Genomic DNA, 102,238 nt, shown 5'->3' on the forward strand with positions numbered 1-102,238 from the left:
TCCATCCCTATTTTACAGAGGAGAAAACTGAAATTCAGGGTATGGAAACATCTTGCCCAAATCAGAATTGTTTAACTAGGAATGCTTATCCTGGTCTTTACAGAAAAAAAACCCAAAATGGTGGTGAGGCATCACTGTGCCTGGAAAAGAAGTGGCAAAAAGAAGGGCTAGAGCTGTGTAACCCTAGGGTCTTGCTTATTTCTGTCCCTAGAGTGCAGTCCCAGAGCCTGGACACATATAGGTACTCTTCAATCAAAGCTGTTAGGAGCCTAAGCCTGGACGCTGGCTTTTCCTGGTGACTGGGGATTCCTTGAGAGTCGGAGCTTACCTCTCATCAAGCACAGATGGGAGGAAAGGTCTTAATATGCCCCTGTCATCTTTCACAACAAATTTAAGGCGACAGAGTAAGAAAGCTAGGATGCGCTTCCCTCACTTCCCTTTTTTTTTTTTTTTGGTTCCTTCCAGCCTCCTTCCTCCCAGAACTGGGAGTCCAGGCTAAGCCTTATCACCCTCACCCCTACCACCGCAACCTCTGGGTTCCCAACTGCGGGGTCGCGGGGCTCTGCCCTCCAAGGCCTTCGCCCTTCAACCCATGGCGCACTTGCAGCCCCAGCCTCGTACCAGTCAAGACCTTCTTCCCGTGAGCCTCTGCTCCTGGGTCTCCCAGGGCGCATGCTCTCTACCCAGCAGTCCTCGCGCGGCCCCGAGAAGCGGACAGCCAGGACTCCAAGATGGCGTCAATTGGTGAGTGTCCGGAGGGTTAAGGCCACCAGGTTGCAGGCAGGAGTCGGGTTCGGGGTCCAGTGCTCAGAGCCACACTGGGAGGCGAGGGGCCGAGTGACAGAGCCTCCTGCCCTTCGCTCAGGGCCTTCGCCTCTCCCTCACTGAGGTGCACCGGACCCTTTGCCCAGGGTTCTGCGCCGTCCGACCCTTCTCCGATGTCCCCGCCGCGCCTCCCGCCTGCCCAGGGCCCGCGGCCCACATCTGCGGCGGGGAGGATGACGGCAGCCCGGCGACGCGCCTCTGGGCTTGGGAATGCGCTGTCTCGGGCCCCACTCTCTCTCCCCGCTGAGGAATAGCTGCTCTCATCCCTGCCGCGACCCAGGCGCTTTGCACCTGAACCCTACGCGCAAAGCCGAAGCTGAAATTAAGTTCTAGGAGGAGCTGATGCCTAGGACGGTGCCTGACACCAGGAAGGTTCGACGCCTGTGTATGTTGAATAGGCTTAGAGAGGTGAAGTGACCCATTCAAGGTCACAGCTCATGAATGGGATGAGCTGGGAAACAAACCTGGATTTAGCACCCAGAAGACACTTGGCATTTCCATGCCTCTCCATATAGGTGGACAGTATGCTTCTTTAAGTCATAAAATCAAGCCAAGCAGTCACGTGCCCCCCCAAGAACCTGTGGTCCTTTCTCAACCTTCATTGAAACTCTGCCATGACCAGGAACTGAGTGTGGGGAACTTCGACCTTCAGTTAGCTCATAGACAGGCAGAAAGATAATAATAATTCCTATTTACATAGTATCTAGAGCTAAGTACCAAGGTGGGCACTATAGTTACCCTTATTTTACAAAGGGGGAAACTGAGGCACAGAGAGGGCAGTAACTTGCCCAAGGGCACACAGCTACACCGTGGCACTAGACCCAGAATACTTGATGCCAGAGTCTGTTCTGTTCATCACCACACTCTGCTGGTGTGAACCAGCCACTGCAGAGGAGTGTTGGGGGAGGGTTCCAGTATGGCTGCGAAGGACCAAGGCCTTTGTCTTCAGCAAAACAAGAAGTTCTTGGAATAAGTGTAGATACATCTCTGATGAATCTGATGGTCTCTTGGAGTTTTGTGATGGTGCTGTACTTGGCTCTCCTTAAGGCTAATGATTTTTTTTTTCTGTGCTTATACATTTCTTGTTTTGGTTATGGAAATGGTCTTGTCTTCATAGTAGAGAAACAAATATGTAGGAAAATAAATTTAAATTTTTGGCTTTTTCCTCCTATGATATGTCAAGGCACTATGTCAGCACCTGAATGTATAATGAGAATGTGGACTACGTGAGTATGTTTTCGTAGTATGTGTAAATGTGAAGAAATGGCTTCACCTGGCCTAGCAGTGACTTGATTTTTTTTTTGAGTCACCAGCCTTATGCCAGTCGAAAATACTTTTAAAATGCTGTTTCTTTTGCACATTTCTCCCAGCATAGTTCTTTTTTTAAAAGCATTTTCAACCCTTTCATTATGGAAGGTTTCAAATACAAAGGAAATAGAATAACACAGTGGACGTTTTTGTGCTCACTGCCCAGCATTAGCAGGTGGCAGCATCTGCGCCTGCATAGTCCACTCCTCACTGCGCTGCCTCATTTAAAGCCAGGTGCTTTTAGAATGACATGTTTGTTCTCACTGCATGCAAGATTGACTGTGCCCTTACTCAGGAAGAAATGTGGGTTTGTAATTCTTGGACGAAAAGCCTACTAATCCAAGTGAAGACAAGATGGAGACGTAAGATGTGTACGTGTTAAACGTTTCTCGAAACAGCACAGGCAAGGTGACAGAAAGGTATAGACCATTCTCAGATGACATTGTTTGGTGTTGAGCTCAGTTATCATTGACACTAAACTCCAGTAAAGGTTTGGAACATATCCTGAAATTCATTTGACTATCTCACATTTCAAAAATATGACCAAACTAATTACAGTTTTCTGTTTGTAAAAGAATAAAGGATGCAATTAGTTTCTGAAACTCTATATGCTTAAAATGTCCTAAAGTTCGGTTATATGCCATTTCTTTCTTGACCCTCTCCCTTTTTTCCTTGAATGTTTTGTATAGTCTTTAATGAGATTCCAACAGTAATACTAACAGTTTACAGTTCTGAGCACTGTTCCAAGTGCTTTTACATAGATTCTCATTCAGTCCTTGGAATAAGCCATTTCACAGACGAGGAAAGTGGAGCTCAGGTTATACAGGAAGGAAGTGCTGGCATTTGAGACAGGGCAGGCAGGGAAGGAAGCCTTTTAGGAGATGACATTTAAGTTGAGGTAGCCCTGATGACCCAGGGGCACTGCAGATACAAAGGCCCTCAGGTGAAAATAATCCTGCTATATGTGAGAAAAAGAAAAGGGTTTGGCTGAAGTGTGAGCCGGGGAAGATGAGTGGCTATGAGATGGTTGTCTTCAATAGAATGCTGGCTTCTGAGAACAAGGCTCTCATCTGCAGTCAGTGCTGTATCCACGGTGCTCAGCATGCTGCCTGGCACGCAGTAGGAGCTCCATATTTTTGGCTAAGTCTAGTTGGAAGGTTGGGCCAGTTTGTTTGGGACGGGCAGCCTAAACCATGACCCTAAAGCCATGTATGTCTCCACCTGTCACTTACGGCCTCTTGACAGGCAGTCAGTCTAGTCCATCAAGGCCAAATGTCTAGTTCTTCAGGCAACCTGTAGTAGATTAGAAGCTGTCATTAAGCCTGACAGCCTTGCCTTTGTTAAGGGTTGGGAGAAGTCAGGAGACCTGTGAGTGGACAGTGGACTCTTGAGGCTGGTCCTTAAGGAGCCTGAGTTTTTCCTTAGATTCCCCCAAATGGAGAAGAAACCTGGGAGTAATTTAGTCTGGCACCTCCTGTGACTGGTCATCTTTAAGAAGAGGCAGTAGTCCTTGATTTCTTGCTCTGAATAGGACACCTGCTAAGCAGCTTTTTAAAGTTAATCTCTGGGAAGAGGACAGGGAATGGAGACCACTTCCTCCTTATGAGCTTCTGGACATTCACAGGGCCAGCCCCTCCCTAGCCTCCTTCCTGTTTTACTCTTAAGTCCAGAGATAAATACAGTATGGCCCCAACCAGGAGCCCTTCCTGTCCTCAGATCCTCATCAGAAAGTGAAGGGGCCCATTGGGTCTTTGGAGTGGTTTTTACTGTCATCTGACTTCTGTGGTCTGAGGTAGGATGCTTGAGGTAGAAGTCAGATTGGCTTCAGGAGCATGGGGGCCAGACTAGGGTCGGGTCCTGCCTCCGCAGCCTGCATGCCATGTGCCTTTGGCCAAGATTTGCCTAACCTCTCTGAGTTAGTCTCCCCAACCCCTGCTTATAAAATAAGACATCTATCCTCCATCTTATTTCTTCCTCATGGCCCTTGGTTCTCTTTTCACAGTTATTCCCAGCAAGCTGTTATGCACAGTCCTGTTCATTAATAAAACTCATGCTGCAGCAGTTCTGCCAGTACATAGGCTCTGGCTTAAAACAGTGTATTTGCTGTGCCAGGTTTATCCGTAGCGTCGCGGGCAGCCTCTGTTCAGTGATGTTATCAAATGCACCTTTCTTGAATGGTTGAGGTAAGTGATACGAAAGGTGTTTGTGTTATTGGGGGATTTTTGAGTGTGTGTTTTCTTGCTCTGCCTTTTCAGTACCACTGAAGGAGAAGAGGCTCCTGGATGTCAAATTAGGGGAGCTGCCAAGCTGGATACTGATGCGGGATTTCACCCCTAGAGGCATTGCTGGAGCGTTTCAAAGAGGTCAGAGCCTTAAGGGCATGCGTAAATAAAAGCAAGTCTCTGGGCCTTCAGGTCTCTTTTTGCCCTGAATTATTTTGGCCAGTAAAAGCCTTGTCTAAGACCAGTAAGTTACGTAGAGAAGGACATGGCGAGATTGTTAGCCCTTGAATTTCCTTGTTTGATTGGTCCTGTCAAAGGAGGGCTCTGAGGCATTTCAGAAAAGGCAATGTTTTCTGTTGCTTGGAATCAGTACCACTCCTTCCATCTTAAAGAACTGTTGTAAGACTTAAGATGAAAATGAAGCATAGGGGACATCAGTCCACCATGCTCACCCCCTGCCAGGCAGAACTTCCAAGACGAATATTTGAAATGGTCTGTCCTTCAGGCCCATGCATTTTAAAGTGCACTAGTCAGATTGGTCCTGGGGAACCCATGTCATCATCCTTTGGGGGCCTGTGAAGTCGCCCGCCTCCTCGGGGGCCCCTCCCCTTCTGTGTTCGTCTTTATAATTCTGGCCACTCTGTGGCTCCCTTTTGCGGACTGTTTCTTCCTGCCCTCAGGCCTTTCCTCAGTTTTTTCCTCATTAGAACGGGCAGAGCGTGGCCTCCTCTCCTGTTTGCAGGTTACTACCGGTATTACAACAAGTACGTCAACGTGAAGAAGGGGAGCGTCGCGGGGCTTTCCATGGTGCTGGCAGCTTACGTGCTCTTCAACTACTGCCGCTGTTACAAGGAGCTCAGTGAGTCTCCGGGGTTGCTCTGCCTGTGGTGGGGTTTCCCATGGCAGGGTGATGCTGGTTCACTGTCAGATTTAGTTAGAAGTGCACCATTCTGACAGCTGAGGGATTGGAAGGACTTAGCAAAATACAGTATATAAGATATTATTTTAAGTGAGAAAATTGGTATAGAGAAAGATAGGAAAAATAAGATGAAGCTGGGGTGAGGGTAATACTTAGGCAGCATTCTGTAGGATACTGCAGGCTCTCTCAAAGGTTGGTGGGAAATCCGGCTGTATCTTCCCAGCAGCCAGTGTGAGGAGGGAAACAGGTCGAGTGCCACAGTCCGGAGTCTGTGCAGCGCTCCGTAAAAGCATGGTTGTTCCTGGTGCTGAGACCGGAGAGGAGTCAGTCTGATGGGAAGTGCCAGGAACAGTGTGCAGTGGCCACCGATTGGGTTGCCTGGGCCATTTCTGACAGCATCCAGCCCTCTGCTAGTCTGTGGTGCCCAAAGCACGCTGGCCGTGAAGGACGGGGTCTTGGGCATGGTTTGTCTGAGTAGGTGTCCCTCCTAGGAAGGAAGAGTCTGGCCAGGTGGCACATTAGCACCCAATTCTGCAGGTTCTGGGCCATCTGAAAGGAAACCTCAGGATGGCTTCTGTGACCTTAGCCTGCCGCCCTCCCCGTCAGCCTGTGCTTTGACCACACCTTTGAAGAAACTTACCATTTTGCTTTCTAACTTCAGAACACGAGCGGCTGCGCAAGTACCACTGAAGGAGGCGCACTCTGCATTCCTGACCAGGACCTTTGCCCTGCACCCCCGAATCCTTTCACATCCTACTAGAGAATCACCACCCAATAAAAGATGACTGTACCTGGACTGCCTCACTGGTTCAGCTGTTCCCCTGCGCGCTGGTAGCTCCCACCGCACAAGGTGGGATGGGGTGGTTCTGCCCAGTCTAGATGCCCTGGGTCTAGAGCCTCCCGTCTGCAGTGCTGAAGTGGCCTCCTGTGCTATGCCTTGCTTTTGGCCTTTTGTGAGCTGACACTGTCACAGTATAGAGCAGCCCCGGGTTCCTAAGAATGCCTTCCCATCCCCTACCGTTCTGTACCACCCTGGGGGTGTTGGGGTACCAGGGAGTCAGGACGTGTGGGAAGGAAGCTCCGTGGAATGATTAAGGGGAGTAAGGGGACGCACAGGCCCTGATAAGCACCCGCAACTGCCCCTGTATCCAGCACTTCTTCCTTACCCTTCACAAAAGCCTTAAGAAAAGTGACATTAGGTCAGAATTGGTTTCTTATTAAGGGACGTGTGGTGAGCATATACTGCGTGGAGCGTAACATGGTGAGGTGCTGTGGCTAATTATGTCCTAGAAGATCTGAATTAGAATGAACAAGTATCTAACATCTGAAATGAAAGATGCCTGCCAAGTGGTCATCCCAAAGGCCAGGCTTTCAAACTTTACCAGCTACTGGTACAAAGGCCTCTCTTTCCTTGGCAGCATCACTTCCCATCATGAGATTCACCAAAAGGGCAAAAGTGAGCACCAACGTCAAAGCTTCGTGCCAGGCAGCTACTGCAGCCAGTAGCAAGAATCTTCTCAGCACAGAGTCCCTAAAGTGACGAGACACAGCTTAAAAAACAAGCTTTAATTAATCAACTTCATAAAAATTGTTTTTGTAATTGAACTTGAATAGGCCCACTCGCCCAGCAGGTCACAGGTGCGTTTCACATTTCCAGGCTCAGAGGCAGGGGCCCCTCCTCCAGACCAGAGGTGTCCGAGTGACCGCACAGATGCTCCATAGGGCAGGAGGTAGGTACACAGATGGACTGCATCATCTGTGTAAAGGTGTCTGCAGCTCCGGCCTAACATAGACCTTAAACACTGTCAAGCAGGTGCCCCAAGAAAATAAGCCCAGAGGGAAAAGACCTTCACACGGGAGAGCCCCACGCCCTTCCTCTCAACAGCCGCTACCTGGGAGCGGGCCCTGGTGCACTTGACCTTGCCCTGAAGGGCTGCCTCGTTCAAATCACACAGATAGGCACAGCCTGATTCAGCAGGACGGGAAGAAGCAAGCACACCCTGGCCGTAGCTTTAAATGATCCACTGGCCCCCTGGTGTTGAATGAGGCCCTGAAGGGAAGGGCCATCTTCCATACAGAGCTGCTGAGCACGGCTCTTCCGCACCAACTCCCTCCCCAGAGAGTGGTGTGCAGGGAGCCCCAGATAGGCCTCGATGCCTACACAAACATGATGCCAACTTGAGGGACCAAACTGGAGCACATGTCCTTTAAAAAAAAGGTCACAGCAAAATGACAGGGAAACTGACAGACATAGCCCCACAGAATAAAACCCAGCGCGCCCGCCCGCCAGCTCCAGCCAGAGCTGCCCCGGCACTGGCACTGAGCAGTTAAATGTACACTCCCAAGGACAGCCCGGAGTGGTCCCCAACAACAGGCCGCTCGGGCTGCTCTGGGCTGGCTCCAGCTGCTGTCACTGTCCACTGAGAAAGGCCAAGTGCCCTTTGGTGCATCTGTTGGCGTAGTGTCCTTTTTCACCACACTGGGAATAGCAAGAAGGGAAGGAGGAGACAAAAAAAAAAAAGTTTCAAATGCAATTTTCAACTAAGGTGGCACCCACCAAATACCAGGTTGGGGACAGGGACTCTGGAATTCCCAGTGGCAGATTTTCATTCAAACATGAGGGAAAAGGAGCTTTAGAAGGTACAGCGGTGCAGACACTGCAGCCAGCAGCTCAGCAGATGGAGGAGACCGTGCGGCAGAAAGCACACGGCAGGGTGGGTGCTGCTCTGGGCAGGGGCGGGCCCACGCCAGACACGGAAGGGCTCTTGTGGGGGGCAGGACGAGAGGGCCGTGGCACCAGAGCGCCCCGCTGCACGCTGGCCAGTCACTTACCTCTGAGGCACCCATCTGCGACTCCCTGGAGACGGGAGGCAACAAGGCGAGAGAAGCCACCAGGCTCCTCCCCCCACTGAGGGATTCACTGCGTGGACAGGAGGGCTGCACCCAGTTTTCCCTCCTGGCTCCTGCGTACTGGCCTAAGCTACCCCTGGGGATAGGTTTTGGTCACAGGACCAGAGAGACGGGACATTGATGAGACTTGGTGAGCAGACCCGGTGGAATCAGCTCTCAGAACTCTAGCACTGACCCCAACTTGTCCCGGCTGGTTTTCCAGGCCCTTCCTTAGCTTCTCCCCATTTGTTCTTGTTACTCCTCAAAGAGCAGAAGGGAATTACAAGGAAGGAGAGGGCAGCCTTGAGCACTGGACAAGGGGAGGGAGACAGGTGGTGGGGGCAGCCACGCTGCGCCCTCCCAGTCCCTGCTTCCTCGGCCTGGGACTTGGGGCTCTACTTGGTCACCGCCCGGAACTCCTGCCTCCTCTGTTCCCCAACCCCACAGTCCCTGTGTTGTCCAGTCTGTCTGATCTACAGGTGTGACTCGTGGACGAGTGGCCAGGGGAGCTGCTTTGGCAGGTGTGATAACCAGGGGGAGGGACTTGGTGACCCTGCATACGGCACTTGGCTTGTCCATTGGCCTCCACAGCTGATCCTGGGGAATCCAGGATTCCCACAAAGTGTCCTTAATATTAATTGTGATGTCCCCGTGGTAGGAAGAGGCTGTTAGATTCGTCCCCCCAGCCCCACCCCCACCCGTCTGAGGTTCCAGGACTCCGGAGAGCTTGCTTGACAGAGGCCCTGCTGGAGTCCCGGGTGGGGAGGGCAAGAAGACAGCTCAGCTGACTCAGGACACCCGAGTTTTCTCACTGTTCTTGAGAACTGCCTGGTGGGAAGCCATCTGCCTGCCTGCCACCTCCCTTCACCTTCGTTCACGGCCCCCTTTCTAACTCTCCTCACCTGTTAGGGCTCAGGCTCAGAAACCTCTGAGGCCCTCCGTAAGTGCATGTGCACTTTTACCTTCGGCGTCTGGGCACCTGCCTTCCCCTCCCTCGGAACCAGACCCCTCCCGGCAAGGAGCACAGCAGTCGGGTTTCTCAGCCGAGCAGGTGCTCACTTGGAGGGTCTGATGGCCGACAGGTGGCCAGTGGCTCAGCCTTTCTTAAAGGCAAGCTCTAGGAACAATATAGGCATATGCTTTTTTGACTTGGCGTGTCTCCTCGTAGGCATGGCTGCTCCAGACACCAGACGGGAGCTCACAAATGTCAGATTCAGCACTGCTTTTAGCAGCAAAGACTATAAATAACTGTTTACTAACAGAATTGGTAAAATTATGCGGTCCCTCAAATACATTAGATTTCCATATATTGACATAGATCTAGAACATGTTATAAAGAAAAAAGATGATAGAATGTATGTACTCGGGCCCTACATATATTAAAATATGTACTGTCCTTGTGCTTATGTGAATAAAAGCTTAGAAGAGACTTCTCTGAGCGGGGTCCCCTTCAGGAGTTTTGCAGTGTTAAAGGAGGGTACTGAATACAAAACACACGAGGACCGAAGAGCTGAGGAAAGTGGCTCTTTTAGGAAAGGTTAGGAATAAGGTACAACACTCACCTGTACCCTAAACAATGCTATGTCATCTAATAAAAGGTTTTTACAAAAGCACATGCTAATTTTGTACTTTGTCTTGTGATCCCCAAATCTGAACTCTTCGCGAGTCTCGTTCTATCATTACTCACTTGGTGGTACTCGTTACCTTTTCTGTTTCGTGACTTTCAACTGTGAACTCATTCTTCAGAACTCTAGTTGTGGAAATTCTGTGTGACCTGGGTTGAGACTAAATTTCTCAAAGCCAGGCACCCAGGCTCACCCATCCGGAGCTGTTTCAGGCTGGAAAACTCTGTAGCTCTTCAGCCCTCACCAAGGGCGTGGACATAGGCCCAAACCCAAGGAAGGGCCTGCCTGTGGCCACAAGCTCTGAAGGGGCTTTTCTCCCCACTTTCCATCCAGAGCCAAGAATGAAACAGACAAGTTTTCTAGTAGGTTTTTAAAATTTTACCCTTTCCCAGAGCATCCTGTTTTTTGGGGGGAGGGAGTGGTGGGAGGGGGGTTCTAATCCAGTTCCTCCCCAAGTAGGCCTAAAGCTTTGTCCCTTCCCCTTGGGTGTGTCACGTGGGATCTGAGAACACCCAGAGGCTTCAGGACTCTCTCTGTTCCTTGGATTCGTGCACCCACTTTGTTCCGGGCCTTAAGACGTTTTCATTCATCAAAGTTAGCTAACTCTCTGGGGAGTGAGGGAATGGCTGCTGACTGTGAAGACCCCGCCCTGCCCTCCAGCCCCGGGACTCACCTTGTAACAGGTGACCTGCTCCAGCGGCCGGGGTCCCCGGTTGCCTGCGCTGCTGTTTTGACTCTGCATGACCCCGATGACCTGCGGGGCTCTCTGCTGATTGGGAGAAGAGTTCTGACTCGTTAACTGGATCAAGGAGGACGACCTTTGTAATGGCGGATTGTTACTTTGCTGGAAAGAGTTACACAACACGGTTTTACTGCGGAAAACGCGTGCACGCGGACTACCAATGGGGACGGAAAAAAAGAGGGCGGGACTTCTCCCGCATGACCAGCAGGAAGAAGGGCTTCCGCAGTGGCCCTGCTCGGGAGAGCGGGCGGCAGAGAAACATCTGGCGATGATGGCAGGAGCCACTGCCCGAAAAACACCATGCAGACACACAAAAACGAAAAATAAAAGTTGAAAACAAAACACCAAAGAGACGAGGCGGTCTCTGGGGTGGCAGGGCGAGGGCATGAGCAGGCCTTACTTTTGTTTGTGAGGTTCTAGCTTCAGGTCAGGATGAACGCTTGGTTCAGCCAGGTGTTTAGCAGCCTACACGGCGAGCAAGTCACAGAAAAACAGTTGGAGGCTGACAGGCTGACCTGTGGTCTAGGGGCTGAGGGGCCCTCCGCTAGGGAGTCACGTGAGCGAGGGGGATGGGGCTCCTAGAGTGGGGCCTGGACAGCAAGGCCATCTCCCTACCGAGTGGGTTCCTGCCTCTGGCCCCATAAATGTAGGAGCCCTGAGCTGGAGCCCCCGTTGTGGTGGCTGTGCCCGCACGCAGCCATGCCCAGCTCTGCCAACAAGGAGTTGTGTCTGATTTACCCCACACCCTCCTGGCGGGGGCGTGGGGGGTCAGTGCAGTGAGTGCAGCCGCCTGCACGGAGGAGGGCCAGGCAGGGCTTCAGCAACGGGCTGAGTCCAACCAGGTGAGAGGTGCAGACTTAAGATCGCAGGGCAATTTACTCAGCCTGTTGAGACCCTGCCTAGGACACCCGGCCAGCCTTCCTCTGGGCCCCCAAACCCCCATCCTATAACCAAACCCCAGGTGCCCTTGGTTTTGGGGGCACTGCGGCAGATCCCCATTTGTCTGTGGCAGTCCCTCTCCCCATGCTTGAGGGGACCAGCCCACCACTAGGTGGTGGCAGCCCCTCACCTAGGAGACCAGAGCCGGCTGGTCCTTCAGCCCTCTCTTCCCAGCACCCCTCCCTGCAGCCGGGAGCCTCTCCACCGAGCAGTAACGGCCCAGCCAGAGAACCAGTCAGCCTCAAGTCTGCTCCTGCCCAGCTGGGGCCTCTCACGTGAGTCCCACTCATAGAGGGAAGGGTCTGAACCAGAAGCAAGAGCAGCAGACACGTGGCGCCCACGCCGCCCTCCAGTCCGGCTCCCGGGGCTGGCGCTGAGCCGTCTCGGCACTCACCCGCACTCACCCGGCAGGAAGGGAGAAGCCCAGCGGGCCTCCGGCCCCAGCAGACAGCCCTCCACCTCCAGAGAAAGGTGCAAACTGATCTGCTGCCTGGATTTCCTGCTGGAACCAGGGTGACCCCCCTCCTCTCCCGCCTCCTCCCTGCCCTCCTCTCCCACAGTCGCCAGGGCTCCAGCCCAGTCTACGGCAAGCCCTGCACTGAGGCAGGCACTGTGTTTGTTGCTGCAAGGGCGCAGCCAGGGCCAGCGGCACCGCAGGGCCGAGTCACAGTACCTTTGCGGGTGGCTGCGTCTGCTGTGGCAGTGGGGGCTGCTCGGTGGTTCCCATCGGCAGTTCAAATCGAGGGCTGGTCACCAGGCAGCAGGAGGGGATAGGAACAAGAGAAGGAGAAGACGAGGTGAGAGAGATGAGAGGCCAGGTGGGATTCTCAAGTTCTGGCCCCAGGAAAATCACAGCCAGCCTCTAGCCAAGCACAGAGCAACACAAACCACCTGGAGGTGGGCTGGGTGCTGGCGCCCAGCTCCACCCCTGCACCCCTGGAGAAAGGAGGGAAACACAGGCGGTACCTTCAGAGCCTCTCCAGAGGCACTTCGTACACAGAAGGCCCTCCCTACACACACCCTCCCCTCAGGGTCCGACAACAGAATCCCTGGGGGACACACCAACACCCCTCCAGCCCCTGTCCCGCTAGGAGGGATCACCGGGCCACTTGTAGTCCCCTGGGCTGCCACCTATGGAGTGGGACCAAGCCAGCAGCACCAGCCACTGCCCACCACGTGGCAGCAACACTGCTTCTGCGTAGGTGCCAGCAGTGTGGACGGAGGCAGCACAGGGAGGTCACTACGGTCCCAGTGCCACCCCACAACCACCCAAAGTGACAGATGTGCACTGAGGCCCAGGAGAGGAACGCTGGGCAAGGAGGTTCTGGATTTAGAGGCCAAAGACCTGCGTCCTCATGACCCTGGCCAGTGGCTGAGCTCTGAGCCTCAGCGTTCCCATGTATGAAATTGGGACCTTCTTTCACGTATGAGAGTTCCATGAACCAGAGTAACCCCAAGTTCCCTTCCTTTAGGGCACAGGTTCTTGACCTGAGGTCCCTAAATGATCAGCAAGGTCGTATGTGCGTGTTTCTGGATCATGGGGCCCACAGCTTTCATCTGCGTCTAAGATGCCTGTGACCCAACAAAGCTTAAGCACTGGTTTGGGCGCAGCCACCTCTGGGCTCAGGAAGCAGCGCTGGTCCCTCCCCACGTCCCACCCACCCCTGCCCCAGACCTCTGTGATGACACTACCCAGGAACCAGAGCCCAGGCGGACCCAGGAGAGACACAGGGAGCAGCAGGGCCTGGGCAGGGGCTGGCTACTCACTGCATAAATTTACACGAGGGCCCCTCCGGGCAGAAGCCCACGAGGTAATTCACACAGATGACTCTCCGCGTGTGCCGGTGCCTGCACAGGGGGCCTGTGGAGCCAAGCGTCAGGGTCAGACTGTCATCCCTTCTTCGGTGGACACCTGCCCTCATGCCCCTCTGCCAGTCAGAGCCCTGCCCACACAGCTGCCTGGGGTGCGGAGACTAAGAGCAGGGCTTCAAGTGCTGGCTCTGGCTCTTATTCAGAGGAGACAGCAGGCAGGGCACACTACCTCTCAAATACCACCTTCCTTATCAAAAACACAGGTGAGAATGCAGTCCACGAGGGAGCCCGGGGAGACTCGGGGAGCTGAGGGTGTGAAAAAGCCTCACGAGCCGCTAAATGCCTAACCCCAGGTTTTGCAGGGACAGGAGGGACAGGCAGAGGGTCATGCGGGCGGGGGAAGAGAGGACTGGCCTCCGGCCAGGCGGGCCAGCCACCGCGACACCTACCATGCTTGCAGAAGCCACGGTCGTACCAAGGACAGTCCTTGATCTTGGACTCGGGGTCAATGTGCAGGAAGGGACACTCCTTGTTGCTGCACTCCCCTGCAGGGGGAAGCAAGACACGCGTCCACCTGGGACAGCTGGGCCCAGACCCATCTCCACTTCTCCCAAGGCCCCGCTGTGCAGCAAAGAGGGCCAGCTGGTTCTGGTGTCCAGTGCTGGCCTGGCAGCCCCGAGACCCAGGGCAGAGTGTCTCAGAGCCTCAGTTTCCTGACCTGTACGTGGGCTGTGACGGTCCTTCCCTCACAGGTGTCCATGCTGCCTTGAGGGTCAATGACACAGAGGTGGAAACACACTCAAGTAACTCATGACTCCACCCCTTACCCAAAGGAGGTGTCCTGGGCGATGTGGGGCGGGGGGGCCCAGATACACAAGCCAGCAGGAAGGAGACCAGCAGGAAGCCACCGCTCTCCTCTGGCTCTGCTGATGCTGGGCGCTTCGTGTCTCCTGGCCGGGGCAGGGCAGAGGTCTGAGGAGTCGACCTTCTAGGGCAAAAGTGGGGAAGGTTTGGGAACTCCAGGCTGGGTCCCTGCAGCAGAACGTGAGAAAGCCTTTATGACAGCTCCTCTCAGGAGCAGCTGGCCCAGCTGCCACCAGCATCTTTCACCCAAGTACAGGCACTGCCAACCTGGGTGGCTGAGCCACCTCCAGTCCATTTACACATGAAAAGCCAGTCCCATGGCTACTGTTCAGAGCAAACTCCTCGAGAGACCTGCAAGTCCATCTGTGGTCTAGCCCAGCCCCCTCTCCAGCCACTGGCCTCCCAGCTACAAATTCCAAGTCCTCTGTCCTCTGCCAGGACCGCCCTATCTTAGCCTTCAGATCCCAGGCCTCACCTCCTCAGAAAGGCCTTCCCTGACCACTCTGCCTCAAGGAGAGTTCCTCAAGTGACCCCACTGCCGTCTGTCTCCTTCAGAGCCCTCATCCTGAATACCTCTGCTTTGTCTCACTGCTGTTCTAGCTGCCTCTCTCCCTGGGCCCCTCAAGCAAAAGCGCCTCGGGGCAAGGACGGTGTCTGTCCTCTTTACCACTGTCCTCCCAGTGCCTCCCTGTGGCCTAGGTGATGGGAGCTGCAAACAGTGCGTCTGCACCAGGACAGGCTCTGCGGGCAAGTGCGGGCAGTGGATTGTCCCTGAGGCCTGGGGGGCTGCTCCAGGGCCATCAGCAGGGAAGGAGGGAACCCAGGCCAGCCTGCAGAGATGCCCTTGGGAATCTGCCCTGGAGGGCTGGCTCCTGCCTTTGGGGACAGATGGGAGCCGGCTCCCAAGGAGAAGCTGCGGCCCTTCCACCACTGGTCCCCCTGCTGCCACGGGCGGGAGGGAGAGGATGGGGACCTGGGAAGCCTAGTTCCTATTTTCTATCCACCTTTGACTTTTCAACTTATGCTGCCTCGACCAAAAAAGCCACAGCTATCATTAATAAGTCAGCAGGCCAAACCTGTTAGGGCTGCTGAAATAATTAGCATCTCCTCTGACAATAGCACTTTGAATGCGAGCTGCGCTCCTCAGCCCAACACAGTACAGCAGGCTCCCCGCCTCCTGCCGGCCCCACCCGGGACATAGCCCACCATCACCCTGGCTAGCAGGACTTCTTCCTGGGCAACCTCCCCCAGGGCAGAGAGCCGGGGGATCCTAGCTCCATCAGGGGGCAGCACCTCAGCCCCACAGAGCCCTGGGCCAGCCCACCACCCCGGCCGGCCCCGGCTTCTCCACGTGTCCTCTAAGCAGAGATAAAGCCTACATTTCAGTTTTGGGGTGAAGAGGACTCTTTGCCATCAGAAGACAGCCCCCTGCACCTGTTATTCTGGGTTATTTAGGATGGATAAATTACTACCCAGGATCATACTCCCAGGGAGAAGGAATCGACTACTCAGGCCTGGGGGGCCACTCGGGAAGCAGCAGCTGATTCAGGGGAGCACACCCACCGGCGGAATCGAGGCCTCCAGCTGGCTGTGCTGCTCACGCACCTACCCCGAGCCCCGATCAGTCTCCAGTTCCTGAAGCACCTATAAGTGCTTGGAAAACAGCACTACAGACACGGGGATCACCGAGAGCAGCCCCCACTCCCCGTGACTGAAGGGCCAGCAGAGGAACCGGGGCCACCGCTGAGCCCTCCGGGCTCTCATTCCCGGTGCATCCTCCCGGGCGCCCGGCCCGGGGTCTGGGGGTCTGGGGGGCGGGGACCCGGCCGGCCATCTCACCAAACTTGGAGTAGAAGTAGCACTCGGGCATCTTGGTCATGTCGTACTCGTGCAGGAACTCGCACTGGTCCCCCTTCTTGCACAGCCCCCGCAGCCAGTGTTTGCACACAACGGTCTTCTCGCCGCTGATGTGGCGGAACGGGCACATGCCCCCTGCCAGGGAGAGAGGTGGCCCTAAGCGGGGGCTCTGGGCCTGGGGGAGCAGAGGCCCCTTCACCCCACACCTCCCCCAAGCACCTGAAAGCAGCATGTCCCGGCAGGTGGAGGCTGCCCTGGCAGAAGGCAGTGTGATCACAGGCCCTTCATGAGCACACGTTTCAAGTTTTGGCAGTTATCGATTTCATTTTAAAGTGTCTTGGAAAAATCTAACTAAAACACCAAATCATGACTTCACAGATAATTCTGTAAGATGGAAACTTAACAAGCCCTAAGGGCAGTGGCAGGGGCAGGGGTGGTGTTTTTCTTAATCAAAGAATAGTTCCAGTGATAAAGACATGGCAAAATTTGCAGGGGCAGTAAAAGAAAGCCTGGTGTTTGGAAGACACAGCCTCAAAAGACGGAAGGTAAACAGGACCACCAGCAGAAGCTTGGACTCCAGGCAGGCTCCATCTCTAGCTAAAAGCACCCACTCAGACTCCAAGACTGAAGAAAATCAATTTCAGGATTGAAGAAATGCATTGTATACAGACCAGGGGAGGTCCGCCTTCTGCACGAAGACCTGAGCGATCAATCACCCAAACAGGACAGAGCCGTACCCTGGGAAAGTCCTGTTTCTAACTGGTGCCCTGGTGGGACTAGTGGGAAGGCCCGACCACAGTGAGATGTGACTAGAAGAGATCTAGACCAGCCCTGCCTGACAGAGCTTGCTGCGGGGGTGGGGACGCTCTGGATCCACGTGGTCCAGCACGGCAGCCACTAGCCACACGTGGCTGTCAACCAAAACACGACTAATGTGACTAAAGAACTTCCCATTTTATTTCATCTTAATTAAACCCTAACAGCCACATGCCGCAAGTGGCTATGATATTAGTTAAACAGAGATACTCGTACTGCCCTGTGTTAAGGATGGCTATGCTAACAGAAGGTGGTGAGTCAGGAAGACAGAATTACTGAGCAAAGACAGGAATGAGACCAGGAGCCCAGCAGGGCAATAAAGTTCCGAACAGAAAGCCTGAGGTCAACCTGGCTGCTCTACCTGGCCGGGTAAAGGACTTGGGTTACAGAACCACAACTTGCCCAAATCACCCATCCCCTGGCTCAAATTCTGTGCTCTCTATTCAAGCTTTGGATTAAAATTTAGTTTCCACAGACATGTGGCCACGGGAAGAAAAATACCCAGATCCATCCATGGTACGTGAGGTCCCACCCAGCAATCTGGCTTCTCAATCAGTGAGTCTGGCTCACGCCGCCTCTGTTGGGACCCGGTTAGTACGAACAAGAACTCCACGAGACACACAATCACGGAGTGTTTTTGATGAGAGGACGCATAGGATGTGAGCTTGTGTAGACTGTAGACTCAGAAAGGCCTGGGCTGAGACACCAGGCTCAGCCAATCACTAACTCTGTGGCCTTGAGAAAGTTCCTGAACACCTGTTCAGTGCTGGGGGCCTCTATCCATGTCACAGGTCAGCTCGTGGCCTCCAAGAATGTGAAGGCAAGAAGGCAGACTGACAGCCAGCTTCAGGCCTGTGTTTCAGGTTCTGGGCAGAACACCCCATCACATTCCTAGCCTATCCACAGCCCAGTTTCATCTCGGGACACTTAGTCTGCCGAAGGCAGGACAGGCCAGGGATCCGAGAGCCTGAGAGCCTGCTGGGGAGTGGGGGGTGAAACGCACCTCACAGGGAATGTCGGGGAGCCAGGACTCTCTTACCTTTGCCACAGGCAGCCTTCAAAAAGAACTCACAGACAGCAGCCCCCGACTCTGCAGAGAGAAGGAGAGGTGTCAAACGAAGCGGGGTGCGATTGCTACTGGTGACATCTGGACTTTAACCTATGGAGGGTTCAAAGTACAGGACAGAAAGTGCAGGGGGAAAAAAGTACAGCCCAACCAAGCAAGCAAAAAGCTCTTATTTCAGTTGTTCCTGTAAATGAGACGTATATGCTGAGACCAGTCATCACTCGGGGCTTTCTGAGAGCTTCCTCTAAGCAAGATGCTTTCAAGGAGTTAGGAGTGGGTGGGGGAAGCAAAAAAGGAGCCCAAGATCACAGAAATTAATTACCCCCGCTCAGACCTTCCAGAGGGCTAGTTCAGAGGCATTTTAACCCGAGGCAGAGGGAGGGAATGATCTCACAGGAAGCACAAACAATTGAATTGGGAGGGGGACGACTCTGAGGTGCCCTGGGGACGCCAGTCTGGAGGGAAGAGCATAATGAAGACACAGGAGCAGGACTGCTCTCAACCTGCACCACCAACACACGGCAATTAAAGGAGCTCGGTCTTCCGTGTCCACAGGTGCAGCTGGTTCAGGTGAGCGGAACAGGAAAGAGAAAGGCTGAGCGCAGGGGCAGTGAGGTCCAGGGACGTCCACTGAGCCCAAGAATCCAGCTGCCACAGCCACCAGCATAAACCGTCCGCGTCTTCATCAACTGTCTTCTCCATTAGCAGGCAGTTTAGAGTTGCTCAAACCCACCAGCAGCATCTCTGAAGCCCACTCACATGCCTCTCCTTGCTAACTTGCAAGAGATTTGTTGGCTTCTTGGAAGCAGGCAGGTTTCGCTAGGGTAGATTTAAGGTTACAGAAGTGGATGTCACAGGGGTGTCACTCGTTTGTATTTCAAAATGTAGCATTTAAGAGTATTTCTGGGCCTTCATTCTTTTGAGGTGAAGACTGTTTGATTCCTTAAAAGCCAAAGTCCACAGTCCTGGAGTCCTGTGGAGTCTCCACAGTCCTGGAGACTGGGTCTTCAGCAGACAGGATGAAGGAGTATGACTTCAGGGCAGAACTGACGGTTCTTCTCAATTTCTTCTCCAAATTAAGACAGGAATAAAGTGCAGGGACCCAGGAGGAAGGTCTGTGCCCTCGCTGAGCTCCAACACACTGAGCGATCGAGGGCAGGCAGTGAGTGCTAAGGGTGCTTACCAAGTCTGATGCCCCGGGCTGGGGTTATGTCCTGGACCCCCCTCTAAGAACACGTTTGTGGGCCCCTCAATGGTGTACCTGCCCTCACAGGCTCAAGTATCTGTGGTCCCAGGCTGGAGAGGGGCAGGAAGGAAAGAGCTGCCCTGCAGGGAAGGTTCCATGGCCTCAAGCTAGTGCCATCAACATAAGAAAAGGCCATGTATGCGAGAGTGGATCTGCACTTAAGCAGCTGCTTATAAGTCGTGTACAGTGGAGACACTGCTTGTGTGTATATAAAGAAAAGTTGTTAGAATTATGTCTCCTGGGTATAAGCATTATTGCACAAAGAAGTGTTAGCATGAGAGGGACAAAACAGAGGTCACGTATGCATGAGAACTGTGGCCGCTTGAGGGGAATGAGGCTGCAGGGAGACTCTACCAGCCCAGGGACAGGTGGGAGAATACGGGACTGTGGCCCAGGTCCTCTGGCACATATGGGGAGAGGCACAGGGAACTGCAGATAGAAAGGGAAAGAACCCTAGCTTCACCACGAACTGAGCAGTCTTCAGCAAGTCCCTTCCCCAACCCGGGCCGATGCTTGAGCTCAATGACCTCTAAGAGCCCACTGAGCTCTCCTGCTATAGCATTAGATTTCAAGTGTGTCTGGAAAGGGGAGCAGAAAACTGCTGGTTTCTTTTAATGTGCTAGACGTCCCATCTGAGTTGAATGGTGGGGGAGGCCAGGGAGCCACCATGGCAAGGGGGAGAGTGAAGGGAACTCAGGCAGCTGCCTGGGTGCGAGGAATGACCCAGAGGTGGAGTCCAGAGAAACAGTGAGGGATGGGCTCCCAGGAATGCGAGTCCTAGGAGGAAACTGGAACTTCAGAGTCTCACAAGGGGTCTACTACGAAGAGGAGGTGGATCCTTCCCTCAGCAAGACTCCTTCAACGGCCCAGCTTTGATGAAAGCATGAAGAGGGTGCTCCAAGTTGGGGGCTGCAGGGTGGGGAAAGGGGATATCTTAGTACTTTCTTGTAGTTGGGGAGTGCGTGCGAGTGGGGACAGGATTTCCAATCCAGGATACCCGCCTTCACTCAAGAATTATTTGAACTGCGGGAAGTGGTCCTGCCCTTCTGAAGACTGCTTTAGAATAGCCCCCGGGGATCGAAGATCGGGGTAGACGGGCTCCTTAGTCCAAGTAAGGGAAGAAGAAGGGAGAATCCAAGGATCCCCGGGACCGAGGGGGAGAAACTCTCGAGCCGAGAAGGAGGGCGTCCCGGAATTAGAGGAGGGAGGTTCCGGGGCCGAGTCGGTCGCGCCCCTCCCCGCCTGCCCCGACCCCGCGCTCACTGTCCATGCCGGGGAAGGGCAGCGGCTGCGCCCCGAGCTGCTGCTCCACCGCGATCTCCAAGTCGAACTTGATGTGGTCCACGCTGGCGATGATTTCCTGCATGGCGGCGGCGGCGGCCACACCGGCCCGGCTCCCGTTCAGGTCCCTTGCCGCCCTCACACCTCTACCCGCCGCCGGCCCGGCCGCACACGGTCCTCCCCCACGTCGCCTCGCCTCGCCTGGCTGCTGCCGCCGCCGCCGCCGCCGCCCGAGGGATGCCGGGAGCGCCCACAGCCCGCGCCGACCCTTTCCCCTTCCCAGACTGGGCCAATCGAACGCAGAGTACGGGCCGCTCCGCTAGGCCCGGCTAGCCGCCTACGGAACGCCCACCTCGCTGTCGCGGGCGACCTGAAACCACGTGCGCCGGGAGTTCGCGTCGCGGGCTGCGCTTGCGCGAGGTCGGCAGAGGCGCGCCTCGGAGTGGGTAACGGGGACCAAGAGCCCCGTGTGCCGCGCGACGGGGCCGGGACTCGGGGGTGACGCAAGGCGGGGCGGGGACGGCGCGGGCCCGGGGGGTCAGGTGGGGCCGCGTTCTCTGGGTCGGCCTCCTTGAGCGAGTTCCTGTTTGACCCTCACAGGAGCCCGGGCCCCGGGCGAAGACTGGCCAGAGGGGCGGCGAGGGTCTCAGCCCGAGCCGGAGCCGAGGACGTCCCCTGAGAAAAGCGGGGCTCTGAAGGTCAGCGTGGAGAAGGGTCGGGTTGTCCTGAGGGTTCCGGGGAGCGTCCTCCCCGAGGGAGGACGGCGGCAGCGTGTCTCTAATTCAGGGGTTATTAAGCTGGTAGGAACTTGGGGAGGAAGAAATGACACCTTTATTGTCGCTGTGTGAAATTTACCATGTCCTTCCGTGACCGACCAAGTGGCGACCGGCCAAGTGGCGTTCACTATGCCCAAGACGAAGTCGTGATTTCAAAGGGGGATGAGTGAAAATGTTGGTTGGAGATAAGAGTATCTGCACCTACTGTCTTTTACAGTCATCACCACTTTTACGTGACGATTGGACTTTATTTCATGTTTGAAAAAGGAGCATATATATTAATACAACATTTGTTTAAAAAACATTTTGGCACCTGTTCCAACATCAGTAACTCAAATTCTTTGTCTTTTGATTAACGTGTGTAAACACTTTAAGTGGCTACTTGAATATTTTAAATTGCTCATAATTGCTTTAAATTGCTCAACATACTCACGCCACATTTCTATTGGAGCCTCACCAGGTGCATAGTGGAAAAGGCCCTCTGCACGAGTGTCACTAGGGAGCTGGCCCAGAGAGGCCATCTGATACGTTACAGGGACTGGGGTTTAAAGCCAGCCAGTTCCCAGACCTACCTAGCCAGTCTCACCCACTGCACTGTTGCAGGGCCGCCAGCAAGTCACTCCCCTCCCTGGGCCCCAGTTATTAATCTGTCCCCATCTGTCATCACCCCTGTGGTCTTTCCAACGGTGACCTCCTAGTATAACCAGACTTCAAATGTTTTCGTGCTTGTTATTCTGATATTTTATTTAGAGTTTCAAGTATACAGACCAGATTCACTAGCCTCGCACTGTGCAATAGAAATATAACGTGAGCACCTATGTAATTTTAAACTTTTAAGTAGCCACGTGAAATAAAGTTTAAAAATTGCAAAATTAGTATTAAATTTTTTTTTAGCCCAGGATATCTGAAATACCATTTCAACCCATAAGAAAATTGTGTGTGTTTTACCATCTTTTTTTTTTTTAACAAAGTCTTTGAAATCTGGTGTATAATTTACACTACAGCACATTTCCATGTAGACTAGCCACATTTCAGGTACTCTAGCCACATTGGACAGCATGGCTCTAGCCCATTTGTCCACAAATTTTGCAGAAAAGAAGTGCTTAAGTTAACTTCCCTGTGCAGAGACCCAAAATGCCAACAATTTTTTCTTGATAATAAGTGATAATGGCTACAATTTTTTGAACACCTGTTAAACCCCAGGCATTGTGCTAAAAACATCTCATTTCATCCTTATAATTTTGTGATAAGGTGGGATTCTCCTCATCTTGCAGCTGAAGAAATCAAGGCCCAGGAAGGTCCAGCAATGGGCCCAATTACACAGCTCTGTCCAGGGCTCAAAGTCAGCTCTGCTTTCAGTACCCAGATCTCTTAGGTCATGGCTTGATAACATATTTCAGTAGTCTTATGTTTGTTGAGGATTCACTGTGCCAGCACCGAGATTTATCTGGACACTGTATGTCTGAGACCTCATTTACTCATTGCTATGGTGCTGTGTGGGTAATGTTAGTTAACCCCAGTTTACAGGTGAGGAGACTGAGGCCAGAGCAACGGGTGCCCAGGGACATATAGATGGTTGTTTAGCAGAGCTGAAATCTGAACTGAGGCTTTCTAACCTTAGGGCTCATGCTTGTATCCACTTCTCAGTCTCCCTTTTGCCCTTGGTGACTGTGAACTCGAGTTGACTCTCATTATTTTGCTGACCTATGCCAGGCCCTGGAGGGGAACGCCAGAGATGGACCTCCTGAGACTCACCTGGCTCTTCTCCGGCCCCCGCCCCCTAGCACTGTCCATCCTACAGCACCTTGACCCTCTCGGAGCCAGATGGGCAGGAGGCAGGGAGGGTCCCGCCCGGCTGAGGGCCACAGGGCTGATTCGGCCAGTGCCAGCAGCCTTCAGCAGCTCCCTCTCTCAGCTGTCTCTTGGCCAGGGAAGCCAGAACACAGGCAGCCTCAGCAAGAAACCAAGCCAGCCCAGCCCCACAGCCACCCAGGAGGAAGAGGAGGAGGAGAGCTTTGGGACTCTCTCCGACAAATACTCCTCCCGGAGAATGTTCCACAAATCGACAGCCCAGTTGTATAACCTACGGCTCAGGGAACAGAGTATTGAAGATGAGGAAGGGGAGCTGGAGCCAAAGTTGTGGCGGGGCCGGAGAAACACCCCTTACTGGTACTTCCTTCAGTGCAGACGCCTGATCAAGGAAGGAAAGGTAGGGAGCGTTCGCATTCTGCTGTTCCCAGCTGCTTCTTCTCAGTGCCTCTGTATTTGGTGAGGGGCCATCCCTCCTTCCTGATAATCTCTGAGTGGTGGGGTGCTCAGGGCTCGTGTCTCCTCTCTGTCTTCCCTCACCCCGGGTCCTGCACCGGGTGACCCGCCTGCCTGCTCGCTCTCAGTGTCCCCCTGCTCCATGCTGTCCTCATCCTCCTCTTTCTGCCCCGGCCAAACATGGACTTCCGATCAGTGTAGCGAAATGCCTCCTCACCATCTCCCTTACACGCCTGAAATTTTTGTTCCCAGCCTTGATTTCCCTACACTTTCTTCATCTCACTAAATGGCAGCCCCATTGTGCCATCAGCCGCGGCCAAGTGCCTCCAGGTCATCCCTAAGTCTTCTCTGTCTTGCCAGATCGAGCTTCCAAATGTCACCAGTCCTACCTTCTCACAGCCTACCTCTGAACACCCAGGCCTAGCCTCCTCCTCACCCCTGCCTTAGCGATCACAGCGCTTGTCACTGGGCTGTCTCCCCGAGGCTCTCTCCATCTCTTGCCTCGACATGGGCTCACAGGACAGAGCCGTCTGGCTCCAGCAGGGAGCTCAGGGCATTACTTCTCTCTCCAGAGCCCCCAGTGCAGTCAGTGACATTGATGGAGTTCACATTCTTAGGTTTGGTAATGATCTTCCATTCATGTTTAAAAATCTCTTAGAGGTATGTGTTGAAAAATTTGTGAATGAAACGATGGGATGTCTGGAATTTGCTTTAAAAAAGTCAGCTTGGTGGAGAGGTGCAGAGCATAGACTAGACGAGATTGGCCAAACATTAGCAGTCATTGTAGTTACACTGTTCTCTCTCCTTTTGTGTACCCTTGAGAGTTTCCATAATGAAAGATTGAGAAATATACAAAAAGACGCTAGAGTCCTCACAATGGCCTGTAAGAACTGCCCCCGTCCCTTACCTCTCTGCCCTCATCTCCCCCTCCTTCACTTACTTACTTACTTCCCTGCAGCCACCTCAACCTCCTCCCTGCTCCTCCAGCTCCCGGGCACACTCCTGCTTCAGGGCCTTAGCACATGGCTCCTCCCCTCCCCTCTTTCCCATCTTTGTTCTCCTGGGCCTTGCCCCTGCCCTCTGGGAGTCCCCTACAGCAGTGGGACCCCAGAGCTCTCATAGGTGGTGGATGTCTGGTGGCCTTTCCTTCCTGGCCATCACAAAATTCTCTTGCTTCTGAGCTCAGGGACCAAGAGACTGGTGGCAGAGGCCCAGGTTGGGTGTTTGGCTCCCAAGCAGGCTTGGGTTCAGGGAGGGTCCCTCAGCCTCAGTCTCCCTCCCTCTGCTGAGGGTCTCCGAGGCCATCCTGAGCCCCTTCCCTTGTGTCCTCCTTCCCCCTCATCTTCCACAGCTGGTTGAGGCCATGGACCTGTTTGAGAGACAGATGCTGAAGGAGGAGCAACTCCAGCCCCTTGAGTGCAACTACACGGTGCTGATCGGGGGCTGTGGGCGGGCCGGCTACCTGAAGAAGGCCTTCAGGCTCTACAATGACGTGAGCGTGGGGCATGGAGGTGGCAGGGACCAGGCTCCAAAGACCATAGCTTTGGTTCCAAAGAGGGCTGGGTGCAGATCCTGAACATGTCACCTGCTAGTGCGTTACTCACGGGATGACGGTTTCTTGTTGGTGCTTTTGGGGTGCAGGATCAGTTCTCCAAGTCCCTCAGGCTGAGCTGGGGGTTTGGAGGGCCAAGCACGGCCCTGCTCCCAGGCCTGTTCGTCTCGGGGGCAGAGTCCTGTCTAGCTCCCTCCCAGAGTGGCTATCGTCTGTGCATCTGGCAGATCCCAGAGCCACCTCCTCCTTTTCCCCCATCTCCACAGATGAAGAAGCGGGACCTGGAGCCCTCAGACGCCACCTATACAGCCCTGTTCAACGTCTGCGCTGAGTCTCCCTGGAAGGACTCAGCTCTGCAGAGCGCCCTGAAGCTACGGCAGCAGCTGCGGGCCAGAAACTACCAGCTCAACTTGAAAACATACCATGCCCTGCTGAAGGTGGCTGCCATGTGCGCAGACCTCAGAATGTGCCTGGATGTGTTTAAGGTGGGGACATCCCTTCCTTCCTCCTCTCTACTCAGAGTGAGCCACGTGGCAGGTGTGAGGCTGTGCTGTCTGTGTTCCTCATGTGGGAAGGTTCGGGGGCCAATGAGACAGGCTCTAGGCTGCCTCTGGGCTTCGTAGATGAATCCGGTGAGACCCCGTTCTCAGAGGCCTCGGTCTGACAGCCTCCAGCCCAGTGAGGGTGGTGGGTCATTTGTGCTGTGTGGGACTCTGTGGTGGTGCAGACAGTGGGGAGTGGGCTTCATAGCACTGAAGATGAGTTGGTGCTCACTGAGGGGTCATCCCAAAGATCCTATAAGGCAAGTCTGTGACCCCACTCCACAGATGAGAAAACTGAGGCCAGGGGGCCTAATGCTTTGCCCACACTCTCATGGCTGACCAGTGGTGAAGTCAGGACCTGAAGCCAGTTCCGTGCAATTCCAAAGCCTCGTGTGCAGGGGTTAAAAGTGGCTGCTGGGGTGGTGTTTGTAGATGGGCTGTGCAGAAGTGATGGGAGCGGAGCCAGGATCCAGGAAGAGAGGCCGGGAGGGAGAGGAGGAGGAAATGCAGGCAGCAGCTGGACAGCTCTGCTCGGGAGCTGGGACTGTGTCGGCCCCACAGCCGGATTCAGGCCCCACCGCTTCAAGATGTGCAGACCTGGGCCAGTCCTGGGGCTGTCGGCCCTAAGCCAGTCCCCTCAGGCCTGGGCCTGGGCTCTGCTGCAGATTCTCAGTGGGCCTCCTCGTTCCCTCCCCCAGGAAATCGTCCAGAAAGGGCATGTGGTCACTGAGGAGACCTTCAGTTACCTGCTAATGGGCTGCATCCAGGACAAGGAGACAGGCTTCCGACGTGCTCTGCAGGTCTGTTCCTCCCGGGTCTGCTTCCTGCCTCTCCTGCTGCCCCGCTCTGCTCCCCCTGTGCTTGTGTTGGGTGCACATGAGGATCCTGTGTGCATTTCTTGAGCACCTGCTACTGCCCTGTGCTGGGTATTTTATATTTACAAGCTTTTGGCCTTCCCAGAGCACACTGGTCCCTGCATTTTACAGATGACAGGCAGAGGAGGTGCCGCTGTCCCCCGAGTGAGGGCACAGCCGGCCTGCACTCTCTCACGCTGCTGGCTGTGCAGCCAGCCCAGACCCGCTGACCTTACGGTCCCCGAGGGCATGTTCAGCCCATCCCCCACTCAACATCTCTGCAGGACGGACCCAGAAGTCAGCATTCATGCCTGAGAGATTCTTAGGGACATCAGAGTTGAGGCACAGTGCTCTAATCCCACCTCAGGCCCCCAGAGAGGCAGGGTTAGCAGTGGTAGTTAGTTAGCTGGTGGTACCCCAGCTGCTTTCCCTGCTCCGAGGTGTTGGGAAAGACCTGGAGCTCGCCTGAAGCTCTAATTTAAGGTGGGGCCCACAGACCTGCAGCATCAGCCGCACCGGGGCCTCGTGTGTCCATGTTGGCATCTCAGCCAGATCCCCAGGCGGTTGGTCCACACGGAGTTTGAGCCCTAGTGATCTCAGACAGCCCTGGGCCAAGTGCCTCCCCTTTGCAGGCTCCTGGTGAGCCGTGGCTGCCAGCCATGCCCTGGCTTCTTGAGAGAGAAAAGCAGACAAGCTCTAGTTCCCCCTCTCTTTGGCCCAGGTCTGTCCTAGTCAGAGGTGGTCTAGAACACTAATGGCCAGTTTGTGTCACACTTGTTAAGCTGCTTGAGCTACGCACCATTAGCCCCATTTTACAGATGAGGAGGCTGAGGCTCACAGAGGTTAAGTAACTGCCTAATGTCTCACAGCCACTAAGCAGCAGGGCTGGGATTTGAACCAGGGTCTGACTCTAGAGCCTGAATCCCTGCTGCCTCAGGGTAGCATGTGTGTCCCTGATAAACCTCAGTTCTGTCAGCGTGCCCCATGGAGGTGGCTGCCGAGACCCCTGCCCTCCTCGGGACCCTGTCTGGTGGATCTGTACCCACCCAGGTCCCCCCAGCCCACGCCTCATCTGCACGCTCAGATGCAGTCTCGGCCTCCCATTGAGCCTACAGACAGAGGAGCCAGTGAGACCATGAGCCTCTTGTGGCATCTTGGGTCACCAGTGTCAGGGTGACCCACACATGATCAGAAGGGCCCCCTGGGAACACACCAGTGCACTAGATGCCTCTCTAGGGGGTGAAAACGATCTCATCTCGAGAGGAAACGGGGCTGCCTGGGCCCACAGCTTGTGAGGCGCTCTTCCCGGCTGAGACACCCTCCGCCCGCACCCACTCTGCACCCTCGAGGGAGCCGAGGGCGCCAAATGGGGCAGGGCGCACAGTAGGCACTCGGGAAGTGTGGCTAAATCCAGTCCTTAAGTCAGCCTGGACTCTTCCAGAGCCCACTCTGGCCGTCCCTTCCTGGGGAGTACAGAGAAGGTGGCAGAGGCCCGGGGCCAAGCCTGTTCCCTGGTGCAGGGCCCTGGGGAGGCGGGGGGGCTGGAGCTGCGACACCAGTTTTGGGGTGAGCTGGAGAGGAAAGAATGGCACCCCGTGGAGGCTCCCAGAGCTTCCAGGTTCTTGGGTTCTTAGTTGCCCAGAGCCTGGTGCTGGGATCGAGGATTGCCAGGTCCTTCCCACAGCCCCACGTTGGCCGGCTGGGTGCTGCCTCCCGGTGCCCGCCCTGCGGAAGGCTCGTCTCTCCCGCCAGGTGTGGAGGCAGATGCTGCATCTGGGGCTTCAGCCCAGCCGGCACAGCTACAACCTGCTGTTGGGGGCAGCTCGGGACTGCGGCCTGGGGGACCCGGAGGTGGCCGCGGCCGTGCTTCTGAGGCCCAGGAAGGAGATGGCCCTGCTGCAGCCCCTGGCAGGCAGGCAGCGGGCAAAGAGGAGAGCCCGGGCCGGGGCGGACAGCAGCACATGGGCCAGGCTGCTCGTGGAGGCCCTGGAGAGGCAGCTGTTTTGGGAACCTTCTCAGGCACTTGAGGGGTCTCCGGAAATTCAGGAGGCTGGGGCCCCCAGCATGGCCCAACCTAGAGTGGAAACGAAGGCGGAGCCTGATCACAGGGTGGCCCTCCCCTCTGTGGCCCCAGAACCACCTCCTTGGGGGCTGAAGGCCAACCTCCTGACCATGGGGGCGGTCCCCTCGGCGGTGGTGTCCTTTGGGACCGTGACCACCCCAGCCAACAGACTGGCCTTGATGGGGGGCCTGGAGGGTTTCCTGGGCAAGATGGCGGAGCACGGGCTTCGGCCCGACATCAAGACCCTCACGCTGCTGGCTGAGGTGGTGGAGCCCGGGAGCCCCGCAGAGTCCTCACTGCTGAGCGTCCTGGACACGCACCAGGTGGAGGCTGACGTGACCTTCTTCAACACGCTGATGAGGAAGAAGAGCAGGCGGGGTGATCTGGAGGGGGCGAAGGTGAGGGGCTCGGGGGCACAGGGCCCTTGGCTGGGCCCCTGCCCTGCCCGGTGTGTCGTCCATCCCCGCAGTAGGTGCGCAGACTGTCCAGGCCCCCACTCTGGGCCTGGACTGGGGTGGAAAGCTGGGAATGCATTGGTGGACCAGCCACACTTCCCGCCCTTCCAGGGGAGCTCCCAGTGGTGGGAGGTAGACACCAAACACGTCCTTACACTGATGAGGGGTGTGGGGCCTGTGGGGACACGTGGCCTGGGAGGCTGGTGGCCCCCCGGGTTGACATCACGCTCACTCGGAGCTCGATGCTGTTCTGAGAGTGTCACGTCCATTTGTTTCTTTACTGACCACACCTGGAGGCACTGTGGGCGTGTGGTGGTCCTCATCTCACAGATGGGGACACCAGGGCCCTCATGGGAATTTTGTCCTTTTGTGCATGTTTCAACGTGATACCCTGTTTGCCAGGAGCACTGACCTGGGCCCTCGTGAGCATTGAGGGTGACAGACACATACAGCTCCTGCCTTCAGGTGCCCCTGGTGTCTAGCATCCAGCCGCTGGCGTCACCAGAGAAGGCTCTTGCTTGGGCTGGTGGGCTGCAGCTTACGCTGATGCCATGTCTGTGCCCACAGGCCCTGCTGCCAGTCCTGGCAAGGAGAGGAATTATCCCCAACCTGCAGACGTTCTGCAACCTGGCCATCGGGTGCTGCAGGCCAGCGGATGGTCTGCAGCTGCTCGCAGACATGAAGGTGAGGGGGCCCGGGCCTGGGCAGGACCCGTGGTGTGGAAGAAGAAAGCTGGGTCAGGGAGGTGGGGGCCCTCCCAAAGCCCCAGACCTCTGCAGTCAGGGTAGACTGCTGGGGGGTGCAGGGAGTATGGGGTCACTCTAGCTTCAGGTGTAGAACAGTCATTGGCCCAACTTGGAAGAAGGTAGATGCTGGTGAGCCGCTGCACAGAGACGGGGTATCATGATCTTGAAGGTGGTGGCCTCGGGGTGAGATTGAGGCGTGGGGACAGGTCTCGGCCCCAGCCCTCTGAGGGATGGAAGGTGTGGCTGGAGCAGGGCTGTATCAGAATTCTCGGGGGACAGAGGCTGCAGTAAATTCACGGGAGGTGGTCTGCCTGTGGTTTACCGCCTGAGTCCATTGTCTCAGAACAACACTGGTTCCTCTCCGGGCTCTTCAGGGCTGGGAGGTAGGGCCCTCAGCTGGGTGGGCTGGACCCACACGTGCTTTCCCTTTGGAGGGGGAGTGCAGCCCGTGGCTGCTACGAGGTCCTGCCCGTCTTGTCCCTGGTGGCTGGTCTGCAGAGCAGGCCTGACTGGCAGGGTCACGCCCCAAGCCTGACACGCCACAGCGGCCATCATCTTGCTGACTGTCTATGATGTTCCAGAGATCCCAGGTGACCCCCAACACCCACTTCTACAGCACCCTCATCAACGTGGCCCTGAAGAAGCTGGACTACACCTATCTTATCGACATCCTGAAGGACATGAGGCGGGACAGAGTCCCGGTGAATGAAGTGGTCATCCGCCAGCTGGAGTTTGCCGCCCAGTACCCCCCCACCTTTGACCGGGTACATGCCCCCGTCTCTTCACCAGCGCCCCCCCTGCCCCCGGGTCCGGCCTCCCGGGATGGGCGTCCCCTGGCTTTAAACTGACAGTGGCTCCCCTTGAGGAAAATCCCGAACTCCTCAGACCACAGCGTCCGCGTGGCTTTCATCTCAGGCCACGCTTCCCTTGGTTCACTGCGCCAGTCCCGCTGGCCTTTGCCCACTTCTGGATAACACCGGCCTCTGCCCTCCCCCCTGAATAGGCGCCCCTGCCCGTCACGTGTCTGGTTCCTTCTCACCCCGTAGGTCTCGGCTTAGCTGGCTCTTTCTCCACGTGGTGCTGTGCCTTTCCCCAGCTTCCCAGCCTGTAGTTACGTGTGCACGTGTGTGACTCTCGCCTTGAGATCATCAGCCCCTGGAGGTGGAGACTGTCTCCCTTGCTCACCTGGGTCCCGAGTGCCTGCCCATTGTCCGGTGCCCGGTGTAGACTGTTTGTCAAGTGAACAGGACGGCTGGGCAGTGATGGACCTGATTTGTAACGGCCGTTCCTCTCCCTCATTCTGAGGAGTCAGGGATGGCCGTGCAGGGCTGTTTGAGTGCCATTGTTAAGACTCAGTGAGGCTGCCAGGCAGAGGGCATAGCTGGGCATCTTTGAACAGTTGACTGTTAGTGTTGTCTTACTGATTCCTCAGAGTTCTTTATATATTCCGGATGTCAGTCTTTTGTTGGTTCCATGTTGCAAGTAACTTCTAGTTAGTTGTGTCCACTCTGTGTGGGGCCCACAGTCAACAGTCACCAAACTCCCATCGGCTTGAAGCTGATCGTGTTCAGTCACACATTCCTGCTTCCTTACGGTGGTGGGCTCATTTCTGCTTGCGATGGTCGTTCTGCTCCCTGTACATCTAGGCTATATTAGGTACAAGTTTAGAGGTGTTCAGTCTTTTGAATCAACCCTTTTGTCATCACGTGGTAAGTCTTTGTCAGACTTTTTTGGGTTTTTTGGTGTATTCTTCTACCCACTTTCTCTTGGCATCTGCCTGGCACACTGTTTCCTTTTCTCCCACCACCTCTGCACAGAGAACACGGCAGCAGTGCTGAGGGGACGGTCAGCAGGGAGCAGCGGGCACAGGGGGAGGCGCTCAGCAGACTGTGGGGTCAGTTTGTGGCACCCAGCGATTGTAGCTGTGGGGGCTGGGGTGCTATCCTGGGTATAGGAGCCCAGCTGCACATACTTAGGAAGGATGGTTAGCAGATGGGAGTCTGGGCCCGCCCCACAGTACAGCTTTGTTTCTCCATGGCACACTACTCAGTATTGAACGGCATTTCTGCCCTCTCTCTTGACCATCTGGAAGCCGGAACAGCTTCCCTGAGGCCTGAGCCAGCTGCCATGATTTGGGCTGAGCTGTATGTAACATGCAACAAGTCTAATCATGGCCCCCCTGAACCCGGAACCCCATGCTTTTCCAATTACAGTACAAAGGGAAGAACACCTACCTGGAGAAGATCGATGGCTTCCGAGCTTATTATAAGCAATGGCTAAAAGTGATGCCAGCAGAGGAAACCCCCCACCCATGGCAGAAATTCCGAACCAGACCAAAGGGAGAGCAGGACACCGTCACCGTGGCTGATGTGGACAGAGACCCTGGGGGCCAGTGATGGGGAGACCCTGGGGACCCCCAGCAGAGCTGGAACCAAGTGCGCAGCCTTCCCAGGGCTTTGGGGGAGCCCCAGGAGTCCCTCTCATGTAAAAGACTCACGAATGTGCTGCTGTAGCTGCAGGTATGAGGGGAAAGGTCTGGTCCAGGACAAAGTGAGAGCTGCAGCCCTTCCAGGCATTGGTCTGAGGACAAATGCTGGGCCCCGTGTGCCCAAGTTCATGGCACGTCCCAGGGAGCATGGGCCACCATGGTACACCATCTCAGGCCATCCTCACCTGAGAGGTTGTCACCCCCATCACTGATGAGGAGAGTGAATCTGCTCAAGGTGGAGTTGTCCTAAAGGCAACTGGTCTCCAGGGCCTGGTGCTGTCCCACTGGGTCCCACTGGCTCTGAGAGAAGGAGTGCAGGGCCCAACAGGTTTAAAAGTTTTATTTCTACAAATCACAGCTGATGAACACCAAAGCCTTCGCATGTAGAGACCATGCTCCAACTCGGGCCTTGGGTGCCACTCTGTGGGTAGAGCTGCTTCCAGGAAAGGGGCAGTGTGACAGGCAGACTCCTGCGCAGCCAAGAGTCCAGGGCGGAGGCAGTCACGGTGCAAGGGCCTCAGCCGGAGCAGCCCCGGCAGCCGCAGTGCGTGCATTCGATGATCCGGCCCTGCGGACGGAGGACAGAGGACAGCTGAGCCACCACGCCCCCGCCACGTGCCGCACACCCTTGTGCAGGTGTCCTCCTGCAGGAGGGGTGGCCACAGGACACTTACTGCCTACAGGACACTCAGAAACCCTCTGTGACAGTTCTGGATGGGGAGAATTCCGTTCCCTTGTGATGGTGGAAACTGCTACTGCTGATAAACTGAAGTTACAACTTTTAAGTGTATTTAATTTATGCAAATTCAGTGTACACATTTGCTCCCAAAAAAGGAAAACAATCTGTCTGAATGATTCTTGTTATTCTGTGAGGCAGAGATACCATGCAGTGAGCGGAGGCGGGTCTGCTACTGCTCCAAGGGCTCAGTGCCAGGGGCCCAGGGCCGCCTCTGGGGAAACTTTCTAGTGGGGTGTGGGGAGAGAGACGGTGTGTTCCAGAATCTGTGGCAGCAGAACAGTCTCGTCCCCCAGGCCAGGTGTGGCCTAATGTCTGGCCGAGGGCCTGCCCCAGAGCAACAGTGTTCATCATCTTCCTTTTTCCTCTTATTTTGGAGGAGCAAAACCCTTGTCTAAGCAAACAAGATCCGGTGGTGAAACCCAAGCTAAATCCAAAGCAGGCTGTTCTGGCCACGGGGCTGGGGCAGCACCCCAGGTAGATGTCGCCATGGAATCCCGGGGGTCCCAGAGGAGCAGGGCTTCTGCTGCCCCGCTCCGAGAACCAGCAGCAGCGCCTTCCCTCAGGGAGGCGTCCCTTGCTTGCTCTCCATTGCTCAGTGTGCCTGTCCTTGAACTTCCAGATGATTCTGGGTGACACAGCTGCCTGCTGAGCTAAAAGCCCTTGGCCCAAAACCGAAGCTCTACAAACTGTAACTAGGGCTGCAGCGGGAAGGGACCTGATGACATGAAGGGAACTGGTGATGAGGGACCCTGTGGAAGAAGCCACCTGGGCTGAACTCAGCGGGGCCCACAGTGGTCAGCTGAGGGGCTACACTCAAAGGCCATTCTGGCCTCCTCCTGCAGCCCCACTTTGGGAGGCGCTGGTGCCTGGAGCTCAGCTACCGCACACCCAGGACCGTCCCCGAGCCACCCAGCCTAGCTTTGGGACAGGAAGTTCTGACAAGGAATGCAGTGATGGCAGGAGGGTGTAGCCCAGTGGTGGAGCGCGTACTCAGCATGCATGAGGTCCTGGGTTCAATCCCCAGTACCTCTACTTTTTAAACAAAGAAATGCAGTGATGATAATGTTAACGTGACACTGGGAAGGACAAGAGGCCTGCAGAGTAGGGTGGCTGAAGGGCAAGCACTAGGGGAAGATGGACGCCTCCTGCCAACTGGCCCACCCTCCCCCCGACTCAGCCCTCATGGCCACCTTGTGGGGGGTCGTCACCCCCACTTTGCAAGTGAGAAAAGGAGCCCAATAATTTGCCCACAGGAGTTGAGACTGGCCCCCAGACCTAACAAACACGATTACTGCCAAGCTGCCTGGTACAGCTCCCCCAACAGAGGGACTCACTCCTGGGGTGTGGGGGTGGCCATTAGGACATCCAGCCACAAAACTACATTCCAGCCCAACAAAATAACAAAGTCCCTTGCGGTCAACTAGGGCAGAACCCTGAACAGAGAGTAACGTCAAACTCAATCGTCAGACATTACGGGGTTGGGGGAGGGCGGCATTACCACTTCCAGCTTGCTTTTGGGGACCCGGCAAATGCAGTTTGTCCCAAAATTGGTGTCCCGTGTCTGAATGCACCGCAGGCAGCATAAGTTCTCGTAGCCCTGCTTTTTCCATTTTGCGATCAGGTTTTTATCTGCGTAGCCTTCCTTAATACAATATTCATAGAGTTCTGTCAAAAAGATGGGGAAAGGGCATCACACCATGGTCTAACAAAGCTCCCCCAACCCATCACTACCCACCCGTAAAAAGTATTTAGTGGGGAGGGTGTAGCTCAGTGGTAGAGAATGTGCTTACCATGCACGAGGTCCTGGGTTCAATCCCCAGTACCTCCATCAAAGTAAATAAATAAATAACCTAATTACCCTGCCCCAAAAGTATTTAACCAATACTGCCCCCTTGCCCCTTTTTGGTGGCAAGAAAAGTGACATTTGCTGAGCTTGCAAGAACTACTTAAATTTGAAAGCCACTCAAGTTGGAAAGGCCAAGAGAATCTGTCCAGGTACCTCTGCTTATAGCTTTCCGCTTGTAGAAGAGGTCAAAAATATAGCGGGTTTTCTGGTGGTGTATCCTGAAGATGGGCCACAGAGATTCCACCTTCCTCTTTCCCTCATGAGGCTCTGTTTCAGCTGGGGAGGAAACACGTGTGTTTGTTTTGGTTTGGGAGGCAGGGTTGGTCTGCACAGGATATAGTGGTTTTTTTTAATAAGAAGGGATAAAGAATAAATCCTACTTCATACCCACTAGGATAGCCGTCATCACACCTTTTGCATGTAAACACTCTCCCTCCAAAAAGTCATCCCTTAAAACAGGAAGACTTATTTTCAGGGACTCATAAAATATTTCCTATTACAACAATCTCCAAGTTCCTTTATTCTGAATAAGGACCTGTTTGGGGAAGAAACCTCCTAGCCCAAAATGCCCTTGATTACTGCAAGTTCTAGGAATCTAAGAGAACTACCTGATACAATCAGCTTCAAAAAAAAGGAAGCAAAGTAGTTTATGACTCACTCAGTAGTTGTTGCTGGAGGTATGACTTAATAATAATGGTTAGATTAGTTACCAAAAACCTCAAAAAAAAAAAAAAAGATTGCTTTAAAAAACAATTCAGTAAATGTCTATACTGCGATTATAAAGCCAACAGATGCTTATGGCTTCAGATAAAATTTCCCTGAACTGTCCACTACACCGATTACAAAGTGCAGGATCACACAACATTTAGAGGGAAGTAAAGGTGGTGCATTCTGGAAAACTGGCAGATGATGCAAAAACAAAGTGATGATGAAAACAATCAGACTCACGAGAAAAATCTACATAAAAATGTTTCAAAAAATGTGGAAGTGAAAAAGAACAGGCTTTCCCAAGTAAATGTACTCTGTATGACTTCAAATATACCTCCAACAGAGTAAATAATTATAGGTAGACTATTGGATCTATACTCCCTAAAACTTTTACTTAAATTGGCCCCAAAACATTTTTGAGGGCTTTCTGTGAGTATTGTATGACGTTCTGGCATTTCTGGTGCTCTTATGAGTTAATACGCAAACAAAGCCCATCAGCGTCAGGAGGCCACAGTGGTACTGCCTGTCACTTCCCATGTGTAGCTGCATTTGTGCCTGGCGCCTGGGGGCATCTAAGCCGGAGACCCTGGGACACGGCCCACCGAGACAAGAACTCCTCCACTCACCTTCTCTCATCTTTTGATCTAATTCATCCAATGTTGGCTCAATCAACTCCCAGCCATCTGGGGGAGCCTTCCGGCTTCTTTTGACTTTAGGCATTTTTTCCCTGGAAGATAACTTGCAAAAATCTGTCGGGAAAAAATTACATGAATTGGTTTCTGAGCCTCAGGTCCCCAAAGGACTTCACAAGCCACAACTTTGGTGTACATTCATATCCCTAAATCTGTTTCCTCATCTGTAAAATGGGGATAATAGAATCTACTTCATAGGATTTCATAGGATCATTGTGAAGACTTAATTATAATTATACATAACATGAATACACACATAACACTTAATGTGTGCTTAATAGATTTTTGCTGTTACTAACTGACATCAACTATGAGCCGGTCCCTGTCTCTGTACTGGAAATACAGAACAAACAATAAGATACAACCTCTATTCCTGAGAAGGTGATATTCCAACAAGGAAATAAAAAGTGAAAAGGGAATTACAATACAGTGTGAGGTAGACTATGACTGGGAGAGGAGAGAAGATGAGGGTTTAAAAATGGAAAGACAGTGTAAAACCAAAGTACCTTAGGACCTGTTTCCCAAAAGTGTAACAGAAAGATCTCTGGTCTCTTCAGTTATAGGTTTAGGTTCTTATCCAGCTCTACCAATTACTCTGTGATTTGGAGGAGGTCACATTCGCTCTCTGGTTCTCAGTCTCATCTGTAAAACAAGAGCAGTGTATTAGCCTGATTGCCGAGATCTCTTTTACACTCAACCAACACACGACATAAAGGCAAGTCACGTAAAGCCATGTAAAGCCCATCCAAATTTACATAGCAAGTCATTTTTCAAACCACATAGTATTTACCTGCTGGCAAAGAGAACTCAGGTTAATTATTTCTTATCTTTTAGCAAAGCAGACTCCTCTCTCCCAAATTCATTCAGTTCCTCCCTACTGTAGGGTGCCTGACAAGTTTGTAAAGCCCCGCCCCATCCTCTTTCCATGAGTTCTTCCTAACAATCCTACTGATGAGGAATCAGACTACAAGAGGTAAGCTCGGGGTCGCACACAGTTGGGAACTGACAAGAGTCTGGGGGCTCCTGACTCCCAAATCAGGGATCTCTGCACTTGTCTCCCCTGCGCTGAAGCTAGAGATGGATGGAATCCGGTCCCTGTCCCAAAGCGCGCGGGCTGAGAGGGCAAACACGGGAATGACCACTTTGCTATGACCCAGGGAGATTCGAGGCCTTGGCCCAGGCGGGGAGTCAGAAGAGGCCTCCCAGGAGAGATAACATTTAAGAAGTAATAGATCAAAAAAAAAAAAAGAGGAGTGGGGCGGTATAATAGGGGTGGTGGCGCTCGGGAGAGGCGGCGAGAGACGTTCGGAGAGAGGGAAGACGTTACAGCCGGGGATGTAAGAAAGGCTGATAAAGACAATGGCATCTGAACCAGGCTTACACAAATAAGTAGTTATTTAGACAGAAAACTACCAGCGGAGAAAAGAGCATGGGGAAAAAAAGAGGGAAAAGCCTAAAAGCAAGAGAACCCCCAAATCTCCCATCCTTTCAGAAATCTCCCATCCTTTCAGCCTAACAGGCAAGGCGCCGCCTCCCCTCGGGAACTCACCTCGACCTCTCGGTCCACAGGCCCGAGCCCGTCCTACCCCAGCCGTTCAGATCGCCCTCTGAACCAATGCAGACCTGCGATTCCCGGCCCCAGTCGTTACCAAGGTACTGGAGCACAGAGAAAAAACACTCACCAAAACCTCGGCCACCGTCGAATGCCCCTTCTCTATAGACAGCTTCCGCCTCCCCAGCGATCCCATCAAGATAATCACATCAGGGTGAGGTCCTCGCGAAGCCCCGCCCCACCGTGCGCGGAGATTGCGTTATCTTAGGTGTCCACAGCTCTGCCTGTATAGAATTCCAGAACCGCTGTTGCCTTTTGCCCTCACTTCCCGGGGGGAAGTGACTAGCAGGCTCGCGCGCCTCCCCAGGCGAGGGGGTACTGAGGACGTTGTTGCCCGGCAGCGCGCAGGCAAGCCTGGGCTCAGGCGGTGCGTGGGACAATCCTGTTTGGCGTTCAGGCCTCCCTGAGGTCCCCGGTCTTAGCGGAGACGGCGGCGGCGGCGGCGGCGCGCTTAGAGGAGGAGGGTCTAGCCGGGTGGAAGAAGTCCAGCCCGAGGTGTTTCCGCTTCCGGTGTCAGTTCGAGGCGCCGCCGCCGCAGCCGCCGGAGCCGCGATGCCTAAAGGAGGTGAGGAGCGGGCGCGCGCGGCCCGCGGGCCTCGAGGGACGGCCCGAGTCAGGCGCCCTCTGTCCGCTCAGCTCGCGGGCGTCTCAGAGAACGGCGCAGAGGGAGCATGTCCGCGCCGGCTGAGGACGAGGCCTGGGCCTCGACGCCCAATTGTCCAGCTGGGGAAACTAAGGACTGTAGCGGCCTCGAGCCACTCACTCGGGGGTCTGAGGAGACTCAGAGGCTTTGGGTCCTCGTCGACACGTAAAGCTGATCTGGGCCGCGCTTTTCCTGGCCTGGGGGATCTGGAGTTTCCTCCCATTTTTAGGCTCGCGGGGAACTGAGTCACCGCGTCCTGCGCCTGTGCCGGGCCCGCCTGCTTCGCGCGTGAAACGTGGGCCTTCTGGGGCTCGGGAGGAGGCCTGTCTGCTGCCACCTAATTTGATGCTCTTAAGCCTGGGAGACCTAGCTTTGACTGCCCTATTTGGCAGCGGCTCGATGCGTGCCTTTAAGCCAGTCGCCTAACCTCCCCCTGTCTTAGTTTTCTCACGTGCAAGTGGGGGTTATGATTATATATACCTCATAATACTGATGCGAGCCTTAAACTAGGTAATCCACGTGGAGGGCTCAGTTCAGTGCGGGACAGTCGCTAAGTGCCCAGTAAACAGTAACTATTGTTATTCGTAAGACTTTGCCAATTCCTTGGCCAAGACGGTAAAGGATCCATGGCTTCCCAGTACATTGTCGACCGTTCTCCGTCCTTTTATCCCTAAGAGTCAATAGTTCTAGACCCACCTATGTCACTGTCTAATCCTGTAGCCTTGAACAAATTATCACTTTTTCCAGTCTGTTTTCCTCATCTGAACACCTGGCTAATAACCCTTAGCTTGGAGAGGTGGGATCGGATTCATAAAATTATACAGCACGCGACATGCCTGGCTAGCTCCTGGCACAGAACAGATTTTGAATTAATATTGGTAGCTCGTGTCATGTTGATTAAGATGCGTCAGCCCACAGGAAGGTCTGCTTGGAGCCTTTTCAGACCTAAATGACTTCCTGACTCTCTACTCTGAGAGATAACGGGTTTACAGAGCTGAATCCCTTTAAACCTCGCTCTCTACTGATTTATTCTGTGGTAGGAAGAGCCATGTCTCCTCTGTGTTCCTCAGTCTCCTGCAGGAGGGTACTAAATGAGCCCTCCTGGCTTCAGAATTCTAAGAGTCCTACTTAATAGATACTTTGAGCCAAGATTGGAGGTTATAATTAGAAAATCCTAACTGTGGATTCTTGTTTAAATGACTTGGCCTTTTGGCTTGTGTAAGCTTTATGGGCAAAAAAAAAGGTTTACATTTCTTGATTCTGTTCATTTGCTTGAAAAGCAAAAGAAAACATGAAGATGTTTAAAAAAAATGATGAAATTTTCTAGGAGCAAAGGACCAGCTCTTTGTTATATAACTGTGAAGCGTTTTAAAGGCATGGAGAGCTTCTGATAAAAATTACTGTAGACCAAGCCAACATCAGTATCTCACAGCCAAGGATGCTGGATGAGAGCCTATACTGGCAATTTTGAGTTGTTTCTATTAGTTTGAACATTAAGAGAGAACAGGTGTTACGGTTTTTTTGATGGCAAACTTGACCTCACACAGTAGGACTTTGATGAACATAGAATGAGACACCCCTGGGAACCTGGGTAGTCATTAAAAATGGGTGGTGTGGTCTGTAGCAGCTCAATTATGGCTCTGCAGCTGCTGTCTAGGAAATCAAGGGAGGCCAGGATCTTTGCTGCAGTCTCTGGAGCCCAGAGCAGCTCTGGCTAATTACAGATTCTCTGTTCTTGATGCAAGACTCACTGGAAGTCAGGTGGGTTGCAGCCTCCAGGAGACGTGGAAGTGGATCAAGGCCACAGCCACCCCAGTGTCCTCTGGGACCAGCTGAAAGGGTGCCTCCCTCCTTTAAAACTGACTGATGACTTTAGTAGGGGTCAGACTAGTATCTTGGCTCCAGATTGTCAAACTGTAAAACTGATTCTCTGTGATGAACTTTAATTGCTAGTCACATTTTTAACTCTTAGACGGTAGTCAAGTTTATTTTCATCTTTAACTTTTTTTGCCAGCTATGTTTCCTACTCCAAGCACAGGAAGGTTTTCTCTTACAGATTTGAAGTGTTCTTTTTCTACCATACCACTTAGGTGAATGTGAAGTAGTTTATTATATTCCCTGTAGTAAATCACTGACGTGACCAGTGGCCTTGTTTTCTTTTCCCCACCAGGTCCTATATTAGAAGCGTAACAGTCATAGCAAACCTTTTTGTAGCGCCTATCCAGTGCCGGGTACTGTTCCAGTAGTTTCACACATGTTAACAAATCCATCCTCATGACAGCCCTATGAGGTAGGGACACGGGTGAAGCAACTGAGACTCTGGCAGGTTAAGTACCTGCCCGCAGTCATAGAGCTAGCAAGTGCTAGAGCTGAGATTTGAACCCAAAGGTTGGACTCTGATATGTGCACTCTTCCCTGCTCTGCTGTGGTCTCAAGTCTCCTTGTGTATGTAATGGGGCCAGCCATGATCGTGCGCAATAGGCTTGGTCAGGGGGATCAGATGAGCCCGTGCCTGAGACAGAACAGTGCAAGTAAAAAGCACTGTAGCTTTGACAGCAGGGACATGAGTGCTGCACATTCTCATCAGTGCATCTAAGTCAGCCTGGTGCTTCTCAGGGGCCAGGAGATTTAGCCAGTCTCTCCTTGCACTGCGCCCTCCCCCAGATCCTCCCCTCAGGTCTTATTTGTGGGAGCCCGCATCCAGCACACAGTTGGTGCTGCATCAGGTGACCACATGTTGCCTCTTTTGTCCCTTTGAACATGGGAGGGTGGGGAAGCACAGGTCTTGGGTGGTGTTTGGGGAAGGATAGGTGAGGTTCTGCAGCCTCTGATGAGAGCACCTCAAGCTGGATACAGCCTGGGGCTCGGGGTGTTCAGGGTAGCTGCTCCCTTTCCACCTTCCTGAACTGCCGATCCTCGTGCAGGGAGAAAGGGAGGCCACAAAGGCCGGGCAAGGCAGTACACGAGCCCTGAGGAGATCGACGCGCAGCTCCAGGCTGAAAAGCAGAAGGTCAGGGTGAGTACGAGCCTGTCCAGTCCATGCCAGTGGCCAAGAGTGGCATTCTGCCTTTTGGAATCCAGAGTGACCAGGCAAGGACCACCCATTCTCAGGAAGAAGCCAGTGCCTGAGGTTGTGGTGGGGGCGGGGCAGTGGTGGACAGCAGGTAGCAGATGGGAATCCCAGAACTACCAATCACGGGGAGGGCCATCCTCGGATCAGTTAGGACTCTCTTCATTCAGCAGCGTTTGCCTTGGTAGGCCTCTCGTCTTCGTCCTGGGTTCCTGCGTTTTGGGGGCTCTCCCTCCCCCAGGCTCTGCCCATCACGCCTTGGGCTCTCAGCCACGCTACTGGTGTGCTCCAGCCATGCAGGACGGCTGCCAACCCCAGTGTGACGTGATGCCCTGCCTTCCCACGCCCCCAGTGGGCAAAGCGCCGTGCATTCCTCCAGACCTTGCTCAACATCTCCTCTTCTGTGACTCTCACTGATGCTACCCACCCTTCCCCCTCCAGTCTAAGCTTAAGAGGTCCCTCTACTCTGGTCCCACAGCGTTTTTTCCAGCCAACTGTCAGGAAACAGAATGTTTCCATCGTTGGTGTCCACGTCCCAACCACACCATTAGGTCCTCACCGGGATAAGAGCCAAAGGGAGCGCAGTCAGGCTGGATGAGTGGCACAGCTGTGAAGTGCTTGGGAGAAAAAAGCCGCATCTAACTGGGCCGGGGGAGGGGGGTGAGAAGCTGGCGACTGAGCAGGACCTTGGAGAGTGTGTGGGTAAGTGTTAAGCGGGGGAGTGTGTGGTTTTTGTAACGAATGTTTTTGGTTGGGAGGCAAGAAAGGCGGAGGGAAGTGGCATGCCAGGGTGTTGTCACGGGAAGCTGGTGCAGCAGGGCGTCTGTGTGGGCAGGCTGGAGTGGCTGGCCTGCCACTGACCGTGGGAGTGGAAGGCAGGGGAGGTCTTGCCCAGGGAAATGAGTACAGTTTGGCAGCTGCACGTGGCAGCAGGGGGAGCAGGAGAGGAGCTGAGCTGGACTGTGGTTTCCAGCCCCGCAGCCAAGTCCTTCGGACCCTGGGAGACTGAGCAGCTCATCCAGGCTCTCTGAGGTACCTGGGCTGGGAAGAAGAGCAGGGCCTTTTATGGCCGTATGAGGGTTTGCTGGACTGGGAATGACTTCTAGGCTGTGGAGCCAAGTGGACAGGCTGCCTTTGACCCAGGGTCCCCCCCTGGGGCCAGCATCGCAGAGTAGGACTGTTATCATACTTGGTTGCAGCCTTCTGGGGGCTTAACTTCTCAAGGTCCACAGTCTGGGGGCGAGGTCATAGTCTTGGGGGCTTGTTTCACGTTTCTGATTCCACAGATTGTTCATTTCTGAAGCAGGAAGAAGAGGAACAAGGAGAAGAAGGTGGAGATGGGGCTGCAGGTGACCCCAAAAAGGAGAAGAAATCCTTAGATTCAGATGAGAGTGAGGATGAAGAAGATGATTACCAGGTACTGGGTCTTACAGGGGCTTGGGACCTAGACTCACCCATTCAGCAAACACCAGTTGTGTAGTGGTCCCAGTGGTACATGCAGAGTCCTTGCTTTTAAGGGTTTACATTATAATGGGGAGTTTTGAGTTCTGTTTTAGACAAGTTTAGGTTGTGATGTCAGGTACCCAAGTGGACGTGTATACACACAGCCGGCTGGGTATAGGTGTCTGAAGCTGCGCACAGTGGTTAGATTAACTGGCGTTTGGAAGCCGTCTGTCTGGTCTCTTAAAGAGAAATGCTGGGATTGACAGGGCCTGAAACTCTGACCAAACCTGCTACATGGAGAATTTGTGCTCTCATTTCTTCCTCAGCTTCCCCAGGGCAGGTCGGAGGTGTGAGCTCCACGTTCTGGTGCCAGCTCCCCACACCTGTAGACTGGGTGGCTCATTCCCAAGTCACATTTCCCTCCCATTACCTGGATGGCTGGGGACTGGCATCCTTGGTCTGCCTTGCTCTGGGGATCCAGCATTGCTTGTTGTAGTCAAGCATGAAATTCCTTGGGAAGCTGCTTTTGGAGGCTGAGTCAAAGTGAGGGAGTAACCCTCTAGGCTGAGAGCTTGTGAGTTGGGCTTGGGTTCACATCTCATTTCCTGTCTACTTCCCGGTGGCCTCAGGCATGTTATTCTACCCTGTGCCTCCCTTCAGCCACCTCTGAAGCTGGGATAACATCCTTGCCTGCTGGGACTGGGCACGGGTGGGGCTCAGTTCACACGCACTTACTCCCCTTGCACCTCCCAGGCTGATGCAGACACTCCTGCGTGCTGTTCCCACCGGAAGGCTTGGGCCGAGCGTCGCGTTGGACTCGGGGTGGAGCAGGAGTTTGTCCTGGTCCATGCGGGTTATTGGGAGAAGGTGGGTGTGGCCCCTGGGCCCTGCAGGACCAGACTTCTCCAACACAACTTCTCATCCTATCTTAGCAAAAGCGCAAAGGTGTAGAAGGGCTCATCGACATTGAGAACCCCAACCGGGTGGCACAGACAACCAAAAAAGTCACACAGCTGGACCTGGACGGACCCAAGGAGCTTTCAAGGAGAGAAAGGTAGCCTGTGCTGCTGGGCCTCGTGACGGGCAGGGTCTGACCTGCAGAGGGCTGAGGCATCAGCTCCTCTGCCCTCGTTTCCTGGGCTCTGGGGTCCCCAGTGGCTAGGTGGGGGCTCCAGCTATGGTGTTTATTTCTGTTTCATCTCCTTCCCCCAAAGGCCCTATAGAAGCTTCTTAAAAAAACAAACAAAACAAAAAACATCTTTTCCCCCAGCAGAAACATAGCAGGGAAGATAGAACAGCGGATTCAGATCTGAGTGTTGCACTTGAAGGAAATAATATATGGATGGTTACTCTACAGTCCTTTTCTCCGAGACACCCCCACTCCAGGGACACTTCCCTTATCCAGCCTGATCTGACCATTCTTGGCCTGCCTCCATCCCTCATGTCATGGCCATAGGATCGGGAGAGGACTAGGGGCTCTTGCCGTCCAGAGCAGTGCAGGGAGGTCTCCTGGCTACCCCAGTCCTCTCTGAGTCCCAGGTGAAAATGGAGCTGCTGACAGCTCCCCTGTACGCTGTAGGAGGATTGTGGCCGAATCCTAAAGTGTCCTGTACAGGCCTGTCTTTGACAAGTCGTTCCCTGACTTTTCATGGCCACCAGGTGACATCGGGCCTTACAGGAGGTTGAAGGCTCTTAGGGAGAGCCACTGTGGTTTCTCTCCTAACTGGGCTGCTAGATTTAAATCCACCTTGCTGTGTTGACCATGACAGCTGAGGGGTTTCAGAAAACCCCATGGAGGGGAAGGTCCACTGGCTTGGGATGTGGTTGGAGGCTGCTAAGGACTCTTCCCCCTCAAGCAGCTTCCTTCTCACCAGTGAAACCAAGTGAGGTTGCAGAGCCGACGGCCTCTGCTTGTCTGGTGAGTGTCCATCGGGAGGGGCAGGTGGAACCAGGGCCCCCTCCCCAGCTTGGGCCTGGGCTTGAGTGGCCTTTATTCTGGCTTCCACGTCCAGTTTGGCTGATAATGTTGGGAAGGATATCCCCTGTGACACCATTTTATCCAAACAGAGAAGAAATCGAAAAGCAGAAAGCAAAAGAGCGTTACATGAAAATGCACTTAGCGGGGAAGACCGAGCAGGCCAAGGCCGACCTTGCGCGACTGGCGATCATCCGGAGGCAGCGGGAGGAGGCCGCCCGGAAGAAGGAAGAGGAGAGGAAAGGTGAGTCTGGAGCCTCTGGTGTGGGGGCCAACTCTGGTTTTGGACAAGCTACCAAGCCCTGCACTTAAGCATCCTTGCTGCAAAATGGGCGGGGTCACGGTGTTCAGTAGAGGCCCCTGCTGTGTGTGTGCGCACCTGGGCCTGCCTTTCTCAGAGTCAGATGGAGGTGGGTGTTCCTGCCAGCACCTCCCAGGATGCTGGGAGAGCCCGGCAGCAGTGGAGCCAGATGTGGGTTTGAATCTCAGCAGAGCACCGTCCACAGCATCTGAGGGAGGCCTCAGGATGCACCTGCCTTCGATGCTAGAAGGTTCCACTATGGTCTGGGGTGCCCTGAGTAGCCAGGAGAGCTGCCTGGGGTTACCACTGTATGCCTGAGGGGCTGGGGAGTTTATTGTGGGCGTGGGCTTGATTTTTATGGTGCAGACCCCGATGAAATCTGGCCCAGGGTCCCTCTTCCCCATGCCCTCCCCTCCAGGGGGGCCGAAGGCCGTAGGGTTTCTTCCAGGCCAGATTGGCTGTGGGGAGTCAGTCTGGTCTAAAGGAGCATTTGCCTCGTGACCTTCTGGCCTCATGCACTCCTTTCTCCACTCAGTGTTGGAGAGTCGGGGGTGTGGGGGGCATGAGTCTGTGGGGATCTTGCTGTCCTGACTTCTAGGCCTGGAAATGGGAAATCAGTTGCCCCAGGGCATTGTCCCCACACGAGACATAGTTATCTCAGCTCCCCACTAAGTAGCTCTTGTTCACAAACCCCAAAGCAGGAAAGGACCTCATGTGTAACTATTTTGAATGTTGCTGCTGATTGCAGACTTCAGAACCCACAAGGAAAGGTTAGAATTACAGGGTTCTGCCTGGGGGTGGGGTAGGAATGGTGTCCGTTTGCCCAGTGGAGTGCACGTTGGTGGGCCTCTGTGGAGGGGACAGCCACCCAGACTTGACGAGAATGTCTGGACACGGGCCAGCGGGAGGGCGTCAGGCTGGGCCCTTCTCCTCAGGTCTCTGCCTCATCTGCCAGCTGAGCCAGTTGCACAAAAAGTTTTCTGAGGCCTTTGGATGTTTGGTTCTGCTATTCTGGGATGGGCAGGGAGGGCTGTTTCGGTTTGGTAGTGACTCCTTCCCTTCCTGCTTCTCAGCAAAAGATGATGCAACTTTGTCAGGAAAACGAATGCAGTCGCTGTCCCTGAATAAGTAGCATGGCCTGTGGGAGGAGATGCCAGGGACCGGGCCATGCTGCCAGGACCTCTGCTGTGTCTCGCCCACCCTGTGCCCCGGCGCCGCTGCAGCCGCCCCTCATGGCGAGGAGCCCCCCACGGCCTGGGACTTCTTCATCTTGGCACGGAAATCGTTTGGGGGGATGGTGGGTGGGGGGCTGGGGGAGGGGGCAGCTGCTATCTTTGAGACAGAAAGATGCAGGGCAGCATTTCATATGTAACCATTTGAATGTTTTGGCTGTTTTTAGAATTCAGAACCCTTGTCGGGGGCGCTGGGAGGTGGGGTAAGAGGAGCTTCGTTTGTCCAGTAGGTTGTGCGGCCAGGGAGGTCAAGCCCCTGCAGCTGCTGACAGGTTTGCGACAGCCAGCTCCCCCCCCCCCCCCCCCCGGCTGTGTTGCCTGGGTGCTCGCTTGGAGGGGCTGTCGTCTGGGAGCCCGGGTTCCTGAGGGTCATGGCTCCTCCCTGGCCAGTCCCCTCTGGCTGAGACCTCCTCTCTGCCCTTTCCACCCCTTCCCCCACCCCCTACTCTGGCCAGGCCCCGGGCCCATTCTTAACCCTGCCCGTGGATCATTTCAAGAAACCTGTTTACTCTGTAGCACCCAGGCCAAACAGGCTCCACAAACCCAACTTGTATATTTGGCAGATTAAACGACATTATCGTAATCCTGGTTCTGTGATCCGTCTCTGGGCCCCCATGCCTGGGCTGCCTTCACCCAGCAGGGCATGGTGTCACTCTCAGGCAGGCCCATTCCACAGGATTCAGGTAACACTGATCCGGGTACAGGCACCGGACCCTGGACCTCTGGACTGGGAGAGATTTCAGGATACAGAAGCCAGTCCCCTTCCTTTTAACCAAGTAGGGACCTCAGGCCAGAGCAGCCAGGGACCTGTCCACTGCACACAGCAGGCAGTTGGCAGCACCAGGCCTCCCTGGCCTGTCCTCTAGGCGCCCCCTGGTGGTGACAGCCTCAGGATTTCGGTGCTGGACGCTTCCCAACACCCAACATGACTGCCAGGCATTCATTACCTCCTTCATGGTGTGGGTGGCAGTGGGGAAACTGAGGCTTAGCACAATCATGTGGGCTGCCTGCAGACTCAACCACAGTGCAGGCCCTACTTGTGCACCACTCCGGGAGGGGCGCTCCGCCTCCTAAACTGCAGTGTCCTGAGGTGACTGGGCACCGGGCAGGGCGGTGGTAAAGAATCAACACTGTGTGGCCTGCACTGTCTCCTAAGGACTTAGAACTTGTCTCCTGATTTAAAGGAGAAGCTCTCCGGAGGGACAGGCCCTAGAACAGGGGGGAAAAGTTCGGATTCTAGGTACAGTTTGTCCTGCAGCTGTGATGATGGTTCACAATTAGGAGAGCCACTGATGTAACTCATTACCTACTTAGACTAAAAGAGAAAAACCATGATTATAGGAACAGCTGAAAAGCATGTGATTAAGCAAAAATACCTTCTGAGTAAAATAGGAACAGGGGAAAAAAATCCTAAAAAATGATGAGCAATTATTAAAAACCAACTGCAAACATCAGATGGAGAAATAGTAAGTTTCCATTAAGGCCCAGAACCCGCCTGGAATGGACAACCACCTGTTTAGGAATCTGACTGCTGAGTGAGTGACAGGAAAGACACCTGGTCCTGGCGTCCCCCAGGCTGGCCCCCGGTGGGTAAGGAACCTTTTAGGGGAAGACCCTTGGGTTTAGGATCAATTTTGCCAGCAAACAAAAATAAGCTATCAACGCTTTGCCCAAACTACCGTCTCCTTCCAGACACACAGGCCAACATGTCTACAGCTGCATTTTTATTACCTCCACATTCTGAAGCGATTCATGACCAGCAGAGTGCTTTGGGGACTTTTTTTTTTTTTTTAACAATAATGAAAGCATTTCCTTAAGAAAAAGGCAATTGTTCTTCAATAGGTAAGAAAAGCCCCCCACCCCTCCCCTCTCCCCTCCTGAGGGAGCAGCCCCCGTGGGGACCTGAACTGGTACCCTAGAAACATTCAGCAAAGCGACCCTTAGCCTCCCTGACCCCTCCCTCAGCAGATGGGATGAGGGCCAGACTCCTCACAGGTCATTTGATCTTAAGGTCCTTCAAGGCTGACTCCAAGCTCTGGAAGGGCACAAGCAGAACAGACGGGCTGGCTCTCAGCTGTCCCTCAGGGGCCTGGCCCACACTTGCCCCCGCCCCAGCCTTGCCCAGGACAGAGAACCTGGTCTTTGGGGTCAGACAGACCTGGGTTTGAATCCCTGCCTTAAAGGTGCCCGGGGGCTGCCCTCCTCCCCTACCTCATCCTAATGACGTGCTCTGCTGGAGGCATCCAGCGAGGACAGGGTGGTGGGGGAGGGGCCCTGTGGGGAGCTGGGGTGGGGCCAGCCTCACCTTTACGTCCCAGATGCTCATGCCACCGTCCATGCCTGTAGTGCAGAACTGTGAGCACTTGGCCTTACCCCCGCTGAGCACTGAGATCTGGCTGCAGAGAGGATGAGGGCTTTACAGATCCCAGCCTGTGCCCATGCTGGGCTCCAGCCCACCCTGTCCTCCAGGAGCTCCCCAACTTCTGGGGGAGCCCTCTGTAGTAAGACATGCAGCCTGGGTATGTGTGTCCAGCAAGGAGAGCCCGGGAGGCAGGCTGTGACAGGTAACACAGGATGGGGCTCGTGCAGTACTGTGCAAGGTGCACAGCACAAAAGGGGACACACAGGCTGGGCAGGGCCTGGAGGACACGTGTCTGGAGTGACAGCAGCACAGCAGGGTGAGGAAAAGCAGCAAAAGACGGGGCTGGGAAGACTTGGAAGCTGGACAGAGGGGCCCAGTCTGAGGACACTGGACCAGGCAGCCACAGGATTTACCCAGCCCAGTCCTGCCACACTTCTTCCTCTGACTGGCCGTGGGGTGGGCACCGGGGGCTCGCAGGATTTGGGAGGTCCCTCGCTCTGGACCCTCAGAGAGGCTGCTGCGAGACCCTCAGTTCCGCCCTTGCCCGCCAGGTTCTAGCACTAGACCCGCTTCGGCTCTGGCCCTGTCCGTGAAGACCGCAGCCCCCACCCCTACGACGGCCCCACATGGCCGCCTTGTCCTAAAAATGCAGTGAGGCTGCTGCTCTGCCCCGACCTGATGCTATTTTTGCGCAGCCTAAAGAAACTGACCAGCTTCTGAAGACAGGGCCCCACCCAGACGCTGGGAGGTGTGGGTGGAGCCCACCCTCCAGGCCCCACCCACCCCGCCCCTCGGCCAGCGCTCACCTGACGCTGTTCTTGTGCAGCGAGTCCAGGCCCGCGCCCGCCGCCGCGCTGCCCCCCGAGCTCGCCTTCTTGTCGAGGTTCTGGAAGCGCTCACGGGCCGTCAGGCCGCGCTGCGAGCTTTGCTTGGGCACGTCCAGCCGCCCACCGAAGCTCAGCGTCCCCGCGGCGCCGTCATAGGTAAATAGCACTGGGAAGCAGTCATGGCCCTGCGGCAGGTGGGGTGCATTTGGGTGCACTGGAGTGCCAGCCTGGAGCAGGCGCAGCACCCCCATCTTCCGCATAGGGAAACCGAGGCCGAAGGGGAGGCGCGCTGATGGGCATCTGGCCAAGAATTTAGTGGCTCTGGACTTTGGTAGAGCTACTGGGAAACCGATGCCAGCCAGGGGACAGCCCACAGCTGGACGTTGCTCTAGGCTGAGCATGCCGGATCCCCCTCAGGGACCCCATGAGGTTTGCTGAGGCCCGAAAAGAGACTCGACAGTCAGGTGTGCAGGAGGAGGGCGGGAGAGTGGTGCTCTGCCGGACGCAGGGCCAGACTGCACCCTCCTTACCAGTACCGGTTCTCTGAGTGAGGTGTGGCCCTGCCATTTCCACTGGCCGGTAAAATGTAAGCAGAAACGTTAGGGTCCAGGGCACGTTCCCATCTCCCCCCTGACTCTGTGCAGTGGGGGAGTATGTTGGAGACCAAGCCTCCATCTACACCAAGCAGAGCCCCCGTCACAGCACCCCCGCTGGACACTCAAAGTGAGCAAGAAATAAACCTTTACTGTGTGAAGCCCCTGCAGCTGAGGGTTTTGTAACTGCAGCGTAACCCAACTTACTCTGACCAACAGAGATGGATGGGTGGGAGGGAGGGGGACAAGGAGAGAGCTGCCTGGGCACCTTGGGGCTCCCTGGGAGGAAGACTGCTGACACTGGCCACTGCTCCCCTCCCCTCCCTCCTTACCGCTGCCACCAGGCTGTTCTCCGTGATGAAGGTGAGGGCCAGCAGCGGCAGTGTTTCCGAGGCCAGCGTCGCAACACTGCGTGAAAGAGGGACATCAGCCACCCTGGGCCTGCCTGCTCGGTGCCATGGTTGCCCTGTACCTGGGTGGCCTGTACTCACGCCATCTTCTTGTCGGCATCAGCCAGGCACACGGTGCTGTCGTGGCTGACCCAGGCCACACGGCTACCGCTGGCTGAAAAGCAGACGCCGTGCACCCAGCCACAGCTGCTGCTGGACTCGAACATCAGCTCCCCGAAGGGCATCTTGGAGCCCCACGGGGTAGGCGCTGGCCGCTCCTCCACCTCCTTGATGTAGGCTGAGAAGATCCTGCCGGGGAGGCAAAAAGTGGAGGTGACTGAGGGGCTTGGGACAGGCCCAACAAAGGACTCCCTCTCCCAAACGGGCCTGGTGAAGCCAGAGCCGGCTTTTCATGACCAGCATCTTCACACTCTGACAAGTCTGGGCCTTGGTGCCCACTTTGTGCAATGGAGTAGGGCCAGAAGGTCTCCCAGCTAGGAGTCCTGAGGGCTCCTGGGGTCCTCAGGGCCCTCACCAGATGACTGACCATCCATGGCTGACACGGCCCCCAGGGGGTGTCCTGGTCCCCCTCATGCTGGCCATTGCACTCCACACCAGCCCCTAGGATGCCCCTCCTCCCTCCTGCGCTGCACCTTGAACCAACCCTGTCCCGACTCCTGTCAACTCTCCTGCACACCACTCTCACACAGTAACCCAGACAGCCAGGGGTCACCTGATAGATCAGGGTGGGAACAAACCAGCTCCCCACCCACCAATGAGCCTCATCAGAATGTCATCCTCTCTGTGCCTGGGGCCTCTAGTGCCTGGTGGGGCCTCGTTTCCCAAGGGAGATTCAGAAACCCAGGCCATCTGCCTGGAGCTGGGAGCTGGAGACCTTGGGAGACTTGGGGTGCTGGGCCCAGAAGTGACAAGCAGCCAATGGCAACTGGAGACTCTGTGTTTCAGGCCTTGAGATACTGAAGCAGGGCTTGTTCCAGCCTATCAGTCATTTACACCTCAGTGTGAAAAAGTACACCCACTCATTTTCCTCCAGACAGAAGCCAGGAAGCTGAAGGGGTAGGAGGTTCTAATGAGGCAGGACAGGAGGGCCGCAGAAAGAAAGCTTGCTGACATGAAGAGGTGTTAGGGGCAAGTCCTGTGAAGACTCCCCAGAGGCTGGAGACAGGACCCAGGATGACCCTTCAAGGAACAAAACCTCACAAGGTTGACTGAGGCCTCTGGTCACCCTGCTGGCAGCAGAACTGGTCTGGAAGGCGGGATGTGGGGCACCCATGACAGGGCTCCCCTCCACCCGCCCTCCAGTCCTTGTTCCTTGTTCCTGTGTTGATGTCAGAGCCACCCCCCTCACCGGCACTTGAAGTCGCAGGAGCCAGCGGCCAGGAGCACGTTGTTGGGGTGCCAGTCCAGGCTGAGGACGGTGGAGCGGATGGGCTTCTTGATGTGCTTGCACACCCACCTGGGCGGAGGGACAGAGGGACTGTCACCCTGTCCAGTGCTTTCTGGGACCTTCTAGTCCCAGTACCTGTTGGTCTGCAGCCCTGGGGTCCTTCCAGCCCACTCGGGTTCTGCCCAGGCACCCACCAGTCATTTTCCTGCTCAAAATAGCAGATGGAGATGACGCGGGAGCCACTGCCCACAGCGAACTTGTTCTCCTGGGGGGCCCAGCGCACACAGCGGGCGGCGCGGTTGATGCGCAGGATGACAAGTGTGGGCTTCCACGTGCGGCCCTTCAGCGTCCACACGTAGGCGTTGCGGTCTGTGCCGCAGGTCACGATGCGGTTACTCTCGGGGGCCCAGTCGATGCCTGTAGGGTGGGGAGGAGCCACTAGGCTGCAGTTACTCATACAGAGGTGGCCCTACAGTGTCCACACAGGAGGGGCTGAGAGGCCACAATCCGGATGAGAGCTACTCCTGGGGGTGCAGCTAGAGCTCACTGGGGGTGTTACAGCTCTCCCCCTACCATCAAGCATAAAAGAAATGGGTAATGCTGAGCTGCTGGATCAAGCCTTTCCTAAAGCCTGCAAACTCTTTGAGTTTTTCAGTAACATGAACCAAGGTAATCCCTTTATAACTTAAGCCACTTTGAATCAGAGCTGTGTTACTTGCAGCCCGAACTGTCCTAACAGTGAGTAGGTGGATGGCCCTGGCCAGCCCTGCTCCGCCCCCCACCTCCTTTCAGGAGGGTGACTGCAGCCAGCCAGGCCTACCTGTCACCTGCCCGTTGTGCTCCTTGAGCTCATGCACCTGGACCCACTTGTTCCCGCTCTTCTCGTAGATGTGCACCTCATGGTTGTTGGGGCAGATGGCGATTTCTGCAGGGAGACGGGCTGGCGTGGGCAGTGTGCACCCAGGCTCCCCACTCTTCCCGCCACTCCCCCTACCTGGACCACCCTCACAGGCTCTCCTCCTCTGCTTCGGGGGGTGCCCCCGAGGCCCCGCTGGACCCCCTTGTGTCATCTCCCCAGGAGCCAACCTCCACCTGCAGCCATCGCCCCCTGTGCCCCTGGACTAGTCTTGTGTCCTCTGGGAGCTCTCCCCTCCCCCGCTGCTGCCCTGCTCCGCAGCTCCAGCCCCGGCCTCATTACTGCTCCTGAGAACACCAGGCTCTCCCTCCTCTGGGCCTCTGCATCTGCCCTGGCCCCCTCGGCTGGACCCCTCACCTCCTCTGGGTCTCCATGCAAATGCCACCCCACCCCAGCAAAGGCCTTCCCTCGCCATCTTTTCTAAACCAGTGCCTCTGCCTCCATCGCTTTCCCCTCATTCTGTGTGTCTCTCCAGAGCTCATTACGCTGCCCACCACCACAGGTGACATTTCCTGTCCCTAAGCCCTCTCCCGGCCTTTGAGCCTGAGCGCAGGCCCTGCTGTCGTGCCCACCTGGGTCCGGGCACCCACAGCAGGGCCTGGCGTGATGACCTGCACTCTGGCCTCCACTCCCTATGCCCGCTTGCCTGGGTGCTCCTACTCAGGTCCCCTCCCTCCTAAGCACTCAGGACCAGGGGTGGAGCCAGGGGACAGCCTCTCGTGTCATGGTGGGGGAGGCACTCACGGGTGCGGTCCTTGTTCCAGGCGTGGCAGCTGATGGGCTCCACCAGGAAGCTGTGATAGGCCATGGCCGCTCCGCTCCTGTGCCCAAGATGGGGAGGGAACCCAGGTCAGCCCCGCCCGGCCCCACTGGCCAGCCGGCCTTGCCGGACAGCAGCAGCGGCCACCCTGGCCTCCCAATTCTGGCCTCAATTCTGGCCTGGTGCCTTGTTTCCCTCCTGGGGCCTCAGTCTCCCCTCCTAAAATGGCAGCTCTCATGGGAGGTCTCAGAGGCTCCAAGAACTAAACAAAGGGTGGGGTGGGGAGTTGGGGGAATGGGTGTCGGTGAAACCACTACAGCGAGTCAGGTGTGCTGGGACCCTGTCCCAGACAGGCCTTCACTCATCATCCATGCCTCAGTTTCCTTATAGGTGAAGGCCCACCTACCAACCACCCCACCAACAGCCCAGAAGGATGGGGTAAGGGTGAAATGAAACAAATTCAGAACCCGAGAGTGGTGCCCAGCATGCATGTGCTGGCCCTCCCCAACCCCAGCTCAGCCCCAGCACATCCCTCGCCTCCTCCCCGGCCACTGACCTTCAGAGGAGCCCCCTAGGCCCGAGGTGGGGCAGGTGCACACCCAAGGCCCATCACGGGCAGCCTCCCTCTCACTCTCACCCCTCCTCACCCAGCTCTGCTCACTTCGGCCCCGCAGCCCTGGACTGGCTCCTCCCAGCAACTGCCCTCTCAGGCCACCCACTTTCTCACTGGCTGTTGTTCTTTGTGCTAAACTTGTAGCCCACAGCCAGTCTCCATGCCTGGAGCGTGCCGGGCCTCCTGGCCTTTGCACATGCTGTTCCCGCTGCAGGGAAGGCCAAGCCTGATGTGCCTTCGAGGCCAATTCTGTCCACATTTCACAGTGGCATGTTATTCTCTCTGAGCCATCAAATACCTCTCCCCCCCCCGCCCCGTTCTATTCAGCAAAGTCCTACTCCGTAAAGACCCAAAGTGAACACCACTTCCTCAAACCCATTCTCTCCCCACCCCACCCTCCCCAGCCCCCACCATGACTCAGCTTCCCAGAGTCACAGGGACCCAGGGTTGGAGCCCTGCAGCACTGCTCACCAGCTGTGACCCTGGGCATGTTACTCACCCTCTCTGAACTTCATTTTTGCTGCATCTGCAAAATGGGAATAAGAATCCTGCCCCCAAAGGTGTAGAGGGTGAAGTAAGATGATATACTACGCCTGGCACGTAGTAGGTGTTCATGAAATGTCAGCTCTTGGTCCCTAATGGACGTGATGACACCCAGCATGCTTGACCCGTTAGGAGTGGGCCTCCCAGCCAGACCAGGGGCCGGTCCTGGGGCACACGAGCCTCAGGTCTTCACCCTGGCTGTTCCCTCCGCTTTTGGAGCTCTGGCATGGCTCCAGAGGCTGGCATGGCTCCAGCCCTCACCAATGCCATTCACGCCTGCCTGTGTCTGGCCCACCTTCTGAACCAGGCAGCCGTGGGCCCCACCCAGCACTCCCCTCCCTTGTCCCTGTTTATTTTCTCCACAGATGATCAGTATCGCACATACACTGTGCACACTTATTCTGCCCGTTTTTCTCTCCCCCTGATTTTTGACTATCTTGTTCACGTTTCTATCCCCAGGGCCTAAATGCTGGTCACACAGTAGGTGCTCAGTAAATATTTGATGAACACAATTGTTCATGACCATTAGTGCCCAGGAGGGTAAGCTGTTTTTAAAAATGTAAACCAAAAAAAAAAAAAAAAAAAAAAAGCCATGCAGCATTTCCTGGGTGCTCCTCTCCCACCAGCTCTGAGCACTCTTGTGTTCTCGATGGGAACGCTCAGGGGTCACAGCACCACAGATGTGGAGGCTGAGGGTCAGCAGGGGGAAGCCACCTGCCCAGAGTCACACGGCTCCCAGGGACAGGGGGCGGTCACCAGGAACTCGGCTGCCTCCCCCACCAGACTGGCAGGCTTGCATCCGGTGGACGGACCCCAGGAAGGCTGCTCCTCAGCCCGGGGCCTGAGCCCTGCCTGCCTGGAAGCTGGTGTTCAGGCCGGGGTCACCCACACAGCTGCCAGGGGCCCTGGGGTCTTTCTCTGGTGGTCTCTACCAAGGCCCCTCTGGGAGGAACAGCATGGGTCCAGGCCCAGGCTCCAGGGCCCGGCTGCAGTGTGGCCCATTCATTGTACAGCGGGGACTCCGGGACTCACAACCCATCTGCCCCAGGTTGCACCACAGAACCCACCGGGCCTGGCTTCCTGCCCCCCAGCCAGCCATGTGGTGAGCCCTGTCCGGCCTGCCCACCTCCTGCTCAGCCCAGACGCAAACCACCTGCTTTAATTTACAGCAGGAAGTCCTGGACAGTTCCTAAAGCTGCCCGGTCATGTGCGCACACACATGCATGCCCAGGGCAGGGACTGCATCTGGTCCCCCGGGCCCAGAGCACGGCACCAAGTAGGGACCTCGGGCCACATCTGCCGAGAAGGAGAAAGCGGACACACGTACTCACGTGCGGCCTTGTACACACACAAGCACACTATTTTTCCCAGCTGCACATGTGTGCTCGGCCTTGCACATACAGGCACACCACTCCCCCGGCAGCTGCCTCCCAGCCTCTCTCTCCTTACAAGGCCTCTTTGTGTAAAGCAGAGGCCCCGGAAATGGCACCTCAGAGCCCTGGGCCCAGGGCAGCAGGCCCGATGGGGCTTCCCCGAGCGCTTCCGGGACATCTGGGCTGGGCAGAGGGTCACCCATGTCCACAGATGACAAGACTCGGGACTGGCAGCACCAGGCCTGTCTATCCTGCTGTGCTGATCTGCCCACCCCCATCTCCCAAGGTCACCAAGGGTGGGGAGAGCATGCCAAGGCCAGAAGCCCACTTCCCAATGCCAGCCAGGTTCTTCTTGGCCCCTGGGCTCCAGGGTAGGCCAACTACCCCCACCCCGTCCTTCAGCCTAAGTAGCCCAGAAGGAAGGAGCCCTACAGTTGCCACCCAAAGGATCCCTGGACCCTAGACTTGGCCAGGAGCAGAATCCAACTTCCCAACTCCAACTGTCACAGACTCGCTATGTGGCCAGGAATCTCTGCTCCTCACAGGGTCTTGGTGAATAAGTGTTCAGATGTGTGGGCTGGGCTGTAAAAGCCCATCTAGTGATGTTCCTGAGTTCCAGGCTGTGAAGATGGAGAGGTTGGGTCTGCTGAGGACAGCAGCCCCACACTGGAGAGGGAAGAGTTGTTAAAGATGGCCACAGCACAGTGGGACAGGTAGGGAGGGAGGTTCAGACCACATCTATCAGCCAATCACACTTTAGTATAAATTCAGACAGAAGTACTCCCTAGTCTACTGACTGACCAACACCTTAAAGGGAGGAGGGGGGATGGGTGAAAGGAGTGGGAGAGAGGAAGATGTGTTTCCCCTTTTTTATAACTTTTTCATAACTTCTGCAAAGCAATTGAAACCAGCAGAGCCTCAGTTCTGACTTCCCACCCCCACAAGTTACAAATGAGGAAGTGGGAGCCCAGAGAGGGGTGTGGCTTCTGCAGCCACTGCAGCCTCAGGTTCTAAACTCCTGGCTCAGGGATCATTCCGTGGGACAGACTCAGGGAAGCAGCCTTCACACCAGGCCACCTTGTCACAGGAGCTATGACTTAATAATTCCCAGGACAACCTCCGCCCTACCAAAGGCAGGAAGGGTAGCTAGGGGTGCCCAACACTGCCAGCCAGCCACCCCGCTGAGTAAATTACAACCAGGGCTGCCCTGCCCAAGTGTGCCGACAGTGCAGTACCTACTCCCCCCACCCCCACCGTGCCGCCTTCCCACCAGCCTGGAGCCAGGATCTCTGTGCTCCCAGGAGCACTTCCCTTGTGGCCGGCACTGGGTGCTCAGGCTGAATAGACGGGGCATCACCCAGGGCTGGGGGTGCGAGGGCACAGAGAGCACGATGGCCGGGAGGGGCCTTGGGTTTCCAAAGTGGGGCATGGGTCTCCATGCAGGGGGTGCCATGCACCGGGGATGGGGATCAGAGAATCTCTTTTGTTCACAGAGGTATCCCCAGGGCCAATTAGAGTGCCTGGCACATAGTAGGCGCTCAGTGTTTCTTTTTTTTTTCCTCTTAAAAATTTTTTTTTAATTTTATTTTTTTACTTATTTCTTTGGGAGGAGGTAATTAGGTCTTTTGATTTTTTTTATATTATACTTTTTAATGGAGGTACTGGGGATCGAACCCAGGACCTCATGCATGCTAAGCATGCACCCTACCACTGAGCTATACACTCCCCAATAAATATTTCTTGAATGTGGTTGAATGAATGAATCACATCCTTCTTTTTTTCCTTCACATTTTGGAGGTGGTCTATAAGGAATATAGCGAATTATTTCAGTGGCACATGTCAACTGTTTGTAAATATTTATTGGGGAGTATATGCTCAAGTTTTTTCCTGATGGGGTTAATGAGCAGAAAAGCATGGAAATCTTCCATCTAAAGGGTCCTCTCTGAGGATTCAGGGGAACTACAGCTCCCTTCCAAAGCAAAACAAGCCAGGCAAAGCTAAGGGTCTCAGGCCTGGTGTCCCTTCCTCACAGGCTGGCTTCAAATTCTAACTCTTTTTTACTGGTTTGGTGCCCTCAACCAACGTTCCTCTCACATCTCTATCCAGAAAAGTCTGGGGCTGGACGAGGCATCGTCTGTACGTTCTTTCTTGCTTTCAGAGAAGCTCTGCCAGCCAAGCCTTCTTTGACTCCAGAGGTTTGGCTGTGTTTGAGGCTAAACCATGCAGGAGCTGCCTGGAGCGAGGATCTCTGCTCTATAGGCACTCAGGGAAGTCCCCACCCAGCTCAGGCGCCTGAGGGAGCTGCTAGCAAGCCATTTTGCACACGTGCTAAGCTGTTACTCAACTTCCTGTTGTGTGCGGAACAGCCCTTGTCACCCCAAACAGACCAGCCAACCCCTTCCCCCCAGCTCTGCTCCTGAGGCCTTACAAACCAGGCAAAGTCAAGTTAAGAAACTTGAGAAGACTCACAAGGCACCATAAAGCACCAGCTAAAATAATCCAAGCAAAACAAAACCCCAAAACATAAAACTCAGTGCTGGCAGGACTATGGAGAAATTCTCATTTGTTGCCAGTGTGCTCAGCCTTCCGGAAGAGATTTATCACATTGGTGATAACATTCAACCCAACCAACTGGGTGGGAACAAACAATAGAATAACATGAACAGGAACTTAACAAATTGTTAACACTCTTTGGTGGCATAAACTCAATTTGTTGCTAATAAAGCAGCCGCCAACATTTTTTTTAAGAAAACATGTTCAAAATAACCCCCTTTATAATGATGACGGGGTAGAAAAATGCAGGTGACTACAAATATGTTAAGAGAAGTAGATCTCATCCCAACATGTTAACATCACTATGTCGCTTACATACAAACAGCGCATGTAATTAATTCACTTACTTGGCATCTATAAATGCTCAGAATTTGTCCAGGACTTTGACATACATTCTCTTTTACCTCCTAAAACAAGCCTAAGTAAGAAGTTTTCTGGTATTTGTTTTAACCTTTGTTTTGTACAGGAGGAAACAGACAAAAACCAAGCTTTGCTCAAAGTCACCCAGCTCCTAAACGGCACAGCCTGGGATTCTGACCCCAAATCTCAGAGGTTAGGTTCACCTGGACACTTTGATAAATGTTGGCAGGCCTTACAATAGCAGCAAGGCCGGTAACTGAACATTTATCGTGTGTGCGCCTGGCACATTGCCAAATGTCTTACACACATGATCACATCTAAGCCTAGCAACTTGAAAGTTTCCCATTTTCCAGAGAAGCAAAGTTGAGGCCCCTAGATGCCTTGCTAAGGTCAGTGGCCAGTGAAGGAAAGAGCTGGCCCTCTTCCCAGCGTCTTGTCCCCCTTCCCAGCGTCTTGTCCCCGAGACCTCACCGGCCTTGGGTTCTCTTAACCACTGGGTAGCACTGCCCGCCAGATTGGAGGAGCCTGGGAACAGCCTGGCATAACCTCCGCGTCCGCACTAGGCTACCGCCCGAGGCTTCATGCCAGTTATTACTATATCACGGTCCCGGACCTGCCCCGGCCCTGCCCCGGCCCTGGCCGCTGTCCCCGCGCCGCCGGCGAGGGAGGGGCCGTTCGGATCACTCCGGTCCAGCGCCCGAGACCTCAGAGGGCGCGTCCCCAACCCCGGCCAACCCCTCCCAGGACCCGACCCCTCGGGTCTGGCTCCGGGGGCCAGAGGCGGGCTGGTGGAGGGGGCGGTGGCCGGGAGGGAGGGAGGGAGAGGCGAGGCGGGCGGGGGCGCCAGCTCATTTCCCGGCAGGAGCAACCCGGAAGGCTGGAGGATGGAGGGGAAGTGACCTGGGCGTGGGGCCCTCGCGGCCCTAAATAACGGGGGACACCGACGGCAGGGCAGAGTTGGGGGTGCGGAGGGAGAGGGTAGGCCGGGAGAAGAGGCAGGGGAGGGGGAGGCGGACGCGCAGGCCTGGGCGCCCCGAGGGCGCAGAGTGCGGGGATCGTCGTGCTTCCCTGGCCGGGAGGAGGGTGCCCGCACACGGTGCCCCGCGCGTCCGCTCACCTCCAGGCGAGCCCCTCGTGCCCTTTCTCATCCCCGAGTTCCCTTCGCCCCCACATCTCCTCGGGGGATCCCCACCGTGTTCTCCCCACCTGCACGCGCCTCCTCCCCGCGCCCTTTCTCATCCCCGCGCCCCTCCACCACGACTCCCCACCTCACGGCCGCCCCCTGCGCCCCCTCACCTCGGGGCGCCGCGGCCGCGGACTCTGGGCAGTCGACGCGCCGAACCGGCTCTGGGCCCCGCGCTGCGCGGCCACTTCCTCGTGGGCGGGGGGCGGGGCCTCCCGGCTCAGCCCCGCTGTGACGGGGCGGGGCCTGGGCGTCCGGGAGTGCCCAGGTTCCGCCCACCCCCCGGGTTAGGGCTGCCGGACCCGGGGCATCCAGGCGCTCGCCCCTCGCCCCCTTGCGTACTGGGAAACTGAGGCTCGGATCGGGGCGCCCTGACTGGGCTGGAACCAGAGCGGGGCAGCGCCCACGGCCGCCCACTACCGCGGGGTCGGACCCTCGGGCCCCAGCCTCGCGGGAACCACACCTTCGTTCGCGAGTTGATGCCCACTGGGCGCCAGAGTGCGGGTGTGGGCAGTAAGGCGTAGCCCCGGCAGCTGGCCCGCCACCGGTGTCCTCACTCCGAAACGGGCTCTGACCCCGGCTGGTCCAGCACCTTCTCGGTGCCAACTTCCTGCCCCTCTTTCCACCGCAGGCCGCTTCTCGCCTTTAAGTTACGCGGCGGCCTTGCAGCCGCCTGAATCTGGGTCTTGGGCCAGGTGGTCCCGAGGGGTCTTTCCATCCCTGCCCCCTGCCCCATCCATGGAGATGTGGCCAGGTGGCCCGGCAGATGGAGGTGACCCTCTCATGCGTCAGGCCCCTTACCGCAGGATTCAGCTCATCTGGTCCGCCAGGCACTAAGTACATCAGCGGAGGAGTGTGGGGTCTTCACCAGTCTCAGGAGGTCCGGAGCCAGGCACCCACGCTGTCAGGTTTCTGGGCTTTGACACATGCTGTTCTTTCTGCCTGGAACACCTGTCCCACCCTGTCTGCACCTGGCCAACTTTTTTACCCTGCAGGACATGAATGAGTGTCCCTGAGGTCACTTTGACCCCAACCCCCACCTCAACAGGATCTGTGCTCACCAGCCCCAGATCCTATTACACAATTCCACCCCCCGGGATGGTTGGGAGGATTAAATGTGTCCAAGGGTGAGGAGCATTTTGAGGTGAGCACACAGTGTTCAGTAAACTTCAGCTTTGATTAGTAAGACCCCGAGCCTTGCTGGCTCTGAGGAGACACTGAGGGGCTGTTACCAACCCCCCCACCCTCGAGCCCCATCCAGCCTGGGCAGATCCAAGGGATGGCTTTAGTCAGGAAAAAGTTTCAGACGGCCTCTACTGGCAGCCTCCTTCCCATGGGGACAAGCACAGTTTGGTGACCCGTGTTCCTGGCTACTGTTTACCCTCCCCAGCTTTGTAGATGCCTAGGGAGTGACCCTGGGTGGGACTGATCCCCACCTCTGATGGTGGCCCCTGAGTGCTCTAACCCAGTCAGCTCATGGTTCCCCCACCCCCCACCCTACCCCTACCCAGTCCTGGACTTGTGACCTAAGATGGTCTGGTCAGAGAAAGCCCAGGACTTCTGATGAAGATGGAGGGGAAAGCAGTGCCTTCTGGGTGACATGTGTGATTCCCAGTACGAAAGTGGAAGAGCCACAGGGAAGCCAGATGACACAGGGGAGTGTGACAGAGGGAAGCCCAGGAAACGACCAGAGCAGAGCCCTGGTCAGCCTCTGGCTGACGGCCTGAGCCCAACCTGCCTGCGGGGGTTTTGGATATGTGAGCCAAGGAATCTAATTTTTAAACTGGTTTGAGTTGTTTTTCTGTTACTTATCACAAAAGCATCCTAACAAGTATGCACACCTGAGGACTCCCTTTTCCTCCTTGTGAAACTGAGCTGATTTGATGAAAAGAAGACTCAAGCTTAGTGCAAGCAGAAACCAAGTTTGCATTATTCAGCCTGGGGCCTAGAGCCATGCCTGGCGTGGAGGAGGAGCTCAGTATGTATCTGCTGAATGAAAGAAGAAGGAAGGAACACGTCAGGTGAGAAACCTGAGCCCAGCTCTGGCTCTGCCCGGTAACCTGGAGTGTAACTTCAGGCAGGTCACTCTCCTTGCAGCGCCTGGGTTCCTGCCTCTGTAGACTAACATCTCACAGGCCTGCAGTCATTGTGGGAAGACCCAATGGATGGGAAGCACACTGCAGACTGGGAAGCCATGGGGGTGTTATTTGAAATGGCTCCCTTGGGGAACAATTTTCTAAGCCTTAAGTGGAATGAGTCCTTGGGTGGGGAGACCCTGGGGGTGGAGGAACTTCATCTGGAATTCTCCGAACAACTCAGGGAGCTGTTTCTTCCTGGCATGTACCTCCCCCGTGCAGCCCTGGGATGAAGATGCTACACTGTCCCTTCTTTTCTGCCTTCTCAGGATTCCCAGGAAGGCAGCCACATTCCCAGGCTGACTCTTCAGGGCTGACTGACTTGGGGAGGGCTGGCAGCTGGGGGCTGGTGCAGTGTCTCAGGACCCTTGAGGTCCTTTCTGGCTTTCTGCTCCTTCCTCCTCACTGCACTGGCCTTCCTGCCTCCTGGTCACAAGATGGCAGCCACGCTCCAGGCATAGGGACTTCAGAATGGGCAGGCGGGTCAAGGCAGTGGGACACTAGGGAGGAAAACCTTCCCCAGAGGTGCCCAGCATCATCTCCTGCTGTATCGGCCTGCGCCTGGCCCCAAATGGGGTCTCTCCCCGATATCAAAGACTTGCCACCCAATGCCTGTCACACCCACTTCCAAGGCACAGGACTCAACTGGGAAATTTGGTCTATGAGGAAACCCCACAGGCAGCGCCAGACGGGTCCCCTCCCCTTGGTACCAATGACATCCCCCTGCTCCTGGGCGCAGTGACAGAACTGGGCTAGGCTTCTCCTCATCTTGCCCCCGCCCAGCAGAGAGTGGGTATCGCTGGGGCTCTGGGGAGACCACCCTGGGTCCAACGGAGGCTGTCACTCCCTCTCTGGACTTGAGTCTTGTCATCTCCAAAATGCAGCAACAACTGTCCCAACCGCACAGGGTGGCTGTGAGGAGTTAGTGCCCACCCGCCGGCGCTTCCTGCCGGGTTGTCTCCCCACATCCTTCCTCAGCAACCCGTCTCAGGGGACAGGCTCCACCTTAGTGGCTTTCAGACTTTTTGATCACGACCCACAGCGCTCATGTTGTGTCCTCTCCACGCCCCCACGTGGATCTGACACAGAAGTGTCATAAAGTGGTACTTACTCCGCACACTGCAGAATGTGGTTTTCTCCCCAAGTGCCAGCGAGGATTTTACAACTGACGAAGGGGCTCTGGGCCTCAGTTTGAAAAACTCTGCTCTAGACCCTACTTCCTTCTGTTTTCGGAATTGATCCAGTGGAGTAGTTTCCTGTGGGAGCAACTTACCACAAACTGGGTGGCTTCAGATAACACAAGTGTCCTCCCTGATGGTCTGGAGGTCAGAAGTCCGCAGCTGGTCTCGGTGGGCTCAGCTGGTGGTGGCAGGGTGCTGTTCCTCGTGGAAGCTCCAGGGGAGAACCAGGTTCCTTTTTCCAGCTCTAAGAGGCGACCCGAGTTCCTGGGCCTCCTCACACTCTGACCTGTGTTCTATCATCACCTACCTGCTTCCCTCATGTAAGGACCCTGTGATGACACTGGGCCCACCTGGATAATCTAGGATACTCTCCCCAATCTCAAAATCCATTTTTTTTTTAAGGGGAGTAGGTAATAAGGTTTATTTATTATTTTAATGGACGCACTGAGGATTGAACCTAGAGCCTTGTATAAAGCCAACCACGTGCTCTGCCACTGAGCTCTGCCCTTCCCCCCAATCTCAAGATCTTGAACTTAATCCCACTGACAAAGTTCACAGGGTCTGGGGATTGGATATGAACATGTTTGTGGGGCCTGTGATCTACCTACCACACCTAGTACTTCAATTACACACACACAACTCCAACTACGTAGCTTTGTAACAATTTAGACACTGATGTGCACTGTTCAGGGTGGCTTTAGTCCCTCAGCTCCATCGCAGGCACCTGAGGGTACGAGGCCGTCCCATCACTGCTTCATCAGGCACACATGAGAACGAAAACCCTTGTGTGACCGTTGGGCCAAGCTGTATGGTCGTGACTGAGCAATTAATCTGGGTTCTGAGACTCACCTGTTTTCTCAGCATAACATTCTGGGAAGAGCCTGCAGACTCCTTGGTACACCACTCCCACCCTGCCCCACTGTTACTAAGGGTCTCTGGGGCCGACTGCAGGGCATTGTCAAGCCTGAAAGCAAACCTTGGCTGAGTGACAGAATTTACTAACCCTCTATTACCCCCATTTTTTACAAGTGAAGAGACCGAGGCTCAGAGATGTTAACTGTACTGCTCAAGATCACACAACTGGGCAGAATGTAACCTGACACCAAAACCTCCGATCCAAGGGCTTTGGCCAGCGTGTCCTGCAATAGTCAGGGGTCACCCAGAACCCTCCAAATTGGTGGTCACTGGACCGAGGCCTGGTCTGAGCCTCACAGGCAGGGCGGGGAGAGAAGGGCCCTCCCACGGTGAGACCGCAGCGCTGTGGTGCAGCACCGCAGGGCTTTGGCTGCCCGGATGGGGAGGGGCCAGCTTCCGTGGGTGTGAGTTGACCCAAGTTAAAAAAAGAAAAAAGATGACTCTGTGCCTAAGTTCTTGGAGGCCAAGTTAGTACATTGTTTCTTTCATGGAATACATTGTTTCTCTAAAATCCTCTGGGCTTACTCCCCAAACCATGTGACTTCATGAAACTGCACAGAAATCTGCAGCTAATTCCTGTTTCTTGGCCTGCTTTTGTCTGTCCTGGCTCTGTGACCACCGCCTTGCCGATGCACTGGTACAAACACATGTACACAGAAGAGCTCCTGCCACTGGGGGTCCAGAAAGGATGCTGTAGCAAACTGGGAAGAGGCCAGGGGTCAGCAAGAAGGTGAAGTTCCTCTTTTGAGAACACCATGATGTTCCCTGAGAAGCGCTGTTAGACCTGAAACTAGAGCTGTGTCCGGACCCCTGCTCTCCCAGACCTGAGAGACCCAGAATAAGGCCACCCTCCAGGCTGCTCTGTACTCACTTTCCTGGCAACTTACCTATATTTGCACCTCTCAAGAGTCTCTGCTTTGCAATGTCAAAGTTCATGTCCAATTATGATGAAGATAACTTAGTTTGGGTCCAATAATCTTTAAACCAAAAAGGCTGTGCCTTTTCTCCCCCCGCACCCTCCCCTGCACATGTCCGCTGCGGGCGCCCACCTGCTGGGGCACTGGGCTGAGGCCTCCATCCGGGCCTGGCTGCCGGCGGAGGCGGCTTCTCTGCCGCCAGTACACAAGCTGGGACATGCACTGTCTCCACAGAAGGGCTGCAAGGCTAAAAGACAGCATTTGAGAAACGGTTCTTCTGGTTAAAGGCTGTAAAGAGGGCTCGATTTAAGAAACTAAGACTCTTAAGATTCTACCCCCAAAACTGACTAACCCAACAAAGAATTCGCCCATATTTTCCTCCTAAAAATGCAAACAGTGTAAGGAGACAAAACCAAAAAACACATTCAGTATTTTTATTTTTTAGCAGACAATTTACATACCTCCCCCACCCCTTCCTTTAAGTTAGTGTGACGCTTTTCCATAATAAACTACTTAAAGAGAAGCTTTGGTCAAGAATGGAATGAAATAGCAAAACAAAAAAGCAAAAACAAAACCCAAATCACTGCTGCTTTTAAAAAACCAACACTTTCACCAATTATATTCAAACAAAACACACAATATTTGCGCCATCTGCGTCTTCAGTGTTTCTTGGCGGCCGGCTCTCCTCCCGTCATGCACTCGGTGGAGCTGCTCCTCACAGCCTGTCCGTCTGTCGTGCTGGGTCTGGGAGGCGTGCTCAGCTTCACATTATCCGGAGGCCCTGGATAGAAGACTCTAGGGTCTGCAGAACGGCAGAAAGAACACAGATCGTCACTGAGATCCGTCCATTCTGGCGTCTTCCCCGTGACACCCCACTCCTCCCCCTCCTCCCTGGCTGAGGGGCAGCCGACACCCAAATCTGGCCCCCACCTCTGAGAAATGCTCTCCCCGACTCCCGCCTCTGGCCAGCAACTCTCCAGGACAGGGCTCCCCCTGCTGGCTCTTTCAGGCCCTTGCTCCCTTGTCCCCATGGCCCCAGCCCACAGGCTCTGGGCACACTCCTGTTCTCAGGACACATGTGTGCTTATTATCATGTGTGACACTGGCCCGTGCTGACCAGGGCCATCTGTGCACATGGCCGGCCCTTCATTCTCGATGCCCTCATGATGGGCACTCCTATGTTATTGTAAACCACACGCAGCCAGCCTGGCGCACAACACTGCAGGGGCTCAAAGGTGGACGGATCAGAGGAAAGGGCACTGAGACGTCTAGCTCACACACGTAGAAGGAGAGAAAAGGACTGGGCAGGAGGGATCAAAGAATAAAGAGTGGAGCTGTAACTGCCCAGGTGGAGCTATCACACAGGTGCGCAAAGCCCAGGACCTAAAAGCAGGTGAAGGTAAAAAGGGTGTGGGAGAGACTCCCAGGGGGAGAAAAAAACATCATGGTTTTGCAAGGCAGTGGCAAAATTCTGCAAATGGTTAACTTTTGGAGGATCCATTCACAGCTGCACACAGGAGCCAGGCTCTCTGACCCCTGTGCCCCTCCTTGGTTCCCTACCTCACCCACCCACCATCTGCCTAATCCCGAAGCCAGGGTGCAGAGTCCTCCGGGACTTGTCCCTCACTGTCACAGTGCCCTTCCATTCAGCCCCCAAACCTCTCCAGTCCAGAACTTCCTGGCCATGCCCCCCAGCACAGCTGGAGGTCACATCTGTGTCCTTTGTTCATGGAAGCCCACGGTGGCCCAGGCTGCCCGCACCTCACAGTCTGGTGCTTCCTGTGTGGGCTCTAGAAAGGCCTGTCTGTCTGCGGGCACAGCCCGGCTCCCGCACCCTGACCGCGCCCTGGCTCCTTTCTAGCTCCAGCTGGGGCTTCAGCAGGCCCCACCACTGCCCGAACGGCTGGTCTGCACGTACTGCCTTCACAGCCCTGGTACAGTCTCCCCTGCGTTTCCCCGACTCCTCAATGTGAGACAGAGCACTGGCTTCTCCTCTGGAACCACACCCCGGCCCCCGCCCCAACCCGCTCTTCCACCAGAGAGGCCCCTCAGGGCTCCTTTCCCTCAGTGTCCTCAATGGCCACACCGTGCCTGGCACCTGGCAGGCAGTCAGGGAATGTTTAACCTATGCAGTAAACTAGACTGGTACCCAATACGGGGCCTGCTACAAAAACAGCACCCCACTGTTCTCCAGTGAGGAAATGGACCACCAGCGGGTGTGTTCCATCTCACTGAGAGAGTGTGCTTTTCTCCTGCTAATAATGTTCAGATTTTAAGGAGAAATGCAGCCGAATGCACTGCACTTGTGCTGTGCGCTGGATCTGACCGGTCGTTCCAAGAAATGAGAAAGTCTTCTCCCAGGAAGAGTTTTAATACAAACCAGATTTGTTCTGAAAGGTAGAAAATACCTTGAAATCCCAAATTGTCATGGCTCCGTCGATGCCAGTAGTGCAAAATTTGCGACAATCTTGCTTGTCCACCTCATAAATAGACACTTGACTGAAAAGAAGCAAAAACGAGAGATTGTAAGATATGTGGTGGAAGCGAGCTCCAACCTTCCTAAAAGCATAAAAGCATCTTAAGGAAAGAGCAGCCTATCACCTCCTGAATAAGCTGTCCATCCTCCACATGAGTCTGCAGCAATCTGACTCAGGAAATGCATGCACTGTACTACCAGATGTCCAGAAAAGACAAGACTAAAAAGAGGGAAAAGTTAAGAACCAGCACTAATTAGAGTGACATGGAGAAGCAGGACCATCCAGGCCACACAGCACGCACCCTGGGGAGCAGGGAGCCAGCCCAACCACAGCTATGACTGAAATGGAAACAATTTTTGAAAAACACTAGAGGCAGGATGAAGCATGTCTGAAATCCAACTGGCTCCAAAGACTCCCAAATCACCTGCCAAGACAGCCAGGGCACATAAGCCAAGAGGTCTCCTTGCATTTGAAACTAATTATTGTAAATATTGGCAATATTCAGACACACCGCAAAATTCTAACCACGCAAAGCAGAAGGGCAGATTAATAAAACAACTTGGCTTCGCCACGTTATCTGAAACTCTTTCAAGAAAATCAATTCCGTAGCTCAGGCACTGTTTGTCTTTCTCCTCTGAAGTGTCTAGAACATTCCCGCTAAAGAAGGGATGGCACACACCACCTGTTTCTGTACTGCCTATGAGCTAAAGAATGGCTTTTACAATTTTAAGTGGTTGGAAAAAATTTAAAAGACTATTATTTCATGATGGGAAAGTGATATGAAATTCACATTTCCATGTCCATAAAGTTTCACTGAAGCCTACCTGGGCTCGTTCGTCTCTGGACTGCCCGCGCAGCCCGCAGGCCACACCGTGGGGTGAGGGACCAGGACAGGGACTGGGTAGCCCCTCAGAGCCTAAAACACTCATTCTCTGGTTCCTTACAGGAGAAGTTTGCTGACCCTGTTCCAGGGCAGAGAGGACTTAATATCTGCCAATAAAAGTAGTCACGTCAACCTGCAAGAGTCTGTCTTTTTATTTTTAACCTAAAAACCTCAAAAAGGCGATGAGAGTGGTTTCCTTCCAGAAGCACAGTCTGTGGAAACGCTTAAGAGAAATTCACAGAAAATAATTCTGAAAATCATTCAAGACAGAGAAACTTGAAAAGTATGGAGAAAAGTTCTTCCATGCCTTCTCGTGATTACTTTTCAATAAAGCACAGACATTTCCAGCCTATTTTCAGCCCAGTGGCCTCTCCCACAAGCATGAGGAAAAGCATGGCCTGCAGTTAGTAATTCTAAGTCTGGAGGTTTCCACTAGTCTTCCTGTGATCATCACCTCAGTGTAAGCCTCTCAACACAAAAGGTCTAGTCAAAGAAAAAATCCTATGGTATCCAACTCTGAACACAATAATTTAAAATATCAAGAATACGCTGCATTTCTCCTCAAAATTGAAAAAAAAAATCAAGCTTTTGGGATGAAACACAATTCTACGGTCATATTTAATCACATGTGCCTGATGAACAGTCAAGAAGCTCTTCAGCTTTGTCCCAGTGATGCTGTCTCCCTAATTAAATCACCTTCCTCTCTTGTCCGTGGTACTTGAAATCCATGGTTGAGACAGCTAGAATTACCCTTTCCAATAGGATATAACTAGTCTTCCCGCTGAGTGTTCACTACCAGAGGAACATGACACTCAGGAAAGTCTCCTTTCATCCTCAATCAAGTTTCTGAGAAAGCAAGACACAGGAAGAGACTGCCTGACGGGCGCTCAAGCCTTCAGTAGAGCGCGCCCTCTGCTCGTGGGTGGCTGGTGCCGTCCAACCCTCCAGGGACAGCACGACTATGTGGGGGCGGCTCACTCTCTGTGACAAGTTGAAAATAAAAGCCTGCAGTCAGGAAGCTGCAGACTTCTCACCACTCTTGTTCCTGAAGGGATGTCTGGGCCCAAAGTACACAGAATTTTCATGGGTACCCAGTCAGGAAACAAAGAGGGAGGAAAGGCATTTGGTCACCCGATCACCTGTGCACAGAGGTCAGCGCTTTGGCGACAGGGGGTGCCCAGGGGGCTGGGGGCCGGCAGCACCCATGTGATGTACAGAGGTCAGGGCCGTGGCGACAGGGGGCACCCGGGGGGGTGGGAAGTGGGGGGCCGGCGGCACCCACGTGATGCTGTTCTGGTGCAGCGTCTCCAAGGCTGTGTTGCGGTCCTCAGTCGTGGCCCTCTTGTCCATGTTGCGGAAGCGTTCCATGGCGGACATGTTGCGCTGGATGCTCTGTTTTGGAATGTCTAGCTTGGAGACGAAGGTCAAGCAGCCACGGTCATCGTAGTTAAAGAGCATTGGACAGCAGTCGTGGCCCTGAAACAAGGCACCAGTCAGGCCCTGCAGGGTACGCCGCCCACCAACCAAGCCCGCAGTGGAACAGGCGCCCCTCGAGCTGTCTCTTCTCCAGGGCGGTGCTGCTTTGTGCTCGTGCACACAGCCACAGAGCTCGCACTGCTCCTGTTCTGGAGAATTAGATACAGGGCACCATGAGGAAAAATGAAGAGAAACACTTACAGCAGCCACGATGCTATTCTCCGAGACGAACGATACACTCAGGAGGGGCAGGAACTCTGTTTTTAGAGTCGAGACCCTGAACACAAGAACACTTGTTAACCTGAGATGGAACGGACCACGTGGATTCTTCAGACACAGCAGATGACAAAGGACCCATTCTCACAGGGGCTTCAGGAATATAAACAGACACTTATGTTCAAAGGAGCCCTGTGACCCAGACTTTCAGGAATCTCAAGCATGAGACAGCCCTGAGTAACCTGCAGAAGTGAGGCCTTCAGCGCTTTCCGGCCTGTGCTCCACAAACTGCTCGACAGCGTGGTCCTGGCGAGTGCTGGTCCCCTGCTGTCCCGGTCTTCGGTCCCCTGCCCTTTACCCACGCACCCTTGGGCTCCTCCTGCTTATCCAAAGCCCACCCCTGTCTGTGGAGCTCAGCGCGAGTTTCATCCCCCCCGGAAGCTTTCTGGACCACTTCTGCCTGAAGTGGCTTCTCCTTTCTCTGACCTCCTAGAGCTGACTGTCATGGTCACTCAGGACTGAACGCCCTTCTCTGCTCTCCTCCCCTCACTGTGCTCTCATGGGCTCCTACAGGGCTGGGACCACGAACATTTACAAGAGGCTGGTCTCTGTGCCCTACCAGGCACAGGGGCAGGGGCTATGGCCAGCGATGAACCCAACACAGTGTCGGCCAGCCAGGCGTTCACAGAGGAATGGGCTGTGTGTGTGTGTGCTATGCACACACGTACACCTCACAGTCATCTGCTTCACACCTGGCCAAGGTCACACAGACATGGCAGGCAAACACATTGGTTGATGAATTAGGGTCATATAGCTCCATATAAAAGATGATGTATTTTGAAAACTGTGTCTCAGGAGACCCCCCTGTGCTGCCCCCAGCCCCACCAGTATGACTGGTTTTGGGTTAAAATCCTATCACCTCTTCCTAAGGCTTTACTGCAGCATACCTGGCCCTTACCACATGAAATAGTTATGTCTGAGATGGAGAAGGGTGGAGGATGTAATCTGACTTGCAGGACCAGAAAAGCCCTGTAATAAATCACTGAGGGTAGAACGGGGCTTGCAATAAGCATATGCTCAGAGCCTATTATGCATTGCAATTAACTGCACACAGGTCGCATAGCCATGACATCAAAGGTTATTGAATGACAAAAAGCAAACTAGAGTATAAAATTATAGCATAACCCCATCTGAGGTAAAAGTGATACAATATGTAAGTGTCTGTCTACCTATGGAAATCTCCTGGAAGACTGCACCATTTATAATGGGGGGGGGTGTCAGAAAAATTTGGGGAAAAAAACCAAACAAACCAATTTAATCCCATTAAGAAAAATACATTCTCTCTGAAATGACACCTCATCACTGCAGGGCAGAGGGAGTGAGATGAGACTGGTTCCCGGCACACAGGGTGGCAAGTCAGGAAACCTTCACAGGTGGATTAACCTTCAGCTGCCAATGGAAAAGGATTCACAGGGAAAGAACCAAAATTCATAAGCTGGGAGGATTCCAGTCATTTTCTCTCTTCCTCGACCACACGATGAGCAAACACAGCTCTGAAGTGTGACAGGACGCCCTGGCTCCCCTCGGCCGGGCAGGCCCGTCCCTCACAGTGAGTCACTGCAGTTGGGTTCTGCCACACACACCAGGGAACTGGCACCGGGGTGTGAGGTGTTACTGAATGAAGCCCCAAATTCATGGAGTCACTGTTCCCTGACTGCACAGGGTGAGAACATATCTCCCATGCAATCTAAGGCTGCTGGATGACATTTACGTGTTGTAAGGAATTCTGGGAACAGACTAAACTGACGTTCTGAAGGAACTCTTTATCAGTAGCAAACCAAGAGGGTCCTTCAAAGGAATCCCTACCAGTACTTGCATTAAGAAGTATTTCTGGAAGCGAGACCTAAGTCTTTAAAATGTCCCCAAACGGACACTCTAAATGTGTGCCTCTAACTTTAAGGCTGCCTTGCAGTTCTGCTTTGGAATTTTATGTCTGTGCCCTGCACTTACATCCAGGGGAGGGCAGCCTTGGGCCAGCTGGTGAGAGATCCCACCCACTTCCCAACTCCAAACAAAGGAAATACTCACTGCACGCTCTTGGAGGCATCGGCTACGGACACGGTGCTGTCGTGGCTGACCCAGGCCAGGCGGCTCCCGCTGGCGGAGAAGCTGACCCCGTGCACCCAGCCGCCGGTGCCACTGCCACCAAATTCTGACATCAGCTGACCAAAAGGCATCTTGCTGCCCCAGGGGGTACTGGCTGGCTTTTCATCCACTTCTTTAATGTAGGCAGAAAACACTCTGCAGTTCAAGGGCAGAGAGAGAAGGAAAAAGTAAATGGAAATACATGTATACAGAAATAAGCCACAGGCAGCTGCTGTAAGGTGTCCAAACTGCAAAGATCCTGACTCATAAAACACAAAACCTGACGATGGATAAATTCAGATACATAAACCTCTCAAGACACAGAAGGGTTCTAAGGGCTGCGGACAGGTCAACCCAAGTTTGGCAAATCTATCCTCCATCAACAGATATTCATGGGGCATCTACAACGTGTCAGGCACTGTCCCTGGGGCACAGTTCTAGATGTGATGACCCCAAAGCCCTTCCCCCTGGAGTGCACGCTACCCTCCCTCGCCCAGGGCGGGCTCCTCTGAGAAACCACAGCGTACTCTCCTGCCTATCTCACCATCATTCTCAGCAGCGTTCCAGGAGGCCCACACAGTCAAACAGCGGGAGAGAGCAAAGTGCTAGCCATGCTGCGATGAACCAAGGCATTAACTCACTTAAAGAAAGACAGGGACATCCAAGGAGAAAGCCAAGGGAGGCCAGTGCGGACGAGTGGGCAGGCTCTCCCTGGTGTCACACTCAGGCCCACCGCCCAGCCTTTGGGACAGGTCTAGTCTGGGAGGAAGGTGCATCCTTTACAGCCTCGGGCTGTCAGTTTCTATCTCTAATTCCGTGGAGCTGTGGGAAAGGATGTTTCAACCCATAGTTGGGAAGCAGAAGGGACACAGAACAGCTGGGAATCTGCCCTTTTAGTTTCTTTGCCCTCCAGTGCTATTTCTTTATACAGCTTCTCTCTAAGAACTTCTGAACCTAAAGACTCCCTAAATGATCTGGGATATTTTCCCCCTAAAACGACAATGGCCGCAGCAGCTCTGGAAGAGGACAGCGGAGAAGCAGAGGACACCTCGAGTTATCTGTAAGTTAGCTGATGTGACCTCAGAGTCACTGCACTTTAAATCGGCATCGGCTGGCTACTGCTGTTGTCATCGGAAGCCAGAAAAGAACGCTGGTTCTCAGCTGCCAGCTCGAGAGTGCGAACAGAACGACCTTTACCCACAGGACCACAGGTCAAAGCAACGTTTATTTCTGGAAATTAATATTAACAAAAGAATGGTAAGCTACCTGTTCAGGCAGGTTTTAGACACAGCCTGACAATCTGGGTGGCAGGGTTAAGTGCCACTTAGTTCTATCTTCTAAGGGAACTAGAATGACTCTGGGCAACACATCACAAACAACAACACTCCTGAATGATGGAAAAATCTTTACTGTTACACACTGGTTCTGAAGTAAAAGAACCCATCTTTTCCCAAAAAGTACCTTGACACTGCTGTACCCTCATCCCACAGCCAAATTCCCATATATACCCTTTAAAAGAAAGCCCAAACCCAAAAACCCGTGGGTATTCTTGGATATGAAGCACTAGCCAGGTTTCCTGGAATTTCTCCACCCAGCTTACCCCAGAAATAGGCATCCTGTCTCCCAACCCACCAGACAGGCAACATGAGGCAACATTTACTCGCTTTCCTTCTGGGTAAGGGGGGAAAAGCCTTGACAAAGAACAGCTTTAAAAAGCAATTACACTGTATGATCCTTAAAGCTCTTAGCAAAGCGGCTGTGTTTCTTTTAGCCTCATGCTAATGACAAATGAAGAGCTTTAACTGAAAAGGAAGAGCACAATACAGCTCAGCAGTGCACTCACTGTGCAGCTATGTTTTGTTAATCTTGGTTTCACTGTGGAATTTGCCGAGTTGGCCGCCTGGGTTATGAAATGAGAAATAACTCTCAGGGGTGGGGGGCACTCTACCTGCGCTCCAACCAAGGATGTTCTGCCTGAGGAAACTTCCTGGCCCCGTCTTTGCATCCCCTCCGCCTGCCCCTCCAAGTCCACTTCTTTCTACCTTGTGATTTCTGCACTTGCTTTAGTTCCTTTCCCTTTCATCTGAGTCCCTCGTGGGGCCTAGCAGGGTACCTTACAGAGAAAAGGAACCTCAAACACACTCGCTGAAAGACAAGGCTGTCTACCAATTCTCATTCATCCCCACCTGCATTTGAAGTCACATGATCCTGCCGCCAGCAAGACGTTGTTGGGATGCCAGTCCAGGCTGAGGACTGTGGAGCGGATTGGCTTTTTAATGTGCTTGCTTACCCACCTATCAAAGGAGAAAATCCATGTGAGTTTATCCACACATCAAGCAATGGTCCCCAAATGACCTACAAATGTGTGTCAGGCGAAAACACCCACACATGGTTCCCATGTGGCCGCTGGGCCTCCTGCCAGAGAGAAGATGCGTTTCTACAAGAAGAGAGGACAGAGAACCATAAGCGGCCCCTTTGCTCTTCTGTCTCTCAGGCCTTGACCTTCTCATCAGAGCAGCCAGTTCTGAACTTTTCCAGCTTCCAAGGAATCCTCATTAGTAAGTATATTTATGGATTAACTCTGGTACTGTCTCCCATGGAGTTTCAGATTTCGTGACTCTAACCTTTGAGATAGAAATTGATGTTTGAAATTACTTGAATTTTTATCACAAATACTTAGTGAATTATTTCATTTTGGGTTAAGTTTGGGTTGTAAAATAGCTTAATATCCTTTCTAAGTCTCTGCGAAGCTGCACACACTTTTATTTTTCACAGAGAAATCACAACCAAGACAACAGCAGAACCTCTTGCTGGAGACGAGCCTCTAACTAGTTCTCTAGCTCCACTCAAAGTGTTTGCTTACGTCTTAAGATCAGTCATTATTCTGGCCTAATTCAATTTCTACCCCTAAACTGCTGTTTAAAAGCCAATCATATTCTGCTGTTCTGGAGCTGAGAGACTTAATATTGAGCCGAAAGACCTTCCTTGGATGCTAAATTACCTTTCTATAGAATCTTTTTCTCAAGGGCCTTTCTGAAAAATATACGACATTCTGACTTGTTCTATAAAACAGTTATTTTACACTAAAGGCTTTTGGAAGCTGAATGAAATATCCCAATGAAATACCGTACCATGACTGAGACATTCCCCTGAACACATGGCTCGTTCAAATGACAATACCGTGGACCACAGGAAAGCCCAATTTACCTGAGTTTGAGACTATTTTTCAATGAATAAAAATCCAAAGTCACTGCAGTTGAAGGCTACCCAAGAAGAGCTGCTTCTCATCTATTTGGTGCAGTGAGCCTTCTAAACATTTCTAGCAGGCAACATTTTGTGAGCTTTATTTTCAAACATGCTTGAGAGAAAAACACATCTTCAATTCATAATTCAATCCTGTTGCAAATCCACAGATTTATTTCAAATTCAAAATTCCTGAGAATTTACTAAATTACAAAATGTAATATGATAATCCCTTCCCTTCCCTTCTGGCAGAAAGCAGTGACACATGAAGTGCACTGTGTGCTCTGCTATTTTTAGTGCAAATACAAACACTGCCAGTTTTGCACTAAATGACAATTCCACGTTGAAGGGTGTTTATCACCCTTTCTGAACTTGTGCAGGGAGAGCAGTGGTTTCCTTAACAAGGAAAGCAGGAAGCAGTAGTTAAAGGAAGTCACTTAGCACAAGATAAACCCCTGTATTTTGACTTGTGGCTCAGCCACAAGTGATTTACAGTATAAAGTACAACAGGCTGGTTATATTTCTAAATTCTTGTCAATTTTACTTCAACAGTTTAAACAAGTAAAACACCACCCCAGGACACAGATTTGGTCAGCAAACTTTACAGAAAGGAAAATATTGTTATCTGTAAGAATCCCAGATATTTTAGGTGGATAGAGACAGGAGAAAAAATTCTTCCTCAGGGCACTGGGAATCTTTCAAGTTTATAATTTATATATCTGAGTAAGAAAACAGCAATTTGGACAGTGCAGAATGAGAAGAGTAGCAGCATCTTGAAGAACAGACAAGTTAGGAGATCAAGACATGGAAACCACAGCTTGATGTTAATATGAGAGATGTGAGGTTTGACTCATTGTACACATAAGGTGGAAAAATGCTCAGAGAGAATGGAGACTTTCAAAGGAAAAAAAAAATCTCCAGATGAAGAAAACCTGAAGTTAGAGTTAAACCTTCACCCAGTGCCTCTAGAAGCCCCTGAGCACACAGCGGTCCAAGTGTATGACTCTACAGAGAGAAATCAAAGACTCAGATGTTGCTCACCAGTCATTTTCAGATTCGAAGTAACAAACAGAAATGAGTCGTGCTCCGCTGCCCACAGCAAACTTGTTCTCTAGTGGGGACCACTTGACAAAGGTGGCTGCACGGTTAATTCTCAGGATCACCAGGGTTGGCTTCCAGACACCATCTTTCTGACTCCAGACATAGGCATTGCGGTCTGCCCCGCAGGTGACAATGCGGTCGCTCTTGGGAGCCCAGTCGATACCTGCAAGTGGGACAAGGAGTCACCTGCTCTGCCTGCCCCGGAGAGCTGACGTGGCAGAGGCGGGTGGGCACCCTCCTCCCCAGCCAACCCTTCCCCCACTTTGTTCCCAATCACACCTCACATACAAAGGCTGTTTCTCTGCAAAGTTCTATAACTCAGTGTCCTCTGGGGGCCAGGAAGAACAGAGCTGTTTCATAATTGCACGGGTCACCCACCAAGCAGGAGCATTCCTTCCACCCACTTGTCTTTAGACTATCTGGGCTGAAGACTTCTTCCTTCCCTCTTTATCAGATTTTATTTTGGTCTGAAAGTACCTTTGTTCATTTAGTAACAGATTTCATTCCATGGTATTAGCTGAACGTCTGCTATGTGACATCCAAATAAAACAACATATAGGGTAAATAGGCTTTAGTATAGAGAGTGAAAAATATAAACTGATTCTTCTAAAGGTCACTGTCATTTACACTAACAGAAATACCTTTTGTAGATGATACAAGTTCTATGAAATTGAGTCTTGAGTATCTCTGCATCTAAACTAGGAAGAGACTTAAATACGCATCTGAATGTAAGATTTTTTTCTTATTTGATCAGACTTTTCACAGTACCTCTGTGAAGGGTTCCAAAGTCAAGGTCAGTCTGTTACATACCAAGAGTAAAATCTGCTATGACTCAGTCATTTTATAGTTATTGATGAGATATTTTCTATAAATACAAATTAACACTGAAGTATAGAAGTACTACTCATAAATTTTTATTATAGGTATCTCCCTAAAAATTCTTAACATTTATACTAAAAGAGTAAGATGAATTTAAAGCAAAGTCTCCATTGGTCATAAATCACGGCGACTTTAGTAGCGTGAAGGATGTATACATTCATTCACCTACAGGGACAGTCAGCTCAATTATTTGTACTGCAGAAGGGAAAAAGACATGGGGGAGTGTAATCAGTGATGTGTGTTTTGATTTTTAAATCCATTCATTACAGGATACCTTTGCAGACCTCTTTATTAGATTTCAAATTTTATTTTTAACTACAAAAGCAAACCCACATATTGTCATGAGACAGACATCATAACGGGACACATGGAAAGTCAAAAAAGCCCTGCTTCTGTTCTTCACATCCACACACGTTCACCCCGCAAAGGATACTGCTATCACGGCAAACATTTTCTCCTGTTTTTTTTTTTAGTAAATTAGCAGTAGTTACACATTATTTTAGAACACTGATTTTTATCATAATTTCCCCAAACATCCCATTGTTGAATGTTTTGTTAGTTTCCAACCACTTATTAAAATATCTAAAATTGTAGTATTTAAGCATATACTTTTTTGTGCTGGTTAAAACGATCTCTTTATGATAAATTCCCAGATGTGTGATGCAAAATAGTTAGTTTTATGACTGTCTTGTTTTCCTAACTTGATTACAAGCTTTTTGACAACATGAAGCATGTCTCTGAAACTACTGTGGGGGGCAGACCCTAGAGTGGTCTCCAAGATCCTGCCTGGTGGTGTCACGACTCCATGTGACCTGCTCCCCATGGGTGTGAGCACGACTTGTGACTTGCTTCTAACCAGCGGAATGCCAGCAGGGTGATGACACGTACACGACAGTGTACAACGTTACCTAGGAGTGTGGTACCCACCTCTTGCTAGAGACTCTCACACTCTTCCTCCACTACTGGCTTTGGAGAAGCAAGCTGCCATGAGTCTTACAGCTGCAAGGAAATCAACTCTACTGCCAACAACCTGAAGGAGCCTGGAAATGGGTCCTTCCCTGGTGGAGCCTCTGATGAGAACCCACCCCGGCTGCCGCCTTGATCATAGCTTGTGAGATCTAAGCAGAGGTCCTAGATAAGTCAAACCCAGATTCTTGATCCACAAAAACTGTGAGATGATAAACATGTTTTGGTTTAAGTTGTTAAGATGGTAGTATTTGTTACACAGCAACAGAAAACTAACACGTCCTCTAACATCCAGATTATATTGTCTGGTAATGACAAAATTCAGTGATTTTGTAATGATTTTGACAATCTGAAATTTCATCCTGTATTCCAATATAAGCACCACTCTAATTAGACACATATGTATTTTATAAGAATTCCTGAGGTGGTTAAAAAATATCCTCACTCTTTAAGAAAAATACAAGGAACTGCCTTCTGCTTGGTTTTAATAGTTCTGAGTTTATTTCTATAGCTACATCTTTCATTTAAATATGGAAGCTGTAAAACCACAGTCATAGTCTCATACTATTTTAGACATTAGCTTTTAACTCTTTTTAGACATACACTTGTTAAAAAGAGAGCTGGGAAGGGCAAATATATGGTAAAAGACAAATTCTCATCTCTTACTAATTCAGTGTTGCATCTTTTTTGTTTTCCTGCCACCAGAATACTCTAAAGGAAAAGGAAAGGAATCAAGCATCTATCCTGTCTTTACTGTCCTAACTATATCTCAGAATAACCAAACAGCAGATGAAGGTAAATGTCTCTTTCATAAATGTATTTCAGCCAATAGAGAAGAAATGAAAGATTCAGAACATCACCACGATGCAGCCACTACTAAATGAACGGACACGGGCACTGATCGTCAACAGCTGCTAATATCGCAGACGACTGGACATTAGCTGCTTCCTTCATGAAAGAACCTATTACTACCTAACTTCGACTAGCAATTTCCAGGAGACACAGAGAACGGAGAAATGTGTAAAACACAGTGGGCTTACAATCAGTAAAACTCAAGCTCTGGAAAACACTACAGAAAAGACAACCTGATTTCTCAATTTTCTTAACAAATAAATTGCAAAGGAAAAGAAAGAGAAGGGAATCTATGAACAAAAGACTTCAGAGATACATCAACTAATCACAGCCACGTGTGGCCCTTATCAGGGTGCCAATTAAAAGACTATTGTATTGGTTATTATTAAAGAGTCCTTATCTTTTAGAGATACAAACTGAAATATGAAATGATGCAATGCCTGGGATGTACCTGAAAACAGTACAGGAAGAAGAAAAATGAGTTGAGAACAAGACTGGCTGTGAACTGACAACCGCTGAATCTGAGTGATGGGTTTATAGGGTCTCATCACATTATTCTGCTTTTATGTGCTGTTTCAAACTGTCCACAGTAAAATGTTTTTTAAGAAGACAGTGATCAAACATTTAACACAAAAGAGTAAACTCAAAGGAAAACAACAGAACTCTGCTATCCCTTTGATGTTTGTCACATTTTCTCTGTAGTGCTGACTAGTCTTTTCTTCTAAAAAGCTTCAGAGAATAACTTTCTTTTTCTGTAGTTACGATCTCTCTGAGAAATTATGTTTGATCCTTGGTCTCCTGCCACAGAGTTATATTTAGATTTTTCCAACAACAGTTTTTTCAGATAAAAAAAAAAATGTCATTTGAGCATTTGGACAGAAAACAGGCCCAAGTTCAAAGGATTCCAAAAGAGATGCAGGGGAGGAAAAGGACATAACTAAGTAACTAGTTCACTTTTGAGCTATTTCTTTGGTCTTTCATCTTAGCCTTTACTCATTTGTAAGTATTTCCTAATGCTAGAATTCCAATTTAAGAATATGCATGTTCTTATTTTTAGGCTGTAACGCCACTGGCAAAGGGACTTAAAGAAAATAGGTCAAACCTAATAGAAATAAGGTCATGGGAAAGCAAAAGCAACAAAAATAGAAATCATCTCTTTGGAGCTGGTTTGGTAACATGGTCAGTCGGCCCCCGACCAGCATCACCTATAAATCACTGGTAAAAGCAAAAAGGGACGGCCATGAGTTTTTGCTGGGGAGTACAACGTAAAGGGTGCAGACGGTCAGAACATGCTACATTTTTCTTCTGCTTGGTGGGGAAGGATATCTTTAAGCTAATCAGTATGTTTGGGGAATAGAGGCAAAACTTCAGGGTCCTAATTAAAAAGGAAAAAATTACCATCAGTCCCTGTGCTGCCCACTTAAGTGCAAGTCATTGTGAGGAGAGAGGAAGCCCAAGACAGCAGCGAGAAACTTGTAACTGAAAACTCATGGAGAGTAAGTTTTGATGTGCTTGGCCAAATGGTCTAAAGCAAGACGTTGAATCACTCCGCCAGAAAACAGGATGAAAAAGAAACTATAGTAGTAAGGGTCAAAGAACAAGAGTTCCTCCTGAACAGAGCAATAAGTTAATATGTTATTTTTCAAAAAGCAGCCAGATGTGACTTAACAACAAAGCAATACATTCTCTTGAAATTCAGTATGAAGATTTGGTTCATTAAATTCTGAAAACCACTGTAAAATTTGTCTTTACTTCCTTCTCCTTTGACATTTTCTTAATAAAACTCAACACTGCTCTGCTTGCTGCTTTTATCATTGACAGTGTTTGTCAAAGATGAAAATTACTGTACACTTAGGAATCTGTCTCAGAGCCAATGCTTTAAGATCTAGTCTTCGAGATTTCCTCGGGGATGCTCAATTCAGTGTAAGAAGGAAAAAGTGGAAACAACTTAAATTTCTTCAACAAAGGAACAAGTCAATGAGGTATGAAATGCTATCCAGGGGATTAAAAAGATTCAACTTAATCTAGATACAAAGAGCTCAGAAACAATGTTTCGTGGAAAGCCAAAGCAAGCTTCAGGAGATCCACCATATGATGTCATTTATGCTGTATTTACAAATACTAGCCAATGGTACTAAAGACTGCTTCCATACACAGACACACACATATGTGAAAGTATCAACAAAGGCCTGGGACAACGTCACATCAAATTACAGACTGCCTTCCGCAGGAGAGGCACAGGGCTCGTGGTGAGAGGGGACTTTATTATTATCTGGAATAGTACTCCTTATGATTAAATCTTTGTTTCCTGTTTTCTAGCACAAGGAAAAAGACAAACAGCTGCTAATTCTAGGTGGCAGGAATATGGGTGTTTGTTACATTTCTCTGTCCTTTTCAATATTTTGGAATGTCTTCCTCACCTCAAAAACAACACACAGGAAAACTTCTGGAAGACACTGTGTTCCCCTAGGAACACAGCTGGGCTTGTAGTTTCACAAGCTGACATGCTGCCTGGCTTTTGCTTTCACGTCTCATCTAACCTAAGCTCTCTAGTCCTTTGAGCAGGTTTGGTGTTTTCCGAAACACTAGTAAAGTGCTGGGTACCAGCTGGGCTGAAAGAAGCACTTAGAAACTGAGATCACTATTACGACACTTTCAGATTTTCTAAAGAAAACTTAGCAAATGCTGCACAACTTTATTACAGCAGACTTGCTTTATTAGGCTCCTTATTTAAACAGACAAGTGCTAACCTTGGAAAAACCGTACTAACTTCACAGTTGTCTTCCTTTACCTGTGATGTGTCCGTTGTGCTCCTTGAGTTCATGAGCCTTCACCCACTGGCTCCCGTTCTTCTTATAGATGTGGACTTCGTGATTATTGGGGCTAAGGGCAATCTCTGCAGGAAAAAGTCAATCGTTTACACCTGAACTTGAAATTGTCACCAAAAAAAAGGATATGCTACAACAGGCATTTCAAAAACAGACTGAAGGAAGGAACAGGAAAGCTGCAAAACGGTTCCCAATATTCACCCCTGAAGAATTTCTTTATTATTTTTACCTCTACTTGGAACCCCATATTTCAAAATGTTTTGTAGAAAAACTAAATTTAAAAATTCATTTATTAGAGATATATAACTCAATTAAAGATTCTAACCAGTAACAAATAAACAATGTTACTATACTTAACTGATACAATTTTAGTCTACAGTAAAGATATTTGATATCTTAGTTCACCTATACATCATTACTAACAATAAATATTTAACTTCTGTTAGACTTTCTGAAACGCTGAAAACAGCTCATAGGCTCTCATTACCACTATCATAAACCCTGGTTTGAACTACTAGTTTATCAAAATAAAAACCCTTGATTCTACTGATAAAATATATTAGTTTTCCTTTACAATAAAGCAATACAAACCACAAAATAAAACTGTTTTCAAGAGAAATCTCTTAGACCAATCCAAAATGTTAAGAATACACACATATGATGGATTTTTTGAACTTATATTTTTTCTTTCTAGTTCATCCATTTAAAAAAAATTGATTTCTTGAAATAAAAATCTATGACTCAAACTTTATGTCAATCATCTAATAGTTCCCCCATCTATTATATCCCCCTTCCTTCACTCTTTAGGAAAGCTACATCTGTTTTACAGATGAAACTGTGGAACTGGATCAATGTCTAGCTCTAAACTCCTAAGACTTTAACTGCTTTCTGGAAACAAGTTATGTATTTCTCTAAATTTCTAGGATGCATATAGGATTTCAAAATCCAAATCCAAATTTAAACTTGAAAAATATTATAAATTTCAAATTATAATTAAGCACAAAAAATTGTCTTAATATACTGAGTTTATCGAGTAGTTTAAATAAGGACAATGATAACTTGCATTTCTATTAAAAATAATTGGAAATACTCCAAAACCTTATTTTTATATGAGAAAGTGAAGACAATACATACGCAACTAAGCAATGGAGCTTTGTGAGATGATCACAAAACAGAAGCTGGAGATTCACCATCCTGCCACGCTCAACACAGAGGCTCATATCTAGGTTTTCACTTCACACAACAATAACCTGGGGTATACTGTTCATGTGCCAAGAATTTATTTAAAAATAAGAGTAAACCATATCTGAGTTACTTTTAAGAAGATAGTGAATCTATTCAAAGCAATCCCTATCAAAATCCCAGCTGGTTTTTTCTTTTTGCAGAAATTAATAATCTGATCCTAAAATTCATGTGGAAATGCAACGGACCCAGAAGAGCCAAAACAATGTTGAGAAAGGAGTACAAAGTTGGAACTCACATTTCCCAATTTCAAAACCTATGACAAAGCTACAGTTCAAGACACTGTAGTCCTGGCATTAGGATAAACATAAAGATCAAAGGAATACATATATTTTATAGCAACCTATAATGAAAAAGAATATGAAAACAAATATATATGTATATATATGACTGAAATATTATGATGTACACCAGAAATGGACACATTGTAAACTGTCTATATTTCAATTAAAAAAAATACAAACAAAAAAAAGATGAAAGGAATATAAGCGAGAGTCCAATAAACTTTCACATTTACAGTCATCTGATGATTGACAAGGGTGCCAAGATAATTCAATGGAGAGAATAGCCTTCAATAAATGGTGTTGGGACAACTGGATATCCACCTGCAAAAGGATGAAGTTGGGCCCCTATCTCACACCATTCACAAAAGTTAACTCAAAATTGATCCAAGACCTAAATACAAGAGCTAGAATTGTAAGACTCTTAGAAGGAAACATGAGTATCTCTTTTTGTGATCTTAAATTAGGCAATGGTTTCTTAGATACAACAGCAAATATAATAAGCAACAAAAGAAAAAAATAGGTAGGTTGGGTTTCATCAAAAATTAAACTTTTGTGTTTCAAAGGACACCATCAAGAGAGTGAAGAGAAAAAAACAGAATGGGAGATTTTGTAAATCACATATCTGATAAGGGGCTTGTAACCGGAATATATAAAGAATTCTCACAACTCAATAATAAAGACAATTCAATTTAAAAAATGGGCAAAGGATCTGAACAGACATTTCATCAAAGAAGATATATAAATAACCAATAAGCATGTGAAAAGATGCTCAGCATTACCAGTCATCAGGCAAATGCAAATTAAAACTACCAAGAGGAGGGTAGGGTAATAGCTCAGTGGTGGAGTACATGCTTAGCATACGTGAGGTCCTGGGTTCTATCTCCAGTACCTCTATTAAAAAAAAAAAAAAAAAAAACCTACAATGAGATACTATTTATACCCAGTAGGATATAAGACTATAATAAAAAAGGTAGACAATAACAAGTGTTGATGAAGATGTATGTTAGAGAAACTAGAACCTTCATATACCGCTAGTGAGAGCATAAAATGGTGTGGCTCCTGTGGAAGACAGTTTGCAAGTTCCTCAAATGTTCAACAGAGTTACCATATGACCCAGCAATTCAACTCCTAGGTATATACTCAAGAGAATCAAAACATATAACCACATAAAAACTTGCATGGGAATGGTCACAGACACATTACTCACAAAAGCCAAAAACGTGGAAACAACTCAAATTTCTACCAACTGATGAATAAACAAAATGTGTTAATACTGTCTATACAATATGATTCAGTCATAAAAAAGAAACAAGTACTAACACATGCTACAGCATGGATAAACTTTAAAAACGTCATGCTCAATGAAAAAGAGCCAGATGCAAAAAGTCACATGGTGTATGACTCCACATATACATAATGTCCAGAACAGGCGAATCCATGGAGACAGAAAGTAGACTGGCAATTGCCCAGGACTGGGAGTTCTGAGGAAAACCAAGAGTGAATGCTAATGGGTACAGGTTTCTTTTTGGAGTGATGAAATATTCTTAAACTAGATAGTGGTGATTGCGCATAATTCTGTTTAATATGCTAAAATCTACTGAATTGTATACTTTAAAAGGGTGAATTTTATGATATGTGAATTATATTTTAATAAAGCTGTTATTTTAGACAGTGAATATACATCTAACTTTTAAGAATAATTCATGGGCATAATACTACATTTCTGTCTGTTTTCGATTTTTTTTTTGCCTTCTTGTCACATTGCCCGCACTTTGCTTGCTGTACTGTGTCTACTTCTAAAAGCTTGTCTCCATCCATTCCTAGTTTGCTGGAGCTAGAAAACTGGAAACTCAAGCTTATTATGAATAACATAGCAAAAACCAGGTAATACTGCTCTCAGTATGTCAGGAGTAAACCATATGCCTCTGTAACTGCTTATTTCTAAGTTCTGATATTTTGACTAAATGCTGGATGAGTGTAACTCATCCAGACACTGGGTTATTAGGGCAATGGAAGATGTCTGAAATAAACTGCCCTCCAGGTGGTACTGCAGAAAAAGACGTGGAGGAAGAGCCAGAAGGCTTGAGCACTGACAAGGGCTCTGAGATTAACTTGGGTGTAACCACTGCAAAGTCCTTCCAACACCCTAAGCCTCGATTTCTCTAATCTGTAAACCAAAGGACTGACCTAGTTTTGTGCTGAAGCTATACCTAAGTCCTGTTCACATGTGACACTGAAATATGTGATCTCTAAAAGTACCTACATCTAAAAGCTATCAAAGGTACCAAAATAAAGAAGCAAAGCTCCCAGCATACTTACGGGTACGATCCCTGTTCCAGGCATGGCAGGTGATTGGCTCTAGTAAAAACTGATGCAGGGACATTATTCTTAGTGTTTTCAAGGGATAGAAAGCTGCAATGAGCAACAGAAAAAAAGCATTTAAAATGGTAGGCAACCCACATTTAAGTTGTCTGGGGGTCTTAAAATGTTTGGGGATAAATAAAACATTATTCTCCCTTTAAAAAAGAATCAATGTCAAAACTTAATCATTTAAATACAATTAGCATTGTAACCACCAATGTATAATTTATCCTGTCACGGGCCATCAAGGGACTCTAAAACTCTGGGCTAAGACTGTTGGGGTACAAGATATTCACACAGTCTCATATGGTCATCCCTCAGGTTACTTACTAATTACAAAGAGAAAAACATGCCTTTAGAATAAAAAAAAAATCTGGCAGTCACCACCTTAGCCAACTGATCAATCTCAGTGTCATAAGTAGTGGGACAATCTAATCTGATGGGCCTCCTGATGGGAGATGACCTGAAGTGCACATCATCACTTATAAATAGTGACCACTTAATTTATTATCCAGACCAGAATACTTTTAAGAGAGCAAAAAGGGGCACTATTAATAATTATGCTGTGAAAACAGGCCACAGGACTACCCTGGAGAAACCTGGTAAAATGGCCAACCTACCTATAAAATACATATGCCAAACACATTTACTCTAAATTCAATCAAGATCTAGACCTAATTTCCAGTTGATAGGAAATAAAGGGGACTGGAATTAGTTAAATAACACAAAGGGGAAATCAACAGTTAAAACCAGAATGTGTGCCATCCTTTGAAATAAGTGGCCTGGACTATTCAAAAAAGGCAGTGGTGGGATGGAGGGGTGGGTGGTGGCTGTTCCAGATTAAAGGAGCTATGAACACCAAATTCAATAAATAAAACTCGACTGTAAATCTAAATTTTTAAAACAGCCGTAAAAGATGTATTTTGTAAAACTGGGAAAATGTGAGTTTGGACTACCTATCATATAACAATATGGAATTATTTTTGATTTCTTAACTATGATAATGGTTTGCTGTTAGGTAGGCGAATGTCCTAACTCTTAGGAGATAAAGATGATGGAGTATTTCAGGATGAAGTGTCATGACGTCTTCTGTAATTTATTTTCAATCATTCAGGACAACATGTACAGATATAAAGAGCAAGTTTACACTGTATAGCACAGGGAACTATATTTGGTATCTTGTAGTAGCTTACAGTAAGAAACAATATGAAAATGAATATACGTATATTCATGTATGACTGAAGCATTGTGCTGTACACCAGAAATTGACACACTGTAAACTGACTATACTTCAATTAAAAAAAAAGAAAAAAAAAAAAAAAAAAGCAAATGTGGCAAAATGTTAACACCTGGTATATCTAGGCAAAGAGTGGGCAGGTGTTTATTACTCTTTCAACTTTTTATTGTAATTAAATGAAAAGCAGGAATCGTGAAACATCGCTAAATTAAAAATCAAATCGAATTCTCTATTTTATAGGCAGCCAAATCTATATCCACTGAAGAAGCAACCATTACTTGAAAGAGAAATTTTTTCAAAAAACCAGCCAGTGTGGCTCCCCCCCATTATAATTTCTAAGAGGCACTCACAAAACTCTGAAGTTTCAATACACTTAAGTACAAGTCCATCAACCCAGGGTGGAGACTGAAATGTGAGACAGGAATTCTGATGCAAGCAGGAAGTGGATGGAAGGGCCACTGGAAGGTTGTGAAGTGAACAATGAAAGTTCAGCAGACAAAGCAGAAATCAACCTCAGTGGGAAGCAAAGGAAATGTCTCCGCTAATTGTTGTAAAGGAACCCAAAGGTCAAAAAGAGGTACGTTTACCCTTAAATAAAACATCTGATAAGAAATGTCAGTGTTTCACATTCTATTCTAAGACTGAGGATATTCAGGTCATTAATTTTTTTTAACTTGTACATGTTCAGAAAGCAAACTACAACTCACAAATAAAAACAAATAAAATAAAAAATTTTAATGAATTCAAATGAGACTAATTTGTTTTTTTAAAAATAAACTTCCAGATGCTACTGCATGATTCTTTTTCTCTATCAGATGCTTACCCATTACAAAAGGTTTTACTTAAAGTTACTCAAAATACCATATGTCACAATACATCTCCTTAATTAAAAGCAGTTTAAGGGAGGGAAAATAGCTCAAATAGTAGAGCGTGTGCTTAGCATGCAGAAGGTACTGGGTTCAATCCCCAGTACCTCCTCTAAAAACAAATAAACCTAATTCCTTCCTCCCCCTAAAAAAATTAAAAAAAAAAAAAAGCAACTTAGTTTTAAATGCCACATTTTATAGGCTCACTTGTTAAAGCAAAACTGCTCTGCAAATTAATAATTTAATGTAAATATCCACATGCAATAAAAGCACATATCTCATACAGTTAAAACAGAAAAGGTGCAAAGGCTTTCCCATTCTAAAACTCAGGCTTATAAGCCTTCAAAAGAGGTAAACATTCATTCAATGGTATAATTACTTCTAAAACTGCGTTTCTAATTTTGTCGTATCATTCAAGTTCCATATTTGGACATACACTCAGACCTGTACTTCTTTTATAATCATGGGGCTATTTTAAGTCTGTAGGCCAAGACAACACTCATGTTTGTCAAATTCATCAGGCACCAGTAAACACAGCCTGTATTCATCAAACTCAGTGAAAGCAGAATAATGACAGCTTGAATTTTGTACTGAGAAAGATACCTTCTGTCGTAGGGTGATAATTATAACTTCTAAACTGTGATTCATATTTAAGCAAAATCTAAAAACTTATGTTTTCATGAGGGTAGAGAGGAGAAAGATGGACAGACAAAAAGGTGGTGACCTTAAATTTAACAAACTTCTCCTGATGACCTTTTAATGTCCAGCACTGTATTTATAACAGCACAGTATGATTCCAGGACCTCCCCACCCCCAACTCCTTTCTATACTTATCACTTGAGGCATCCTGATGTTTGGTTAGTCATGGGCTCTGGAGCCAAGGGGACCTGGGTCTGAATCCTGACTTTGACACACACTAGCTATGAAAGTGTGGGCAGGTCATTCAATATCTCTAAAACTCTTTATTTAAAAAAAATTTTTTTTATGGAGGTACTGGGGATTGAACCCAGGACCTCGTGCATGCTAAGCATGTGCTCTACCACTGAGCTGTTTCCCTTTCCTGCTAACACTAATTTTTTTTTAGCTGTAAAATGGACATATCATTGACATCCCAAGGCTGTTGGTAGGAGGATTAAATGAGATAACATAATAAATGCATGTAGTTCCAAGCTCGGCCAAAACAGATGCTCAGTAGGTTAGTTCCCTTTCTTCCTTTGACCCAAGGCTTTTGAACCATCCCAGCTAGTACCCTCTGAACTTGGAAACACCTACATATGCTTTAAATTCTTGGCCCTGGAGCTTTAAAGTATCAGTACAGTGGGAATTTCACTTCCCTACTTCGGCTGGGTTTTCAAGACTGTGATTCATCCAGTTTCTAATTACTCTCATTACCCAGCCCAGCAATACCAGGTACCAAGGTCACCACACCCTCTGTAGTGTGCAGGGACGTGTTCCAGCTCCAGGCAGCAGCCTCACCGGCAGACCATTTTAAACCTCTTCAGACAGAACTTGTTTCAGCATGGGGTTACTTACCTAGATCAAAATACTGACATGCTCCCTCCCAGCAGGAGATTCAATTTCCCAAGATGACCCCCTCCTTTAATTGTGTTAAGTGGATGAATTAACCTTGGAAGGTCTCTGAACACTTTGTGATAGGATGCAGCCACTTACACTCTGTAACAGGGCAAAAATACCCTCCTGACTGGTACCTTCCACTCTCCCCAGCACCCCCACCCCTTTTAAGAATATCTGAAAAACCTAGGGCCTATGGGAAATCAAGGTTAGATAAAATTGATAAAAGAGGGTAGAACTAGGATAACTTAGGTAATTTAGGCGAGTTGAGGAAGATAAAAGTAGATTAGCATTTCCTCCTGGTTCCAAAGCCACAGTATGAGAACAGATGGCTTTACAGTCAAAAGATTCTAAACTACAATTTATTAAGTGCCTACCATGTTCCCAGCAGTGTAGTAAATACCAGGTTGGGGCCAGAAACATAAATAAATCTGGCACTTTTCTGGTCCTCAAATCTGGAGGGAAAAGGGGAGAAGGAAGGGAAGATAGATATACAGAGAATGCCCAGAATCACAAAGAATAGCTAATAGTTACTGAGCACCTACTCTGGGCCGGGAACCATCTTAAGCAATTGCTGCAAATAAACTCACTTCATCCTCAGAATAACTCTAAGAATCTTGTTACTGCAGATGAGGAAACGGGGACTCAGAGAAGCAATCTTCCCAGGGTCATCTAAGAAAGCGCTGGTGCCGGGATGAGAATCTGGGCGATCCTATTGTAGTGAAAGGTGCCACGAAAAGGTGCCACGGAGCGAGTACGATCGATTATGTGCAATTGTGACTTAGCGAAAGATGGCACTCAAGCGAGGGGGTCGGGGCAGATTTTTTAAAAACTTGGGGGAAGGTTCTTCTCGAGTTCGGGAAGGTCTCCCAAAAGCCGAAGGATTGAGGGCTGCCAGAGAAAGGAGCCCAACATTCCAGGGGCGCCTACTGTGTGTGGGGCCCCTATTCTAGATGCTAAAGAAAGAAATGAAGGGTCTCTCGTGGCGCTTGACTAAGGGGAAATTATCCCGTTTACCACGATTTTAGAGGTTTTGATAAATGCCCACAATGGAAGCGCAGGAGAAGCAACCGTTTATTTGGGCATCGGAGGAGGCTTTGGGATCGAAAGCCTGGAGAAAGCGATCTGGGGACCCCAGGGTCTCGGCGGGCCCCCGCGGAAAACGCGGATTCCCCGCCCCTGAAGAGGCCGGGAGGGGGGACCCGGCCCGCCCCTCAGCCTCCGGGCCCCGCGGCCTAAGCCCCCGCCTCACCGCCCCCGCGAGTTCCAGTCCGGTGCAAGGCCGGGCCAGGGGAGGCCGGCAGGGCCAGAAGGTCGCCCCCGCTGCCCCTTACCTGGGTCGGGGCAGACCGGACGGGCTCGGAGCAGAGAATTCGCGGACTCTGGTCAGTCGACGCGAACAGGCTCCGGCGGGCACAGGCGGAGGACCGAGGCCCAGAGGGAGCGGCTGACAGATTCCGGAAACGGCCACGGCGCCTGCGCAGCGCGGCGGCGCGGCCGGTCGGCGCACGCGCAGACTCGAGCGCGCGGCCGGGGTCCCCAGCTGCCCCCGCGGGGGCGGGTCGCGCGTCTGAGGGGCGGCGGCGGCCCTTCAGAGGTCCGCGTCAGGAGACCGCTGGAAGGTGGCGGCGGGGCAGCGATGCCGTCTTACTCCTCTGGAGAAACGTCCTCAGACTTACGGATCGAAGTGTGGAGCCTTCGCGCTTTCACAAGGCTTTTGTCGTGAAATGAATCACTGAGACTCGGCGCCTTTCGAGCCACATGGACCCGACGAACCCCTACGTCTTTCTCCCTTGGTAGAGTCCCCTCAGAGCCGGTCTGCCTCTGTGCGAAGTCTCTCTGAGGAACCTTCTCGACTCTTCCTCGGTCGGAATCACTTGTTCCCTGCTCCCCAGATGGCGCCATAGGACAGAGGAGTTGGGGAAGTTCAGCAACTGCCCCCCAAACTCAGGAAGACAGTGCCCTGAACCCCTCTTCCCGCCAGACTTGCCGCCCTTGAACCCACAGAAGTTCTGGACCAGCTCTGCTGGGCCTCTGGTGGGTTACAAGTTTGACCCCAAACCTTGGCTGTTAGGTGATGTTCACCAATGTGAACTTGGCCAGTTCTGGATTTCAGAACCGCACTGTGCTCTCTGGGGTCAGTTCATCCAGCTGTTCATGGAGCTCTAATGCCCTGGAAGCTGTTGGTTTTCCTTTATCCTGTGGCTACAAAGTCTTTGGTCCCTGAGAGATAGAGGACAGATTGAGTGCAGAAAAAATCATTTTAAGTTAATAACCCCCTCGGAGAGACAACATCTTGGCAAAGGAAGGACAGTGTGCATGGAAGCAAAGATTCCTCGTGTGTCTCCAAGTTAGGTGAACTCATCTTGGAGGTATGTAGAGCTGGTACCCAGAGTCGAAATACGATATTTCCCTTAGATCCCACCTCTTTATAAAGGACAGTTGCTTCTTTAAAGGAGTTAAGGGTAAATAAGAGTAACACATACAAATCAATAATACCAGACTCTATGATAAATAACAAGGAAAGAAATAACGTAGCCCAGAGAAGTTAACAGACATTTAATATTAATCACTGGTTCTATCTTTTGAGTTACTATTTTGCCTTTCAGCCTAAACAAAGCTCAATGTCTGATGCATTTCACTTCACAGAAATCATTCCAGATGGTGGAATCTTAATTCCAGAGGGGCTCTAAGTGAAACCACCTTGTTCTGTAACTGAGGAAACAGGACCAGAGGACTTTGAGACTTGAGGAAGGTTTCGAGATAAGTCAGTGGCAGGGCTGACCTGATGCTTAGATCCAGAACATCTCCCAGAACCCCATCATGTTCTGGTGTAAGAGCCGCTGGAATTCCAAGGAGGGCAAGTTATTTTTAGTGCTTGTTTTTCAGACTTGGTGTAATGACCCTGATCTGGTATCCACTATGAGGACTCTGCCTTTAAAAAAATTAATTCCAGGGAAGGTGGTACTTAGAAATGGGAAGTGGGAGGAAGACAGCAGTTGGACACTGCCATGGGGTGACTTTATTTGCTTTATTGATTCAATTGGAATTAGAATAGGGCTGAAATGGACTTTTGGTCAAGCTTCAAGTCATCAAATACTTAATGGGTGTATTTAGCAAGTGCCAAGTATTGTGTTAAGCATCTTGTACAATATACAGAAGAGCTGGGTAAGATTCCACTGTCCTCAAGGAACTGAGAGAGTAGAATGAGCCCAGTTCACAAATAGTTTTAAATACAAGGAACTGCACAGTTCCTTGAACCTGGAAGCTTCTAGTTAATGTTTGTTGAATGAAACTATGAATAAATAAAAACGGTCTGGGATTTCAAAGAATACAGAGGTTACCCCTAGTTGTGAATAGGAGGAGGGCTTGTATAGACACATTTGGAACATAACTGATCATAGGTTGGAAAGGTTACGTGTTTGCAAAGGCCTAAGGATTTCCTTCTGCTCAGGCGAGCTTTGATTTAGTATCTGTAATGTGAATTTGGAGAGTAAGAAGATGGGATCTTGCTTGTGCCACTAGTTGAGTAACAGTGAACACTTACTGCCAATCTGTCTCCATTTCTGTCTTCCACGGGTCACTCACTGCCCTTCACCAAGTCACCACAAAGACTGTTGGAAATCTTACTGAATCAATGTCTATAAAAGCTATAAGTAAACAAAAGGACAAAAACATAAATGCATACTCTGTGTTAACACTTAATAGTTCTTATGCTTTAGTTGTCCCAATTGCTGGGTTTGGTCCCAAGGTGGGGGAAGTTTCCTGTAGAAAGGATCTTATACAATTCAGTGCAGAGGGACTGAAAAATGCTGCAGATTTTTCCTAGGCTGCTCACTCACTCTGTTCATTTCCATAGCGCAGGGATGGGACCAGTGTATGTGTCTAGGGACATAAGGTAGCCTCAGATGGTATATAAATAGCATACTATCACAAAATACCATACTTTCAAGCATACACACAAGCATACTTATGAATACCAAGTTTTCCTAATTTGGTAAGTGAAGTGTGTAGTCCACAAGGAATTATTTCTATCTCTGCCATGAACTGACTGGTCTTGGGCAAGCCACTGAGCCTGTCTACCTCTGGCCCCCTTCCCTCCCCAGCAAAGTGAGGAGTGGCTCTGGAATTTTCTGAATGTTGGGAGACCTCAGGGGACTCTCCTCCTGCAAACAGTGATGAGGTTTTAAAACCTTGGGGAATGCCCCTTGCATTTCTTCAGCAAGAAGGTCGCTGCCGTCAGCTGCTAGACTTGAAAGCCCAGCAGAGCCTCCCCTTTCCTGGTGTTGAAATCTTACAGAATGCTAGAAAATACTCAGCAAGTGTCTCAGCGTCATGCGTAATGGGCTCTGTGCCAAGTTCTCTTGTTTAAACTTCACATTCCTATGAGGCAGGTGCTGTTATCATTCCTCATTTAATAGCTGAGAAAACAGGAGGTGGGATACAGCAAGTTGCCCAAGGTCACACTGCTGAGAAAGTGGGACTCATTTGTTTGACTTCAAAGTATAAGAATGAGACTTATTTTATGTAATTACAGAGATGAATATTAGATCAAAATAAGGGCAAAGTAGAGGGAGACATACTCTAGCTCAATACTGGGTGGGATTTTTGAACCGTGATTGTCAGTTAAAACTGCAATGGGATGTCTTTTTTTTTTTTTAACTGGGAAGGTTCAAGTACAAGTTGGATCACGTTTTTTCAGGGGTATTATGGAAGGGAATCCCAAATTGGCCAAAAGTTGGACTAGATGCCCTCTGAATGTCCCTTTGAGCCCTAAAATTCTAACATAATTCCAAGATTTTGTGGTTGGGTGTCTCCCTGGAAATTCACACACAGACGTTGGAGGCCCCACCACCAGAGGGCAGCATCTTCACCTTTGGTCCATCTGCACAGAAGGACCCAAACGCGGTTCCCTCTGGAGCTGCCTAGGGAGCGCCAAGTTTGGAACCGTCTCAAGGGGAATATGGGCCCGTATGAAGATGGAGAGGGATCCATCAACAGAATACTAACACCCCTCCCTTTATCAGCCTGGACAGTGATTTCTGTTTGCCAGTGGATTGGAGGGAGGTCAGAGGGCTGAAATTCAAAGGGAAGACCCCATCTCCAGGGAGCTGGGGACGAGTGTGTTCTGAGGGCCGCGAACTGGAGGAGCCCTCATCACACTTCCCACTCCACCCCTGCACCCCGAAGACTTGGACAGTGAGGAGTGGAGTGTTAGAAGGTGACAAAAGAAATCCTGTGACACTTGGGAAGGTTGAAGGACCCAGGAAGAGAAGACCTGGAGGGACTGTAAAAACTCAGGTTGTCCTGCAGGACCCTGGGTATCAAAACCAGGGCAGGCAAGTGGGTTCCACTGGGGGCAGGGCTCTGCTTGATTTAAGGGAGGGCTCTGTGACCATGGTGGGAAGGGCTACCTTGGGAGGAGTCACACTCCATCCAAGGAAACACCAGTGAGTACAACACACAAAACTGCCTGCCCTCATGGAGCTGACCTGCCCCTGTCTGAGCATCCTGGGAGGTGCTGAGGCAGGGCTTGGGGGCGGGAGGCGGACTTTGGGTCATTATCCTGGATGGACTTTAACATCCCTTCCTGTAACTTTCTCAGCTTTATGAAACCCAGTTTGTCTTCATATCTTTGATAAACCCTTAATTTGCAAAGACCCTCACTAAGACAGCATAGTTTTCATGGTTTCCAGCAGACCCAAGCCTGTGAATTAGGACATAGAGACACAATGGAATTGCATGTTGGTGGTCTGAGCCCAAGGAGATCTGTAGTTCTTGTCTCTCTGAGGGGCAGCCCCACTGGGTGCACCCCTTTGGGCCCCATGACCATGACTGGCCGTGGGCAGGGCTGGGCTTGGCGTTTGCCTCAGACAGAGGAGAGCAGGGAGCAGAAAATGAGCACAGAGCATTTGGGCATCAACTTTTCCAAAGCAGTATGGCTCCACCTAGAGGTGGTATGGACCCAGTGATGAATTCAGTTGATGGAAGCTCCCAAATGCATCTGCATCTCTTGATTGCACTATCATCCAGGGCCTGTCTAAAGCAGCTTGTCATTCACTCATTCATTTATTCATTCATTCAACAAGAGTTGAATAAGAGAGGAGTGGTTTTCTTCTTTCTTCTTTTGGCCACTAAAGGGCATTAGCACAGGTAGACTGGACCCGACAAGGGGTTACCATACCTGGAGCCTCCTCTTCTTTGAAGAGATAAGCCAGGATCCCCAGGGTTGATTCTGGAACAAGCCCACGACTGTTTCATTCAGGGGGTCTTTGTTCTTTTCCAGCCTGTGATGTAACCCACCTGGGGGGAGAGAAGGAGGCAAATGCTAGTGGTTACATTTCAGGCCCGGATTCTACCTTTCAAGTCCCACAGCCAGAACTTTCACCTACAGTCTCTGTCTGCTCTGGGTTCCTGGGACCAACCTTCCACGCCCATCTCCTGGGGCTTCAGTTCTTGTCCCGATGACTTTCTTGGAGTCCTGGGCTGTCCCTGAGCCCCAGTCGGAGATGAGACCCTACCATTGCTTCTTTGGGTGTTTGCAGGTTGCTGGTCTAGGGCACCCCGTCTCTGAGCTTTGCCCACAAACCAAGACTCCCCAGCTACTCTCTGCCAGGCTGGGACCTTCTCTTGCATGTCTTGGTTTGCAGGCCACACCACGCCTCCTTGACCCCTTCATCTTCTACCCAGGTAGGCTGATCCTACTCCAGGCTCAGCCCTCACTGTCAGTGACCAACCTTGACCAGTGGGTTCCTGAGCTACGGGAAGAACTTCCTACGAGGTGTGTGTTCTCTCCTCCCTGAGGAGCACACATCCCCCCACACTGCTATTGCCTGCTGGAAGGGGGGCTCTGTCCATCCAAAACTGGGGGGTCCATGGGTCCAAGTAATTGGACATTCATTAATTCTTGGTTCCCATTTTGCCCCATGGCCTCAGCTGGAGAGGCAAAGAGGAAGGCGCCTTTCAGATCCTTCCATCAAGCACAGAGAACCTAAGGACGCACATGAGAAGCCAAAATGTTTGGACTTTCTTGTTCTAGATGGTGTATGACATTTGTCACCTCTGGGCCTTATCTTAGAGCCTCTTTGGAAGTTCATGGGCACAGGTGATGCTGGATGTCTCGTTGCCCTCAACAGGGAGCTCTTCTCATGCAACTCGCCCCCAAGCCGGCTGTTTGCTCTGGGCAGCGGCACTGTCTGTTTTGCCAGAAATCGGTATTGTTATGGTTGTTGAGATCATGAATTCGTGGCCCTGATGCCCAAACCAATAGCCGCTTTCCTGACTGACCAAGGTCATCAGCTGTATTGCTGAGTCCCCTAAATCCACAGATCCCAGTGAAATCCCCTCCTGAGACGTGCCCCAGTCAGGTTCCTGACCTCTCTCCAAGCCCCTCCTTCGAGAAGTGGGGTGCCTTCTCCAGGAGGCTGATGCAGGCCTTCAGGTCAAGGCCACATACGTATATATACATGATGGAATACTCAGCCATAAAAAAGGGTGAAATTTTGCCATTTGCGGCAACATGGGTGGACTTGAAGGGCATTACGTTAAGTGAAATAAGTCAGACAGAAAAAGAGAAATACTGTATATCATTTACATGTGGAATCTAAAAAATAGTGTCTAAAAAAAAATCTAAAAAATAAAACATAAAAATTAAAAAATTAAAAAATAGAATCTAAAAAAAGCCAAACTAGTGAATGTAACAAAAAAGAAGTAGACTCACAGATACAGATACAGGACAAACCAGAGGTTGCCAGTGGGGAGAAGGAAGCGAGGAGGGGCAAGACAGGGGTAGGGGAGTAAGAGGGACAAACTATTAGGTACAAAATAAGCTACAAGGGTACATTGCACAACACAGGGAATACAGTGTTTTATAGTAACGACAAATGGAGTATAAGCTGTAAAAACTGTGAATCAGTATGTTGTACACCTGTAATTTATATAGTATTGTACATCAATTATAGTTCAATTTAAAAAAATCTGGTGTGGTGGGGGAGGGTACAGTGTATGCTTAACATGCACGAGGTCCTGGGTTCATTCCCCAATACATCCATTTAAACAAAGAAAAACCTAATTAACCCCCAAAATTTAAAAAAAAATCTAGAAATGAGAAAAAAAAAAAAAGAAAACAGAGGTCTGAGAGGGTTTCCACACTTGCTCAAGGTCAAGTGGCAAAGCAATATATAGAGACCAGAATCATGTCCCCGACTCTGTCATGTCTCTCTGAGTATCTCGATGTCTGGACATGGAAGGAATGTTCCTGGCTTACAGCATGTCTCTGAAATGTGCAGGAAGCCGTGGAGAGCCCTGAGCCCCCGCCTGCCGCCTCCTCCTTGCACGGCCCCTGCCCCACACCTACCCTCTGTGGTGTCCCCTCAGTCTGTTCCTGTCTGGGCTTCTGCTTGAACTTCACGTTACCAAAGTGTGTGATTCCCCCAGTCAGCCTGTACACACTGATTTTCTCCTCGGTGCTGAAGCCCAGCACATCAAAGGCTACCTGCAGGGAGGAGAAAGCCAGGAAACTTGTAGCTTCCTGTCCCACAGAGTGGAGGCCACCACCGCGTGGTGTGGACGCTGGAGGCCAGTCACACACACCCTGACCGGAGAGAGGTCTGTTTTCCTCCAAGGATCCCACACCACATCCTCTGCAAGATAGTCACTGTGTTTATTTAACCTTCTGGCTTCGGTTTAGTCATCTGCAAAATGGGGACAGTAGGTGATCATAAGGATAAACCAGAATGATGTGTAAATGTTTAGTCTGGTGCTTGACACAGAATAATAAATGGGGAGTAGTGTTAAATTTCTATCATTACCACTGTTACAACTTTATGTCTGGTCTGGGAGAAGGGGAGGCAAAGATGCGTCCGCAATCGATTCTGCTGTCAAAGAGGAGAGCATACAGAGTACTCCTAACAGAGGTCCCAGGTGCTCGGTGTCACAGAGGAGGAGAAACAGTGCAGTGGGAACTCAGGGTCCTAGAGGGTCACGTCTGGCCAAGCTGGGAAGGAAGAAAAGTCACGTGGAGTGGATGGCCCCCTGAGTCCCTGTAGAATTCTAGTTCAAGTCTGCAAGGAGAAACTCTGCTTGCTATGACAGGCTGGGGATAGATGCCAACAGCAACACCCGAAATCTCCAGGGAAGAATCTGGGCTGCTGCTGTGAGTGCCCCACCCTCCCCCCCGACCCCAGTTCTGGAGGTCGTGCATGCAGGGTCCCAGTGTTTCCCTGTCTTTCACCAGCCACATCCACCCACTCAAGTCTGTCATCGTCCCCGTCGTCCATGTTATCTACCATGGTGACACTCTGGTTCACCCAGTGGTACTCCTTAGGACTGAGGACCAGCAGCAAGCTCTCTGCCAAGAACAAGAAAAAGAGTTAGGGGCTTGGTGACATGTGGTTTTTCTTCTCTTTTACTTTTAAGCCAGATCTCTAAACACCTCTCACGTGTGGGCCGTGATGGTGGTATCACAGGGGTTACAGAGCTGAAAACGACATGATCCCTATCTTCTGGGATCACCTAGGGTCATGGAGGAACTTGAACTGGGCACGTGAGGGACTTCTGAGTGGCAAGGAGGTCTCAGGAACATGGTTGTAACCTCCGTCACTTGGCCCAGTACCTGGCACCTCTTGGGCAATGGATAGATATTTTTGGAATAAATGAATGCATATTTTCTCCCTCCTTCCTATAAAGAGCAGGTCACACTCAAAGGCAGAAGGTAACACAAGGATTGCAGCAGACAATAAAAATCACTTGCATGTCATCTACATGGGATGTTGTTACTTTTACAGAGAAAAATGTTAACTTCTATTTTTCCTCAAATGTGTACTCCTCTTGGTCTGTTTTTTTCACTTTTGGAAGAGACTTGGGTGTAAGAAATATTTTCCTTTCCTTTTCCCTCTACTATTAGAAAAACTACAGCCCAAGAAGGAAGATAAACGGTGCCTGCCACTCTGCTCCAAGGTCAGGGAGGCAATAGGGCTTAGTGGGGAGTGTGGCAAACAGGAGAGCTTGGGCTCCATCCAGAGGGGCCACCACCACTCCACTGTCCTGATTTGTGCCACATGGGAGGGCAGGCCCATAGCTACCAGATCTTTTGCTATTCCAGAGAAACCAGGAAATTGGGTTTTTATGTGAAGACTTCCAATGTCAAAATGCCATTTATTAATGAAAAAGTCACTGTGTCCAATACGAATAAAGCCCACCTGTGAGTCAGGAATGATACTCAATGCCCTAGTCTCTGGCTGGGCTAGGAGGTGTGTGTGTGGAAGACTGAGACTTCATCCCTTCCCTGACCTTAGTTCCTGAGCAGGTCTGCCATGGACAGTTGGGTAGGTTGGTGCCTGTACAAGGGCATTCAGCTGAGTGGGTGAGTACAGTCTGCTTGCCGAGTTGTGCACTCAGTGGGCTACATCCACTCAGAGGGAAGCCTGTTACACATGACGGTCCTGGGCTGACCTCTCTGCTGCTGTCTGAGCAAGACATGGGGCCAGGGGGTGTCTGAAGCCCTATGTCCCAGGTCCATGTTCAGCCATGAGTTGCAAACGTCCCAAATCCCCATCTGTGAAACTGGCCAACAATGGAGAGAAGCCTCATAAAGCTGTTGTGATGATGCAATGTGAGTAGAACTTAGAGAAATTTCACTGTAACTTCATCACATAACTCTGAACGAAGGGATTTGTGCAGAACCACAGGGATGACACTAAACCCTCCTCATGTGGGAATTCTTCCATGACTGGAAATCAAGGAAAAGCCAGCAAAGGGACAATCAGACAGACAGAAAGCTCTTTACCGACAAGTTCAGGCTTCTCGTTTGAGAGAATCTAGTGGAAGATGTGATAGCTCCTCTCAGCTGCTTGCTGCAAGATGACATGAGATTTCTCTACGAGATCTGGAAAAGAACAAGCAAACAGGCCCCGACATTCAGCCCACTCTGCTTGGAGTGCCGGGCTCCCCTCCCCTTAAAGCCACAGCCAGTCACATGGCCTCGGCGGGGGGCTGGGGGGACTGGCTCCGGATGGAGGGGAGACGGAAGCAGGGCCAGCTTCCTGGGCATGAGACAGGCTGCATTCAGAAGGGCCCACACTCAGTTTGCTGTTCCTCTGCTGCTGTTCTGAAATGCTTAATAGTGTTTGCACAAGGGCCCCGCATTTCCATCGTTCCCTGCGCCCCGCACGTGATGTTGCTGGTCCTGCCCCCAGGAGCCCTCCCAAAGGAGCCTGACTCCCCGCTGGAGGTCAGCTCCAGCCAGTTTGCCTGTAGTTCCCTGAGCAGAGAGGAAAGGGGAGGGTCGTGAGGGAGGAACCCTGTGGCTCCAGACCCACCTGTGACCCAGGTTTGGCTGTGGACACTCACTGACTGGCCGCCTGAATTCTGAGGTCACTGCCGGAATGTAATGGCCAGAGGTGGCTGTGTGTGGGGAACCATAGATTTCCCACGCTGATGGGCAGAGAAGGAAGTGCACAGGTCTCAGTCTCGGAGCTAAATCTAGGGTCAGAGGGTAGCCTGCAGGTTTGGCGTATTTGTTAGAGAGAGGAGGGCTCTGCAGGAGGGGCTTGGCCCTTGGAAGTTCCGCTTAGAGGCAGGCATGGGGGGAATCTGGCCAGCCTTACAGAGAGACACTGCATCTTTCTCCCTGACCTTTGGCAGAACCATGGACTAACTCCCAGGAAATAGGAGTCTCTGTATCTCCATCACCATTTGCCCTCATCTATACTCCTCACCTGTCCCCACCTCCTCCCCACCCAGCCCTGTTTTCTTAAGCTCCCTGCATGCATCCCAGGGGCTCAGGCAGTGAGAGGCCCCAGTAGGAGATGTGGAGTCAGCAGGGAAAGGCAGGGCACGGCTGGGCTCATTCTATGACCCCAGCTCCCACCTGACAGCCGCACTGGCTTCAGAGTCCACCAGAGCCCTGGGGACAGCAGCAATCTTACATCCATGCTGCAGCCAGGGTCCCTTGAGAGGGGGGCGGTCCACAGCTTTCAGCCACTGCCAATCTCTGACTCCCTGTTTTGACTTTTCAGCCCCTCTATCACTGTGTTCTTAGACAGTGAACTGGGCTCTCGGGAGGAGGTAATTAGGTTTATTTATTTATTCTTAGAGAGGGGGATTGAACCCAGGACCTCATGCATGCTAAGCATGCACCCTACCACTTGAACTATACCCTCCCCCCCAGG

The 102,238-nt window shown here is 51.4% G+C and overlaps 7 protein-coding genes, 1 long non-coding RNA gene and 1 other non-coding gene across 21 annotated transcripts; 4 read left to right on the forward strand and 5 right to left on the reverse strand.

Moving 5' to 3' along the window:
• Nucleotides 1-632: 632 nt before the first annotated feature.
• ATP5MF (ATP synthase membrane subunit f) lies at nucleotides 633-6,070 on the forward strand. The gene is made up of 4 exons (XM_010992183.3): nucleotides 633-744; nucleotides 4,389-4,496; nucleotides 5,098-5,214; nucleotides 5,936-6,070. Exons 1-4 carry the CDS (start codon nucleotides 732-734, stop codon nucleotides 5,962-5,964), a joined length of 267 nt encoding a protein of 88 aa, XP_010990485.1. The 5' UTR covers nucleotides 633-731; the 3' UTR covers nucleotides 5,965-6,070.
• Nucleotides 6,071-7,474: 1,404 nt separating this feature from the next.
• On the reverse strand, nucleotides 7,475-20,660 carry CPSF4 (cleavage and polyadenylation specific factor 4). Of its 6 annotated transcripts, none has more exons than XM_010992187.3 (8): nucleotides 20,394-20,660; nucleotides 17,858-17,908; nucleotides 15,985-16,137; nucleotides 13,731-13,826; nucleotides 13,237-13,330; nucleotides 12,143-12,215; nucleotides 10,462-10,632; nucleotides 7,475-7,753 (listed from the first exon to the last, which is right to left on the reverse strand). In XM_010992187.3, exons 1-8 carry the CDS (start codon nucleotides 20,494-20,496, stop codon nucleotides 7,685-7,687), a joined length of 810 nt encoding a protein of 269 aa, XP_010990489.1. In that variant the 5' UTR covers nucleotides 20,497-20,660; the 3' UTR covers nucleotides 7,475-7,684. The 6 variants fall into 6 exon arrangements, with proteins under 6 accessions (XP_010990489.1, XP_010990488.1, XP_010990487.1 ...); XM_010992186.3 differs by having other exon boundaries at nucleotides 10,462-10,554; nucleotides 20,394-20,659; XM_010992185.3 differs by having other exon boundaries at nucleotides 10,462-10,557; nucleotides 20,394-20,659.
• Nucleotides 20,661-20,750: 90 nt separating this feature from the next.
• On the forward strand, nucleotides 20,751-33,003 carry PTCD1 (pentatricopeptide repeat domain 1). 6 transcript variants are annotated; one of them, XM_031432499.2, is made up of 10 exons: nucleotides 20,751-20,831; nucleotides 21,012-21,109; nucleotides 22,901-23,396; nucleotides 24,804-24,944; nucleotides 25,271-25,489; nucleotides 26,245-26,346; nucleotides 28,153-28,860; nucleotides 29,485-29,601; nucleotides 30,245-30,427; nucleotides 31,877-33,003. In XM_031432499.2, the coding sequence occupies exons 3-10, from the start codon at nucleotides 22,923-22,925 to the stop codon at nucleotides 32,057-32,059; spliced, it is 2,127 nt and encodes a 708-aa protein (XP_031288359.1). In that variant the 5' UTR covers nucleotides 20,751-20,831; nucleotides 21,012-21,109; nucleotides 22,901-22,922; the 3' UTR covers nucleotides 32,060-33,003. The 6 variants fall into 6 exon arrangements, 5 of the variants coding, with proteins under 5 accessions (XP_031288359.1, XP_031288355.1, XP_031288356.1 ...); XM_031432495.2 differs by having other exon boundaries at nucleotides 20,798-20,853; XR_010377711.1 differs by lacking the exon at nucleotides 20,751-20,831 and adding an exon at nucleotides 20,835-20,909 and having other exon boundaries at nucleotides 30,280-30,427; nucleotides 31,877-32,017.
• On the reverse strand, nucleotides 32,477-38,018 carry BUD31 (BUD31 homolog). Of its 2 annotated transcripts, none has more exons than XM_010992188.3 (6): nucleotides 37,819-38,018; nucleotides 36,643-36,778; nucleotides 36,071-36,193; nucleotides 34,890-35,012; nucleotides 34,389-34,555; nucleotides 32,477-32,719 (listed from the first exon to the last, which is right to left on the reverse strand). In XM_010992188.3, the coding sequence occupies exons 3-6, from the start codon at nucleotides 36,162-36,164 to the stop codon at nucleotides 32,669-32,671; spliced, it is 435 nt and encodes a 144-aa protein (XP_010990490.2). In that variant the 5' UTR covers nucleotides 36,165-36,193; nucleotides 36,643-36,778; nucleotides 37,819-38,018; the 3' UTR covers nucleotides 32,477-32,668. The 2 variants fall into 2 exon arrangements, with proteins under 2 accessions (XP_010990490.2, XP_031288368.1); XM_031432508.2 differs by lacking the exon at nucleotides 37,819-38,018 and adding an exon at nucleotides 37,686-37,812.
• Nucleotides 34,646-34,718, forward strand: TRNAG-ACC (transfer RNA glycine (anticodon ACC)). The gene has a single exon. It is a non-coding gene; the product is annotated as a tRNA-Gly (tRNA).
• A 174-nt stretch (nucleotides 38,019-38,192) lies between the features above and the next one.
• On the forward strand, nucleotides 38,193-46,995 carry PDAP1 (PDGFA associated protein 1). 2 transcript variants are annotated; one of them, XM_010992192.3, is made up of 6 exons: nucleotides 38,193-38,313; nucleotides 41,316-41,407; nucleotides 42,765-42,878; nucleotides 43,837-43,958; nucleotides 44,972-45,123; nucleotides 46,254-46,995. In XM_010992192.3, exons 1-6 carry the CDS (start codon nucleotides 38,301-38,303, stop codon nucleotides 46,310-46,312), a joined length of 552 nt encoding a protein of 183 aa, XP_010990494.1. In that variant the 5' UTR covers nucleotides 38,193-38,300; the 3' UTR covers nucleotides 46,313-46,995. The 2 variants fall into 2 exon arrangements, with proteins under 2 accessions (XP_010990494.1, XP_010990495.1); XM_010992193.3 differs by having other exon boundaries at nucleotides 42,768-42,878.
• LOC135319242 (uncharacterized) lies at nucleotides 42,122-43,837 on the reverse strand. The gene is made up of 2 exons (XR_010377712.1): nucleotides 43,640-43,837; nucleotides 42,122-42,758 (listed from the first exon to the last, which is right to left on the reverse strand). It is a non-coding gene; the product is annotated as an uncharacterized LOC135319242 (long non-coding RNA).
• A 1,126-nt stretch (nucleotides 46,996-48,121) lies between the features above and the next one.
• Nucleotides 48,122-60,523, reverse strand: ARPC1B (actin related protein 2/3 complex subunit 1B). Its single transcript, XM_031432501.2, has 10 exons — nucleotides 60,406-60,523; nucleotides 53,652-53,728; nucleotides 52,812-52,916; nucleotides 52,186-52,408; nucleotides 51,953-52,060; nucleotides 50,686-50,892; nucleotides 50,527-50,602; nucleotides 49,581-49,786; nucleotides 48,718-48,808; nucleotides 48,122-48,447 (listed from the first exon to the last, which is right to left on the reverse strand). The coding sequence occupies exons 2-10, from the start codon at nucleotides 53,713-53,715 to the stop codon at nucleotides 48,409-48,411; spliced, it is 1,119 nt and encodes a 372-aa protein (XP_031288361.2). The 5' UTR covers nucleotides 53,716-53,728; nucleotides 60,406-60,523; the 3' UTR covers nucleotides 48,122-48,408.
• Nucleotides 60,524-65,860: 5,337 nt separating this feature from the next.
• ARPC1A (actin related protein 2/3 complex subunit 1A) lies at nucleotides 65,861-91,550 on the reverse strand. Its single transcript, XM_031432502.2, has 10 exons — nucleotides 91,403-91,550; nucleotides 86,352-86,444; nucleotides 82,470-82,574; nucleotides 76,922-77,144; nucleotides 74,824-74,931; nucleotides 72,581-72,793; nucleotides 70,478-70,553; nucleotides 70,083-70,276; nucleotides 67,849-67,939; nucleotides 65,861-66,242 (listed from the first exon to the last, which is right to left on the reverse strand). Exons 2-10 carry the CDS (start codon nucleotides 86,413-86,415, stop codon nucleotides 66,204-66,206), a joined length of 1,113 nt encoding a protein of 370 aa, XP_031288362.1. The 5' UTR covers nucleotides 86,416-86,444; nucleotides 91,403-91,550; the 3' UTR covers nucleotides 65,861-66,203.
• Between the last annotated feature and the right edge of the window lie 10,688 nt (nucleotides 91,551-102,238).

The sequence above is a fragment of the Camelus dromedarius genome, chromosome 24, assembly GCF_036321535.1.
Source record: "Camelus dromedarius isolate mCamDro1 chromosome 24, mCamDro1.pat, whole genome shotgun sequence".
Classification (NCBI taxonomy): domain Eukaryota; kingdom Metazoa; phylum Chordata; class Mammalia; order Artiodactyla; family Camelidae; genus Camelus; species Camelus dromedarius.

Bases quoted from the DNA above. Each gene is read 5' to 3' on its own strand.
- PTCD1 (XM_031432499.2), top strand. From the start codon at position 22,923: ATGGACCTCCTGAGACTCACCTGGCTCTTCTCCGGCCCCCGCCCCCTA. The intron at 23,397-24,803 runs GTAGGGAGCGTT...CATCTTCCACAG, and splicing joins GCCTGATCAAGGAAGGAAAG to CTGGTTGAGGCCATGGACCT. The intron at 25,490-26,244 runs GTGGGGACATCC...TCCCTCCCCCAG, and splicing joins TGTGCCTGGATGTGTTTAAG to GAAATCGTCCAGAAAGGGCA.
- ARPC1B (XM_031432501.2), bottom strand. From the start codon at position 53,715: ATGGCCTATCACAGCTTCCTGGTGGAGCCCATCAGCTGCCACGCCTGG. The intron at 52,917-53,651 runs GTGAGTGCCTCC...GTCTCCCTGCAG, and splicing joins CTGGAACAAGGACCGCACCC to AAATCGCCATCTGCCCCAAC. The intron at 48,809-49,580 runs GTGAGCGCTGGC...TCCTCTCTGCAG, and splicing joins CTGCACAAGAACAGCGTCAG to CCAGATCTCAGTGCTCAGCG.
- BUD31 (XM_010992188.3), bottom strand. From the start codon at position 36,164: ATGCCTAAAGTCAAAAGAAGCCGGAAGGCTCCCCCAGATGGCTGGGAG. The intron at 35,013-36,070 runs GTGAGTGGAGGA...TTTCCTCCCCAG, and splicing joins AGATCAAAAGATGAGAGAAG to CTGAAACAGAGCCTCATGAG. The intron at 32,720-34,388 runs GTAATGCCGCCC...CTCCGTCCGCAG, and splicing joins CCAAAAGCAAGCTGGAAGTG to GGCCGGATCATCGAATGCAC.
- PDAP1 (XM_010992192.3), top strand. The intron at 42,879-43,836 runs GTACTGGGTCTT...ATCCTATCTTAG, and splicing joins ATGAAGAAGATGATTACCAG to CAAAAGCGCAAAGGTGTAGA. The intron at 43,959-44,971 runs GTAGCCTGTGCT...TTATCCAAACAG, and splicing joins GAGCTTTCAAGGAGAGAAAG to AGAAGAAATCGAAAAGCAGA.
- ATP5MF (XM_010992183.3), top strand. The intron at 4,497-5,097 runs GTCAGAGCCTTA...TCCTGTTTGCAG, and splicing joins TGCTGGAGCGTTTCAAAGAG to GTTACTACCGGTATTACAAC. The intron at 5,215-5,935 runs GTGAGTCTCCGG...TTCTAACTTCAG, and splicing joins CCGCTGTTACAAGGAGCTCA to AACACGAGCGGCTGCGCAAG.
- CPSF4 (XM_031432503.2), bottom strand. From the start codon at position 20,496: ATGCAGGAAATCATCGCCAGCGTGGACCACATCAAGTTCGACTTGGAG. The intron at 17,909-20,393 runs GTGAGCGCGGGG...TTCTCTCTGCAG, and splicing joins GCCCTTCCCCGGCATGGACA to AGTCGGGGGCTGCTGTCTGT. The intron at 10,633-12,142 runs GTACTGTGACTC...AACTCTTTCCAG, and splicing joins AGACGCAGCCACCCGCAAAG to CAAAGTAACAATCCGCCATT.
- ARPC1A (XM_031432502.2), bottom strand. From the start codon at position 86,415: ATGTCCCTGCATCAGTTTTTACTAGAGCCAATCACCTGCCATGCCTGG. The intron at 77,145-82,469 runs GTAAAGGAAGAC...TCCCACTTGCAG, and splicing joins GCACAACGGACACATCACAG to GTATCGACTGGGCTCCCAAG. The intron at 74,932-76,921 runs GTGAGCAACATC...CTCCTTTGATAG, and splicing joins TTCGAATCTGAAAATGACTG to GTGGGTAAGCAAGCACATTA.